The sequence below is a fragment of the Plecotus auritus genome (assembly GCF_963455305.1).
Source record: "Plecotus auritus genome assembly, chromosome: 3".
Taxonomy (NCBI): domain Eukaryota; kingdom Metazoa; phylum Chordata; class Mammalia; order Chiroptera; family Vespertilionidae; genus Plecotus; species Plecotus auritus.
The window spans coordinates 61,698,236-61,842,414 of NC_137772.1; the positions used below are offsets into that span (position 1 = coordinate 61,698,236).

At 39.2% G+C, this 144,179-nt stretch overlaps 1 protein-coding gene and 1 pseudogene across 2 annotated transcripts; both read right to left on the minus strand.

The window, feature by feature from the left end:
• Positions 1-8,442: 8,442 nt before the first annotated feature.
• On the minus strand, positions 8,443-100,726 carry SCEL (sciellin; the record flags this gene model as incomplete). The annotated part of the gene is made up of 31 exons (XM_080659592.1): positions 8,443-9,421; positions 11,146-11,248; positions 13,246-13,354; positions 17,253-17,327; positions 19,326-19,397; positions 20,124-20,216; positions 21,913-21,975; positions 30,194-30,250; positions 30,380-30,439; positions 30,581-30,640; positions 37,291-37,341; positions 40,625-40,684; positions 41,574-41,633; positions 42,241-42,300; positions 46,369-46,428; positions 48,604-48,663; positions 50,327-50,386; positions 51,017-51,076; positions 51,380-51,439; positions 53,237-53,281; positions 57,045-57,104; positions 59,237-59,302; positions 62,165-62,245; positions 81,971-82,036; positions 87,145-87,225; positions 88,207-88,245; positions 88,833-88,901; positions 93,692-93,760; positions 97,232-97,291; positions 99,927-100,044; positions 100,684-100,726. 31 exons carry the CDS (start codon positions 100,724-100,726, stop codon positions 9,405-9,407), a joined length of 2,037 nt encoding a protein of 678 aa, XP_080515718.1. The 3' UTR covers positions 8,443-9,404.
• LOC308243271 (large ribosomal subunit protein eL34-like) lies at positions 52,408-53,187 on the minus strand (annotated as a pseudogene). Its single transcript has 2 exons — positions 53,134-53,187; positions 52,408-52,781 (listed from the first exon to the last, which is right to left on the minus strand). The product of its transcript is annotated as a large ribosomal subunit protein eL34-like (transcript).
• Positions 100,727-144,179: the final 43,453 nt, after the last annotated feature.

Consider the following 144,179-nt stretch of genomic DNA (forward strand, 5'->3'; position numbering starts at 1 on the left):
GGAATGAAAAAGGGAAGGTGGAAAAGAAAGATTTGTTACTTACTTTTGCCAGTAGAATAAGTTACAAATCACATTTCAAATATGGTTTTAATTCATCCTGAAACATGTATATGAGCAAATGAATTGATGATACCATTAAAGCACATATATAATAGAAAAAGTTTTTCTCTAGTTCATTTTTCTCCACTAAAGAGAGTGTAATGAATCTAACAGTGGTTTGGGGTATCTCTTGAATTGCTATAGTATTTATTGAATAATTTTGCAAGCACTTAACTATTGAAAATTTTCCTAGGTTGTGACAATTTCTGAAAAGGTGAGACACAGAAACACATGTGTTTAAAGTGCCTGAAAAACAGTTGGTGAGTGGAAGTTATTACTGTGCAAAAAAAAAAAAAAAATGAGTAATATTGGTATATGGTTTGATTTACCTCATTTCCCCATTGGAGTAAATCACAATCTAACTTTTTTACAACAGTGGCAAATATAGTAAATTAGGGGAGGGGGCAGCATATGATGCATAGAATACATATTAACTTTAGCAAAAAATTTTATTTAGTATCAGGGTTTGACTTTATAAAGCATCTCATGTTAAATGGGATTCAAAGGGACTGTAAATTCAACAAATTCAATTGATACATACAGAGTACAAAAAGTAACTGGTGAAAGAAGAAATTTATAGGAATGCAAGCTAAAACAGAGCTTATTTTGCAAATGGTACATTTACACAATGGAATACTACTCAGCCATGAAAATGAAGGAAACCTTACCTTCTGTGACAGAAAGGATAGCTCTGGAGGTTATTATGTTAAGTGAAATAAGCCAGTCAGAGAAAGACAAATACTATATGATCTCAGTTACATGTGGACTCTAATGAACACAATAAACGGACAAACAAAGTAGAAACAGAGGCATGGATACATGGAACAGACTGCTAGAGGGGAAGGGCGTGGGGGGACTGGGTGAAAGGATTAAGAAAAAAAAAAAATATATATATATATATATATATATATATATATAATACAGAGACACAGACAACAATGTGGTGGCAGCCAGAGGGAAAAGGGGGTGGGGCTAGGTGGAGGTGAGCAAAGGGGGGAAATGGGGACAGAAGGAGACTTTGCTTTGGGCAATGGGCACACGATGCAGTGTGCAGACGATGTTTTGTTGAGATCTGTATGGTTTTGTGAACCAATGTCACCCAAAAACACTCAATAAAATTTTTTAAAAATTAATCCAGAATCATAAAAACCACAAGTTAAGTAGGAGTTAGCAGTGTGTCACAGAAATTTTAAAAGTTAATGAAATCCTGAATTATCTAAATAAGAGAATGGCATGTGAGGCTAAGTCTGTTGCTGTGTTCTGTTCTGGTAAGATCATTTTGCCATTTATTGTACTCATTTAAAAACCCCATAGTTAGTGAAAGAGACTCTAGTGTGCTGGTTTCCAGCCCTAGTGTTGACTCTGATAAACTGGCTATATTGCAGAACTGTTCAAGGACCCAGGTCCCCGATTCTCTTTATCCACAGATCCTGTAAGTTGAGGGCATCAGGCCGGCATCATTCTCAAATGGCCACACAGATTTCAAATCCTTTGTTCATCAGGAAAGACATATTAGCAATGAATGGAGGGTCTCATCACAATGTCTTTGTATAAACAAAGAGACGTTTTACAGGAGACCCTGAGCTACCATCCACTGATAAACTATCACCGGGGATGGGTCAGGAACCCTGAGACTTCAACCTGCTCCCACAATCCACTTCTTCATTTTCCTTTAGAAATAGAAACCTCCACATGTGTGAGCAGACACAGGATTAGGATCAACATTTCACAACCTCCCTTCCAGTTAGGTGTGGCCACTGGGATATGTGTATCAGGAGCGGGGGCAGCTTCGTCGCATCCTTTCTTTCTCCTTTCCCTCCGGCGGGGGCACAGCTATGGAGCTGGTGGGCCGGCTTTGATCATGAGATACTAGGAGGTGGCAGCACAACTTCATGAGCAGAGAGACTATTTCTGTTTTGCTATGACAAAGAGAAAAATAGTGTCTGTTTGAGCCACTGTATTTTAGTGGTTCTCTGTCCTAGCCACTTGGTTGTGCCCTAGCTTTTTTGGAAACTGGTGCTAGAACTAGTGTGCTATCATACAAAAGCTGAAAATACATGGTATTGGCTAATTGCTTGTGAATATGGAATCTATCTATATATATATAAAAAGCCAGTGTCCATGACGACCAGGATGACCAAACGACTAGTCACCATGAGGAGCATTGAGCACCTCTTGGTCCCTCCCCTGCAAGCCACAGGCTCCAATGGCAGCATGGCGGGCGGCAGGTGGGAGGGGCAGCGGGTGGGTGGGTGGGTGTGCAGGGCTACAAGCAGCAGTGGGCTACCATGCATGATTTTGCCCACTGGGCCTCTAGTAAGGAAATAAATTCTGAAGGCTGGAAATCTGATGACCCTTGTTATGCCATGGCAAAATATTTGGCAAAGTTCTCTTACCTTAGCTATGGAGCCCATCATTCAGAATATTAGTTATATGTTAGCTGCTTCTTACTTTATTTAACAAGATACCTTGAGAGAGATGAAAGGCCTAAATTAGCCAGTTAGCAAACATAAATGTTTAAACATTGTAGTTCTGCTCTGTCAGGACCTGTAATCTAAATGGACTGAGAGGCTAGTGATAGAGGGCTTAACCAAGCCAGAAAAACCAATTGTAACTTTATGGCAAAGAGCAAGAGATAGCATTCTCTCAGAAATTGTAACAGGGTCTTCCATTAAATGTTCTTCCTCAGAAAATAGGAATCAAGACAATTGCAAAGATCATTTAATTCAGGGGTGGGAAACCTTTTTTTCGGCCAAAGGCCATTTGGATATTTATAACATCACTCGAGGGCCATACAAAATTATCAACTTAAAAATTAGCCTGCTATATTTGTTCAAACATTTAATTAACTCACCCCTATTGCCTTGGCAGGGCCAGACCAAATGATTCTGCAGGCCTTATGTGGCCCGCAGGCCCGAAGTTCCTCATCCCTGATTTAATTGAAGGAGAGAGGAACAAGCCAAGCATAGAAGCCAGTAAATAAGAGAATCAGCAGACAGAAGTATGACCACCCAAGGCCTTTGCTAAGGTCACTTTCACAAAGAACAAACTAGAAGCAAATAGACCGGAAGCCTTTAGTAAGACTGTTTCAAGCATTTGTAATACAGTTGACTTTATCTGTTACATTCTGCATTCCATCCTTGGGTCCCCTGCCCCTGACCATCTAAATGAGATTCTTAAAATTTGCATATATCAAGGTTCCCTCTTTGTACTGTAAAGTTTGATGCGTTTTGACAAATGCAAAGTGTTATCTACTCACCATTATGGTACCATACAGAATAGTTCAATTGTGCTAAAAAAAAAATTCCCTATGCTTAACTCTCCATCTCTCTGAGCCCTCATCAATCACTTGTCCGCTTGAATGTGTAGGTTTTGCCTTTCCAGCATGTCATATAAGTGGAATAATACATATAGAGCCCCTTTTCAGATTGGCTTTGTTCATTTAACAATATACATTTAAGAAGTATCCATGTTTCTGCAGATTTGATAGGTCATTCTTTTTCATTGCTGGATATTACTCCATTACACGAATGTACTACTGTTTGTTGAGACATTTGTTTATTGAAGGATATCTTGGTTTCTTATAGTTTTCATGATTATAAATAAAACTGATATAAACATTCAGCTTTTCGTATGGACATGTTTTCAAATTCATTGGGTAAATACCTAGGAGCAAAATGGCTGAATCCTATGGTAAGACTATGTTTAGGTTTGTTAGAAACTGTCAAACTGTCTTCCAAAGTGGCTGTACCCTCTTGCATTCCCATTAGCAATGCAGGAGAGTTCCTTTCTCTGAATCCCGGCCAGCAATTGATAGTCTCAGTTTTTAGTTTTCAGTCATTTTAATAAACATAATGTAGTTATCTCATTGTTATTTACAAATGATGTTGAGCATCTTTCATATGCTTATTTGCCATGTATAGATCTTTGGTTATGTATCTTTAAGATATTTTGCCCATTTTTAATTATTTTTGTTTTCTTATTGTTTAGTGTTAAGTTATTCATATATGGGGGACAAGTTCTTTATCAGATATTTGTTTTGGAAATATTTTCTCACAGTATGTGGCTACCTTTTCATTATCTTAACATTGTCTTTCACAGAGCACATTTTTTAAAATTTTAATAAAGTTGAACTTTTCCTTTTTTTCTTTTATAGATTGTGCTTTTTGTGTTGTATCTAAAAATTATTTACCAAGCTCAAGGCCATATTGATTTTCTTTTATGTTTTCTTCTAGAAATTTATAGTTGTATATTATACATTTAAATCTACAATCCATCTTGAGGTAATTGTTAATTTTTTTAAAGATGGATATAAGGTCTGTGTCTACTTTCTTTTCCTTCTTTTCTTTTCTTTCTTCTTTTTTTGGGGGGAGGGGTTTGTGTTTTCTTTTGCATATGGGTGTCAAATTGTTCTAGCACAATTTTTGCATATGTTGAAGGCTATATTTTCTCCATTGAATTGCCTTTGTGCTTCTCATAATCAGTAGACTATATTTGTCTCAACATAATGTAAACTGTTCATGAAATTAAAAATATTCAATGACATTTTAATGACACAAATATAAAAGGTATAAATTCTACTAAATGCCAACATTCACTTGATGATGTAGATTTTTAATGATCCATTATGAAAGAAAATGCCATGACCTGTCTCTTGCCTGCTTTTTCAACCTCATCTCTGCATGTTCACCAATTCCAGCCCCCTGGCAGTCTTTCTGTTCCTAAACCACACCAAAGTCGCAGTTGCCTTAGGGCCTAAACACTTACCAGTGGGAGACTTTCAATCCAATTTGCCTTTGTGGGCCAGTAGGGCTCTTGAAACACATGAACTTTGCTTTTCTCTTGGGAAAAAACGTAAAATTAACAAATTGTAACTATCAAAAAAGTTATTCCAAGATCTGAATGTTCCTTTCCACCAGATACATTATTCATATTGCAACAAGAGAACAATGTAATGTTTATAAAATTACTGGGAGAAGTTTCTCCTCAATCTGAAATGATGTTGCCTAATCTTCTAATGTTTCTATTTGGAAAATAGAAAGGGACTTAATTCTTAATGCCTTAAAAGAGGTGAGGAAACCATACCCGCCCACTGATTCCACTCCAGATTGGGGTTGGTTCAGACCCAGCCTTGAGGCAGTCAGCAGAGCATGCCTGGGGGCTCCTATAGCCAAGTGGGTGACTTTAGTCTGAGGTCCAGGAGGAAGCAGCCATTTGGTGTAACTCACCCCAGGGCAGAGAGTTGAAAGCTATCTAAGTGATATCTGAATATTGTCTTCCATGAAGAATAGAGAAAATTCTTTCACTGGTCTCTGTCTCCTGGCATCTTTGAACTTCCATCTCATTTTTCTTTTAAAGAAGTAAGGACCAGGTTAGCCCAGAAAATGGTCTGGTTTTGACCATTATTGTTTACCACATTATTTTTAAACTCCCCCTTCACCTAACCACTGTATTTTATTTTTTTCATGGGTCTTCGTACTTTCAGAAATTGTTGTGTTGGTTTTCTTTCTTTCAAACTCCTCCTCCACTCTCTCTTTAGAATGTAAATTCCATGAGGGCAGGAGCCTTGGTATTGATCTGCACTAAGATCTGGAACATAGGTTCTAAATGAAGATTTTTAAGTTATTGAATAATAGAATGGATGAATGAATGAATGATGGTAGATTATAAACCAGGCTTTTTAAAGTACAGGGCCTAGCACAATTTGGCATTTCAATGTATTAATGAGAAGAATGTATCAAAGAGAATACAGAAGCAAAGAAGTAAAACATCTTTCCCAGATGGCATTTATAACACAACTAGAGGCCCGGTGCATGAAATTCATGCATGGGGTGGAGGTGGGGGATCCCTCAGCCCAGCCTGCACCCTCTCCAATCCAGGACCCCTCGGGAGATGTCCAACTGCTGGTACGGGATCGGGCCTAAACCAGCAGTTAGACATTTCTCTTGCAATCGAGCACCACTGGCTCCTAACCGCTCCCCTGCCTGCCTGTCTGCCTGATCACCCCTAATGACTCTGCCTGCCTGCCTGAAGCCCCTAACCGCTCCCCTGCCAGCCTGATCACCCCTAACTGCCCTCCCCTAAGAGCTTGATCACCCCTAACTGCCCTCCCCTACCAGCCTGATCACCCCTAACTGCCGTCCCCTGCCAGCCTGATCACCCCTAACTGCCTCTGCCTCAGCCCCCGCCACTGTGGCTTTGTCTGGAAGGACGTCCGGAAGACATCCAGAAGACGTCTGGTCTAATTAGCATATTACCCTTTTATTAGTATAGATCAGGGGTTTTCAAACTACAGCCTGCGGGCCACATGCGGCCCGCCGAGGACATTTATCCGGCCCGCTAGGGGCTGCTGCCTGTCCTGCTTAGCAGCCGACTCGTCCCGGGCCAGCAGTGCGCATAGGAATTTGTTCATAGTTTTTTTTTTAAACTATAGTCCGGCCCTCCAATGGTCTGAGGGACAGTGAACTGGCCCCCTGTTTAAAAAGTTTGAGGACCCCTGGTATATATAGATGATGATGTTGAGTTTCCTCTCATAGTACAAAACTAAAACCATTACCTAATTCATGCACTTGAACATTTCAGAATATCTTTCAGAAACCATACCTCTCAAATGGCAGGACAAAGACACAGTAAATAAAATTCAGAATGGTGTCCAATTTTGCGTTGTGATAAAGTTAACATGCAATTCTAAATGACATACAAAACACCAGACAGCTCTTAGGCACCTAGCAAGAGAGACCATCTAAGCATGGGGTACATTAGAAAGCCAATAATCTAAGCCTTGCATTGGAAATAGCAGGGAATTGGCCCATTAGGGAAATGGCCTGCCCAAATTAATGCAGATATTTATAGGTGCCTCTGGGAATTATTGAGTAATATGGAATAGGTGAAACTCTAAAAGCCATTTATTTACATTGTACCAAAATAACCAGTAAATTCAGTAGTACCAAAAACTTTTCATTGTCAGTTTGCCATGTTGTAGACCAAACAGTCCCTTGTTTTGGTAGAGCTCTGAATCAGGAAAATGTGCCAAACCTTCAGGATTTTCTGTTGTAGGAAACAACTCGGTGAGTGAACCACAGTGAGAGCTGGCCATTCCTCACTCAGACCTAGTTGTAAAAGTGATTGCAATCAAACAGCTAGGATGTACAGATTACTTCTTGGATACATTTTTATTTCTTGGCCTTATTAAAAGAAAGGATACTATTTTAACAAATTCTATTTCTGAGATTATTATATTTCTGCCATTTTGCTTCTTAGAAGGATATTGTCCTATGAAGCAATTCATTCTCTTTCAGATACATCTCTTAATTGGCTGCAATATAGAGACCTTCCAAATTGTTTTAAGAATCTGTCATTCCTACGGTGTGAATAAGCCCAGACATGATGAAGCTGACTAGGTGAATCAGAAGTCCTTCTCTCTCCACTCGATATTTATTCCATTTTTACAACAGCTTTTGGCTTAATTGAATACATTATAGTGGAAGAAAGGGTCCATTAAACAGCTTCAGAAAAGTGAGAAATATGTTCCTTTTAGGTGTTTTTTTTTTTTTTTAATGAAGCATTATAAAGTAGACTACTTTAAAAATGGCATTCAAATGATTTTTAATTACTACAAATGCATTGAGATGTTAATACACTTTACATAAAAGGCAGAGATACTATTCCATCCATCTTTTTCTGCCACAAATTCCAACTCTAAGAAAATGATTTCTTTTGATCCACTCTGATAGCATGTAATTAAGGAACAATAAAACATATGGCTCAATTACCACTGCTTCTCATCAAGCATGAATTAATGAATATTAAATTATTATTAATTGTTTTTTCTTGGCTCCTTTTTACAGGACAACAGTTATACATTGCTGAATTTTGATAAGCATTTTGTGTTTAAAAGCACGGACTAGTCTCTAAGAGGAGCAGATGCTTGAAATCAACATCCAGAAGACTAATTCTTCAAATTTATCAACATTTGAAAAATACATGATTATCTTTTTTAATCTCCCTAATTTATGACAGTTGATTACAACTGCTTTAAACTTTCCCCAAATGACACCCTCTCCTCATTGTTCCATATGCCTTCCTTCAAGAAGCAGTTGCTATGTACACATAAAAAAGTTTATAAGTTCAATTTCTCAATCTTAACAATAGTCTAAGTTCCTCACATATGATTACTGGATTTTCAATTCCTTAATTTTTTTGAAAATAAAAGCTATAGCTTTAGAAGCTAAATAATTAAGTTAACCAGTGTGGTATAGAATATAATAAATTGTGATCACTGTAATTGACAAAATCAATGCCAATGAATGATATTTATAGACAGGCCACAAAATGATTCGGTATCACTGATAGTTCATTTTATTTGCATAAGCCATCTGTAAACATAAAGTGTTATGTAATATGAATAGATGTAACATGCTAAAGAACATGTCTTTTGTAGTCCATAACCATTATTTTCTCATAGATTATTTATATAACCAGATTTTGAAACACATGCAAAAAATTAACAAATTATAATATGTAAAATAAATGTCTTATAATTTTACCCATTACCCATAAGCCAATGTCTTCCTGTTTTTTAAATTATATCTGCAATAAAATGAATAATGACACTGAAGTTAAGCTGTTCAGATGTCCTCTCTAGTTCACAATGATTAACAAATACATATTCAGATATATTTCTAAAGAGCAAACAAAAACTTGCTTTAGAATAATTTGAGGAGCAGAAAGGGACCTTTGGGACAGTTTTCAATGTCCCTCATATTATAGATAAAAAAGAGAGACCAGAAAGTTCAAATGACTTTCTGAGGTCCATATGACTTTATGTTATTATTGGCCAAACTTTATAAGAAAATTTCTATCAACATTTCTTTTGCACACGAAGGAAACATATCTTGCTTTCTTGACAGTTTGTCAATAATGTCTGCAAATCCAAATTCTTAGGGAAACAAAGGTGAGACAATGAGAAATTTGTTTATAATAGAAATCACGATGCACAGCTTGATGGAGCAGGGGTGGACCTGCTTGGGGTGACGATGCTCACAGCCATCAGGAGCATCATTCCTTTGACATTGGTAACTGAAACCACTTGAATTTTTGATGACTGAATCTAGCCAGATAACAGATGGTTCCCTTTATGTATATGACCTTTTTGAAGGCAATTAGGTTATTTATGCAATAGCAGAATTGTTCATTGTGTACAAAAGTCAATCTTCAGAGTAAAAGCTTTTCTAAATTACATATTTTTAAAATAAATTTTTTAATTCCTTAATGAATGCTTTCATCTTGATTTCCATGTGCCAGAATTATTGAATCCACTTTGCTGAAATTTTTAAAGAAAATAACAGTTAGATATGCAAATTCAGTACAAAAATAATTCTATAACTAACATTTTTTAAATAATCATTCATCAAGGGGGTCATGGTAGATTCAGCATTTTACATTTTCCTTCTGCTTCATTCATCACTATGGCTTTGGGTCACACCATAAATATGAAGGACTGTTGCCTGGTACTCATATTTAGGAGATGTCTGAGAGTTATGTTTTGACAACTTAAATTTACTATAAAAATGCAATGCTGCCCTGGCTGGTATGGCTCAGTTGGTTAGAGCCTTGTCCAAAAGGTTGCAGGTCCGATTCCTGGTCAGGGCATATACTAGGTTCTAGGTTAGGTCCCAGTTGGAAGTGGGGCCGGGGGGGGGGGGGGGGGGGGGAGGGGGTGGAGGGGGCGTGTATGGGAAGCAACCAATCAATGTTTCTCTCTCATATCGATGTTTCTCTTTCTCTCTCTCTCCCATGCTCTCGCTCTAAAATCAGTAAAAACATATCCTCAGGAGAGGACTTTTAAAAATGCAATGCCTATGGAGTACACATAGACAGGGTGGAAGGCACAATGACTTCTGAGTCTTTTGGTGGCCACACCTCCTAAGCCATGTCATGGATTTCTGGGAGGCTGGAAGTTTTAGAGCTATTACCATACCATCAAGGCTCTTGATATAGTACTGGATTATGAAAAGGCTGCTAAATTAGGAAGAAAGTGGAATATGAGAACTGGCTGGGGAGAGCAGAAAATAAAAGGCAAAGTATGAATATAATTAGTTTTGTTCTTGTTACTGATTCTGCAGCCTGATGAAAAGGGGGTTTCTTAATATTTTTCAGAGCATTTTCCACATTTGTCACCAAATTCCATATTTTGGATCCCAGGTAAGAATCACAAATGTTCCCCTTTCATTCACCACTGGAACATCAGGAACCCGGCTGGCCATGCAGTGCTTTGACCAGCTCCCCAATATTATCTTGGTTATTGTATCTATTTACTATGAATTAAAAATAAAATGTTGATACTGGCCTTTAAAAAAATGAATCAAGTTTTATAGGACTTTAGTTTCCTAACTTACTGGGCACTGTGCATGTCTTTTAAATAAACTTTTAAAGCTTTCATGATAAATTTACAGGAAATGTGAGCTAAAAATGCAGGTCATTAATGTTTGCTTCTCACATCATTTGTGCTAATGAAAAGCCCAAATTATATTAATGTTGATCTTAAACTGATAAAAATACTTACATGCTATATTTAATATAGAATTTAATATTTAATTACATATAATTAACTTTAAATTTCCCATGAAAAACATTACAAGGCATTTAGCATAATAACCAAATTAGGTAGAAAAGTGTATTTCAGTGCAAATGTAAAAGGTAATTCACAGATATGGACTTCAATTCCAATTATTTGAGCAGAGAAGATTTATTTTTGTTTAGAAAAAATGGAAAATGTTCTATAATAAATAATTTCTTTTTTAAGTTGTACCTATGCCAGGTCTGATATTAGAAGACAATATAAATGTTGACTGATTTTATACCATAAAACAAAATACTACCATACTATCTGCAACTGAATTCCTAACTAAATATAATTAATAAAATGTTTTTTGCTTTATTGAAATCCTTCATTTTCAACAATATTAAATTCTCATTAATATTAGCAAAAGTAACCATTTCTTACAGAGAATGTAATTAAATATTAAATTCTATATTAACACTTACCCACAACTTTGGAGTAGCAAGGTTCACAGTGTATTGTCCGCTGATAAATCCAAATACTGTCTCCCGCTTTCAGGTTTTCCAAAGGCTGTTTGCATATTTCACACTAAAGGAAAAAGCAATATATAAAGTTTACATTACAAATAAAGTCTAGATTCTTAGTGTAACAGGATAAAAAGCCCTTTCAATTCAGTCAGTACAGTTCTCCATATTAGCACTCAGGTGCAGCCTCATGAGAATCCACAGAGAAAGTGAGAGTGTACTTGTCTATAATCCACACGCAGAACTGTGCATTTCAGGGCATATCTATCATTAAAGTTTCTACTTAACTCACTATAGAGTAGATACAAATTTTAAAAAATTGGTTATGCTAAGGACAAGATCACCAGTTGATATGTCAAACAGAAACACAAAGCATATTTTTTGTTTGCTTATTAAGGAGACCTAAGCAATCAGAGTTTAGGAATACACACAGGACATTAAGCAAACATTAAGCAAAACAAATTTCTGTTTGTTCCCCTATACCTTTAAGAGGGTATAGGGAAAAGCTTGTTTTGAGTTGTGTTGGTTAGCTTGCTTTAGACCTATTTTCATGGAGCAAGACCACTGTCCACTGGCTGACTTTCAAGCATGAAGCTGTCATTGATTGGTTGGCTCTCCGAGGCCAGTTCATTGAAGCAAATTGTCATTGATTAATTCATCTTGTTTACACCAGTCTACATGGTTCTCTATTACCATGGCTATAGAAAAGTACATCTTTTTCTAGGAGTGTGGGGACATTTTTATTCTTAGTAGAATTTTATAATTAAGTTGAAAATGAAAATAAATAATCCAAAATACAATAAATGGAAATTATTTGTATTTACCCAAACCAACAACCAGGAGAATTTCCTTGTTTTAAATTTTTTTTCTGCATTCTAATTTTAAATAAAGAACTATAATCTTTTTTTTTACTGAGTAAATTTTAATAACTAAAAGAAAATTCCATTTTCTCATCATTAAACAATTATAAAATTTTCAGAATATATTTTATATAGTATTCTGTATAGTATGGCCTAAATTTAGATTTTTTTTGTTCATAACTAAGCATCTTATTTCTGATTGCTATGTATCACTGAAGCTACTTGGAGGAGAAACAATTATTTGTCAAAGTATTACAGCTACTTGACTGAATTAGATAATTTCCATCAACCCATAGAATGTCAACACAAAAAGAACCCATAGAGTCAGGCAAATAGTTCTCAAACTGGCTGCCCATTAGATCTCCCAATGCCCAGAAATCATCTGAGGGTCTTGATTTAATTAGTGCTGGTCCCAAGCATTCTATTTTTCTTCTAACCTCCCAGATGATTTTAATGTACAGTCATTAGTCTAGTCAGCTTCTTAATTTTTACAGATGAGAAAACTGAGGCCAAGTTAAGTGATTGTCCAGAAGTCACACAGCCATAGTTAGTGACAGAGTTAGAAAAACTTGAACTCAGATCTTTAGATTTCAGTTCAGTGTTCATCCAGTTACACCAAAAACTAAGCTGTTGACCTACTCAATGTTATTTTGAGAAATAAAAGCAATGAAATATGAAAATACAAACTAAAGCATTCTACCATGTAAGCTTCATCGCTATTATACTGAGCCACAATTAACTATCATTAATCGTGCTCTCAAAAGCAGACTGAGTTTCAATTGCTGTTACCCTTATCAGTCCTAACTGATAGGACTCATAAGGAGCTGCTAGCTTTCTTCTCAACAAATTTCTTTCCTTTCTGCACTTCATTACATATTTTATGCAATGCATGATTTATTAAAATGTTGCAAAAACTTTTATAAAAAAAACAAGTGTTTATCTTTTCATAGGTTTAAATCTCTAGAGTAAAAGGAATAAATGTTTCAGTAATCAACTCTACGCCTAACACCAAGACAGTAATTAAAAACCTTTGAGGTTAGGCTGAAGAACTCTGAGAAATACTTAAGCAGTGCATTATTAATGTGGATGAGAGTGTTTCTGAAAGCTTTAACTTCATCTCATGTATTTCACTAAGTAATTATTTTTATTCCAGTCATTATGCAATTTTATATTTAGTTAAATACAATAAACATATCCTTACCTTGAAGCAAGTGGAATGGCAGCAGATTTGTAGTTCATCTAAAATCATTTTGGTTTTTGTGCCCAAGGGCTTTCGGCAGTAGGTGCACATATCTCTTTCAATGACAGACCTAGAGAGATATTAGCAATTAAAAATAAATTTGTCATTCTACAAAAGACAGATGTATTCCCCATAAAGTCGTGTGGAAATGATGTTAATTTTGTTGATATTTTAGGAACTGTAAAAATTGAGGAAAGTTTTAGATTTTACTTATTTTAGTGATAGAATTGATTCTTCTAGTTCCCTCAAAATAGCATCAAAGAATTAACACAAGGGAAGGTCTCAAATTATTATTCATTAGCAATCAAAAGTGCATCTGGGCAGGGCAAAGATAATTACAGTTTTCTAACTGAACTAATTCATAAGTACCCGTTGAAGCTCAAAGAGGATTTTGAATTATTAATTTATATATATATATATATATATATATCATAGAAAAATTATACTATAGATTAATATAAAATTTTAACTCTCAAAACATTCAATAGGACAAAATAGAATTTCATTCAAGAATGTGTTGGTAATAAATTAATAAATGATGGATCCCTAGGACCCTAGGGTCTAGGGTCTAGTCATCAAAATGCTCTCCTATGACACTACTCTTGGTATCATTAAAAGACAGAATACTGGGCTACATTTTATGACAAAATTTATATTCTCTAATATGATACAACACCCCTGCACACACAAATTTGATGAAGAAAAAATAGTTTTATTATTTACTTTGGAAAAATAATGTTTAATAATAAATGAACTGTACATATTTAATCAGCAAGTTCAAAAAGACCTTGGGTCACAGCAGAGCCTTAAGAAAAGCCAATAACTGTGTGATGCTTTTCCTTTTGGAGGGTCTTAGGCCTGTCTTAAATAGCACCTTGAGGACTTTACTAGTTTCAGGGTTGTTGGCATGCAGGACTGAAATTTCCAGAGCTGGTAAATAATGGAGTGGTGAGATAAAAACAGCCAATATTTATATGGTGCTAAAATGCTTATGTACAGTATATTTTCCATGCACTTTGCTTATTTAAACTCAGTTATTCTTCACATCTCTGAGAAGCAGATGCTATTCTTTTTATCATCATTTTACAGAAGAGTAAACTGAGGCACAGAAGGGTGCCTGCCAGACAGTGAGTGAGTAGCAGAGGTAGGGTTTGAGCAAGGCCGCGTGGCCCCAGGGTCCCTGGGCTACCTTTAGGCCTGCCCATGAGGACTGCTGGGCTCACATTGTTGAAATGAATGAGTCATACCCAAGAGTCAGGATAATCCTGTCATCTAGCCCAGGACTAGAAGCAGAGAGGAGGGAAATGAAAGGGAGGAGGAGGTGGAGAGGAAAGGGATTGGAGTAGATAACCTTGTCTGGCTTTACGCGTTCAGCCAGTCAAGTAACCTCTTCCTAAACCTTATGTATAGAAATAAAAACTTCCTCTTCCATCTCACTCTATAGCTACTTGCTTATATAATCCTGGCAAATATTTTCCTATGGACTCTACACATATGTACACACACTTAATGTCCCATGCAAGCACTTCAATAGTAGAAGACAGGCATGCTCTATCATTCATCCATTCCAGAGGCACTGAGCTAGGAGCTGGGAATATAAAGAAGAGTGAGAAAGTCTCCTCCAACGAGAAGCTTCCTATCCACTGGGGTAGCCAGGTGTGTGACTAGATGATCGCAGCATATTACAGACATGTGGAAAGAGTTAGGAGAGAACAGACAAGGGCAACTAATCCCAGGTGAAGGCAGGAAAGGCTTGTGGAAAAGTGTCATGTGACTTACAGCTTGAGGAAGAAGGAGCCTGCTAGGTGAGCTCAGTGAGGTGGGGGGGTGCATGATAGGGGATTCCCAGCAGAGTAACCAGATTGTACCAAAGTGCTACTCAGTGAGGGTGTCTGGAGTGATTAAACAGTAGTCAATATGCAGGAGCAGGTTCTGAAGGCCATAAATAATGTGCAGAGGAGTTTGCCTTAATCCTGTGAAGTGGGAAGCCACTTTAAGTGGGATTAGTGTGCTTTGATAAGAACTGTGGGGACATGGCTCATGTCACACAATAATCAACATAAAAAGTTGCTGGACTGACTGGTCTTAATAGAAAATTGACTTCTGCTTTCATGACTAAGAAAAATTTCAAGGACCACTTGAAGACTAGGACTGAAATTCTTTATATTAAGAGCAATACTTCTATGAAGAATATTTTCCTTCCTTAAGTGAACACTAAAGCTATGAGCCCAGAGAAAGCTCCAATGTTGGTATTGTCCTTATTAAAATCACACTGTTAGTCAAAGGTGTTTTCTAAGTAAGTGAGGGATCCAGCTCTGGTATTCGGTCACCTAGACAGTATCTATATCTCACGCTTGGGTAGATTTCACCCCTCAAAGAGCAATGACTTAAAGTTAAGACACTGAGAGAGCATTACTAATGGGCAAAATGTTATAAAAGCGACAGAGGGGACATAATATTTGTTTTGTTGTTAATCCTCACCCAAGGATATTTTTCCATTGATTTTTAGAGAGAGTGGAAGGGAGGGGGAGAGACAGAGAGAGAAACATCAATGTGAGAGAGATACATCAATTGGTTGCCTCCCACATGCTTCCCAACCAGGGTTGAGGATTGAGCCTGCAACTGAGGTCCTGAGACTGCAACTGAGGTCCGTGCCCCTGACTGGAACCGAACTCAGGACCGTTAGGTCCACAGGCCAACAATGCTCTACCTACTAAACAAAACTGGCTAGGGCAGGAGATACAATTTTGATTCCTGGTCCATCCATATTTCCCTTAGCAAACAGAACATAGGTTCATGTTTTTCAGAAAACATTTATTGCCCTTGCCGGTTTGGCTCAGTGGATAGAACGCTGGCCTGCGGAACGAAAGGTCCCAGGTTCAATTGTGGTCAAGGGCATGTACCTTGGTTGCAGGCTCCTCCCCGGCCTCAGTCAGGGCTCATGCAAGAGGCAGCCAATAGATGTGTTTCTCTCACATTGATGTTTCTCTGTTTTCCTCTCTGTCTTCCACTCTCTCTAAACATCAATGGAAAAATATCCCCGAGTGAGGATTAACAAAACAAAACAGAAAACATTTATTGAGTAACTGGTCAGTGACAAGCACCTCATTATAAATCGAGGTTGTGCATAAAAATTAGATATGTCTTTACCCACAATGAGCCTTATTTCCAGGCTCTCCTATAGAGAAACACCATCAGTAGAGCATCAGACATTTGCATTACAGCTGGTTTCTAGTGGTTGGGATATAATGCTAATTATTTATTTTCATTTCTTCCACTGGCAATCTGCTGGCCACACTCTCATGAGGGTCATCTATGTGCTCCATTGAGCATTAAATGTTAAAAGATGATCACTAACAGCAAAAGTCTGGGGTCGGTTTACCAGCACAAAATTGATACTCATTGTAACCCCTCCTGGGAACTGAGTGTGGGCCCAGAGTGGGTCATGGCAGTATCCACACAGCTGTTTGTAAGGTGAGATGGCTATAGAAACCACGACGAGGGAGGGCTGAGGGCACAGTCTAGTGATGCAATGAGACCTAGACTCTCATATGTGGTGGTACTGGGGCTCCTGGGAATCAGCAAAGCAGAGGGGCTGGCCTCAGGGGCGGGGGACAGCTATAAGGCACAGAAGCTCTATTGGAATAAAATGCATTAGCAACAGCCCAGAAGCCAAGGAACCAATTCCTGGGTGCAGAGGTTGTAGTACTTCACACACAGGCTGGGGCAAAAGTAGATGTACAGATGTTCTTATGGGAAATAATACAAAAATTAGTAAGTAATAATATAAGAATAAATTCTGTTTCACATACTCAAAACTGTAACCTACTTTGGCCCCACCCTGTGTATAACAATCACCATCAGGAGCACCATCTCCAAGTACAACAGACAACAAGAATGTATGTGTATAGAATGTACACAGATGTGTGTGCATAGAATTTTATGTATGGAAATATAGACATACTCACCTATCTGAAGTTGAATAAACAGTTTGTATGTATTTTCCAGAAATGTTCTCCTGGTAGCCATCCTTTGGTGATTTACTACAAACACATATGGACATGTGAGAACTGGGCTATTTCCCTAGTGTTAATGTATATACCTGTAGACAGGTGAGAAAGCACACACACCTCCTCAGGCAGCCTTATTATTATATTTTTTGTGATGTACAAGCCAGGATAATATAACAATACCTTTTTTTCTATCTGGATTAATATTGATACACAGCCATCTCCAAGTTCACATAGAGAATGAGGCAAGAGTGCACAGCAAAATATGTCATTTTTCATAAAATTTATGCTTGCACCTTTCTCATTTATTTACCGTAAGAAAGGTACATGTAGTCTAACATAAAGGAAATGCATAAAGTGAGAGCCAGTGCAAGCACAGGTACATGTACATCGCTTACATGGAGAACTAGAGACGCTTCAACTTTTACACAAGCTATAGAAGATTTTATTTTTACTTGAATACATCCAAGAAAGATTAGTTTAGTGTGAAAGCAAAAAAAAAAAAAAAAAAAAAAGCATAATTTTTAAAAGTCCTCCATGTTTCATTTCTTAGGTGGCTCCAGTTTTTTAAACGTCACTCTTTCCTCAAGACAAATGAAATCTGTAATGCACTGACCAACTGGCTGCTCATAATTGCTTCCCAGGTATATACGTTACCTGTGCATATATTAGGAATGGAAGCAATATGCTCCTTGTGTGAGCAATACTCCACTGCCCTCACTTGGGATTTTTTAATGAGAAAACTCTCTTTCCCTCCCAATTGCCCATAGGCAGACTGCTGTCAGAAATAGAATCTATATTATGGAACACATAACCCACAATGCTAAATAAGAGTTTGCACATATTTTGCATGACACGTATATCATTACTCCCATTTTAATGATGGGGAAACTGAGACTTGAAGTGGTTAAGCAGCTTTGCCAAGGCACATGGTCTGTAAATGACAAAGATTCAATCCCAAGTCTAATTCCAGGGCCTCGGCACTGCACTGCACCATCATTGTAGACTTTAGGGAAAATTGGATTCAGCAGAAAAATCAAATTTGGGGGCTGCATTTTATAAGATAAATTATGTGTGGGGTTTAGAAACTTTTTTGGATGGTTGTTCACCTTCTGACACTGAATGGACTGAATTTCCTTGAGTCTCCTTCCCCCAAAAGCCCTCCCAGATGCTCTGCTCTTTGGTTTCTTTGAAATGGGCTCTGATTAACACATGTCACCTATATCTGCATTTGCATGCCCCGCCATTACATTACCCCACAATTAGACTAATTCTTGTTTTTATTCTCCTTGAAAATCTAATGCACACGTCCCTGGCCTTGGTCTTTTGTCCCCCAGCAGATTTTGTGGGACAACAATTCCATGGAATTTGGGCCAGAGTATATCTACCAAAAGGTATACCCCTTATTTCAGATAAATGGCAAACAACAGTGGATACTACCATTTAATTAAAGTTCAAGTCCAAATTAGCATAGAAATTCTTGTGTGATTTTATAAAGCTAATTATAAATAAATAGTCATATTCTCACATAAACATATATGAAAACTTTCAAATGGCTATCCTGTTATGTATACATGTGCTATATTAAATTATTAGTCTACAAATGACTTTTTATGATTATTTGATAACTACTTAATATTAGAAACATTATGAAGAATTATATACCTAGAATCCAATGTACTCTTAAATGGTCTATTTGAAAAAAGATATATAAGTACACTCTAAAACAGGGGTCCTCAAACTACGGCCTGCGGGCCACATGCGGCCCGCCGAGGAGATTTATCTGGCCCGCTGGGTGCCACTGCCTGTCCTGCTTAGCAGCCGACTCATCCCGGGCCCACAGTGTGCATAGGAATTTGTTCATAGTTTTTTTTTTAAACTATAGTCCGGCCCTCCAATGGTCTGAGGGACAGTGAACTGGCCCCCTGTTTAAAATGTTTGAGGACCCCTGCGAATACCATTTCTTCTTAAACATAGATCATTTCAAAATTGTAAGTATAGAAAAATACTTTAAAAATAAACTTCCAGCACCTGTTCTCCACATATGTTCTCGTGTATACAACGGTATCCTTTGGTCCTGCAGGCCCGGTGTCAGCATTGGGACTGGAGAAAAATATTAACTTTATATTTAAAGTTTATGTACAAGAATAATAAAAAATAACAAGGCTATTATTCAATCCAATGCAAAAAATACTATATTACTTCTAAACTATTACCTTTGAAATATAAACATTAAAGTAGTATTAATTTATTTCTACAAAATTTCCTGTCTCCTATTTCATTCCTGCCTTCCACTGGCTTGGCCTACTTTTAGAATACTAATATGAAAATTGGTCACTCACTAAATCTGTTGTAGAGCATGAAGATTATTTTGAGTATTTGTACACTATGTTTTAGTGTCTTTAATGGGACATTTCGTTTCCCTGATGTTCCATTCATCTTTCCAAACCATACTTGTCCCCCAAATCGCAAACAAAAATGGACCTTAACTAAACATAACATCTGACTTTAATGAAACTTTTAAATCTAGCTAAAGTATGTCAACACCAATGTCACAATCATGCTTTAAATAACAACAACAACAAAACATACCACACTGTAGACTTTTTAGGGAAAAACTACATTTTACACCTTCCTATCCAGATGTAACAATTTACCAAGGACCAAGTTGCTAACTCAACACCTTTGTGTAAGCCTGTTTAGCCACTAATAAAATGAGAAATTTCTGCATTTGAAAAGAAGGGTCCGGTTGCATATGTGATGTTTGTTCAAAACAGAAGAAGAACAGAACAGTCCTGTCATTTGTTTTATAATTGACCATGATACCACCTGAAATCCTTCCGAGCTCCGTAAGAATGGGTAGTCGTTCTGGTAGACCGGTTGTTGGAAGCATCAGTCAATCCATTGCCTTGGCCTTCTAGCCTGAGAAAGCAAACAAATATTTGCCACTTAAAAATCAAAGCCACTTACAATTTTTCTTATCTTAATTTTTTAAAATTTTATTAAAATTCTGTTCAAGTAACAGGAACCTGTTTATGTTTGCTGGGTTTCTGTACAGGTACAGAAGCAGAATACATGTCCTATTTTACTTATTCACAGAAACCCCCTTTAAGAATAATCTTTAGGCATATGACACATTATCCAGCACTAGTATGGAATACTTTTTATTAAGGGCAGGGACCACCTGAAGTTGGTACTGGTAACATTTTCACAGCAGCAGTGCCATTTTAGAAAGCTTTTAATGTATATTATATCTGAGAGTTTATCAATTTAATGAAAATTATCCAGAGGTTGCTTGGAGAAATTCCAGTTTTCATTTTATTTTTAATGGAAAGCAATACTTTGAAGATTGTAGAAGAACTTTGACTTAGATTTCTGCTAAACTCAAAATGCCACTATGCTTAACAAAGTATAGGCATATTTGCTTTTTCCTATGAAACAGAGAAAAATTCTAATGCAAAAATAGTGAAAGGTTTAGATGCTTATTCTCCTCCATGTTAGTAAACTTCAATATAGACATGACATGAAAACCAAAAGGAAAGTTTAGCTGCCTCCTGCACACCCCACACTGGGGGTTGAGCCTGCAACCTGGGCATGTGCCCTGAACAGGAATCCAACTGCGACCTCCTGGTTCATAGGTCGATGCTCAACCACAGAGCCACGCTGGCCAGGCGATGCAATTGAAAATTTACTCTTTCATTTTATCAAAGGTTTTCTTAATACCAATAAAGGAAGGAAGGAAGGAAGGAGGGAGGGAGGGAGGAAGGGAGAGAGGGAAGGAAGGTGATTTGGGGAGCTAAGAGAACAGAAAAACTACCTGTTAGATGCAAGAGCCTTCTATACAATTGAGTGGGGAGGGGGGGGGTGGAGGGGGGTGGGGGGGAGAAATAAGTAACCTGCCTCTTTTCCTGATTTTATATTCTCTTGCACAAAATACCAACAATATCACTTCTTTAGATTAAAAAACTTTTAAACAGAGAAGGCAGCTGCACCTTAGGAAGATATAAAATAGGACTCTATTGTTTTTAGGGTTCCCTCTATATATATGGGGAAAAGAATTGCTACCATGGAATAGTCTTTTATTCTTTCCTAATTTAAATAGTATGTAACAACAATAAAGTATAGTTTCTACCCAAACCTTCCTATAAAAGCAACCAAGGTACAATAGTTTTAAAGCCATTATACTGTGTGGTATAAAGAAATTTCAAAATTAGGTCCTGTTTTGTGGTTGTGATGAATTTGTGTATTCTTTTAGCACCAGGCATCCAAGGAAAATATTCTCAGTGTGTTTTCTGCACCACTGAAAAATCTACCAAGCAACAGTAAGTAAAAATAAGCCTTCACAGGCCAAGTGCAGAAATTTGAATTTTCATGATGCCTTTTATACTAAGCAATAGAACAGCAGGCTTTTAGTCAGAAATTTTAACAGAATTTGAATTTTAATAATTTTTCCCTATATCAGCTTATTTTCACCTTGTACATTGTCCTGTGTTGAGATAGTATTTATACTTAAATAGCATACTATAGTGCAATTCCTTAGAAAACATTTCAAGTTTACATAATTAATGCAGGCTCAGATAGAATTCATAAAATAAAAGTAAATTAAATTAAGCCTTACCTTCGATTCTTATTTTTGGGCACATTAGAATTTACTTCAATTAAATTTTCCAGGTCCCGATCTCTATAGAAAATAATAAATTATATATATATAGTTACAATATAATTTTAGGAAATAAAAAATCAGAATAAAAACTTTAAAAATCAGTACACAATCTTAGACATAGATATTGTGGTATAAAGCTATGGGACATTGAAAATCTGACATTGAGCTGTTAATCTATACAACTCAAGGATGAGAGCATGATATTATGAGACAAAGAACTAATCTTTGGAAGGTTTGAGAAATCTGGTCTGAAAAGAAACAACTGATTGATATTCACATTCAGTGAATATTCAATGAGTACCACTTTGTGTCACAAAGTACTAATTGCGTATTTCCATATGTATTATCTCATTCAGATCTCACGAAATCTTGCAGGACGGCATCTGGGGCTCAGAAAGGCTAAGTGAATTTTCCAAGGTCAATTAACTAATTTGTAAGAGAGTCAGGATTTGAGGCTGAGCCACCTGTCCTTCTGAAATCAATTCTTGGCTATTTAATTAGAGACTTCATTCCAACTTTTTGGATTACAGAAACATGAAAAATCAACATAAAATTTGAATCAATAATTCATAATGTGCAGGATAAATGGGACAATTAGACTCTTAAATCTTGGGCTACATTTATGATTTGACACACTTTCATAAGATACAATAAATATCCTGTGGTATGTTATTTACATATTAGTTATTTATAGTATATCTTTGCTTTAACACTGATAGTTCTTGAATTTTTCCCCCCTCATGAGTTTGGAAAAGCCTTTGCCATGAACTTTGTTGGTTAGGAACATAGTTTAAGAGTTTGAGTGTCCTGGCCAGCGTGGTTCTGAGCATCGACCTACGAAGCAAAAAGTCATGGTCAGATTCCCGGTCAGGTCATATGCCTGGGTTGTGGGCTTGATCCCAATGTGGGGTGTTCAGGAGTCAGCCAATCAATGATTCTCTCTTATCATTGATGTTTCTATCTCTCCCTCTCCCTTCCTCTCAGAACTTAGTAAGAAATATGTATATATTTTAAAAAAGAGTAAAAGTGAGGCCATCTATTCCCCTATTTTCTTGGGCAAGTTTGACAACCTATCTAAGCTTCCTTTTGTAAATGAGGATAATAAAATCTAATCTTATAGGGTTGCAGTGAGAACAAACGAGTTAATGTAAATAAAATTTGTGGGCACAATGACTACAATTGTAGGTGAATGGAATAAGCATAGATAAATGATAGTTAAGAGAACTGTAGTTATTTACAGTATATCTGTGCTATAATACTGATAGTAGGCATGATTGATTCCAAAATTTTGAGGGACTACTGCTTCATTTTTCTCTTTCTTTTAAATTTTCACATCTTTAGAATTTCAGTTTTTGTAAATCTCCCTTCTGATCCTGAATAGTAGACTTAAATAAGGTTATTTTACATGGAATCAGTATAAGGACTCTCACTCACAAAATTAATATTTATATGGGTGAAAAATAATATTCAAAATTATCTTATATATAAAATAAGATTTAATATTCTTTTTTATAACACCCAACCATTGATAATTGATAAATCTGCAAGTTAGTCAACATTCCTTAGCTACACTTACCCCTCACATTTAAAATACTAGCTGCACACTTTTAGTAGGAAATATGCCAATTAATATATGTAAAATGTATAGGATTTCAACAGAAATCTCTCAGAAGTATCAAAGTCATTTGACTCTGCAGCTTGAATATGTAAAATTCAAAAAATGACTTCCTCGACATAACTGCTAGAACTGTATAAGGAAACTTCCTAGGTTACATCCTTCAAATTCAGCAATGGAGACCGAAGGCTTTGCATTTGCCTAACCCTTGATGGCCCCTCACTACTTCCTAGTGCCACCTTATTGGCCTCTGGGGCCACTGTACTATCTTAATAGCCTAGGCATGAAGTGATTCTCCCCTTAACGTTTTTAAATAACACTTCACTAAATACTTAGGGATAATGTAATAAAAAAGTGGAGTATCATGGTATTCCATAATCCAGCTTCCTACAAATGCCAAACTAGGGAACACCATAGTAAGTAGTGAGAGATCACCAGGAAATGTGAATCTTGAGAAATTAGAATTTTGTCCCAGAAAGTGATTCTCTGCTAACCGTGGATGAACTGAGAACCTTTCTTATTGCAACTTGAGAGTAGAGACACATGGCCATGACCTTATTCCTTATTTTGGGATGTTGTTATAAATTGGATAATGTCCCCCCCACCCCCACCCATTCATATGTTGAAGTCCTAGTGACATTATGTTAGAATGTGACTTTATTTGGAGATAGGGTCTTTACAAAGATAATCAAGTTCAAATGAGGTAACAGGATGGGTCCTAATTCAGTATGACTGGTATCCTTATAAGAAGGGGAAATTTAGACTCAGACACACACAGATGGAAGACACTTTGAAGACACAGGGTGAAGACAGCCTTCTATAAGCCAAGGAGAGGGACCTAGAACAGATCCTTCCCTCATGGCCTTCAGAAGGAACCAACCCTACTGACACCTTGATCTTGGACTTCCAGCCTCCAAAACTGTGAGAAAATAAATTTCTGTTTTAAGCTATCTAGTCTGTGGTTCTGGTTACAGCAGCCCTAGCAAACTAATACAGGTCTGCTTCTGCCCTCACAACATGATTAGGTTTAGTTTCTCAGCCCGATGGTGGGTATCCTCACTTCCTCCAGCATTTTTTACTCCTGCCTGTTGCAGGTACTGTGTTTTCTTCTCCACCCCCACTTCCCACCGCCACTTCCTCCACCCCCTCCTACACTTTTCCCATTCCCTGCCCCCAAGTCTTTTTGGACCCTAGCTATTGTGACGGAGAATGGGAATGGATTTGAACCTGAGGAAAGAAAGGAAAAGAAAAGAAAAGAATCTTAGAAATGCAATAATTATAGATAGATAATTCAAAATTGTTACCTATGCATGCCTTCAAAGAAGAACATTCCCAAAGTGACCTCAGAGTGAATCATTGAATAAACCATATTATTAGTGGAGTTTTCAATAAACAGTGTCACATATCAATTTGGTAGGGTGGAGTATAAGATTTAATTCTGAATATCTATACTAATATTTAAAGCAAAATAAAAAGTTCTAGATTATGAAAGTATAAAATGTGTATCTGCTTTGGTTGTTCACCCTGATTGATGTCATTAGCTAGATTTGAAGATCCAGTAAAAGAAGTTCAGATTGCCCATAAACTTCTCAAGCTGAAGGATATAAAAATAAATTTCATTCTTTAATTAAGACCACATCTATTGCATCGTGTCTTTTACACTGTGGTAGAAGATGAAAAGCTGTGAATCAAAGTGTGAAAAAAAGATTTTTATAGAAGCCTAGCCAAGTGCTTCAGGGTTGAGCAAAGGCTTAATTCCAAACCCTTCCTGTGTCAGTTGCACCTTATAATTGTATAGTTTATGAGCAGCTGGAATTAACTCAAAGAAAAACTATCACTTCTCTGTGGATACAGTGAGAAATGCTAAAAAAGAAATTTTGTTAACCATAGCAACTAATAATGCTTTTCTTTATGTAGATTTCAAAATGTTTGGGAGAAAGTATTAGTTGTCTGTTATGTAGAGCCATAGCATGAATTTCATATATAAGCATTTATCTGTGTTGTCATTATGTAATTTATTTTCCACTGTACTTTACAGAGCAGATTAAGGGGAAAATAGAGATTTGGGGGATCACGGTATTATTGTCTCATTTTATAAATTAAATTTATTGGCATAATATTATTTAATAGCAATACAATTTTCAAGTATAAATTCTCTAATTCATCATCTGTATATTGCATTGTGTGCTCACCACCCAAAGTCTAGACTCCTTCCATCACCGTATATTTGATCCCCTTTAATTATGGTCTCTTGCTAGATAATTTTTTCTAGGATAAGCATTGTATGAGAGAAAGTTATCAGCTCACTCCCAACTGCTCTTCCTCTCCCATGAGATGGGAGAGGTAGTTATTAAAAGACTCAATATGTTTCTCTCTCTTCAGCTTACTTAAATTGCTTTCATAGAGTATCAAAGACATTTGCAAAATTAAGAGTCTCCATATAAAAGTTTTACTATGGTACTTCTTTCATGCCAAGAACTAAATCTTAGGCTTTAACTTTAGTGCAAAAGGAAAATTTGTCTCTCTGAAAGGAGTACAGAATACAGTGAGATAAACATATAATTATTCAACTCTGCTGACACCCCCCAAATGGGCCCAGCTTTATGTATTTTTATAACTCTTTTCAATGATGGAGTCATAAAGATTATATATTAAAGAAATTGACAGTTCCATAAAGAATCGGAAATTTTAGATATTTTAAATATAAGATGTGACCAAGAATGTTAATGGCTCTAATTCACCATGGTTCACTGGGATTATGCCATGACCAGGAGATGATCACTGGCTAAAGGAGATCACTTAAAAGACACCAGATTTCTTCATTCTGGTTTCACTCCTGGGGCTCAGAATGTTAGAGCTGGAAAGCAATAGACTTTATCTAGGAGGAGGATTATAGGGACTTGATTAGTTTGAGACTTAACCTCTAATCGACAGTTTATTACGCACCTAATATGAGCTATGCATTGTACAATGCACTATAGGTAAAGAAGTGAACAAGATACTCAATATTACCATTAAAAATCCTTTAGTTGAAGAGAGATGATTAAGTAACCATTCCCTCTAAGAGACAAATGCTATGGGACAGAAAGGATAGAGAGTTTGAGAACATCTAGAAGGACCTGATACCGATGTGATGGCAGGGGGTGGGGCCTTCTGGAGCCCGAGAGATTGACGCCTAAGCTGAGACCTGAAGGATAAACAGAAGTTAACCACACAACAGCCATGAAGGAGGACTGAGGAGTGTGGGTAAGTGAGGGTATGTGGGTGGAACATAATAGAGGATGTGGTGAGAAGGCCTGAGGAGGCAGGATGGGGTGGGCTTTGGAAAGCAGGTTAAGAAGTATGGACATTATCCAATGGCAATAGCAATGGGAAGCCATTTAATCAGAAGAATGAGGTGAACAGATTGGTGTTTTAGAAAAATCACTCCATAATGTGGCCAATGGACTGCAGGGTAGAAAGTACAATAGGCGGCTGAGGAATTAGTTAGGAGACTGTCTAGTAATCTAGACTATAGTAGTCAAGGGGATGCTGAAATATCTCAGTTCCTGAGATAATTAGAAGCATCCAAAGGGACCTGTTGATTACAGGGAATGAAGCAATGGAAAGAGTCAGTGTCACCCTCTCCCCCACCCTCTAGCTTTCTGACTTGAGCAGAAATATGGGAAATGTAAAATAGGAAGGAGCTCTTGTTAGAATACTGAAAACTTGGAGGTATGTCTCAGCAAAAGGGAAGCCCTTAAAACGATGGAAGGATAATACTTCCAATAGTTCAGAGTATTTTTTCTACTTCAGATGAAGGATGCTTTTTCTAACTGTAAAAGCCTAAATGTCACGAAATGCTTTTCAACCTTCATTTGGGAGCAGCAGTTTACAGGCTACAAATAATTGAATATCTACCTTTAGTATCTCTTATTTCATGAAGATATGAAACTGTCACTGCTAAGAGCCTGCAGTTTCTCCCTGAATCAATGAAAATTCTGTGCACATCTGCATTTGTTCCGGTTGCTGTGTTCCTAGAAGGAGCTCAGGGACACCTGCTTACATTCTGATCAACGGCTGAAGTTTATTCTGCCCCTAACTGCGAATTAAATATACAGCTGTTGGAAATGTCAGCAAAGTCCCATAAAGAGAACTCTGATTCACTGCAGTTACACTATTAAATAATCAGTGTTTACGTCACATTGCATTGGATGCCTTGTGGCTGTTATTCCCACTAGGGAACACTTTAAAATGACCCCTCTCCCTTTACCCACTAAAATCAAGCAGCCAGCATAAATACATTCTAGATACAGGTGGCTGAACCAACTGAATGAAGTCACTTTTTTCAAATAGGCAGCTTAGTCATCCTTGCTCAGCTGTTTTGAGAAAATTCTTGAACATCCAAGCTGATTATCGTCAAATCTGGTGTAAATACTAAAGAATCATCAGATATTAGTTAGGTTATATTTGTGGATCAAGCTGCCATTTGTAAACATGAAGGCCCATATTTTTTAAAAATTATAGAAATCCTACCTGTGTAAGAATAATGTATTCTATTTATAGATATTTTTATCAGGAGTTGCTGATAGAAACCATATTTTTATAAAATTAGCCTCTTCTAATAAAAGGCAAAACTCTTATGAGAAAGTTACCATGGTCTGCCAACATAGCACATTTGCTAGAGGGAGGGAGGGAAGGAGAAGAAAGTTAGGAGGAGGAGGTGAGGGAGGGATGGAGGTGCTAGAAGCTAATTCCAGCATGTCATTAGGGCTGAATCATCTAGGATGACTGAGGGCATTTCCCCAAACCTGAAAAGGATGCATAAATGATTGCTTGCGGCCAGACAGCTGAGGGCATTTCAATCTACATGCTATTGCCCCCTACTGGCCAAACACCTGGAACAGCTGGAGGCAGTTCCCCCAATCTGACAATGGATTCTGTATACTAAACCTTGCCTTTTGATATGTATATATACCTTGCTTTAGGACAATTTGTGTTAATAAAAAGCAAGGGGTCCAGAGAGACAGCAGGACTTGGTTCCTTTAGCTAAGTCTTCTCTGGGTCCCCAAAATGCCTTCCAAAATTACGTTTCATCTCTGGACTCTTTATTAATTTACGCACAGTGCCTTCTCCAGATTCCTGAACCCTTCTAGATGCTAGATTAAGACCCCCCGACATGGAGGGAGGGAGGAAAAAGGAGGGAGGGAGGGAAAGAGGGAAAGAGAGAAAGAGAGAAAGAGAACATTTTATGGAATGGCCCACTGAGGGAAGAGTTTGCTATAGTAGCCACATGTGGTTATTAAACCTAATCACTCCTAAAACTGTTACTAATAAAAAGAAAATATGCCCCAACCAGTACACTATGAAGAAATGGTTCTACTTAATAAAGATATTTTCATATGATTTTCAGTGGCAGAAGCAACACCAAAAGTCTGCTGGTATTTTAGCTGTTAGAAAAACTCTGTGAGACAGTACTTTCTCTCCTCCCTCTCATTTTGACAATAACTTTCTAGAATAAATGTTTCTGGTTGTAGTTTTTTAATTGCAGAGGTAGGAAGGGAACAGAAGGGAAAGGACTGTACAGAGTGTAAAGAATTAAAAGAGAAGGAGACTCTGAGCTGTTTTAGCCACAGAACTTTTGTTTTTCTTGCCGATAGTGATATCACAAGGACCTGAGTTTAGGTCAAGAATGTGTTTTCACATCTTTGAGCTATAGCTTCCTCTTTTATAATGTAGGGTGAATGAATATATTTCTCATGGGGTTGTTGTGAGGATTAAATGTGTATAAATTGCCAGTTACACGACAGGTGCCTAATAAATGCTACTCTCTAAGTAGCAACTGCCTGCTTCAGAAGCCCCCACAACAGATAAAAACATACAGACAGAAAAGGTGGAAAAAAGCATTACTGTCGAAAACAAACTAGGAGACATAAGATCTAAATCAATGAGAATATGGCCCTGTCTGTCCTCTTTCTCCCGTTGGATTAAAGCACTTTTCCGTGTCCTAATTGCTTTCTTCCCCACAGAAGATTGAGACTATGATTCCCACCTATATATTTATTCTGATAAAATTTCATGTCAGTAGAACAGTCTGGAATTCTAATGCACTCTGGTGCATTATCTATTAACTATTAATAAAGCCCTTTAGGTGAATGATATAAAGTGGATGAACAATAAGATGTTTGCAGAACTCAAATGGAAGTTCAAGGCTAAAATCTGCTGTCATATTGTGAGCTGTGGATCTGTAGTTTCAAAGACCCTGAATAGCCTTTCGGATCTCAGAAGGTATCTATGTGAACCATAAGTTTGGCTCAGCTTCCCCAAAACACTTTTTCTTACTTAATTTCGCTCATTTTTCATTTCAGTTCTGACAGTATATTTCCTAAATACAAACACCACATTGTCTTGGTGCAAATAAAAAGTACAAAACCGAGTCTAAAACACTACATTGATTCCAAAAGGGTACAACATGTTTCCTTGCTGAACAGGAGACACCTGGGTTATAGATGTGTTCCTGTTTGACACTAAAGAAAAATAAAAGCCTTCAAGAAAGAAAGTCAAGACAATAAAAGAAAAGAAAGAAAATACCTAACCCAGAACCTTAAGAACATGTCATGATAGTCAGGCAAAGTCACTAACCGCGCTGTGTTCCTGAGAGCAGACGGTTTCACTTTAATAAGATTGTCCAAGTCTTGGCTATTCAAAAGAGAAAAAATATAAGTTCAAGTTAGCGATAGGTCTTAGGTGGTACTAGTTCAACAAACCCACTGCACCCTGGGACAACAGACTCATGAAAACATGATGTGACGGATTTTATGTGATCACCTCTGCCTGCTTTGGACCGCTTCGGGGTTCACTCTGATGAGGGTATCGAGATCCTGGTTTCTTTAGAGAAAAATAAAAAGATTGCTGGTTGATGAGAAGGTTCTTTTGATAAGATCATGAAGGTTACAAATCTGCTTAGAGTACTGATAAAACAAAATAGTCTTCCCGAATAAAGCATAAAAATTAGTACAGTTCTATTACCTACGATTGTTGGTGAGAGTTTCAGGATTCACTTTTATGAGCTTGTCGAGATCTTGATTTCTTTAAGTGGAAAAAATGAAAACAGCTCGGTTAGTGGTAATAAGGGTTTAAGTTGGTTGGAAATAGGAAGAAAGGATTTGTTATCATTTAGTTTGAGACTGATTTGGCCCAGAACAGCCTTGAAATGAGTTTGTTTTAACCAGTCCAGGGGAGGATGAATGATGCTGGGTAAGAAGGCAAGTTACTCTGATTTCACATGCTTCCTTGCCAGAGCCTGGGCACACACTGACGAAGTGTTCACAGCGGACATCTGGTGATTCAGAACTTCTCACTCTGAAATGTTTGTGTGTTTTTTTAATTTAAATACTTTTTATTGATTTCAGATAGGGAGAGAGAAATAGAAACATCAATGATGAGAACCACTGATTGGCTGCCTCCTGCACGCACCCTACTGGGGGTCAAGCCTGCAACCCGGGCATGTGCCCTTGACTGGAATCGAACTCGGAACCCTTCAGTCCACAGGCCAACGCTCTATCTACTGAGCCAAAACAGCTAGAGCCACTCTGAAATGTTTTAACTTTATGAAGATACAAACTGATTCTAATGACCTTGCTATTTTAAAAATCATATTCACCAACTAAATACATATATATTTAGTTGGTGAATATGATTTTTAAAATAGCAAGGTCATTAGAATCAGTTTGTATCTTCATAAAGTTAAATACACACACACACATATATGTATATATGGTGAATATGATTTTTAAAATAGCAAGGTCATTAGAATCAGTTTGTATCTTCATAAAGTTATATACACACACACACACACACATATATGTATATATTTAAATATAAGCTCTAAAATCAGGATTACACTTAACATAAGATTTGGCAAAAGTGAGTTTCAGCAATCCATCAAAACTGAGTTTTCTTCCCTCTATGATGACTGAAAAACCAAATTAAACTCCGTTGTTCATGGTCAAATGAATAACATCCTCTGAAAATGTCTGATTCCTATTTGAAGTCCTACCAGTTTCGTTTCCCAGTCACAGAACAATATTTGCTTTCACATGGTTTGCTAGCATTCACTGCCTCATTGTGTATAATGCCTTGTTTTAAAAGCTGGAAAGTTGTGACTTTTCAAAGTGTTCCTCTAAACTCCTTTTTAATATCTATTCAAAGAAATACAATAGCCCGCCATGTCAAGAAGTCACAGGACTGACATCTGCTCCCAGCACCATCTTGGACAGCAACCTGCCTGTACCACCTTCCCTCCAACAACCCTTCTTAATCATATAAAAATAAAATATATTTTACTCATGAAAAACATTGATGCAAGAGAAGGGGAGCCTCTTAGAGGTTAATCATCAAAAGGTCTGAGAAAGGTCCCCAGCCTAGGCCTCTCCATAGGATGTGCTTTGCACCAGCCCATGGATTCACTCAGTTTGATCTCCTCATCACCTTTCTTAGATCTCTGTGGTAGGTGGAAAGCCACTCATTGAATTTTCACTCTTTTGAATTATCCTATATAATAAAAGCCTAATATGCTAAGTGTCCAGTCGGCTGGTCAGCCATTCAACCAATCAAAGCGTAATATGCTAATGATATGCTAAGGCTGCTCAACCTTTCACTATGATATGCACTGACCACCAGGGGCCAGACGCTCCAACCGGTAAGTTAGCTTGCTGCTGGAGTCCAGCCAATTGGGACTGAGCAAGACATACCGAACATGCCCTGGAGCCCTCCCGCGGTCCCTCCCTGGCTGGCCAACCTCCCATGTTCCTCCCTGGCCCTGATCATGCACCGGTGGGGTCCCTCAGCCTGGTGTGTGCCCTCTCGCAATCAGGGACCCCTGGGGGGGATGTCTGAGAGCTGGTTTTGGCCCAATCCCACAGGCCAGGCTGAGGGACCCCACTGGTGCATGAATTTGTGCACTGGGCCTTTAGTCTTCAATAATATTATTCTCAAAAATAATCAACTGGTATCTACAATTACTATTGAAAGAATGATTAACATATTAAAAATATCCATTGCAAAAAAAACCTATCAATCTGTCATAAGGCAAAACCATGCCTGAAAGATAACAATTTTTAAAATTATGTTAATGTGACATATTAGGAGAAAAAATACAAAGAATAAAACTTTGTAGAGGAGATAATATGCTCAAAAGCAAGCATCTTTCAATGTATAAATTAACCATAAACATGAGAACTTCCATTTTAACTGTTCTGCTGAACATAGAAAATTTGATTCATCCAACTACCTAGAACTGTGATAGTTAAGCTACTGTTTTGTAAAGCCCATTAGAAAATATATTTTACATCAAAGCCCAACACTCTTTATTCAGACAGACACACACACAATGAAACATAAATGTCACAAACTAATAACCTCACTACATAAAAACTCTCATTTTCTACTCTATTTAATTCATTTTACTTAATTGAGAAAAATTTCTGATTGCCATTCACTAAATTAATTACAAAACCCTTTAATGGGTTGCAACCCACAGTTTGAGAAATATTAACTTAGAAAACATAAATGTACACTATATTCTATTCCTAGTCCTAAAAGGACAATACTGTGTGTTAATAAAACAAGGATCTCAGTAACAGTCCTGAATTGCCTTGATGGACAGCACACGCAATTTATCTCAATGAATTGAAAACAACAAATTTATAGTTTTTTTTTCAGGCCCTGGGTACCTGCAACCACAGGAATCTTATATCTACATTTTATACAGGAAAAACATAACATTTTTTCTACTGAAGTTACTAATTTCATTTATTTTGCCTTAAGGATGTAGTAAAGGGACACATTGGAATATTAAAACCTATTATTACTTCCATGTACTCTAAAAGCTGTAAAGTACTTGGCAGTAATCATTCTATGAAGTAATCATTCAAATGACCCTTTAAAGCAGTAAAGACACCTCCTGGCTGTCCCATGGCAAAAGCAATAATCCCTCCTTTATCTCCCGAGGTTCTCAATTAACTTTCATTTATTTTAAGATCAAAGTCTGTGTGCTGTGGTTTAAAGAATGATAGTCAGGCTGGGAGTTAGGCTAGAAATTAGAAGAACTCACAGAAGACAGATTTTTGCCCCTGGCCTCAGTAATCTCATCTGTAAAATGGGGAGATTGATTGGGTCATCTCTAAGGCTCTGCCCATCTCTAACATCTTCTACTCCTAGGAATCTATGAATCTGAAATTTACCACTTTCATGTTTATTAAGTTAGCTACTCAATGCCTTTTTTTCTTTTTAAATGTAACACACTAAGAATGCATTCTATATCCAGCAAGCAGTACATGAGTATTCTAAAATGTAATATATTAAATTGACAACCTATTATTGTCTCGGAATAACATCTCTGGTATATAATTAACTTTAATCTATGATAATTGCCTGCTGTTAATAGGATTCAGTATGTCTACTGAATTCTCTTTTTGGCGTTCATGGCCTATAATTATAGGCCGTGTGCTACTCATGACACCTAGCTGTAAGTTTCAAACCAGTTGGTGCTCAATAATTACTTAGAGCACAGAACTACTATCAGTCTCCCACCAGTTTTCTCTATGACCCTGGTTAAATCACCTACCCTTTCTGAATCTTAAATTCCTCTTCTGTAAATTGATTAGGTTAAACTGAAACAGTGGTTTTCGAAATTGTTCAAACTAACTGGGCTATGAGTTCCTTGAAGTCCTTCATTTCACCTCTAAGATTTTGCAATTTTCATATGTACCAACTAAACTCAAGAAGAAAAATCATGAAAATATTGTCAAGATATATCCTATGCAATAAAGAGGTAATATGCAAATTAACCCTCACGCCCTTACAAGATGGTTGCCTACAACCAGGCTGGCAGGGGGGTTAGTGAGGGACGACCAAACTACTGAACAAACAGGCTGCGTAGGGCATCCAGGCTGGTGGGGGGGGGGGAAGGTTGGGGGTGACCAGGATGGCAGTGGGGGGCAGTTAGGGGTGACAGGCAGGCAGGCAGGTGAGTGATTAGGAGCCAACAGTCCAGGATTGTGAGAGGGATGGGATCAGGCCTAAACTGGCAGTCAGACATCCCCCCAAGGGGTCCCAAATTAGAGAGGGTGTAGGCTGGGCTGAGGGGACCCCGCCCCCCATGCACGAATTTTGTGCACCGGGCCTCTAGTATAATATATATAATAGTAATGTATAATGATATAAAGCTAATCATATAACCAGAGACAAAAAGTGGATTTTATCATCTTATGCATGTGTACTACTTAAAGAATTATCAAAATTTAGGGCCATGACTTTGCTGGGAGCAGCAAACCATCTAAGAAACAGTAAACACCATAAAATTTCCACAAACTATCAAAAAAATACTCTTCTAAAACAAGGGTGAATGTTATTTGCTGGTCATGAGTCTAAGGAAGTGTCTGAGTATTTTTTTTAATCAATTAAAGAGATAAAGGTATTAATATCAATTCTACAAAACAAATAGCACATAGACTAGTTATGTTCCTACCACAATCACGCTCTTCAATTGCTTTACTTGAAGCTGAAAAAAGTGAAGCCACCACATTTTTTTTTCCCAGCTGCTTTTCTTTCTTGCTATTAACAAATAGGTAATCTAAATTTCTAGGGACATTTAAAAACTGTGATGCTTTTGCCCCAGCCAGTGTTCTCAGTGGTTAGAGCACTAGCCTGTGAACTGAATGATCGTGGGTTTGATTCCAGGTCTTGGGGCAAGTACATGGGTTGCAGGTGTGATCCCAGCCACAGTTGGGGATGTGGGGGAGGCAACCAATCAATGTCTTTCTCACATCAGTGTTTCTCTGTCTCTCTCTCTCTCAGTTTCTTTCTCTCTCCCTCTCCCTCCCTTACACTCTCTCTAAAAATCAAGGGAAAACATATCCTTGGGTGAGGGTTAACTATTAATTAATTTTAAAATGTATGATGCTTTTAAAAGACATATTCAATTTGTAAATAGAATGATTATAAGTCATTTATATTCTTATTGTGTTTAGTTAAAGAGAAACAAAACATTACAAAACAACAAAAAGAAGAAACATCCTTCTCTTACCCAGCCATGTTTTTGACAGCTTTGGGGCTTAGATTACTAGATGTATTAAGAACTTGTTCACTGCTAAAATAAAATAAAATAAAAAACCAATCAGCAAATTTTATGACTGGCATTTTTTTCTTTTGACACTTGAATCATTCAATGGAATCTATATAAAAAGCAATAAATTTACTGTTTCTACTTTATATAACTGTACATTAATTATCTTCTTTAAATCCTCAAAACAACATAATAAGATGTTTACTACCCCCTCCTTTATAAATAAAGAAACTCAGAGAAGTTAAGACACTCCTGGGGCCAGGTACCTAAGAAGTGATTGAGGGTGAACCAGGATTGAAAAACTGTGATGTTGTTACCCCAGCATTGAAGATTGAAACCATGGCAACTGGATCCCACACCCCATGCTCCTTTCTGCTATCACCCTTCCTCCCTCTCTGTTCATGATTCTTTACATCTGCACAGGGCTTTTCACTGACATTATCTTCACAAGAATGAAAGGTAGCTTGGAGTTAGTTGCTCTACCATGCTTTTCTTAACTTCTGTTCCATTGTATAATGGGTCTTAACTTCTCAAGAAGACAAAAACAAATTCAATGTCACAAAAAATATCTTAAATATAAGAACGTTATGTTGCTGATTTTCTTAGAAGTCATTTAAAAAAATAATCCTTGGGTTTGTGAAGGAGTAGAAAGCCAATATTCTTTAATTTATTCAGTTTTATAAACTTAATATTTATTTACTGTAAATTTACAGTAATAAACTATTTTTGGTATTTTGTGTCAAAATGAATTTCTCAAGTAGTAATCTATATACGTAAAACCCTAAGCAACCAGATGACCAGCCGGTAGCTATGATGCACACTAACCCCAAGGGTCAGACACTCAATGCAGGAACTGCCCCCTGGTGGTCAGTGTGCTTCCACAGAGGGAGCCCAGCCCCACTGACCAACAGGCACCAGACGCCGGGCTCCGGGGCTGGCGAGCACCGCTGCCGTGGCACAAGCCTCTCCTGTGGGCATTCCCCCTGCACGCCCCTCCCCCACAAGCTGGCAGATAAGGCCGGGCTGCAGAGGGATGGAGGTCCACTGATCCCCGCAGACCAGGCCGAGGGACCCCACCGGTGCACGAATCTGTGCACCGGGCCTCTAGTTATACAGAATTAGCTTCAATATTATTATTATTTTAAACTATATTCTAATGAAGTAAATGAAAGCAATATTAAAAGAAAAATCTTTATAGCATTATTATACACCAACCAATCAATTTGCCCTAGACAGCTTGGATCAGTGGACAGAGCATCTACCTGTGCACCAAAGGGTCCCAGGTTCCATTCCGGTCAAGGGCATGTACGTTGGTTGCAGGCTCCTCCCAGCCCTGGCCCTGGTCAGGGTGCATGCAGGAGGCAACCAATCAATGTGTTTCTCTCATATTGATATTTCTCTCTGTCTTTCCTCTCTCTTCCACTCTCTCTAGAAGTCAATGGGAAAATATCCTCTGGTGAGGATTAAAAACAAAATAAAACAAACAAACAAAAAAAAACAAATCAATTTGTTTTCATTATTTCTCATGTCCCCTTGCAAAATATCCTTAGCCAAATAACTAACTTTATTTTTTGGCATAAATTGGAGTCTTGAATAATCTTAATAACCTTACCTCTTGTTTGCTGAGGGGGTCACTTTGATAAGATTGTTCAGGTCTTGGCTCCTAAAACAATGTTGTAAGTTTCAATAGCTGGTAAAATCAACTAAAATCAATAATATGCATATTTTTTCAACCTTAATATTTAATTAAATGATTGTTGCTAATTTAATTTTTTATTGATTGATTTTAGGGACAAAGAGAGAGGAAGGGAGAGAGAAGAATACAGATTTGTTATTCTACTTATTTATGCATTCATTGGTTGATTCTTTTATGTGCCCTGACTGGGGATCAAACCCACAACCTTGGCAGATCGGGACGACACTCTAAGCAACTGAGCTACCTAGCCAGGGCTGATTGATGCTAATTTAAAACTTCATCATTACTTAAATTCTCTTTTTAGCCCTAGGAAAAACCAGATTGCTACTATCCATTTCTTGCATAATTTTGTACTTATGAAAATTCATTTTCATTTTATTTCATTTCTTTAAAGGCAACCTCAAATTTAAATTACTTACAAATTCCTTATTATCCATATTATATTTTTATAGTAGAATTAGCATTTAGAATATTTTGGAGGATTTAATGGATAAGAGGAAAATATAAAATTGCTCATCATTTTCATGTTCTCTATATTTCTCTCCCTCTCCTCCAAAAAAACCCAACCAACTAAACAAACATAAAAACTGAGACTTTCAAAAAAAAAGTTATTTTCTGATTCTAAGGCATATAATAATATATATAACATGAATATGTAATATTGAGGTTACTTCAAAATATAAATCAAATCACTTCAGAATCACACTTTATGCAATGCTAAATCAGAACTAGTAAGACTTCAGATTATAAAACTTGTTTTTATTCTAAACATTCAAATAGGTAATCATAACTTTAAAGGGAGATTTCTGCTATTACACTGGGCTTTCATACAAACCCTAATACCAAAGAGCCTGAATAAGAAGCCTAATTTGATGTACTTTATTGTGGGGAAAATGTTATAGATCCTGAGGAGAAACAAAGATCGGAAAGGCTTATATCACTTAAGTAATTTTATGTGATAAACTCATTTTATGTACATATCTTTCCATGTGCACTGTGTTGAACTATATGAAATTATCATTTGGTGGGTCAAAAATGGTTGAATATCAATCATTTTGTAAGTTTCAACATAATAGGATAATTTCTTTGCTATCTTCTTTTTTTAATGATTTTTAAATTGATTTTAGAGAAAGGGAGAGGGAGAAGGAGGTAGAAACATTGATCGGTTGCCTCCTGCACATCCCTTACTGGGGATTGACCCTGCAACCTGGGCATGTGCCCTGAGTAGGAATTGAACTGGCAACCTCCTAATGCATGGGACTATGCTCAACCAACTGAGCCACATTGGCCGGGCTGCTATCTTCTTTGACTTAAGCATTGAGTAGTGCTACAAGGACCCAACAATGGAGAAAAAATAGTAACAGTAACAATGACACTAATAGATAATGGCTAATAAGTACTTGAGCGCTGAGTGCGTTACAAGTTCGATCTTACCTAATTTTTGTAGGAACTCACTTTACAGGTAAAGAAGCTCAGGCTTAAAGGAGATTAAGCCAATTGTCCAAGAGTGTACAGCTGTAGAAACTAAGTCTTTTTGGAAGAGGAACAAGGGAGACCTATCTTTCACTGAATCTTAATCTGCAAAGTAAAGTATTATATAGCCTTTAAACTCAGTGTCTGACTCCCAAAGACAAAAATGTTATATTCTTATTTGGTGAAAAAAAAAAAAAAACTAAGGACAATTTAGCACTAAATATTCAGATGAAAGAGTGATGAAATATATGCAAAGGGTGAGGATGGGTGGGCAGTAGGCTGTGTTTGGGAAGTTACTCCAACTATATTCAGAATTCATCTTTCACACCCACATAAAATACTATCTAGTCCAGCTTGCAGTCTGGTTTTGTAAATAAAGTTTTATTGGAACACAGCCACACCCATTTGTTTATAATGTATTATGTATGGCTGCCAGTTGACTAGTTAAAACAGAACTGTTTTGGACCCCCTAGACCTTAAATATTTACTGTCTAGAACCTTCAAGCAAAAGTTGCTGACTCTTGATCTATCCTAAGAATCTTTTTTTTTTTTAAATATTTTTTATTGATTTTTTACAGAGAGGAAGGGAGAGAGAGTTAGAAGGATCGATGACAGAGAAACACCGATCAGCTGCAGGAGTGCCCGCAACCAAGGTACATGCCCTTGACTGGAATCGAACCCGGGACCCTTCAGTCCGCAGGCCGAGGCTCTATCCACTGAGCCAAACTGGTCAGGGCCTAAGAATCTTTTTATGATAGCTACATAGTGTAAAGGAAGAGCATTCCTATGTGCAAAGATAGGAAATATACCAGAAAAAATATATATTCCTTAGTACCTTTTGTATTTAACTCATGTTCAAACTACCATAACAATATGTTTATAGCTTAATGGTTTTGTCATCTTTTTGCTTACTTAACATGATGTGTCTTAGAGAAAATTCCCTCTATATAAAAGACAAATGTCATTTTTTAAAAATATGACATTTATTGGTTTTAGAGAAGAAGGGAGAGGGAGAGAGAGAGAGTTAGAAACATCAATGAAGAGAAGGAATCATCTATAGGCTGCCTCCTGCATATCCCCTGTGGGGGATGGAGCCTGCAACCCAGGCAAGTGCCCTGGCTGGGAATCTAACCATGACCCCTGATTCATGAGTCGATGCTCAACCACTGAGCAACACCGGCTAGGCAGACAAATGTCATTTTTTATATTCCCTATTATTTCAATGAACAAAGAATAATTTTTTAAATGACCTTCCAATTTTAGGGGTTTTTTTTAGTGGCAGACAGCAAGAGTAGAAGGGAATAAACAAGGGAGGAAGAAGGAAGGAGAAATTTCCTTTGGGCTTGGCAGAGTAGGCTAGAAGGTGTCAACAGGAAAAAGGGGGACATGTGTAAAACTTTCAACAATAAAGATTTTTAAAAATAAAAAAAATAAATAAAATAAAAAACAACCTTATTTAGAGTACTTATCTCTAGGAAATTGTTTTAGGCTGATGTTTCATCTCCTGGGCAATTCTGATTCATTTTGAGGGGACCCCAAGCATGGAACACAAATCCTATACTGATAAGAGATACTTTAAAGAATTCTCTCTCCGCCAATAAAGCTCACAGCCAGGGAGCCCTGAGCAAAGGACGTAAATGCCAGATTGCTGACACAGAGTTATTGATTTTGAGTCCCATCACTGGCTGTCTCCATGATGGGACAATCAATTTTATCATGTTTTTAAGTTGAATAGAAAAAAGGGGCATAAGAGATAGGAGAGTTCCATGAAACTCACCTTTGGTTAGTTCTGTTTGTTTCAGGAGTCACTTTGATGAGGCTGTCAACACTTTGGCTCCTTTAAAACATTATAGAAATAATCAGATTAATGGTCAATTTATATCACGCAGTTGCAAATATTTATTATAACTTAGGGACATTTTATTATAAAAACATTTTATTATTAAGTATTTATTATAACAGAGGTATCTCATAGGGTTAGAGTTTTTCCATGCTGACTGTGAATATATTTATTGTGGCCCTAATTATAACTGCATAGAAATAATAAATAATAAGTAAAGCTTTTGGAAAATCTGTGATGGTCCAGGCACTGTTCTAAGTGATTTACATAATTAATGTGATTTAAACCTCACCTCAAATCTATGACAGAAGAACTATCATCCCAATTTCACGAAGGGAAAAACTGAGACACAGAAAGATTAAGATTTTCCTACATGGCTAAGGGTGGCAAGGGCTGAAATTTCAAGCTAAGTAATCTAACTCCAGAGTGCATGCATTTTCCATTACTCCAACCATCTTACTGAGACATAGTAATGGAATTAGCATTGGAAGTTACTAGAGAGCAGTTGGTCCAGCTTCCTCGCTTTGAGGATGGGAAAACTGAAGCCCAAACGGGGAGGAACCAATCGCGTTCACACAGTTAGTGAGGGCAGAGCCAGGCCTGGACCCACATATGCAGGTTCCAGTCCAGTTCTCTTTCCCCTTTCCCATGCCATCCCTCTGCTCAAAAAAAATAAACAAATCAATGAATAAAAGTGTCCTGTCCATCCTGGAAAAACAACTATTCACCTAATTGGTCAAAATTGTTAACATTTCAGATATAAGGTTGTGGAGGTTACATGGCTTTTCCTGAACTCTCAAGTGCCAGTCAGCTGGAATGATGATTTAATTCTATTTTAAGCATTGGGTTAGCATGAAATGGAAAAGAAGAGCTTATTAAATCTCACCCTTGCACACTTTTGTCTGTTCTTGGATTCACTTTGATGAGGTTATCAAGGTCTTTGGAACTTTAAATCAAAAAGCAAACACATGGTAAGTAAAAATGGAATTAAATTAACTAAGTATATTAATTTAAAGAATATATGTACTCAAGATGAATTATACTATTAAGTTTTAATATTTGAATTAATACCAGTTTATGCCTTTCATTTAAAAGAGAAAAAAAAAAAAAAAAAAACCTCTATACAAATCATTGGCACACTGGCCAGTTTGACATTTACCCTAAAAATAAAACCATAAAAGTAGGCAAGATTGAGCTTTAAAAAAAAATTCAGGAATTATTTAATTATTTGCCAAAAACTTTCACCTGGCCCCTCTGATGCTACAGCTATACTCTTTTTTTGTTAATGATTTACATTTGTAGTGCATTTTTGCTTTAAAGGGATTTTATACCCATTATTTTTATATCCATTCTTTTAATAATCAAGTGACAAAGGTGAGAGAAACATTTTATAACTATAGAAGCCTAAGCCAGCGTCTTCAAGGCATCCATGTGGCAAATAATGGAGCCCAGACTTCCTGATTCAAATTCAAAGACTTTTCAACATAGCTTCTCTGAAGGTGCCACAAATTGATGCGGCTGGGGAAGGAAGAAAGATCAGACATAATCCTCACCCCGAGTTACTTCTGCTCACTTCAGGGGTCACTCTGCTGAGATTGTCAAGACTCTGGCCCCTTTAAAACATAAAAAAATACATATATATGATGAGGTTAATAAGAGCTGAATAACAAGTGGTCAAATTATTTATTAAAATTCAGAAACAGTATCAACACTTGGTGAGATCATGTCAAAGAGTTGAAGTATGGTAAAGGTGACTATGCAGAAGAATGTAGGAAGTTATACCTCTCTAAAACTCATGGAGACTCAGCGAGAGATTTTAATCTTGGAGCCATTATGCCAGTAGCAAATGCCATACGAGGACTCTGTTTCTATCATGATTTATCTAATGCTATACCCTTGACCTTTGCCAGGTGCACTAGACGTTTTATAGTAGTCCCTATATATGTCTCATGGCACATTCCAGAAGCACCCTCTTAATATCATACTTTAATATGCTGAGGAACTTTCAAATTAACTTTGGAGAATATGTATTTTGTAAATGACACTCTTTAGCAAGTTTGCTATTCACAATAATGGATTAAGATTAATATACCAGTTTGTTAATGTTCATGATATACAGCCTGGTATCTGCCTCTAGTACTTATAACTGTGTGTTAAAACTACACCTTTTTATTAGTTCTGTGTTGGCAACAAACAATATAAAGATTAAAATCCATGGAGTTCTGAAATGTAAAATATATTTACTGTAATATAAAACTCCACATAGTCCCTGAAAACACGTCAGGACTTCATCGTTACCCTTTAGAGTACCTGCATCTGATCTTAATGGAATTTTGCTTTTCTTACCATTTCTCCATGCCCTGTGGCCCTACTAAGATCATATCATAAAGTCTCTGTGATTGCATCTATACATCAAAGATACAGATATTTGGAAGCAACCAGATGTTGACTCAAGTTTTTACTTGTATCCAAATGTCTGAGAATGTGTATACCCAGGCTAAAAGCAGCTAAAATATTTGAACCTTTTCCATACAAATAATGAAACAATTAACCCAACAGAAATAGCTATTCTACTCCAGAAAACTCCTTGTTGATTTTTCAAACACTTTGTTGGTTTTTGCTTAAACCAAGTATGTGAGATTTAAATGCCAGTGACTGAAAATAAAAATTCCTAGGATGCTATGCCCACATTTGAGAACTCAAAAAAAAAAAAAAAAAAAAGTAAATAAATAAATAAATAAATAAATAACACAACAGTAAGCATTGTAACTCCTCCCTTGTAATATTGGTGTTGGTTGTAAGGTTTGCTTTCATTATATTGCCAAGACTTTGGTCTCTTTAAACATATTAAATAAAGTACATATTAGTGTATTGGCTGGACTTATTGAACAAATAAAAGACCATCATTAAGAGTTAGGATTTTATTCTATCTGAAATGTGGTAATCCTGAGAGTTTTTAATAAGGAAGGCAACATAATCTTATTTTACTTTAAAAAAATCTACAGAATACTACACACATAACCATACACACATGAATCCCTACAAACTTTTGCATGTATGTGTACACATATCACACATTGGCATGCAGTACACACATACATAACAACATATGAAAAACAACAGGTGATGATTTGAAATAGTCTAACAAAAATTAGAAAGGAAAACAGATATTTCTTAGAGAGTCAAAGTAAATTAAATATTTGAACAGTAAATAAATCATTAAGAAAGCATAATTCACCTGATCTTTATTACTGCTCACAGATACTTGTATCTACTATGTGCTGGACATGGTAGTATCATGATTCCTATTTCGTTGATGAGTAAATTGAGGAGCAGAGACACAGCTAGCCAGTAACAGAGTCAGAATTTGAGTCCCAGTATTTTGGACTCCTTGTTCACATTTACTACCTCAAGATACCTCCCTGAACCACCAAGTAGCCAAGGAAATCAATGCTTTCTTTTCCATCTGTTGGTTGCCAAGTTGTACAAGTCTGTGGGCCTCTGACCAAGCCAGGGTGCAGAGAGCAGGACGGGCTGGCAGTGAGTGCCCCAGCTTTGCCGCTGCCCCAGCCCTGGCCCTGCTCCCTGGGCCTACAGGCATCAGTGACACATTTAGAATCTAATAATATCATGTCCTGAGTTAACTGATTAGAAACGAGTTCTACTAAAACCACGTGGAACTATTTGGTACACTGTTTTCAGCAACATGCCCACAAGCTGTTTCAAATCTATTCTCATCTGCTTTTTAAAAAAATAAAAAGCAAGAGGACATAAGCTTTCCAGATTTACTTGACAATTCATGGGTGGGAGACCTCTTAATGAAGTACACTTGGTTAAGCTTTTCATCTTAAACACACACCATACTTCACCCACATAACATATAGTACACACAAATACACTACACACGTGAAGACAGTTCACATATATACATATATACTACTTACACACCCACATACATACACATACACACTACGCACACACACTACTTATATATACATACACACATATACTTCTATTCACACACATTGTGATGGTTAATTTCATGTTTCAACTTGACTGGACCACAGGGTGACCAGGTATTTGGTCAAACATTATTCTGGGTGTGTCTTCGAGGTTTTGGATGAAATTAATATTTGAATGCTTAGACTGAGTAAAGCAGATAGCCTTCCCTAACATGAGTAGGCCCCATCCAATCAGTTGAAGCCCTGAACAGAACAAAGTGTCTAAGAAAAAGGGGACTTCTCCTGCCCGATTGCTTAATCTGCGGCATTGTTCTTCTCCTGCCCTTGGACAAGAGCTTACACCATGAGCTCTCCTGGTTCTCAGGCCTTTAGACTTGGACTAGGAGCTACATAAATACAGAGCTTGAGACTTCTCAGCATGAACCAATTCCTTCTAATAAAGCTCTCTCTTTCTCTCTCCCCACCTATCTGTCTATCTATATCTATCTATATGTCTATCTATCTCCTATTCAGCTTCATTGAAGAACCCTAATTAATACATACACTTATAGACACACACACACACACACATATATATATATGTGTGTGTGTGTGTGTGTGTACAGGGAAGGACAAAAGTAGGTTTATAGTTGTGAGTATGTGAAACAGAGTTTATTCTTATATTATTATTTATTAACTAGAGGCCCGGTGCACAAAATTTGTGCACTGGGGCGGGGGGGTGTCCCTCAGCCAGGCCTGCACCCTCTCCAATCCGTGATCCCTCGGGGGATGTCCAAATGCCTCTCATAATCCAGGACCACTGGCTCCTAACTGCTCGCCTGCCTGCCTGATCGCCCCTAACCACCTCTGCCTGTCTGATCGCCCCTAACCACCTCTGCCTGCCTGCCTGCCTGCCTGATCGCCCCTAATGGCTCCCCTACCAGCCTGACCACTCCTAACTGCTCCCCCTGCTGGCCTGACTGCCCCTAACCACCTCTGCCTCGCCCCACACCCAGGACCCAGGATTCCCTCCTCTGGTTCATTGCAAGCACCTGGGACCCAGGCTTCCCTCCCTCTGGCTGGTCGCAGGCACCCAGGACCCGGGCCAGCTTCACCTGGGCTGGCCACCGCCGCAGGGGTCTGTGGGTGGGTGGCTTTGCCTGGGCTGCAGCTGCAGGCACCCGGGACCACGGGGTGGGCAGCTTGTCCCTCTCCCGGGCCACAGCCTGGCTGGTCCCCATTCCTGTCTCGTGAGCTCATTTGTGCCTGACTGGTCCCCATTCCTCTCTCCCCAGTGTTGAGTGTCTGAGCTTTTACTGCATGACGGTGTGAGGGCCTGGGGACCACTTGCATATTAGCTCTTTATTATATAGGATTATTATATTATTTCCATATGAAAAACTGTAAATCTACTTTTGTCCCACCCTGTTATACATGTACTACTTATACACACACACACACATACATACATATATACATACATAGAAATCACTCAGAAGAGCTCAGTCAAAATTCTCATTTAATATCTCAAAATCTACCTGGCAGCAAACTTTAACCAAGAATAAAATGCAAGAGATCATTTCTGTGTATCCAAAGTACAATTGCTTAATATAATGCTTCAGGAAAAGAGAGTTCTGTTTTGGCTTGATTTTCAATTTATTCTCCTGAATACAAGCACTCAGGATGCTAATATGCTTACAAATGCCAGACAAAGGGAGGGAAAAGCTTTAAATGTCTTACCTCTTGATATTTTTATTTGTTTCAGGACTCACTTTAATGCGCCCACTGAGGTCTTGTTTTCTTTGAGAAAGAAAATAAATTTTACTGAATGTTGTTAAAATAAAACACTAATTAAGTGAACAATGATTGGACAAATTGAGTGGTAAATATACAAGTTCTCTGTCATTGTAATTGTTCAAGCTCTAAGTACAAATAAAAATTCTCTTACATCTTGAGCTGGAGACCATTTAAGTTTCCTTTTTTTGTTAACAAGAAACATGTTTTCTTTTCTATTCTCAAAATGCATAAGTAAATGTGAAACTTGTTATTTAACAAAATCATCTTTGCCCTCAGATACATCTTGTAAGAATACCCCAGATGGTCAGCATTGAAGTTAAAGTTCTATGCTGGATCCAATCAGAATATAAATTTCTACTCCATAAATCATATATAAATGCCTATTCTGTTTTTTAAATAAGAATAATAATGTTAATTATAACTTTAAAATATTAAAACTAATACATATTAATAATAAATATTTTGAAATAATAAAAATATGTCCTTTCATATAAACTCAACCATTCCCACAACTCAAACCTTCTAAAAATAATCGAGTTATGGTGAGTTACAAAGGCCAAAAAAAACACCTTAGAGATGGTAGAAAAATTAATGACTCACTTGTCAGAGGACATCTGTTCCCCCCATTAAAATGCACTGAGTAATACCAAAAGGACCAGAATCTGAACCCAAAGGGACAGTAGAGGATGGCAATAGTAGGTGACTGACTACTGCTGCCATGTCCACATAGCGGGAAGAGAAGTGGGAGGATGTCCTTCCTCCCACTGTGCTCACTTGCCCAGCCCTCCACTGGCTGCCTTCTGAGACCACCATCCTTAGAAACGTTAATTTTCAAGAGTTTTAGTCAAACGCCACTCTTGGCTATCTTTGTCACTTTGTAGATCCACTTTGAAAATATTATCTAGATTGTGCTTTCATTGGACAAAGAAATTCAATTCAGTAACTCATCCTTAAAAACAATCCAAGTCTAAAATCTGGGAGAAAGGGCAACATTGGGACATTTCTTAAAAAATAAGTGATTTTTTTAGAGCAAAGAGGGAAGGTCATGCGGCCATTGCTATTTTCCAATTTCATGCTAACAAAATATGTCTGTAAAGTCAAAATGCTAAATCATTTTTCTTATTAATTATCACTTACAGAAATCAGATTTAAGGCACTAATAAGTCTTAGCCAGTGGTATTTTTACTTCCTCTGGGATTAATTTTGTTAACATTGTCAAGCTCTTCACCATTTTTTTAAAAGTTTAAATCAGTTTCAAACATTATTGTGTGTTATACACAAACACACATGTATATATATTCCATATTATTAATGGTTAATTCAAGATTTTAAAGAAAATTATTATACTGATATTAAATTCATTTTTATTATAAAATTGCCTATAAACAATATAGTTAAATTAATCTTTGGGGTTTAGTTGGCCTATATGTAAATGTAAATTCATACAAAATGTACTATAGAGTCTCCAAAGTGAAGATCAGGGCAGTAGGGGTCAGACACAGAAGAGAGAAGACAAATTTAAAGATGCGACCCCTTCAAGATCACACAATTAATCTGGGTGAAAATAACCAAGATTCAGAAACATCAAAAGAGTTCTCATTCTCTGTTAGTTTTATCTGCCATGGTTTTTGCTTTGATAATTGTCTCTAGATCTTGACTTCTTTGGAAAACCATGAAAAATTCATGCCAGTTAAGTCACATCTGAGCTTTATCTGAGCTTTACCCATACAAATAAGAATGCCCCTGAAAGGGTGTCAGATGTTTCCAGGGCCAGATGACCAGAAAAACTTTTGATGTAATTATCCTTAGCTTATCTTTATTAATTCCTATAGTAATACTTGCTATAAATCAGTTTAGAAAAACTTGCTCACATACCTCTCACTTTGTAATTTTGTCCTTTATATTTCTTCATTTAAATATAACATTTGGCCCATTTTTAAATTGTTTAGGACGATACAGAATAAGAGATCATGTCGCAGGTTTTCCTGATTTGAATGTAACTCAAACATGTGGTCCTATGGAAACAACATTTGTCCTATTCCTTTGCCTGCTGTCTCTAATAGGCCTAAAACTGCAGCTTCATCTGCGACAGAGGAAAGCATAACACTCCTATTTCTAATGAGATGTGAAAAGCTGACCTAAAAAAAGGGAGCCCCATCAAGCAGGAGTTCTTCTTACCCTTTCTCATACTGGTCAATCCTTTGATTAACTTCGATAAAACTTCCAACGCCTTGGTTTCTTGATCACATTGGGGCAGAGGTGGGTGAGCAGAGCAACAGAGACAGAGAAAGAGAAAACAATTCAATCTCTTACGACAATAGCAGTTTCTCACTGGTGAAAGTTTGGTTTCTTTCATCAGTGAAAGTCTAGAACTATAACTTAATCCCTTAAATGCTATCAGTTCAGTTACAGGAGTTAAGATGTTATCAGTACCTAAAGCATCAAAGCATCGGAAGTCCTTAGAAATATTGAGTTTAAGTGGCTCTACTCCTGCAATATGCTGATGAGATATAGTAACTATTTAATAGCAAGGACCTAACCATCCTCAGTTATGATTAAATCTGCTTAAAAGTGTAAGTTCCGCCCTAGCTGGTTTGGCTCAGTGGATAGAGTTACGGCCTGCAGACTGAAAGGTCCCAGGTTCGATTCCAGTCAAGGACACATGCCTGGGTTTCGGGCTCAATCCCCAGTAGGGGGCATGCAGGAGGCAGCCGATCAATGATTCTCTGCCATCATTGATGTTTCTATCTCTGTCTCTCTCCCTCTCCCTTCCGCTCTGAAATCAATAAAAATATATATATATTTTAAAAGAATAAGTTCCTCCAGCTCTCAGCTTTTTCTTTCTTTGTCCTTTATGGATGGATTGGTAGGAAGTAACTTTAATATATCTGTTCACACACTGTCTTCTTTAAACATGAACATCATTCACAACAGGGGAGAAGTCAGATAATTAACATTTTAAATCTTCTTTAAGTTGAACAGTTGGAGACGTCATTTTTAAATAAAAAGTCCTAAGTTCTGAGTAATCTTGGAAAAGTGGAAATGACACTATGATGGTTCTAGCATGTTATATAAATTGACCATAACCAATAAAATTTTCACATGCCAATAGCATAAAACTATTAGGAAATATCAGAACTTATCCCTTTCAAGTACCCAATTATCCAAGCATTCCCCTTTTCTATTTTCATCCGTCTCTGATTTCACTGTGATAAGACTATTGATATTTTAATTTTTTTGAAATAAGAAAGAAGGAAGGGAGGGAGAGAAGGAAGAATAAACAGGAACTATGAACTCCCCCTACTACACAAACAAGATCAGTCATTCCTGCATCAAAGCCCAGTTGCTATTAAGTTATTCCAGATTACAAATCACTTTTGTCCTCCTTTCTAGCCCACGAAATGATTACTTGTGATGCTCACCCTACTCTTCCTATTTTCTATTACTTTTGTGGACCTTTCTAAACTTCATTTTTTAAATATCTGAAATCCCACCTTTTCCTGCAAGGTTTATATAATCTCTTACAGAGAATTGACCAGTTTCCCACTTCATCTGTTCTCCACTTTAAAAATTAACCTGTAATAATACTTGCATATTTACATTATAATAATATACTATATTACTAACAAGCACTCCATGTCTGTGGGATTATTATCGCTAACACTTTTGTCAAATACACTTTCACTGTTCTACATTAGAGAAAGTTGAGAATGCATCTGCCAAGAGTGGCATGGAAAGCTAGAATACCATTCTGTGCACAGACTGGCAGAGATAAAGAATTTTAAAAGATAACCGAGACAAAAGAAATAATTATCACATTAGGAAGGCAAACTCAGTGACTAACCAAATACAAAGTAAACAGCCAATCTGAAGTAAAAACAGAGCTCTCATAAATCCTTACCCTTTGTCATTCTTGACTGTTCTGGGGTTTTCTTTAATGAAACTGTCAAGAGTTTGGTTTCTTTCAACATGAAAAAATAATACCAGTAACACAAGTCAATTTTCTAATACATCAGTGAAAGTCTAGAACTATAACTTAATCCCTTAAATGCTATCAGTTCAGTTACTGATCATTCATCAACCCTTTTAAAGAGACAAAATAAACAAAAGCATAGCTCTTGACTTTGAGATATTTACAAATATATTTGAAATATACCTATGAAATGACTCAACTAAGATTTCAAATGAAAATGGCTTTAGTGTATAATAAGTACATCAGTGATAAAGGGCTGTGCTCCTAGCATTAAGTCTTATAATAAATATATTTAGTTCATAAACCAGCCTTTTGTCCACTACTTGGAGTAGCCAGATTTCTTCCATTTTTAGATTTAAAAGGAAACTTGGATATCATTTAGGTCATACCCTTCATTTCATGGGATAAGGAAACAGAGGTCCCCCGAGGTTAAGTGACACGCTCTGGGTCACCCAGATTGATGTTGGTGCCCTAAGATATCCACCCATCTCCTGACCCTGACTGGGCGGCCTGTTCCACCAGCCTTCCTGATCCCTGTTCTGAGCCGATGGTCTCCCTCAGCAAATATAGTCTAGGACTCAACCAAAGAGGCCTGTTAGAGTCTTAATCAGGCCTTACCCTTTGCCATCTTTGTTTGGCCGGCTATTCAGAAAGAGGAGACTGTCGAGGCTTTGGGCTCTGTAAAACAGAAAGAAATTCAAATAAAAAAAATTGCATATCGCAATAAAATTATGTGGTATCTTGAAAGGTCAGCTACAATAAACATTCTTCATGAATTGCTCATTTACTCTTAGTGAACAAAAGAGCAGAACTCCTTCTGAGCAATTATGTCTGAACTAAATGTACAATGCTGAGGGCACCACCCCATCTGCTGGTACATTTTCATGCCAGAGGATACAACTCCCTCCCAGTTAGTGTCTGACAAAATAAAACAAGCAATCTGGGAGATCACATCTTCAGGTCAGAGACAGATGCACTTACCTTTTCTCTATTTGCTCTGCCTTAGGAGTTGTTCTGAAGATGCCATCAAGACCTTGATTTCTTCAAATGTATTAAATAAAAAACCTTGTCAGTGGTAATAATAGAAACATAGACTCTATAGAAACACAGACCAGTTTACATCCAAGACATGAAATAGAAGCTTGTTGGGAAAGATGAGCCACATTCTTGAAATTGCTTTATTCCAAACAGATACTTTGATAGACTCAACATTTAAATTGCAGTGGAACTTAAAGAAAAGTTACAAACTGGGGATATATAACCCATAACAGTTACACAGGTGTATTTTTTGGGTTCATGGAGTGGTTTTTTTCTTATTTGTTTTTGTAGTTTTTAAATATGTTTTTATTGATTTCTTGATAGAGAGGGAAAGCGAGGTAGAAACATTGATGAGAGATCTGCTGCCTCCCACACAGCCCCTACTGGGAATGAAGCCTGCAACCTGGGCATGTGCCCTGACTGGGAACCAAACCAGCGACCTCTTGGTGCCTCAATCAACACTCAACCACTGAACAACACCAGCTGGGCCATGGAGTGCTTTTTATTTTAATGTGAGCCGATATTTACAAGACGGCATGACCTATAGAAACCCGAATTTTCAGGACCTCCTGTAAATGTCCTGCAACGCTGGGCTCAACTTCTCACATAGCAACACTCAGCTGGAGCTGGGAAGCAGCTGTGCTCTTTGGAAAGGACATTCCCCTAAATGTTATACAGTCATTTACACCGGCCTGGCCTCCACAGGCCATTGAGTCTGTGATTCATGACCTCATACCTCCTTCTCATGTGGATCATTATTGTCAGAACAGGGTATGAAAAATGCATTTCCTGATCAATGAACTCATTTGACATTTGCTTTTTCTCCTCTTCTTTGGTCACTGTCTCTTCAGTATGTTAGAATGCAAAGTGACAGAGAGATAGTTAAAACTCCCCACATCTCTAACACAAACCTCATTTTTTGTGGGGTTTTTTTGAGACTTCTGTTTTTATTACTCAAAAAAGCTTCATTTTTAAATATATTTAGCTTTCTGACTCTGTGCCTGTGTCTTCAACACTTTCATAACGATTTTCTGCTCCTCAATAAGGAAATTTTCTGACGCTTGATCCTGTCACAGACACATTTAGCACACATGGTTCCACCTTAGGCCCTGCTGATGTGTTTTTTTGTTTTAGACAACCTCATTAGAACTTTAGGCCTCACAGCACGAACTCCGCGAAGTTGGCCTGGGCATACACCACATGCAGATTTTGGTGCTTTCCCAACCTTCTTGGTGTAAAGGTAAACAATTCTATTACCAGGGTTACGGGACAGTCTAGTTTTGTTAGAGGCTGTATTGTAGGACAGCCTCCGACGGTATGTCAAACGCTGGACCTTGGTGAATACCTAAACTGAAGTCACCGTCCCCGGAAGAGCACAAACCTCGTTTTTTAATAATTTTTTTAAAGTATGCAGTTATAAATGATTCAAAATACAGAGATAATGTAACCTAAGATAATAAGTGGTTTATGTAATGGTTAAACTAACAGCAGTTAGTGATCAAACCAAACTCTGTCTATATATGAAGGTAATATTTCGGGAAGAGAAATGTGATTTATTTAACTGCTTTATTAAATGGAATGTGAAAATCAAAGTCATTTTAATACTAGAATCTTTGCATTGTAACAACCATTCATAATAATGATGCAATGATGATTTCCGCAAGCTTTTAATTCAAATTTTGTAGGATACTTTTGACTAGCCCAGAATGTGGGTCCTCATGCTCCAATATTGAAAAGACATAAGAAGTCATGCTATGTAATTCAGTAATAAAGCAAAAAGTAAATGTATTGAAATCTTACCTATTCAAGCTTTTGTTCATTTTGATGATATTATCCAATTCTTCACTTTTGGAAGAAAAAAAACATCTCACATCAGTCAAAGCCTGACCAGAATCAAAGAGCAGATTCACCTTAAAATAGCTATTTCTGAGTTCTCTGAAATACAACACGTATCCCATCTCTATCATCTATGAAGATGTTGTCTACCCTTCAAAGCTGTCCTCAAACACCTCTTTCTTGAAGAACTTCTTTCCTGTCTTCCAACTGAACAGAGTCCCTTCATTTTTGCAATCCCAGCAGCATTTTGTTTATTTGCTCCTCCTCTAGGGCACTTATATGACTGCACTTAACATGGCAACTGCAAGTTGTCCCATATGATTGTCCCTGCTCCTGCACATACAAGTGTGCACACAGACATATCCCACTTAGAATTTAGAACTGTGTTTTACCTCAGATCTTCCTCAGTCTTTAATATAGTAAAAAGACTTGAATTACACACCCACATACATACACTACTACAGGTCAATCTTTCATCCAGTAGATGCTTAATACCGATTTTTAACTGAATCAACAAATATAGGCACATTGGCTAATTATAGATCCTACTCTTGCACAATGTGTTTGCGTAAAGCAGCTATTCAATAATACTTGTTCATCGTTAAGTCTGACTGCTTTCTTGAATTTTTGTTAACCTCATCCCAGGCCAACTAAATGTGGTAGCCTAATTTTGTATTTGAGAACTGTAAACTCTTCACTGGCTGCTTCTTCAAGAGCAACCTGTCTAAGCGAATCCCCTGGGTTCCAGAATATCCCTTAGAAACACGAGCTCAGCTCTCCCCCGAGAAGGCCGCCTCAGTGGGTTTCATGGTCCTCTTCCTTCCTCAGGTGTGTCCTTTCCTCGTAGGTCCACCCTCTTCACCATCATTTCTCTGGTGTTTCTCATTCATTTTTTCAATTAAAAAATTGTGGTTCTCTCTGCTTCCTGATCTAGAACCACATGTTTTTCATACTTTCTCAATGTCTCTCTTTTTTCTTGATTCATTACTGGTGTTAACCAGGAGGCTGTGAGGCCCAGTAACTTGATAGTTACACATTCAGGCTCCCAAGTGAGGAATACGTGGATACCTGGAATCTAGTGCAGGATTCACCATGTAGGAGTTGGTGACTCTGGGTGAGCTACCTAATCTCTGCCTTGACTTCTCCATCTGTACAATAGGAATACGAATTGTTCCCACCTCACAGAATCAATAAACTCATGAGGATAAAGTGCTTATTATGATGTCTGGCAAGCCATAAATTAATCTTGGCCATTATATTAAACAGTTCCCAGTCAATAATAAAATTTTCATTTTTTACTTTTGAACTGCATTTAAAGATGCCAAGACATTGGCTTAGCCTTAGAAAGGTATAGTTGCTGAGTCATGTATGTGCTTTGAAGAGGCCTGACACAGCAACAACAGTCCTCTTAGAGACCCTTAAGAACACGTTAGATCAACAACCATCACAACGTGTTCAGGTAATATTATGTATTCTATGATAGGATTGAAGGCTGAGAATAAATACTGAAATGCAAAAGTCACTGACTGTGAAAAAAAAATGAATGTTCTCTCCTAATGTGGGACAAACATTACCCAGGCCCCTGACACAATGCCCCATTGTCTTTTCTTGCTTGAAATTCTACCTTCCAACTCTGAGGCTGTGAATCTGTCCATGTCCCCAAGGGAAAGAGCAAACCTAACAATCCTGTAAATTTTAGCCACAGACCTTTCTGACTGGTATAAGTCACAATAATGAGATGATCAGGATTAGGGTTTGCTCATGTTTATCACAAGAAAATTAGCATAAATCATGAGGAGACACTCTGTAGTAAATTAAATAAAATAAAGATTACATCCTGAATGAAGAAGTTCAGCTTTTAAAATGACCTTAAATTGATGAAAGCTTTGGATATTAAGTTTCACCATTGCATTTGCAATAAATTAAATGCTTTTAATCAGATAAGAATTTCACAAAGGAACTTCACAAAGAGCAGCTGGGATAAATAAAGCTATTCTAGTCCCTATGAACATCCCACAGGAACAATACTCAGCTACGGATGCAACAGACATTTTCCCTGACCCCCAGTCAAAGCAGCAACTTCTCTCTGAGAAGAATGTATTTGGCTTTGGAATCTGTGCATCGTGGCTGGGGAGAGTGGACAGGAAAGTTCAACTGACTGAAGCTCTCTTTGTCTTTGTTTGATTTATGAGAAACCATAATTTCTCTTCAGTATCACTCCCCTATCTCTCTCTCTCTTAAAGTTCCCTTTCACCTACCAAAAACTATTTTTAAACCCTATTAAAAACAAAATATTACCTCGAACCAAAATGAATAATTAAATTAGAGCTCTAATTTGATGAGAGGAGAAATGGAAATGAAACATTCCTGATACTCTCTCGAGTTCCCTTCCAGATTCAGAGCTCCTCTTCTGTTTGTTAATTTGCACAGAGCTAAGTGCCACTTCTGTTTCTTCTCTGCAGCTCTTTCAACCGAGGCTGCAATCCCTAATAACACTAAGCATTGCTAAATTCCATGAAGAAAAAAAAATTGTAGGCATGGGATTTAAAATATGAAATCTTTATATTCAAGGTTTCCTCACTGTGCATCATTATTTTGCCATACTCTATAAACACCTACTTTGTACAAAGCATCAGGTCAGACTCAATAAATGACATACGATGAATAAGAAAAACTATCTGCTCTGACAGACTTAGAGATGATAGAGATGATGAAACATTTGCATAAATAACACGAAATACAACCAAATATGATTAGTTGTTATAAAATATAAATTGTGGAGCTCTAATTGCTTAGAGAAGCAGAAGTCACATTTCACTAGATCACTCAGGGAAGACTTCCCAGAGGAGGTGATATTTGACCTGGATCTTGAAAAATAGGTAGGACTTGGATGGATGGAAATGGTGACCTTGAGGCTGGAAATGGATAGAATGGCATAAGCAAAGGCAGAGTATCTGGAACCTATAGAAAGGAAGTAATTTAACTTGCTATTGATATAGGGTAACTGCAAGGGTAAAATCAGAAATAACTCTAGAATGTTAGGTTGGGGCCAGCTCAGCAAGGGCCTTGTATGAGGTTTTATGTGATTGAGTGGGCAATGGGGGGCCAGTGGAGTATGGTTCAAGCAGAAAGATAGGAGAAGAACTTTGGTGGGGATGATGGGTAGTCATGGTTCAGTGGGAGCAGAGACTGGAGGAGTGTAAGTAAATCTGGACAAGCTACTCTAATAACCTGCGCTGGAGTCAATGAAAGTTTGAACAGGGGTGAGGCCATGAGGGCATGAGGCCTACTTTAGACATTTAATCCATATATGTCTGGTTACATAGAGAGAAAAAGACCTGGACAGATCAAGAATGATTCCAGAAAAATGAATATTAGAACAGAGGAGAAGTCGGGAAGTAGCCTCTTTAGGAAGGAAGTTGAATATGGCCTAGGATATGCTAAATGGGAGTTCTGGGAGAGAGATAAATAGAGATCGGACAAGCAACATAATTACAGGACTGGTGGTTTGGAATGAGGTCAAGACTATGGAAGCTGAGGTCACTAGGCTGAGTACTGTCACCAGAAAAAAAAGCAGAGGAAGAAAAGTATCCATAAATATCAGCAAATTTTTCAGGGACACATCCACAGACACTGATTCTTTCTTCTTTTAAATTCTGTATTATATTACAAACATCAGAATGTTGCTTATACTGGGAACTTTAAGGTACTGGTAAAGCATTTTAAAACATAAAGAGAAGAAAAAAACAAGCTTAAAGCTCTGAGATCTCACCCCTTGTCAGTTCTCTGAAGTGAAGTAGCCACTTTGACGATGTTCTCCAGATCCTGACGACTTCAAACAATGAAAAGTAAATACAAGTCAATGACAGTAGAGCTACCCTTGAAGCAGCTAACATTTCTCACTGTTCTCAGTGAGGAAAAAAAGCCATAGTTCATGTGATATTTAGAGATTATTGAGTCTAACTGAATAACAAAATAGTTCTATAATTTCAACTCATGGTAGACACACACACACACACACACACACACACACACACACACACACACACGCACACCCTACACTGTCATTCCACCTGGGCATTGGTTCTGCCATCTAGTGCTCATTGAAACAACTACAGTTTCTCCTAAGATGTAATTGGCTGAAGTTCTATACCTAAAAAGAAGGATGTGGAAAAGAAAATACAGTTAACTGCACAAGTAAACACAGAAGTGTGTTCAGAACTTTTTCTACCGGAACCAAGCAGTATTAAGCAGCCTATTCAGATGATGGATTCATCCCTCACATGAGGTGAAGAGGCACTGTCTTCTTAGGCTTCCAAAGGGAAAGGAAGTACATTGTAAACATGGGACATGATACCCAGACAGCTTAAATCGATGTGGGTCCCTCTACATCATGAAAAGGAATAATTGGGAAAATACTTATAGGTTTCCCTGTAATTAAGACCTGTGTTTCACAAACAATGTTTGATAAAGAAAAAATTTTGTTGTCTAGTAAATTTGAGAAGTATAACCAACTTTTGGAGATTCAGAAGATACACATGCATACTGAAGGCTTTGAGAAGTCTTATGTCAGAGAACTCTGTTTGTATTTCTTCAATGTGTTGGGCCAGTGAACCCTTCCTTTGCAGGATGTGCATTAGCCTCTGGTGGCACATGGGACACAGTCTGGGAAATGTTGAAGTAGAGCTGCACCTTAAGTTACTAGATACTAGAGAAATATGATGTTTCCCATAGGTAAGTTATCTGTGTGATGTATGTTTCAAAAAGAAGTTTTGACTGGAAAATTGGTTTACCACAATGATTAAAATGGTAAACTTATAATAATAAAAATTGGCTTATCATATTGATAGGTCTATAAAATAGCACTGGCTCAAAAGCTAATTTCAAACAGTGTTTTTTCTAAAAAATAAGTCATAAAAGATATATCCAAAACAAATACTAAACTAGAAGAGGTGTGCAAGACAACAGGCGTAAATCAGGACTGTGCTGGGGAAACCTTTCCCAAAGTTGTCAGTATAGTTTGTGGGCCTCTTCTTGATGATGCAGGTAGAGCTGGATGTGACCTTATTTATACAGCCATTGGCAAAACTTTTGTAGAGCAAGTTCAATCGAATGACTAGATTTCCACCTATTCATTTATACAACACCAACCTTGGGACATGAAGAGGTGGTTTCCTGTCTAAGAGGTTTAATCTTATTCTGTTGTCATGTTCAGACAATTTTGGTTGCTTTCTTTATGTAAATCTTAGAATAGAAATTAAATAAATAGAATTCTTAGGTACATATAAGAATACTTATTTCCAACTATATTGAAATCAGCTGGAAAACTACTTTATTATTAACTAGAGACCCAGTGCACGAGGGGGTCCCTCAGCCTGGCCTGCACCCTCTCGCAGTCCAGGAGCCCTCGGGGGATGTCCAACTGACGGCTCAGGCCCACAGCAGTTGGACATCCTTAGTGCTGTCAAAGGTAGGAGAGGCTCCCGCCACCACTGCTGCGCTCACCAGCCGTGAGCCCGGCTTCTGGCTGAGCAGCGCTCCCTCTGCGGGATCGGGCAGAAACTGGCTCTATAACATCACCCATTGGCCAGCCAGGGAGGGACCGCAGGAGGGCTCCAGGACATGTCCGGTCCATCTCGCTCAGTCCCCATCAGCCAGACCCCAGCAGCAAGCTAACCTACCAGTCGGAGCATCTGCCCCCTGGTGGTCAGTGCACATCAGAGTGACTGGTCCACCAGTCAACTGTCTGCCCTCTGGTGGTCAGTGCATGTCATAGCAAGTGGTTGAGGACATTAGCATATCATTAGCATATTACGCTTTGATTGGTTGAATGGCTGACTGTTCGACCAGACACTTAGTATATTAGGTTTTATTATATAGGATTACTTAGTATTTTTAAGTGTTCTAATAAAGCATATTTTATCATTTCTACAAATGCATAGACATAGAAATAGTTCATTTTACCTTATATTTCTTTCAGCAGATCTGTTGGTTTCTGTATATACACTTGCTTTAGGTGGACAAATCTGCCTGTATTTTAAAAGTTAAAATAATATTTGTTAGGTAAGAAAACACTTCTCTGTAAAATTTAAATTGTTAGTAAAACATTTATGTCCAAAAAATCAAAGTGTATTAGAACACTATTTGAGATAACAAACTACTCTAGAACTCAACCGCAGATTCCATTTGAAATTATAGAGTCTAATATAGTAACTTTGCAATTTAATCTATCTCACTTAATGTATTTTTAACCACTGAGTATATATAGCAATATCTATTCTAAATATGTTCATTTATGTTTGTTTTATTTTAGTTTTCAGTCATCAATAAAGCATTTTCATACTTATCTTTTTTAGATAATGATATAACATTTTAAAATATTAATAACTAGAGGCCCGTTGCACGAAGAGATTCGTGCAATAGGCCTTCCTTCCCTTGGCTTCCAGCACCAGTTTTCCTCCGGCACCCAGAACCCAGGCCTTCGCTCTGGCCAGAGTCTGCTATCTTTGTTTTCACTGCAGACTCTGGAGTCTGCAGTCTTCATCTTCGCTGTAGCCGGAGTGCCGCTCCAGTAGATCCCTTCGCCCCCGCCCCCCTCCCGCCCTCCCTCTCATAGCAGGCATCCTGCCCCCCCCCCCCCCACTCCATGCCTAGAGCAACTGGGCGGCTGCCATCTTTGTCCTAATTTGCATATTTCCTCCTGATTGGTGGGTGGGCGTAGTGGAGTAACGGTCAATTTGCATGTTTCTCTTTTATTAGTGTAGATAATTTTTTTATATTAGACATCAGAGGGATAATTTTTTCTTAAAGATATTCCACTTGAATACTATCAAGAAATATAACTGCTCAAATATGATGGGAAATATTTTTAAATATCCAGTATACCCACTATATCCAGAATATTCACATTGAATTGACAGAATTAAATTTTATGAGGATAGGTTCTGTCACAATTTATGATATAAGTTTTTCTCTGCTCTTTTTCCCAGTATCTTATTGACCTACTTACACATTCTTGCTTGTTCTCAAGAAATTGTATTCAACTTTTTTTTGTACTCCTGAGGACATGTGTTAATTACATAGGAAACACTTCCCTTTCATATTCTTTCATTAAAATCATCTTGCTGTGATTAAAGTAATCAGAACTTAAAGCATGTAAGTTGTCCTAATTTTATTTTTAAGATCATTGGTGGAAGAAATAAATTAGACTACTTAAAATGGATTAGACCAATTCCCATGAAATGTATCTTCTTTTGAATCTACATAAGTTCACTACTCTAGAGTTGCTGATTTTAGATTAGAATTTAGGAGTACTAAATCCAATTTATGTTAGCCCCCTAAAAATGCTATTTAAATAAAGATTTAATTGCTCAATGTTATAAAAGAAAATATAATGTAAGATAAAAAGCTTGAGAAGTTATTTTTAAGAGTATAATTATAACCATTGTACAAATAAAAAGTTATAAATATGGCTTATATTATTCATTAATTCAATGAAGATGTATTCTCTTGACACATTAAAAAAATGTATCCTTGCCCTAACTGCTTTGGCTCAGTGGATAGAACATCGGCCTGTGGACTGAAGGGTCCCAGGTTCGATTCCAGTCAAGGGCATGTACCTTGGTTGCGGGCACATCCCCAGTAGGAGGTGTGCAGGAGGCAGCTGATCAACGTTTCTCTCTCATCGATGTTTCTAACTCTCTATCCCTCTCCCTTCCTTTGTGGAAAAAAATCAATAAAATATATATATTTTTAAATGTATCCTCTTATTCTAAGAACATTTCAAAGGCCCTATGAAGTTTCACTGGATAGAAATTCAGACCTGGGTTTTTAACTCAATGGGCCGAACACTTAATGCTACATAGCTCCATCGCCTAATTAGCATTTTCTAGCTGCAGCTACCCTCTTACTAAAGAATAGTTCCAGAATTGTCTTACATATTGTAAAAAAAAATCACCATTAAAAAGCAAAAATACAAAAGAATCAAAGGCAGGCAATGAAGTGGATTTGATGTATTGTCTTAATTGAGACACCATTTTTAAGTTTCACAATAATAATGGAAATGTGCAATGTACATCTTGAAAAATGATTTGAGCTTATTAAACAGTTTAATAGAAACACATGGGAAGATGTTCAGGTCTCTGAATTTGTTTCTCAGTACTAATTATAGAGTGTCAGAGATTCAAAGTGGAAAAGCAGTCTATCTTTTATTCCTAATTTGGAGACAAGTTAATTAGAACATTTTTCAAAATTTGTGATAGTTTTGAAGTAAATTACAAATTCCTTAGCTGAAATAAGACTAAAAAACTGCCCAGCAGAATTTCTTACCGAGGGTGGGTTTGAGCAGTAACAAAAAATTTCAAAAACATCTTTGATCAGAAATTGTAGTTCTTAATGGGAAACCTAACTATAACTGAATATAAACCATATATATGTCAAATGTGTATATATATATGTGTGTGTGTGTGTGTGTGTGTATATATATATATATATATATATATATATATATATATATATCTTTTCATGTAATATAAACCATATATATGTGGGCATGTATATTTATGAAAGAGAGAGAGAGAGGTTCCTTGCATATCGGTTCCTACTACATAAATTAAAGGGCATCTGAGCATGAACATTTCATGGACATTGACATTGTTCAGTTTCTATCTAGAAATTGTATTTCCAAAGACAATTAATGGTCATAAGTATTCAGAGGCAAACATAAACATACACTTGTGTTGACAAACAGAAGTAGGAAAGTTTTACAAGTGTTTCTTCAATAAATGTATACATAAAACACACCCATACTTTACACAAAACAGGTCACAGTTCAACTGCTTTAATTTCCCTTGAACTTCTTTATTTCAGAAATTTTGGAGTGCTAGGTCTTACCGATTATCCCGTCTCAGCTGGTTAGGAGATAAAACAGGAGAACTGGGCTTTGGTGGTATTGGAGGGTGAACAGCTGGTTCCCTTTAAAACAGAACACAGCAGTTCATTAATCGAATGCACTTATTACCTACATGAAAATATCTTATGCATCTTACGACCCCCCCATACGTGAGATAAATAAAAGGTCAAATCTAAAAAGCACTAAACTTTAAAGAAATCAAATATTTAAACTATAGATACTTTAAATATGTAATCAAATTTTTGGAAGTCTTATCTTCTTTAACTATAGTTTGAAACGTGTGTGTGTGTGTGTTTTAAACAGCTTAATATTTTGCTAGGCTGTTTAGCTCAAGTCATGGCATTTTGGGTCAGCAGCACCTGAGCATAGTAAATGATTCTTGGGTATTAACACATAAGCTCCTTTAGGAATTATGTCAACTATCAGGCAGCTACAGAAACAGCAAGGAAGGTTTTCAATTCCACAGACCTCAAGGTAAAGTTGATTTGAAACTCTCTTCTAAATCCCCCTTAAATATTGTTAGTGCAGGCCAGTTTGATGCTAGAAAGCATATACATACTGCCAGCCTAAACTTTGCAACAGTGCCTGACTGGATGACCTAGGAACTGGAGTCAGGAAATGATGTGCTATTTTGAATCGAGTCAACATCCTACCCAGAGCATGTCACTCCCCTCACCACCACAAACACCCCAATTGTCCATATCATTCTCAAGATAAATTCCATACCTACTGAAAGTAGCCTTGTGATCTAGACTCCATGTACCTCTCTGGTCCCTGCAGCATACTAGGTGAGCATGTGGGCTCTAGACCCAGGCTGCCTGAACTGTCAGCTGTGTGACAATGAGTTCACCAGATCCAGTTTCTTCATCTGTAATAACCCTTCTACTAGGACTGCTGGGGTGTTGTCAGAACTGAATGGAATCATGCTTTTATTTAACAAACACTTATTGGTAGCTTTCTATGTATAAGGCACTCTACAGAGTGGACAATTTCCCTGTTCTCAAAAGGCTTTCAGTACACAAATAAATATATGATAGATGGAAAAAGTGCTTGAAGAAAAATAAAACAGAATAAGGGGTAGGAATAGTATTTTATATAGAATGGCCTGGGAAGGCCTCTCTGTGAAGTAAAATTAGAGCCAAGACCTGAAGGAAGTGATAAATGAGCCACGAGAACATCCATGGAAGAGCATATAAATATGGGCATGATCAAATTACAGGTAATGTTTAATACTTGAAACTGGATGAAATCACCAAGGTTGTCAGTGTAAGTAGAAATGAAAAGTGGGCAAGTGTTGAACCCTGGGCCCTGCAATATTTTTAGATGTCAAGAATATGAAAAGAAAACAGCAAAAGAGTGTGGGGAGAAATGTGAGGGTGTAGTATCAAGGAGTAAAAGTGTTTCAAGGAATAACTGGCCATGCCAAATGCCATTGATAAATCAAACAAAACAAGGACTGATGGTTAGCATGGTTTTGGCAATATAATGGTTATTGGTAACTCTGATAAGAGCAGTTTTGATGGAGCAGTGGTGAAAAAACATTATAGGAATGGATTTAAGAGAAAATGGGAAGTAGTGACATTGAGCTGTTTCGCAGTGAAGAGAGAAGAGATGCATAGCTACATGAAGGTCAAGGAAGGTTACTAGAGTAGGTAGATATGATGATGGGAATGATCCAATGAAGAGGCTACAGTTGATGGTGCAAAAAATGAGGACTCTGAACCAGGAAATCTGGCTCCATGAGCCCTCCCCAACCCATACTGCCTCTTAATGGCTCCTTGGGCAGCACCAATGGCTCAGTTGAGGTTAGTACTCATAGAATTAAAATAAGGCTAGTTAACATTGTTTTATCTTGCCATATTAAGTTACTTTCGTAGAATACACAGAGAGTTGGATTCAACTAAGTTTAGGATTCATCCAAGTAAGTACAACCAAAGAATAGTGGCAAGGGAGGAGAGAGGTTCACATAGAAGTGATTACAATGAGGGACCATGAGATGGACATGGAGGGAAATATAGATATGGAGGGAGGGGGAGCAACTGTGAAAGGATAATAAAATCAATGGATTGGTGGTTGTGGTAGGGGTGAGAAATTTCTGGAATCAGAAAACTGGAAGGGTGGGAGCTAGACAGACAAAAAGTGGAAGCCAGAGAGAGAAAGCTTTGAAATCGAAATTTTATATTGTGTGTGGTTACCTACAAGGGCAATACCTATGGGTGGCTCAGGTATGCTCAAGGACAAGATCATCGGAGGGGTCAAGAAAATGAAAGGCCAGGGTGGAAAAAGATCCTCTTCATAGATTTGGAAATCACCAAGCATTCTGACAGGAGGCATCATTATGAGAGACAATGAGCCTGATGCTAAAATCTTCAAGGAGTGAAAAGAGTGATCCAGAGATCTTCAGATAATTCCAGTGAGGAAGAGAAGTGCATAATGGCATGGCTCAAAGAAGATGAGGCATGCAAAGGAGGAGGGAGTTAAAATTTATAGGAAGTAGCAATGAGGAGCAAACAGCCCTGTGACATCTGGGGTTAGGAGAAAAACAGTCCTCCCTGAGAGGAAGGCTGTGGGAACAGGGTTCTCCCAGAGGAGTGAGAAATCATTCAGTCAGAGACTAGGTTAAAGAGCAGCAAGTTTTGATGATACTGGATGGCACATCCATGAGGCACTGTGGAAGGGCTTGGGAGACCAGGATGATGTTAATAAGGTTGGTTGGTAGACATAGTTGAATTAGTCCCAGAGATTTCTCCCAGAGTGTGGTCATGAGACTGGGTGATGGGCAGTGAAGCAACAGAGAGTGGAGCATGATGGGTTTCCTGACTCTCATGTTGATGGTGGCACTGAAGCCAGGAGAAGGCATGAACGCATTAGAGCACTGTCTGACTGGAAGTGCTCAAGAAATGCCTAGTGCTATGATCTTTGTTTTTACCCCACAGTAACCCAAAACTGAACCTGTGCCAATTACTTGCATTTCCTATCCCCCTTACCCCTACACACACACCACCATATTCTGGCTCCTCTCTGGAGTATTGCCTTCTCCCTTTCACCTGGATACCTCCTCCTTGCCCTTCAGACTTTGGCTTGTGTGTTACTGTCTCTAGAGGTACCCAACGCTGTGTTGGGAACATCCCTGTGTTTCTCACAGCACATCCTCTTTACAGAACATATCAGGATGTTTTGGATTACACATAATTTTCTGTCTCCACACTGGACTGTAAGCTCCTAAAAGGATAGTTATAGCTCAAGTACTAGAATTGAGTATGACATGGGTGTCCAATAAAAATGTGTGAAATGAGTGAAAGGAGTGATTAGATGAGTTTCTATTTGGTGAAGAAGGAAATGGGTACTTGAAGCGGGGTCTGAAACTTCCAAAATTTTCAAGTTCAGCTGCACCACAGAAGAAGTCCATTGTTGATTCCACTCCTGAGTACCTAGTAGGTGCCAGGTGTTCAGCTGAGTTTCTGTGTTACATGATATGCTGGGAAAAACTGTTTACATAAAAATGATCTCCTGTTGTAGCTCAGAGTTAGAGTTTACAATTAGATAGTAATTTACTAGGGTTGCCATCATCTTCTCAAAAAATATCCCTGTTTGGGGATAATTTGATATCACTCACATGATCATGTGTCTTTATTGTACCTGTGTGGATTAGCTAATTATATGCTTTTCTCCCAGGGGTAAAGGATAGGGGTAAGAAGGTGGTCAGTCCTGGGTAATCATGGATCTGCACAGAGCACTGGATATCTGAGAACAGGCAGGAGAGGGCGACAACATGAAAATGAGGGTTAAAAAAGGATGATGCCAAACGGTGCTTATGCCAGAACTCATTGATGAAAAGCCAAGTTTCTTCCAGTTTGGAATGGCTAAGGCCCCAAAGAGGCAGGTAAATACTGATTTGGTGTGTCTGGGAGGCAGACATGTGTGGAGATGGTTTGGAGCACACCCAGGAAAGGAAAGAAAAGGTGGGCGTAGAGTTGTCAAAGCCAAGAAAAGTTGGGGAGCATATTTATTTCCGGGGGTAATGCCATTTACACCCCTGCTGGGCAGGGGCCAGGGGTGGGCAAACTTTTTGACTCGAGGGCCACAATGGGTTCTTAAACTGGACCGGAGGGCCGGAACAAAAGCATGGATGGAGTGTTTGTGTGAACTAATATAAATTCAAAGTAAAGGAGCGGAGGGGAGAGCAAGAGAACCAGATAGAACAGCCGGATCTGGCCCGCGGGCCGTAGTTTGCCCAAGGCTGGCTAGGCAATGCCACATTGACTTCAATTCATCTCAAAGAAGGTTTCATTTGCATCTCTGCAATGACAGTCCCAGGTGATAGAATCCCAACCCTCTGGGAAAATGAGAGAAATCATTCAAGTCATGCCAGGAGCTCGAGATGATGCCAAGCAGGGGGATTAAAATACAAGAGCAAAGCAGGAAGCTAGGACCTGGAATGTTTTGAAGAGAAGGAAACAAGAGACATTCATGTAGAATGATCCTATTTGAATACCACTTTGAGACATATGTTTAAGCTTGGATTAATTGACCCTGGCTCTCCTCTCTGTCTTTCCCTCAGTCCCACAAGACCTTTGCAGGACCAATGCCAACACATTAGAGGCTACAACTGTAATGAATAACTTTCAGGGATGAAATGGCAGCATTCACAAGAAGCATGTAAAAACTTGCAGATAGTAGTGCAAGGATGAGAGCTAATAGAAATAACATTGTAAAGCTGTTCCTATTACTTCCTTTTCATGTGCTACTGCAAAGATCACGTCTTCTCATAGTGTTGTTTGTTTGTTTTTAATAATAAGCTTAGCTCTGTGACTTCTGCTCAAAACTGACTTTGTGAAGAATATTTCTATTATTGCAGCTCAGGTCTAGGTTGAAACTAGAACAATGGACCCTAATATTTAATTATGAGTTTCATTTTCACTTTCCATTATGCCCGGCTTTTGTATCCCACAAATTTTATTTCTTATTCCAACGATGACAAAGGAGATGGAACTCACATTTAATGAGTTCCAGCAACATGCCAATTTGCCAGGCTCTTGTATACTTTATTTTATTGAATCCACCCATCCATCCTGTGGAGTGTGTATTATTATTATTATCATTATTATTACTCACTGAGTCTCAAAAAGTTGAGTAATATGCCCTGGATCACATGGCTAGTCAGTGGTTTCATTCTATTCTTTCTGAGGTCACATCCCATGCTTTTTTTCTTTATGTCATACTGTAGCCAATGAAAATTCTTCAGGTATTTCCAATGAAAATCTAATAACAACAAATTGTCTTGCATAATTTCCTTGCCCAAGGAAGAAATCATTAGCTCAGCAAGTACTTATTCCACAGTTGCCCCAGTTATACTGTTAGGACACACAGCAGTGTATGAAGCAAAATTGATGATTCAAAGAAAAGTGTGGCCCATGCTGTCAATGAGCTTATAGATTGCAAGATACATGTTCAGAAGAATGATTGCTGCTGATGTCGCACTTGGTGGCAGCCAGTGGCCATTTCAATAAGTCATAACAGTACCACGGGGCATGCAGTGGGCTGGAATTCGGAGGTCTAGGTTCTAGACTCACTCTGCCACTAACTTCAATTTGGACCTGGAAAGAGCACTGATTCTCTCTAAACCTCTGCTTATCCTATCTAATAAAGAGGGAATATGCTAATTGACTGCCCACCCTCAAAGATGGCAGTACCCACAGCCAATAAGGAGGGAATATGCTAATTGACTGCCATGCCCTCAAAGATGGTGGTGCTCACAGCCAATAAGGAGGGAATATGCTAATTGACTGCCATGCCCTCAAAGATGGCGGTGCCCACAGCCACAAGATGGTGGCACCCAGTCCCTTCAGCCCCCCAGCCACCCAGGGCCTGCCTCCTGCACAGGCAAGCCTCTGCTGTGGGCTGCCCAGCAGCCCAGGGCTGCCTGAGGCTCAGGTAACCAGGGCTGGCCAAGGCTTGCACTGCTGGCAGTGGCAGCAGCAGAGGTGTGATGGGGGCGTCACCTTCCCCTGATCGCCAGGTCACCCCCCGCCTCTGAGGGCTCCCGGACTGTGAGAGGGCCGGGCTGAGGGACGCCCCCCTCCAGTGCATGAATTTTCATGCACCAGGCCTCTAGTTTATGCATAAAAGGAAAAGATTAGCCCAGACCTATGGCTTCAAACCATTAAACAACTATGGGTAGGCAGAGTTATTATAAGGAGTCCACAGTTCCACGGTGCCCCAAGTACTTGATGTAGACCAAGCACCTTGCACATTGTCTACTGCACTTTCTTAATGTATATGGATGCTGTTGTGGTTCATAAAATCTTAATTAGTATAATTTATGTTGGATCTATAAGAACATTAATAGCCCTTTTAGCTGGTCAGTAGATACAAAGAGACAAATTTTTAAGTGAAGTCATAGCATCTTTTGGTGAAGTCATAGCATCTTTTGGTCCTTAAACATTTTTCTCAAAGACATAGTAAGAACAGTTCAACGATTATCAGGTGAAATTATAAGCATTTTCAGCATTCAAAATGAGTCTATTAGAAATGAGTCATAGACTTACACATAAAACATACAACTATACCACTTTTAGAAGAAAAATATTTGTGACCATAGGGTAGGCAAAGAGTTCTTAGATACAGCACCAAAAGTACAATCCACTTAAAAAAAAAAAACTTGATAAATTGGACTTCATTAAACTAAAAAGTTTTCAAAAGACATTAAGAGGATGAAAATACATGCCACACACTGGGGAAAAAATTTTTTTAATCACATACCTGACAGAGAACTTGTAAACAGAATGCCTTTTCAAAAAAATCTCAAAAGTAAACTAACCACCAATCAAAAATTAGATAAATAATTTGAACAAATAGTTCACCAAAGAAGATGTATACATGACAAATAAGCACATGAAGATGCTCAACATCACTAGTCTCTAGGAAAATGCAAATTTAAACCACTGAGATACACTGCACACCTTTTTGAATGGCTATGTTTTTTAAGTTGACAATATTAAGTGACGTTTAGAAAGTGGAAAACATGAACTCTCATACATTGCTGTGGGAATGCAAAATGGTGCAGCCACTTTAAAAAGTGTTTGGCAGTTTCTCATAAAGTTAAATACATACTCACTATATGACCTAGCAATCCCACCTGTAGACATTTATTCAAGAGAAATGAATACATATGGTCATATGAAGACCTGTATGTAAATATTTAAAGCATCTTTTGGGGGGAAAATATATATGTCTTTCAACTGGTGAGTAAATAAATGAACTTTGTATCTCCGTACAGTGGAATACTATTTAGCAATGAAAAGGACTGAACTATTAATACATGCAACAGCATGGATGAATCTCACATGTATTATGCTATGTGAAAAAAGGCAGATTCAAAAGGTTCTATATACTGTGTGATTCCACTTACATGGCATTCTGCACATGCCCAAGAGGGAGAAGAGCCCTCCATTTGCCAAGTATGAGGATAGTCCTGAGTAAAACATTGGTCCTTGCATCTGCCCCCCCCCCAAACCTGGTATTACCACTGTCCTCCCCCAAGGCTCATGGAAGTACTGTCCCTATGTCACAGTATGCTCCTGCCACCCACCTCCAGGCTTCCCTACCTCCAGGGGCTACTTGCTCCAAAGCCATCTGCTCTCCACAAAATCAAAACCACCAGTCCCTCAATGTGCTCCAATTCTTCCCAGTTTTAGCAGGAAAAACCTCTGATTTATGTTATTGACACTAAGATTTGAATGACCATAGACAGCCCCTTAGCCTGTCAGGTATTCATGCTATTAACTGAGGTGAGACTTACAACCTATAGCTGATAACCTTTAGGCAGTTTTAAATGATGAAATAATTCTTCTTAATGGAAGAGTTTGGCTTTATGGCTGGGGCAGAGGGAGTTGTAGTTTGGAAGGTGATGTTTTGGGCTTGCCCCAAGGAATCGTGATTCTCACAGCTTCTTCTTTGCCCCTGCTTCTGAACCTGAAGGCTCCCTCCTTCGTCATACTTCAAGGGGCTCCCTGCCAAGGTAGAGACAGCCTGGGCTCTATGGGAGGGAGGGGCAGTGGGAACATGGGTTGAGGGGAAACAGGGATATTTTCTGTTTGTTGTTGTTTGAATGTATGAGTAAATTAAAAGTAGTGTCAGGAGGTCAGAGACTGTCTATGTTGATCCCATAGGACTGAGGAAAAAGCAGCTGATTGCTAAAGATTCAGACCTTCATTCCACATTGTAAATCTGCTTCCTCCTCATTTTATTTGAACAACACTTCCTATCTAATAAAAGGGTAATATGCAAATTGACCATCACTCCAAGACACAAGATGGCTGTCTCCATGTGGTCAAAGATGGCTGCCCCCATGTGGACACAAGATGGCCACCACAAGATGGCCTGCAGGGGACGGCATTTAGAGGTGACCAGGCCGGCAGAGGAGGGCAGTTGGGGGAGACCAGGCCAGCAAGGGAGGGCAGTTGGGGGGGGACCCAGGCCTGCAGGGGAGGGCAGTTGTGGGTGAACAGGCAAGCAGGGAGGGCAGTTAGGGGTGACCAGGCTGGCAGGGGAGGGCAGTTGGGGGGGACCAGGTCAGCAGGGGAGGGCAGTTGGGGGGGGGGCAGGCCTGCAGGGGAGAGCAGTTGTGGGGACCAGGCCTGCAGGGGAGGGCAGTTGTGGGGGACCAGGTCAGCAGGGGAGAGCAGTTGGGGGGGGGGCAGGCCTGCAGGGGAGAGCAGTTGCGGGGACCAGGCCTGCAGGGGAGGGCAGTTGGGGGGGGACCAGGCCAGCAGGGGAGGACAGTTAGGGGCGACTGGGTCTGCAGGGAAGGGCAGTTGGGGGGACCCAAGCCTGCAGGGGAGGGCAGTTGGGGGGGAACAGGCCTGCAGGGGAGGGTAGTTAGGGGTAACCAGGCCAGCAGGGGAGGGCAGTTAGGGGCAATCAGGCTGGCTGGGGAGCAGTTAGGCGTTGATCAGGCTGGCAGGGGAGTAGTTAGGAGTGATCAGGCTGGCAGGCAGAAGTGGTTAGGGGCAATCAGGCAGAGGCAGGTGAGTGGTTGGGAGCCAGTAGTCCTGGATTGTGAGAGGGATCCCAGATTGAAGAGGGTGCAGGCTGGGCTGAGGGACACCCCCCCATGCACGAATTTCGTGCACTGGGCCTCTAGTTTAACAATAATACCCCTTAACTCAGGATGAAGTTGTGTTTTCTTTTAATGTTTTGAATGGGCATTTTAGGCATTCAAATAAGATTTTAAAATCACTGCACTTAGACATTTTACTGAGTGCATTAGAATCTTAATTTTTACAAAGCAGATTCTAGTTAATATACACATTTTTTTGAGGTAAAAGTAAAATATATTGTTTCTATTTAGCATGACAGCAAACTTTGTAGAGGGTTTGGTACCCAAAGAGTTAAAAACATTGTAGCATAATTAGATAGGTTACATTTTACCATTTATAGTAACAGACAAAAAAATATAACTGTAGTGCAAGGTTGCCATGGCAACACACTTCTCAATCAGGATTTTTTTTTTCCAAAATCTACCAATCAGCCAACAGAAAGTGAAAACCACTGAAGGAAAAGAGGTTGAAACAAATATGGATGAAAAATTATGAAAGAACATAGCAAGCAAGCATTTAACTATATGGTCATTTTCCTAGGTGTTTCTCCATGATTTGTTTTATCAAATATTACATATTTTGTTCTCTGTCTTTGAAAATGATTTCAGGAAAAAAAAACACCACATTTTTGTTTTGTTGTTACTGGTGGTGACGGCTTTTGTGTTAATGCTGAATCATTAAACATTGGGTAACAATCATAAACATTCATGCTGCCTGGTGAGCAGCTACCTTAACTTAACTTCCAAGAGCTTCCTGTGGCATTTAACCACTGAGTCTCTAAGTCACCTAAGTGCATAGTAAGAAGCACTGGATTTGCTATAAACAGAATACTAATATTGAAAGGTAGGTTCTGAAATCAGAAGCAACTTCAACATCAACTTTCCAGAAATCATTGTGATACAACTAAGCATTTCTCACAAAAGGCACCTAGTATCCACTCTATCTGGATCAAGCCTGGCAAATGTTATCACTCCTGAAGGACTGGAAGGTGAGAAAAGGTTTAAGAACTTGAAAGTTAGGACATATACTAATGATTAGTGACAAACAGTTTTGGTGTCTGGCCTTTTAATAAATCTTCAAATGAAAGAAGTGGGAAAGGAAAAACTCTCACTGGCTCTGACCTTCTAATAATTTTGCACAATGATTATATTTGTGCTTTCTTTTATATATATTTCACAATCTCTAGTGCATAATCAGAGCTGAAATTACATAATAGCAAAGCATTAATTCTTAAAACATAAATGATATTCTGAAAAGGTACCAGACCTTATCACAAATTATAAATGAGTATGTCCCCATAATTTCTTATACTAAATAACATTGTTCCACATGACATCATGTTTGGTATTACTGGATTTCCTGCTGCTACTAAATACAACGGATAGAGGATGAATGCAGAGAAGGTGTCCTGGACAGAAATTCCATGGTTCTGCACACACAAATAGACACATGCATGCACGCACACACACACATCACAGCAGTCATTCTGACATTGGAATCTTTGCTCCTTCTCTCCTTGCTGCTTGGAATAGCTCTGTCCTCTCCTCACCTCTGCACCTGGCTTACTCCTATCCATTCTTTAAGGTTTACCTCAGACATCTCCTCTTTGGACCCTCCTGCACCTCAAACACACCCTCCGTTGCCTTCCTCCCTGTGCTGCCACATATTTTGTGGCTGTCTCAGCCTTTGTGCTTATCATACCCCCAAACAGCCACTCAGCTGGGGACAGGCTTCATGTTTAGCACTCCTGGCTCAAACTGACTTCCCCATGGACTTTGAATTTCTTGAAATAGGGACTGGGTTTACACATCTCTGCATTCCTGAATTCTAGCAAAGGTCTTTCCTAGCACACAGTCAGAGCTCAAAAAGTGTTTGGGGGAAGAAAGAGAGACAGACACACAGTGGGATAGAGAGAACAAGAGAGCTATGTTTATTTTATTATTATCTTTTTTAATCCTCACCTGAGGATATTTTTCCCATTGATTTTTAGACAGAGTGGAAGGTAGGGAGAAGGAGGAGGAGGAGGAGGAGGAGGAGGAGGAGGAGGAGGAGGAGGAGGAGGAGGAGGAGCGAGGAGAGAGAGAGAGAGAGAGAGAGAGAGAGAGAGAGAGAGAGAGAGAGAGAGATACATCAATGTGAGAGATACACATTGAGTGGTTGCCTCCCACTCACTCCCTGACTGAGTGGGATCGAACCTGCAACCGAGGTACATGCCCTTGACTGGGAATTGAACCCTTCCACCCTTTGGTCTGCAGGCCAACGCTCTAACCATGGAGCCAAACTGATCAGGGTGAGAGCTATGTTTAAACAGTCATCATAACTTAAGCACATAGAATCAAACCTAACTACAACGAGACAACTCTGATAATGGGTTGAGGGAAATTCCTTATCTTGTATATACTAAGAAATATTAGAAGTAGTTAATTACTATGTAATTATTAACAGATTACTATGGACAAATTTATTGATGAGTCAAAGGATTATAAGATGATGCTATCTAGTCGATGAGTATGCCCCGACAGTAAGTAATGTTTAAAGGTCATTCACAATGAATTGCCAAGTGAAGATTGCAGACCATAAGCTTTCTGAGTTCAGATTACAAAGACCACCCCTTGGACTGAGAAAGCTGTGTGGAGGAAGTAAAAATGTGAAGAATGGGCTGGTTTTGGCTGCCTCTCATTGCATTGCACCTTTATCAAATACTTGTACTAGTTAAGGTCTCATTTTCTGGTTCCTCCTCTACCACCCCATGTACGTTCAAATTTCATTCTCTTCCGCTTTAATATTTTATCCATAGGCAACTTCACTCTGAAGATACCATATTTAAAATGTGGGGCTCATTCCCAAATCAAATCTCTGGCCAACCTCTTGTCTGAGCATCTCTCCCATTTCTCACTGCTTGGAAATTACCTCCACAAATATATCCTTCCAGTATCCCAGGCTCTACCTGCTAAACTCAATGCACATGCAGCTTCATAAGACCAACTGTGTACTTCTCATTATGCTCCTATCTCTTCCTACACTGACTGGTGACACCACTATGTTTAAAACCACCCTGGGATTGAAAGCGTAGCATTGTGTAATTTCTCTCCTGCCTCTCCTCACCCCCACTTCTTTCAGGACCTTTTCCTGAATTCCTTGTTAGAAGCTCTCCTTACCACATCAGAGTTCCCAGAAAATGTTGATGCTTTTCTCATGATCCCACAGTTGATCTTGTGTTATGGTTACTTGTGCAACCATATATTATCCAAATTTTGGAGTTATAAAAGGCCCCAAGCCACTTACCCTATGGAACTCCCACTATGCTGCTGAATGGGGTTACCTAGACATGTAAGCCTCATCTCTGACCAACCCCCCCCCCCCCCCCCCCCCCCGCAAAGTCTCATGCTGTCAGTCACTTCCTCCCCATGACAACCTGTCAAAGCACCATCTGAATGAAGTCAGTAGTGTGCTACTGCCACCAAGTGGTCACATCTTTTTCCTTGATCAGCACATCCCTGGAACTACAATGACTGAATAAAGGTAGTAAGGGAGACAGAGAGGTCAATGACAGTTTTGACACTTTAAGTGTGTGTGACTGGATGTTCATATTATTGTGACATGAAAAATAATTTTATTTTTAAAGGCAGCATAGAGTGCCTCCCAAAGAGTGAGTATAACATTATGTTTAGTTATGAGGATAAGGTTCTGTGAGGATAGCCTGGCACAGCATACAGAGACCTAAACTACCTGGCAAAAGTAATTTGTAGGAATTAGGTGAGGGGGAGGGAGAAGAAGAGAGGAGGAGGAAAATGAGGAAAAGGGAGATGGAAGAAAGAAGAAGTGAGAGGCTGCTGAGGAGACTAGCAACAGGGTCATGCCTACAGAGAAATGCCAGCCAATGAGAAAGGACCAATAGCAGAGGTGGCCAAAGAACTTACAAATAGGAATTTGTAATGTAACATTTTACATAGTTTGGTCTGGGCTTCTACAATGCATTACTACCACTCCCACCATCCCACATCCTTATTAAAATCTTATGCAAGTGGTATTTGGACAAACCAAGGAAAAGAAGCTGCTATCACCTATGCCAGAGTTAGTGCGGAGCAGAGAGAACACTACAGAGATAAGTCCGAAGTGACATTCTGGAATCAGATTAAAACACAGCCACAAGAGCTCAACTTCCCCTCTTGCATTCCAGGCAGAGGAAACCTTATGTGTGAAGGGTCTATGGAAGATTGGAACAGAGAGTACAGAGGAGTTATGGGGGTCTGAGCTGGCAGTCAATGCTAAGGATTTGTATCCTTATTCTAAGAATGATAAAGGTCACAATTTTTATTTAGGAGCGTGATATGTTCCAATTTTAAAAAAAATAAATATCACTCTGGCAACTGTGTAACAAAGAGATTAGGAAAGTGTGTATCGTGTGAAGAAGGGAGAATACTTAGGTAGCTGCAACTGTGATCCAGGAGAGACATGATGAAAGAAATGGAAAGAGGTATATAGATTCAAGAGGCATTCAGAAGTCAATTGACAGGACTTACTGGTGGACTGAATATTGGTGGTTAAGAGTGGAAGGGTGTAAAAAATAACTTCAAATTTTCAGTGGCGTTGCTTGGCTGACATAGAGAACCAGGTTGGCATGGAGAATTGTGAATTTCATTCTGAACATGTTGAGTTTGCAGTGATTTTCAGATATTGAAGTGAAGGTGTCGAGTAGGCAGTTGGTCACCCAAGGTAACTCAGGTAGGTATGGAAAGGACATAAATGATGGAGTTGAGAGCAAACAAGTGGCCATTAGAGCGCTGGGCATGGAAGATGCTGTAGAAGGACAGGGCACAGACTCAGAAGAGAAGAACAACTTGGAGCCTTTAGGAACATGAACATGTCATGCTTGGCAGAGGATGATGGGGTAGTAAAGGAGCCTGAAAAAGAATGGCTAGAGAAATAAAACCCAGGAGAGTCCGTGGTGGTGGTGGGGAGGGGGGTATTTCTCAAAAAAACAAGGAGAGAGACTTCATAAAAGCAGGAATGGCCAGTGGCACCTTTTAAAGGTCAAGGAATCGTAGGGACTAGAGGTCAAAAAGAATTTATCAGCAAGATCACTAGTGACCTGGGTGAGCTATTTCCATGAACTAATCATGACAGGAACCAGAAAATGGAGATGGAAAGTATTATTCACAATTCTGAGAACTTTGTAGGTTTTTACTTTTTTTTTGGAAGATTGGGCTATTAAATTTTAGGAAACACTATTGTAAGATGAAAGGGATTTGAACATGGAAAGGGGAGAAAAACAGTGAAGCAGGGGTTTGATCAGAGAGGTAGGAAGAGAGACAGATGAATGTAATGAAGAACAGCTAAGATCTTGTTTCAGCCTTTATTAAAATGAAAAAAATTACAGGTTCTCATGGCCTTGGATAGATTTCAGAGAAAATAATAGTGTTGACATAGGTTGGTCATTTGAAACACTATGCTGATTGTTTCCCTTCTTAGCAAGAGAAGGAAAAGGGGGTCAGAGAACATTTATCTCCTGATTACCAAGGAGCTACCTTAGAAATCAGCTAATAGAGGTTTCATTTAAGTTCCAAACTTTACATGCTATGTCTCACCGACATGAATTACAACTTATCTCTTTAATCTTGTTTTATCAAAAAGGGGGCAAGAAGCTTTCACAGGTATTCAATTCTTAACTCCAGAATTTTATTTGATCACACAGCTCTTGACCCTTTCATTGAAAAACTAATGGATATCATACATAAAATGATACTTATTTTAGAAAATCGCTTTTTTCTTTGGCTAAAATTTATGGTTATCTTAGAAAATTAAATTTTATCATTTAAGCTCTAGTTGACTTCACTAGCCTTATATTAATTGAATATATAGAATTATATGTAGATATAGATGTAGATGTAAAAATAAATATAAATATAAACACAAACTTATGTAGTCATAGGTATAGGTAAACATATAAATATAAATATTATTTATATTTTCTTCTGTTGATTAAAAAAAAAAAAGGCTTGAGACCTTTTAGGTGCAGTTTACATCATGCCTGTGACAGATTTTTATCCAAACACAATGCCAACAGAAGTTTGAATCCAAACACAACTAAATTTGATTGTTCCACATTATATAAGTCAAGAAAGGAACAAAGGAGGGATGGAGTGGACCTTGGTTTCAAAGGCCACAGAAAGGTCAAGGGTTAAAAAGTTCAGTGCCCTGGCCAGTGTGCTCAGTGGTCAGAGCGTTGGCCTGTGTACGAAAGGCTTCAGGGTTCCATTCCTGGTCAAGGGCACATACTTGGGTTGGAGGCTCCATCCCCTACTCTGGTGAGCATGTGCAGGAAGCAACCAATCCATGTGTCTCTCTCACTTTGATGTTTCTCTTTCTCTCTCTGCCCCCTCCCTCCCTTCCACACTCTCTAAGAATCAATGAAAAATAAATATCCTTGGTTGAGAACAAAAAACAACGAAAAGTTCAGTAAAAATGCTAATTCCTATAATGATTGCAGAGTATGGTGGTCTTTTTTCACATGTGCTACACAAACAGGGACGTGTGGGAGAAATGAAATCTCTGATAAAGATCATGTGATGAAAAAAAAAAGAAGGTTCACAAAATGAAGAACAGAAAAGACAGTGAGTGTCAGTATTAAGGGAAAATTCCTTTGCAGAAGATGGGAGGGGAGAGAAAAGGGAGAAAGAAACCAGTATATAAGTGAAGGATGAAAGAAAATAAGGTTAACATTGAGCTATTAGCTAATATTAAAAATCACATTTTTTCTCTGGCCAGGTGGCTCAGTTGGTTGGAGCATTCTATACACTAAAAGGTTTTGGGTTTGAATCCCAGTCAGAGCACATACCTAGGTTGTGGGTTTGATCCTTAGTCATGGCATGTATGGGAGGCAACCAAACAATGTTTCTCTCTCTCTCTCTCTCCTCTCCTCTCCTCTCCTCTCCTCTCCTCTCCTCTCTTCTTCCCTCTCCCTCTCCCTCTCCCTCTCCTCTCCTCTTCCCTCTCCCTCTCCCTCTCCCTCTCCCTCTCCCTCTCCCTCTCCCTCTCCCTCTCCCTCTCCCTTTCTCTCCCTCTCTCTCTAAAATCAGTTAAAAAAAACCAAACACAAACTTATCCTCAGGTGAGAATTTAGAAAAAAACATATTTTTAATCTGTATTTGACCTATTTTAATTTTCTTTGGGCTCTTCTGAGGACAAAGGTCTCTTTTTGAAGCTTTTGCTTTCTTTCATCATTTAATAATTGCTTCTATTTTTCAGCTTTTACTAAAAAGACTATTTCTCAGCCCTGGGAATGCCCTGGCATTAAAGGTGAGAAACAGAAGCTTTACTTTGAGCTCTTCCAAAGAAAAGCACTTTAGAAATAAAAGACATTGCTATGTTGTTATTACTCTCTTCTTCCCCCCCGAAAGCTTGGCATGGCATTAGCTCTGATCCTCACAGAGCAGTCTTTCAGTTTAGCCATTATATTAATAATCTGTGCTCTATAAAAGGAATGAATATCTAAACTGATCAACCTAGTCCAATAATCTTCTCTTTTCCTTAGTTCTGGTGCTGTGGACCTGAGCCAGGAATCAGAAATAGGAGCACTTTATCTTCCATGTATATCACATTCAGCAAGCATTCTTTGTAAGGGCACATAGCCAAGATCTGTCAGTTCTGTGCATAGATCCACAGCTCAGTGCGCATTGAGAACATGAGATGTTAACTCATGAATAATCCTTCCACATTTTTGCACAGTTATATAACCAGTTGCTTATTATAATAATAATTTACATTAATATTGGAATACTAAATAGAAGACAAATGTACTAAGTTATTTTGGAAATAAGTAATATATATATTTCTAAGTGCCAGTTATTCTCTATCAAGACAAAAGTTGATGGATTTTATAATACTTGGGAAGTAACAGCAGCTAGTAAAACTCCTAGTTAAAACTTTTCCCACTTAGGTAGCCAAGTATCACTCATAGAGAAATATCTAAACACAGCTGGAGGGGAAAGAAGGTTTTAAACTAGAAATATAATCCATACTTGACAGTTCATATAATTGGAAGTCACCTACTAATGAGTAGGCTTTTTTAAAAAACATTTTAACAGAAGGTGGATATAATTCCAAGTTGTGATTATTCAGCATGTTTGCTAATGTTATATCCATATATATAAAAAGTCAGGGTCCGTGATGACCGAAACGACCAAACAACCGATCGCCATCAGGTGGCATTGACTGGCGAGTGGGCTGAACTGCTGACCTCTCAGTCCCTCCCCCTGGATCCCACGGGCAGTGGCTTACTCCTACCTCTCGCTCCCGCCTCCTGCGGGCACCAGCGGCTCCCACCCGCCTCCAGCAAACCACCACTGCCCACTGTAGCCAGCGAACCAGCTCGATCAGGGGGTGGGGCCCGGCCAACCTCTCGGCCCCTCCTCCCTCCCGCCTGCCCCTGATCAGACTTTCCCATCCCAATCAAGAGCAGGCACACAGAGCGTGGACCTTTCCTGGCAGCCCCAAGTCCCTGGGGTTGAGAATTCTGATGGCCCTGCCCATAGAGTAGAGGTGCCTGATGGGCAGGGACAGGGACCACAGGCCTCCAGGGAGCACCACAGAGTCGGCAAGGAGAGGAGAGGGCCTGCGAAGGGGGAGGAGGCAAAGCCAGCGAACATCAGCCCAGAATCCAGCCCTTCCCCCCGGAGGCAGCGGGCCCTCAACCCAGAACCCCAGCCTGAATTAGAATAGCCCGAGGGAGGCTTCAGGAAGCTCTATGAAGAGCTGTGCACTGAGAATGAGAGACTTCGTGTGGCCCTGACCAAGACCACACTGCTGGCTGGCGCAGCTCAAGGTGGAGCTGGAGCACATCATGCAGAGGCAGGAGGGCTTTGCAGAGAGGCCGGGCCTCCTGGAGCTGGAGAGATTTGAGCACAGGGTCCTGGAGCGCAAGGCCACTGAGCTGGAAGAGGAGCTGAAGGGCCTATCCCACCTCCGGGCTGACGACAAATGCCTCAAGGACGAGAACACAGCCCTGATCTGCGTCATCAGCAAACTGTCCAAGTGACCCCAGAGGACTTGCCCCTGCATCTGCATTTATACAGCTGCTTCTGCCACACGCACCCCTTCCCCTGAGTGAACACGAGTGACAGGGCTGCCGGGGAGTCTCTGAGAAGCTATAACCTCCCTTTGGGACCTTCAGGCTGGGAGGGGAGGACAGAGCCCCCAGGAGCCAAGGGGGCCATCTGAGGCCAGATGGAAAGGGGAGGCTGAGCCAGGTAGGGGGACCAGGGCTGCAGGCAGGACCAGGAAGGAACTGAGGACCAGGAAGTGCCAGGACCAGTAGCCAGGACCAGCGTGTCCACCCAGAGGTCCCCTCTCACGTGTGCTGCCACCAGTCACCCCTCCCACCCCTGAGCAGGGATCTGAGAATGTGCCAAGCATCCCGCTGGCCTGGGCTGGGTGGGCCTGTATATAAGGTCTGTGTGCAATAGGGAGGGATGTCTTCTATTTTTTGCTGCCCCCTCCCCGACGCAGGCCAGCAGGGGCGGGCAGTTGTAGGCGATCAGGCTGGCAGGGGAGGGCAGTTGGGGGGGTGATCAGGCTGGCAGGGGAGTGGTTAGGTGTCAATCAGGTCGCCAGGGGAGCGGTTAGGGGGTGATCAGGCTGGCAGGCAGAGCAGTTACCAGGCAGGCAGGTAAGAGGTTAGGAGCCAGCGGTCCCGGATTGTGAGAGGGATGTCCGACTGAGGGGCCCCGGATTGGAGAGGGTGCAGGCCGGGCTGAGGGACACGAATTTTGTGCACCAGGCCTCTGTATAATAGATATAAATAATAGGATATACACACATGAGAAGAGAGAGAGATGCAACGACAGGCGTGAGAAAAGCACCTTGAGCTCTTTGTGTCTACTCATGGACTAATGGTTATGTCCATACAGATCTAACCTGAATTACAACAAAAGACACTTCTTTTCAAATATTTCTATTATTTGGAAATAAAAGAGAGATTAAAAGCCTGCACAGCAGATGAAAATTTTAAGAAATAAAATAATCCAATATTAAACAAGTTCATGATTTAATAACTCTTTTTTCTAATTGTTGAAGGGGGAAAATACACTGAGTGGCCAGATTATTATGATCTCTGAATGCATAATAATCATTTGTATAACCATCACACACACACACACACACACACACACACACACACACACACTGAGTGGCCAGATTATTATGATCTCTGAATGCATAATAATCTGGCCACTCAGTGTGTGTGTGTGTGTGTGTGTGTGTGTGTGTGTGTGTGTGTGTGTGTGTGTGATGGTTATACAAATTAGCAAATGGCAAAGGTTGTCAGAAAACCACCAGAAGCTAGAGAAGGGCATGGAACACATCCTCTTCACAGCCCTTAGAAGGAACCAACCCTGCTGACACTTTGACCTCGGACTTCTATTCTCCAGAACTATGAAACAATACATTTTTGTTAAGCCACCCCATTTGTAGTACATTGTTACGGCAGCCCTTAGCAAACTAATACAGCTACTTATTGTACTCCTTACAGTTTCTCAGATTTCCTACCAGGGCTGCATTCCAAGGGGCATTGTCTTGTTCAGCACTCAGAGTTCACAAAATTGTCACATCCACAATTATACATTGTCAATATCTAACACTTTTTCCCATCAAATTACATAGCGACTACATTTGGCACCTCTCCCTTACCTTCTGCTTGCTCCTGTGCTTGGAGTGGCATTATATCCTGGAGGGGGCGGTGGAAACCAGGACTGTCTGTTAAGAAATGACATCGGTTATCAGCACTGTGCTTGAAAGGCCTGATACCCCCCACCCACACATACACACATACACACATGTCTACAGGAAAAGCTGAAAATAATTAGACTAAACGAAGGCAACAAGATGACTTTTTTACAAGGCCCCAGAAATAAAATAAAGGCTATTTCATTTCATAAATGCAGTAGAAAGTAACTGTCCTAGATCTCAGTGAGGGGGGGAGGGGGACAGGGGTGGGAGTGGGAGAGAGATTAACCAAGGAGCATACATACACATATGCATAGCCCATGGCACAGACACTAGCGCAGTGGAGGCCTGGGATGGGGTAGGGGTTCAGTGAAGGGGGCAAGGCAGGGGGGAATGGGGAAATGGGGGATATCTGTAATACTGTCAACAATTTAAAAAAATAAAGCAACGAAGAAACTAACCATCCTCTACACAAGGCTATCTGCTTCCCTACATAAATTCCTCTCCCTTGTCTTTTAACACTAAACAATGTGGAAATTTCTTTAAAAAGAGAGCTGAAGGAAATCTGAAAAATAATAACATTTAAAAAATCTTTTTATAGTAGATCCATAAGAATACCTCATTTTCTCTCTATTTTCTGCATTATGCTCTACTCAAAATATGGCTTTAAAAAAACCGTGATAGAAAATTCTGACAAGTAAGAATGCTGAAAACATAAATGAACACCACAATAATGCTAACCTCAATTATATATATGTATATACATACATATATATATATATATGTGTGTATATATATATATATATATATATATATATATATGCACATACATACATATAGAAGGTGTCCTCCCAAAAATGTATACACGCAATGTCTGTAAATTCTATTATATTTTGAAAATGAAATGTATTTTAATAAACACTGCCTTTATAATTATTCAAAGTGTGTATACATTTTGGGGATGCCCTGTACATGCTTATATACAAATACGTATGTACCCAATTAGAAAGATGTTTTCCCATCACTAGGGCATAATTTTAGTTGGTAGAGATAGCTAAGGGCTCTGTCAGAAAGATTAAGATGTAAACCAAAGATGAAGATATTCAGAGAAGAGTGACAGAGCCTAGAGCAGAGAGGGCTTCGGTAGGAGGACACAGAGTTGGCTTTAAATTCCTGAAACACGAGGCAGAGTCAGGGTGGCAGAGTGGGTAAACTCTGAGTTCGCCTCCTCCCACAAACACATCAAAATTGCAATTAAATTATAGAACAACCTTCACTGAGAACCACCTGAAGACTACCTAACAGGATCCTATAATAAAGGATATAAAGAAGAAGCCACATCAAGACAGATAAGAGGGGCAGAGACAAGGTCCCGGCGGTTCCCACACACACAATTAATAAACCAGAGGGACATCTCGGCTTTGAAGGAGCAATGAGTCTGAGCCCCACACCGGGCTTTTCAGCTGGGGGCACCTGTGCTGGGAAATGAAGTTTCCGTAACATCTGGCAAGGACTACATCTGAGAGAGGAAAAGGTCTGTGGGAGACTGAGATACTGGCCTTAAAGGGTATGCACACAAACTCACTAGCTCTAAGCTCTAGCACAGAGGCAGCAGTTCCAGAATTGCCTGGATCATACAGAGGAAGAGTTCAATTGAATAACTTTAGGGCAAGGGCAAGGATTGTTGTAAACTCTCTCTTGGGACAGAAGGGTTGGCAGGTTCCATTGTTTCTTTGCTGAGCTCTACTCCTACCTAGCTGTCCCTGCACAGGTGGGTGTAAAATCTGCACTCTCCATTGACCTGGCTAACACTAATTTCCCAACTCTAATAACTCCCTGGGATCCCGACCTGGCCAGCTGGCTCACCCAGCCAGAGCCTCTTCCCGAGGCTTCAGACCCTCTACACAAGCAGCAGCCCGCCTCTGCTCACACCGCAGTCTCCTCCATACACCCTCAAGCTCCACACAAGTGACAGCTGCCCTCAGCCTGCACCAAAGCTCCTACCAAGCAGCCCCAAAACCCACACAAAGGGTGGCTGGCCTCTGCCCGCACCAGGGCCCCTCCCAAGGTGCTCCCTTGTGCACTGTTGGTGGAAATGTAAAACGGTACAGACACCATTGAAAACAATATGGAGAGCCCTCAAAATATTAAAAATATCGCTATCCTATGACCCACCAAACTCACTTCTGAGTATTTATAGGAAGCAGCTGAAAACACTAGCTCAAAAATATATACGCACCCCTATATTCATTGCACCATTATTTGCAATAGCCAACATATGGAAGCAAGCTAGCTGTCCATTGTAGATGAATGGATAAAGATGTGGTACATATGTATAATGGAATCTTACTCAGCCATAAAAAGAATGAAATTTTTCCATTTGCAACAATATGGGTAGACCCAGAGGGTATTATGCTAAGTTGAGATAAGTCAGGCAGAGAAAGACAAGTACCATATGATTTCACTTATGTGTGGAGTCTTTTAAAAAGCAAAATAAACGATCAAACAAAACAACACAAAAACAAACTCATAGATACAGAGTGCAAACTGATGCTTGTCAGGTGGGAAGGGGGCGGGGAGTATGAGCGAAAAGTGAAGGAGATTCAGAAGTTCAAACTGCCAGTTGTAAAACTAATCATGTGGGCGTACAGCACAGGGAATACAGTCAACACTACTGTAATAACATGTAGGGTGGGTACTAGACTTACTGTGGTGATCACTTCGTAAGGTATATAAATATCAAAACACTATACTATACACCCAAAATTAATATAATATTGCATGTCAACTATAATAAATACACAAATTCTGCTGCAAAAACAAGATGAAGGTATAAAAAAATCACAGGGGAGGCTCCAGTATCACACATGGACATTGAAGGTTTTCAGTGCAGGGTCACTAAAGGGTCTGCAAGAAACAACCAATCAGATGTCTGTTTTTCCTCTCAATGCCCTCCTTCACCGCCCTCTCCAAAACACCCTTAAGTAGAGATCTATGACATGAGGTCAAAATTAAAACAAAACAAAACAAAAACCAAGAGAGAGAAAAGAAAGTAAAAGAAAGACTTATAACAATGAGAGCTTTCTTTTCTTATCCCAGTCAGGAGCATTTTAAATACCCATCATCTTTGTTAAGAGAAAAACGAAGCCAAAGTGTCTGATAAGATGTGCTGCAATGGAGAATAATGTTCCATATTGTTAAGACTTCTGATTTAGGCAGCAAAGGCGATTGGATAAAATAATTGATTTTCCACTATGGTCAAAAGGTAACTTCAAAGTTGTAGCACAAATACTTGTTTAGAGTGGAGAGGGTTGAGATTTTCTGGTATTTGCAGTGGAAAGAACAACAGCCGGCCTGTCTTTTAGAAATGGAATGCACGGTGAGATCAGCTTAGCTTGTCCTTAGCAACCTGAACTCGGGCCGCATTTTGTCCTCTCTAAGAAGCAAGTGGGAACTTGAAAAGCATGTAGCATGTGAAAAGGGAGCAGTGAATGACGCCCAGGGTTGCAGCCAGTGCTGAAAGCTGGGCCTTCAGAAATTTCAGGACTGCTGGATCCCCCTGCTCTTTCTTGGTAACCCCTTACATCCAGTGCCTTTACAAAGTACCTTGGTCTGGAAGCAGAGCAGTCCCGTGCCTAAGAGAAAGCCTGTTCTACTAGTATAAGCATTTCTTGTGTCATTAAAAAGGAAGTTCTAAAACAAAACAAAACAAAACACAATTCTTGAAGCATGTGTATTCTCTGAGGCACCCCGCAGGAGGGAACTAAGATGAGATAGGAGTAAATCAAGAAGGTTTCACCTCAATGTAAGTAGTAGATGCTACCCACCATAGCTAGTCAAAGGTGTATCATAGAAATGAGAGGCGTATCGCTGTCACCCAGGGTCCTGAGTTAGGCCTAGATTGTTAGAGGAAGCATTCTTGCGCTGGGTGCGAGGTTGAACTAACTGACCTTAAGAATCTTTTTCTAACAAACAAAGGATCAAGGCGATGTGAAATTCGGGTCCAAGAGAAGGATGATCACATTCTCTGAGATTCTGCAGATACAAACAGAATCCCAACTGCAGGAAAAATAGAATCAGCCATTTCCCTCCAGGAGGACCATGGCAGCACCAGGGCAGTCAATTACTCCATCAACAAACACGCTGCGCCTGCCCTATACCAGGCACAATCCTACGCAAAGGCAAAGAAAACAAAAAGAAGAAATTGCCAAAAGCATTGAGGTTCACAAATGCTAGTTTTCCATTAGCGGCATGACTCACTAGGACTGTGTTCTCTCCAACATGCAAAGTGCCTTCCACCATCGCATGGTGGAGACTATTCTGCTGCCACAGGCCTAGTTACTTCTTGGTGCCTGTTAAATAAACGGAACAAGCACAGAGTGTGGGAGGCCATGCTGGAGAAGTTGGAGGAGGAGGCGACAATCACACAGGCACAGATCAATGTCTGGAGACACGGTCTTTGACTCTCTGCTTGGAAGAAGGGTCAGCCCGATCCACAGAGCAGAGGAGGCACCACCAAGCAAGCTGGTCTCAGGAGCATGGCCCCCTATGGCCACACCGGTCATTATTTCAGGGTAAGACATTCCCTGTATAGGATTTTATTAAAATGTGTTACCTGAATATCTGGGCTCTATTGTCAAAAACAACACCTAGATATTCAAGGCACTAAGGGAACTGGAGAAAAGATCGCATGTTTGAAAAGGAGATTGGGGGGTCGGGGGTGGACTGAAGTTTGTGGACAACAGAATTCACCAGGCATCGGATCCCTGGGAAGGGGATGGGCGAGGAGGAAGGGCAGAGAAACTTCTGAATGCTGCCTGGGGCCTTGGTAGGTGATTCAGTTCAGTAACCTATATATATATAAAAGCCTAAGCAACCAGCTGATAGCTATGACACACACTGACCACCAGGGGACAGATGTTCAACACAGGAGCTGCCCCTAGCAGTCAGTGCACTCCCACAGCCACCCTTCCCCAGCCGGCTGGCCCCAATCGGCCCTATCGGGACTGGGCCAGATGGCCTTGATCGGCCGGGAGGGACCCCACCCTTGCACAAATTCGTGCACCGGGCCTCTAGTTATTAAAGAAGAATCCTTGAGAGAATATCAGCAAGAGGCTGACACAAGGAGCCCACCGTACCTCTTTTTCTTTACAGGGGTTGTAGCAGAGGTGGAAGGGAGGGTGCTGGTGGTGTTCAGACTGACAAAACCTCCAGGTCGCCTGTTGAATCACAAGAACAAATATGCAAGTTCCTGAAGTTTTTCATTCTATCCCACCATTAAAGGTCTTATAACCTATTCATACTCCCACCCACTTGCCATCTACCACAAAATGTTTAACTTGAAGACGGAGGGACAAAAACAAAAAGTTCTTCTTCAGTTTGTCTATTTTATAAATTGACAGGTTCTCATCTTAGTAACTAAAACCGAGGGAACTGAATGAGGAAATAATTCATTACATGACATTGTGTGTCTGAAATCCAGACCAATCAATTCGGGTGTGCTATGAATATATATATATATATATATATATATATATATATATATATATATTCTATATAAAAATATATATATGCATTTTATATATATATATGTTTTAATCTTATAATTATATTGTGACTAAAAATTATATCTTCCTTCCTCTCTCTAAAATCCATGAACATACTATCAGGTGAGGATTAAAGAAAAAAATTTTAAATCTACCTAGTTTGGGTAATTTACAAATGCCAATAGTACATTCAGGGAAAATATATTTCATCTGAATAGATTGTTAACAAACCCATGGTTGCATGACTCAGTTGAGTTGTAGATATGATGGGTGTTTGGAGAGGCACTTGAATGTAGAGAAAGAATGATTTAATTGCATGGGAGTAAGAAAAAATAAAATGGTTCTATGAGGACAAAATAAACAAAAAATCTAGATTTAAAAAAGGAAAGAAAAAAAATAGTTAAGCTTTGGTGTTTGGTTAAGAGCAGAGCTCAGCAAACCTTTTCGTTAAAGTCCACATAGTAAATATTTGAAGCTTTGCAGACCATCTCAGTCTTTCTACAGTTTCCCTCTGCCTAAGCAATTGTATTACAATTAAACTTTGGCCTGATGGCAGTATATCCTGTTTTGTTTTGTTTTGTTTGTTTGTTTTTAACACATATAAAGAAATACACTTTATTCTGAAAACGTAACTTCAATTAGAAAAGTACTTACAATTTTGTTGCTTCTGGTGATCTAAATGCAGACATATTTCTAGTAAGGAAAAAGAAGGCAAAAGTTTGAGCAGCAACGAAGAATTAATATATACTTGCATCTATTTGACATTGTCCATGAATTTTAAATTATGATTGTTAAGGGTTAGAGATTATCTGAGAGAAAGAAAAGGAAAGCATCAGAATTTGAGTAAATTTGGTAATGTGATTTTATAATCTTTCACTAAGATTTTATAATCTTTTACTAATCTAGTATAAGATTTCAGAGGAAATTTTTTCTTTCAGGAAAATAATTTTTCAGTAATTTTGTTTAGCAATAAGAATTTAAAAGTTGACATTTACATGTATTTCCTAATCTATCCATCAGGATAACTTAAACAGAAGCATAAATGTGATAAGAACGATGGCCTGAAGCAATGATCTCTCTTGAACTTTAAGCCAGGAAACAAGATTTTACATTTCTCTAAAGAAATAAAGGTTTTTACTCCAGACTTTCTGTGTTAAAAAACATAGAGGATATGAATTTACAGAAAGATATTAAGTAGGGTTGAAGAATTGTAAGTAAATAAGTCATGCTTAGAAATATATTGAACTTGAGCCTTTCCCAAAGTTAGTAGATACTGGTACCTATTGGTTAGTTGATTATCCAAGGTTTTGGCCTTATATGTTTTAGCAGCATCATGTCTGTCTGAGATCCTTTATGAAGAAACAAGACAAAAGATTGGATGAACATTACATTATTAAACTCCTTTTAGACTTATTTTATGCTAGAATAACTCATGACAAAAAAACTCTAGTAAAAAGAGAAAGGTGTTACATTTAGAAAATTTTTACAATTAAGAAGCTACTTGTGGCAAAAATCTATTTATGAGGCAATTTTAATAGAGTTTGGAATTTTTAAAGTTCATGCTTTGCAATTAGCCTTTCTGATTCATTGAACATTTAACTCATTAACTATTTTATATTAATTATTGTTTAATAATATACATAGACAATAACAGTACTTTCTATATTGGTAAAGTACACCAAAGGAAGACAAGTATTTTTTAAATGTTTTGTGGCACAGACAATCTCATTTTATTTTCTTCTGAGCACACAGGAAGACCACATTTCTCAGTCTTCATTAAGTTGGGACCACGTGATTGAGTTCTGGACTGGAGAATGTGGCAAAAATCTTGTTTGCCACTTCCAGACACATCCTAAAACCTCTTGCATGATACCCATGCTCCTTATTCTCCATCCATTATGGCTTTGGTGCCCATGGATTGAAGGTGGCAGCATTAAATCATGGAAAGAACATGGGTCCCTGAGTGACTTCATGGGCAGAGTCCCCTATTCTTCCAGCCAATCACATTGGACTTTGATGAAAGCAAGCAGTAATCTATTGTGCTAACCCACAGAGATTTGAGGGTGAGAAAAGGAACTTGTTAAAAGAGTTACATTACCCTCGTGAATTAATTTACTTTGACTTTTCATTAATAGGGCCTACTAGCCATCAGAGGGTTTAATCCCTCTACTCTCAGCTCTCCTCAAGGAGGATGGGTCTAGATAGGGTGTGTTTGTCTGTCCCTTGGGTCAAAAAAGACAAATTAGAAACCCTGGAGTCTCCATGCCCATGGTGGGATCTCATGATTGTAGCCCCTGTTTCATCCCTTCCTTCCCTCACACCAGGCTCTTCCTGAGATGTGGGCTGTCTTCTGGAACATTCTGCAGACTTGCACAAAACTAGGATGGAACAAAGTTAGGCTCAGGAAAACAGAAGGCCAGTGAAACTCTTCTGCTGACCCCACACTATAGGTCTACTATGACTGTCTCTAAACTTTCACTTTTACCAACAGTTTTTAGTACAGGGCTTTATATAAACCATTTCTGGGAAGATGGACATGATGCCTCACTCTTAAAAAAATTTATGTGAGAAAAAATATTACTCAATTGTCATTCATTTAAAATAATTTAAATTCCTAGATGTCATTTTGACATGTGTAACTAAAATATTGGATAAATACATCAAAATTTTGTGAGTCAGCCCCAAACACAGTTTCTGTTTATGGTAAATAACTAGAGGCCCAGTGCACGAATTCGTGCACCAGCGGGGTCCCTCTGCCTAGCCTGCAGGATCAGGCTAAAACAGCTCTCTGACATCCCCCGGGGGATCCTGGATTGCGATAGAGCACAGGCCAGGCCAAGGGACCCTACCAGTGCACGATTGGGGCCAAGGAGGGATGTGGGAAGTTGGCCAGCTGGGGAGGGACTGCAGCTCCAGGGTGTGTCTGGCACATCTCGCTCAGTCCCAATTGGCCAGACCCCAGCAGCAAGCTAATCTACAGGTTGGAGCATCTGCCCCCTGGTGGTCAGTGCACGTCATAGCAAGTGGTTGAGCGGCCTTAGCATATTATTAGTATATTAGTATATTATGCTTTGATTGGTTGAACAGACGACCGGACACTTAGCATATTAGGCTTTTATTACATAGGATGCCACAAACTGGTAACTCTTAAATGTAAATGGAAAGGAAGGTTGGAATCCTCTAGAGCTCCATATTCTCAACAGATTGTTCACAATACAGCCATTAACTTATACAGAATCCTAGAGTCCATGTATAAAAATCTCCTACCTAAGGGGACCATCAGGCAAAGACTATGATCACTAACTGCTGCTGAGCCTCCAAGATGTTTCTATGTAAAGGACTGCAGTAAACCACTGTGAATACCATATGTAAGATGTCAGATAATCCTAAATCCTAAATGCCCCTGGGAAATTCTACTCAGACTTTATAGCTGCTTATGATAGCTTCATAAAAAGTAAAAATCATCTTGGGAAATTGCTACTGTGGAACACTGAAAGCAACAATCAGTCTAAAGCAAACAGAACCTCAATACCAAACGTTCTTGAGGTTTAAGTAAAGGTAAGTTCTGACATTAAATGAATTTAATAAAAATTCTACAGTGTAAGTCTAAGAAGGCAATACAGCATGTAATAATACAAATGGTTACCTATTTATCTTTACTGCTCATTTATACATTTTCCTTTACTCTTCATAACATCCCTATAATATAGGTGTAATAATTTTCATTTTATAGATGAAGAAATGGAATCTCAGAGAAGGTGGGTGACATTCTCTTGGCCACACAACAATTCTCTATCTCCAAACTCTGTCCAGTAGGGCCCCAGGTCATCACACATCTGATTCTGTTGTGGATTGTTCCAAACCTCATATCTTCCTTCAGTTATTATTCTTCACCTCCACTATCTCTTCCAGTCTATGAATAATTACGGGGAGAACTCTAAACCACCATTCCAATATATATGCCAATGTTTTATTACTTACAGAGATTACTTTGTGCTTCTCTGGGAAATTAAGTTTTTGCAAACTTGTGATATGAAATAGGTTATTTAATAAGAATCGGTATTGGAGAAAGAAAATACCCAATGCTATTAACAATATTACTTGGGGGGTACATTTCCACAATAAAACACTAGAGGTCGCCCTAACCTAGATTTTCCAACTTCATCATTAAACCAGTCAGGATTTGTGTCAGATAACATGCTACATACACTATTATTTATTTATGTTTCTTTATAATATCTCATATTTTAAAACTAAATATGTATATTTTAAAGGGAACTTTTCAAATGTAAACTCAGTACTTTTATCATTTCATTTAAACTAAATTCATTTTTATTGAAATGCACATATACCCATACACCATATATATTTTATCATCTTCCTACTAAAATTATTCCATATCTTGCATTAGGAGTGGCCTACATTATGGGACCAAACTCCTTCTAACAGCACTTGCTTTTCTATACTGACCCCTGTGTCCTCTCCCAAACATTTATTTTCACACTCTGAGAGATATAGATTACTGTTGGGAGACATGACTGCCTGGGAAATGGGTTGCCCAGTATATTTCTCCCAAACATGCTACTAAAGTTCTGCATAAATAAAGCAGATGATCTCTGGCTTCATATTTTACTGTATAAAATTAAGGTTTGGGGCTATATTGGTGGTTCTGAATTTTGGCTGCACATTAGAATCACTTTGTAAACTTTTTAAAAAAATGCCTGGGTCCTACTTCAGACTAATTAAATCCAAAATTTTGGGATGAGAGGTGGTGGGAACAAGTTAACAGTGACAGTTAAAAGCTCTCTCAGTAATTCTAACATGCAGCTGAGCTGACGGTGGCTCAGTTAGTTTGCCTGTGTGGTCTGGTCTGGTCTGGTCTGGTCTGGCTAATGCTTCAGGCTCTATACTGACTGGCCTGATAAACTTTCAGACACAGAGCCTACAAAGGCTTAGTTTTCCTACATAGTTACCTTTCTTGAGGCATAATTATCTTACTTTCAAATTCATTCCTAGAAATTGCATTTTCTTCTTCTAATTTAACAATGCAATAGGACACCAGCAAGGCCAGGGTGAATGGACAGAGGCATTTTGACTCCTCTCTCCACTCAGTGCTGTGGAGATGAGATCTAGCACATATACTTCTATAAACTCATCTTTGTTAAGGCTGTTAATTACAAGAGAGGTGTCAGCTCGTTAGGGATACCAGTGCTGACAGTCCTCTTTTAGGTAACTGATTTTGAAAATCTGTGAGTAAAGTATATACATTTGCTGTGTCAATTAACACTGGCATAGCCTGAATGTTGAACAAATGTGATACTATAAGTTTCAGCATAACTGCTTTAAATGCAGCAGACAGCATTTTTGTCTACAATAATAGCACATCTTGAGCCAAAGGGAGTGACCTCAGTTATCAATGGCTGCAGGTGTCCATTGTGTCTAGACTCCAATTAAAGATGTTAACTATGTTCTTTACTTATGCTTACTATGCATCTCTACCCAATATAAAATTTAAATGTGATTCGTAGCATTTACAGTTTAATCTGAGTATACATTTCTGAACTTTCTCTATAGAGATGAGCCTTTTCCTAAGAACAGGCACAACAATAATGTACTCATTCTGTAAGTCATATGATGACGCCAGGGCTGAAAGAATTATTTCCCTTTCTAAAGTAAGGAGTTAATGTCGTTATCCTATAGTGGATCAAAACTATTGTGTTATTAAAATTTACACTCTCTCCATAAAGTAGTGATATAGAAACTATTGTTTCTCCACCATTGGGATGGAAAGACAAAAAAATTGGAATAAGAAATGACAACTCATATTCACAAAAATAACTATATCCTTCATTTTAAATTGAACCAATTCCACACAATGCCCATCCTACCTATACTCAAACCAGTTTCTTCAATTTTTTCTATCAATTTACTATTAGCAGGGTTTTAGGAAAATAGTGTTATTGAGTCAAGATTTTGAGTTTTGAAGAAGAAAATTCAATTCTTATTGCCCTTCTGTGCCTGCATATAAAATATAATGGTTCAAAGCTTATCTTGGTAAACATTTAAATACCCCATGCTTTATAGGAAATGGGATTTAATATATGCCATGCATTTGTTTACACAGTTCAGAATGCCTTACCTGTCCAAACTGTCATCAGATCTGTACCGGCTAATTGTGGCTTTTAGCTCATTTATCTCATTTATTTTCCTATAGCAAAAATAAAGAAAAATCAAATAAATAATAATAATAAAACAGTTTATAAAACCTACCATGCATTTGGTAAAATCTTGGCCTAGTCAGTAGGAGATGATATATGTTATCAAGAAAAGATAGACCGTAAGTATACAATATTTTTACTTGGAAAAAATAAATTATGGAAAACCCAAATCTCTTGCTAATAAAGGAATGCTTCTCTAAGTCCACTTATTTCTAACTAGAATGTAAGATTGAGGAAACAACACAACAACATGCAAAATGATTAGTATGTACTCTTGTCAATGTTGTTGATTTTTACATCACAGGAAGTCAGTCTACTACAATCAGCTATATTTTGTTTGCAGAGTTTTTCCAGCACATAAGGCAGCCCAACAGGCCTATTACAAACTGCTTTATTTAAAATTCAGCACCGCGGACAGGGTTGAAAGATGAGAACATATGGCAGAAGAAAGGGAAGGAGAGGAAAGAAGGAAAAGAGAAACAGGAAAAATTAGAAGGAAATGAAAAAAAAAAGAAAGTGAGAGAAGAGAGCACAGATGGAGGTTGGAAGGAGAGAAGAGAAGAGACATAGGGAGAGGGAGGGAGAGGAGAAACAGAAGACAGAGAGTTGGGAAAGACAAAAGAAAAGGAGAGGGAAGAAGACAAGGAAATCAGGGAAGAGAGGATAGAACTGTCTCAACAGTATGAATTATGATCATCAATCATGGAAATGCCTTTATCAGCATGATCAAAATCAGCAAAAAATATAAAGCTTTTTTAAAGTCTTGCATAACCCTGTGGGACAGGGAAAGCAAGTTCATTGGGGAATTATGCCATGATTTACTGTGTTTGCATATAAAAGCATCCTTTGAAGCTACCAGATCAAAGGTATGAAATTGGTAAAAAGTCTTGAAACAGTATATTTTTAAGATTTAATTTTCAACTTGATGTTGCATATTTTTATTAAGCAAATATTTGGAGGCACACAGTATACAAGGCACAGTGCTGCTGAGGAAATTAAGAAACAACTGTGGACCTGACACATGCAGAGCTAGAGGGACAAATTAGATACCTTCCGACACGCACAGGTAGAAAGTGGTCAGTGTCGTAAAGGAGGCTCAGGTAAAGCATAAGGAGGTTCCAAGCTGAGAAAGCTTATTTCCAGAGGTAGGAATCAGAGAAGGCTTTATGGGTGGGGTGCAGTTTGAGCGGGACCTTGGAGGATACATAAATGTGAACACACTGAAACAGAGTAGAGAGAAGAGTGTCAGTTAAGGCAAGAACAAAGTAAAGGAAAACGCCTCACACAATTCCCCAAGTTTTTAGAAACTCAGAGTCAAACCAGGGTATGGCTCCTCATTGCATGCAATGCTCGAATGCAGTAGGTGCTGCAGGGCCATCCAACCCTCCGTAACGCTGCCCCTTCTCAGACACTGTCACTGTGTGCCCATTAGCTGGCGTTAGTCTTCCTGGCCCTTACCACAACAGAACATACTATATTGTATTTATTTCTTTTTCGTCTCTCCCTCCTCCACCTTCAACTGGTCTGCAAGTTCTATGACAGCAGGGGTTTCGTTGTGTTCCCAGACCTTACAGTAGCACCTGGCTCACAGTAGGCATCTGTGCCAGTATCCTTTATGCTTATTTGACATGTTTGAATGGTCTGACAGAGAAACACACCATAAAATTCTCTAGTTTGTGATAAGATGAAGCTTTTTATCTAGGGTGATGAGAACTTATTATTTTCTTTTTCTTTATTTTCAGTCTCCGATCACGAGGAGCGCTTTGCACACATTGTCACTTGTGCGGGGAGGGCTTCTTTCCAGGCCCCATGTCCACAAGCTACCCTTTCCGACTTGGGAACTTTCCTCTTCATCCTTCAGGCAGCAGCACTCACCCGGATGACCACGACCTCTACTTAAGCAGAGTTAGTCTCTCTCCTCTCTCTCCCCAAAGCATTCCCACACACTTCCACAAGAGCACTGTCCACAGGAAATTTTATTTAGTATTTTAGTTTATGGATCCATCTATTTTTCATGAATGTGAGAGCTCCTTAAGGATGGTGTCTGATGCATCTTTGTATTCCCAGCACCCGGCACAATGTCAACACATAGTAGGTGCTCCAAAGTGGTGTTGAGTAAACACCAAAGGGGATATAGCCTCGGAAAAGGGGCAAACAAGTGTCAAGTGGACGTCAGTTTGAGCAAGTGCAAGGAAAAAATCATCTATACTAACCTTTCAGAAAATGTAGTTTGAGACACTAGATATAGATCGAAGGGGAAATGTCTTGGGCTTAAAGGTTTTTTGTTATTGAAGATAAAAGTGTGCTGCTTAAGCCAAAATGCTGCCCATGAACAAGAAGGTTTCAGGAAACCAAAATAATTTCGCATATAAAATAAGCACAGAAGGCCTTAAGATCCTGTTATCCTAAAACACACGGAGAATATGAAGCTTGGTTTTTCTGTTCACGTTATTTAATAGTCCCACAGAGGGGCCAATGAAGTGGAGGGAGCAATTCCACTGGAGGCTGGACTCAGTGATCAGGCTCCCTTTGTTTGGTGATACGGGGCCCACTCAGAACAAAGCTGTGATTTTCAAAATCATGAAGAACTAGGAGAAGGCACAGGGAGAGGCTGCTGAATCACAGAGCAGTCACTCAAGCAGATGAACTGAGGCTGGAAACCAGACACTTTGTGCAGAGGGCTGTAAGCTCAGTAGCTTACAACAGGTCAAAATTATGACCTGGTTTAAAAGAGTTTAGAAAAGTCCACAAATAAAAGTTTCTAAAATAGACAGACTTTTTAAAGATCACACCATGAAAGACAATTGCACTCCTTTCTTCTGTATGTCTTGGTGACATGCAGGCCACTGGACCAGATAAAACTTGTGTCTGATAAATAATTGGGTTCTTTTGATGGGTGTGGTTGTATGTGTGCGAGTGTAAATGTGTCTTAATAAGAATATTATCTATTTATTTGATCAATCTTAGATTATTTAAATCATTATGATTACTAGTTTTGTCTGAATTTCCCTACTAATTTGTTTTTGTCAGTCCATTTGCCACTGAGTATTATTTGCTGGTTTTCTACAAGCCTAGAAATTTCTAAAAAGGAGTGCACTATCCCAGAAAGCACATGAACTCTGGAGCTGTTAGGCCTTCATGTTAGAGTTCCTTTCTCTGAGGTTCAGAGACACCTTATCTGGTCAAGTCTCTGTGGGAGCCCTTTTTCTTTCCCTTTCCCATCAGAAGCAGAGGATTGGTTATTCTACTATTCAAGCTGCATGTAGGGAAGCATAGCGCTGGAGAAGCACAGAGGCTGCCCTGTACAAACCCCTGGTGATATCACAGAGCATCCTTCACGTGCCCAGGCATCAAGGAAAGCCCAAGGCAACCGCAAATATGCAGCCTGTCTTGAACAAGTCTTCTCAAAAACGACCGCCTTTGTGTTTCTGCTAATGATGTAGTTTGTCTGAAACGCTCACCTCTCCAAGTCATCATGGGAGTTATGTCGGTTCAGCACCACCCTACCATAATTTTCATCTCTGCAGAGAAAGAACAAAATGAAGTCACGTGAACAGTTACCACAGTATTTAGCAATTGCTAAATAAGGGAGACATCAAACAGCTCACAATTTTTGGCAAGGTTAATTCATTTTACTTCAGGCATAAAAACACAACTATGTGTTCATTTTAACCAGCCCCCACTTGAAAGAGCACGGTGGGAAGAAACAAGTTTGTCCGTACAAATGATCGTTATTCTAATTTATTCCATGAGATTCCCATGTGATTCAACAATGGAGTGGTGCTTGTTGTTTTGTTCTGATTTCCCATCAGAGTGTGGGACCACGAGGCCGCCTACTTTGTATGTATTAGGAGAGTCATTTTTTACAGGAAGGCAAAAGTTTCCATAAAAACGTTCTAAAATTAATTAAGCCCATTATGTCCGGACATCTTCATTTTATGGACTTGATAGTTTTCCTTGACAAATGTAGGAAAATAATTACTAATATTATTTGGTAATTATTCACAGGAAATATAGCCCATTTTTGATCCATGAGAATACACAGTCTGCTCTGGTCTTTAACCCTGTGAATTAGGTAGGGAGGACACCCTCCTATCCAATTCACAGATTAGGAAATTGATCAGGGATTTTGTGCCTTTCCTAAGGCCAAAAGGTTAGCAAGTGACAGAGATGGGTCTAGGACTCAGACCATTTTACTCCAAACTTTTGCTTTTCCTATTGGTCAACCCTGCAAAAGACCATCAGACAGAAAATCCCAAAACCATGTCCTTCTTAGTTTGCACAGCAGACCTGAAAGTACAGGCAATTTTAGGGAATGTCAAAACATGTAGTAGAGCCTTTGGTCTTGAGCCAAGGCAGAGAGTAAGTACATTTTCATGTCAACCCAATCAAACCTGAAATACCACATTGCTCCTGGTTCTGCTCCACTAATGTTACTCAACACTCTGAAACCATGTATAATAAAGCTATAAAAATATAATAGTAGACAATTAGAAGCAAAGAAGAACAGTGAAACGGCTCCAGCAAATATATACCCTCAAATATCCCAAGATAACTTTTTATATTCCTTGGTATCCTTCCCTAAACTTAGAAGAGAGTAGCAGACACCAGACATGTTTTCACCTGAAGAAAATTATAACACATAGCCCAGAACTGGGCCAGTGGGAGTAGGGGAAACAGCAGAGCCAATTTCCCCTCATTTAGCAGCTGTCATACCACCCAGGCTGGCTTCCCTGGGACTTTTTAAGGATGCATGCTTGGCATAAAAACCATCATCCTTGCCAAGTGTAATTTGTCTTAGACATCTCTGTCTTTACCCATCTGTGCAAATATTTGCAACCCAAAATTTATGCTCTACATTTGACATCACTCTACCACTATGAAAAAAACAGAAATGCCATATTAGGCTCTGACAGAAGTCATAATGTTGCTTCACAGAAGGAAGTAGTTGTTGTCCAAGAGTGTTAACTCTAAAAGTTAGTGTGAATCTCCAAATACCCTTATAGTCCCTTAAAATAATATTTAATCACAGAAATCACTAGACATTTTTTATTTAACAGTTACAAGTATACTCCTCAAGTAACCACCCACAGACAGTAAATTCAGAGTAAGTATTCTGTAATGCAGGGTTTCTGAACTTCAGCGCTATTGACATTATGGATTTGATCATTTTTTGTTCTGGGAAGTGTCCTGTGAAGCATCACTGTCCTTGACCCTCTTGATGTCAGGTGTACTCCTCCCCTTTTGACAACTAAAAATGTCTTGCCAAACATCCCCTGAGGGTAAAATTACCCTGATTGGATTGAAAACCATTGGTATACTGGAAAGATAATGGTCACATTAAAATCTTGAGTCCACCACTTAATAGTAGTGTGCCATTGGACAAGTTACCTAACCTTTCTGAGCATCAGATTTCCCATCTGTGTAATGAGGACATTATACCCACTTGGTGTGATTGTTGTAAGATTTACTAATGCTTCATACGTAAAGTACCTAGTATCAAGCCTGATGCATAAAAGGGAATTAAAAAAGTGTGCACATCTATATACATAATTTATAATAAAGATATATCTGGGCTGGACAAATGTCTATTGGAAATCTATGTTGGCAGGAAGACAATATGGTCATAGCTTAAAAATCATCGTTGAAACAATGCTCAAAGCAGACAAAGCTTTCTGAATGATAAGTCTTTTCCCTTTCAAAGTAATACCATATTTACCACCAGCTGGAGGGAGATAGTTAGTTGGGACTAAAATTAGTTACAAATTTATTGACTTCACTTGTGCATAAATAAATTTTATTTCAAATTGTTATTAAATTTGTAAATGTGCAATCATACTATTCTGTGTTTGTTTCAACTGACATGGTCCACATGCACCAGAAATCTCCCTGCCACAAGCACCTATTTGGTTATAACAATGAAACCCTGCTTTCTCTCGCTAGAGGCACAGCCTCTTCGGTATGTGGACAGTAGAAATGGTAGTGATGTTCCTGAAAATATTTTGCTACCAATTTATGCTTCATAAATCTTACCAAAAATTAAGCCATGTAGCAAAATGTTTTAAAATGAAAGTATTCCCTTTTCAGATGGCCATTCGCTTCCCAAACAGAGAATGGCTCTCTCTCTCCTCGTCCACCCACTCCACATCCTCTTACCTTGCTTCTTCAGGACGGTTCTTGATCCAGCTGTTATCCTGTAAGAAAGTCCTTCTTTTGTTCACCTCGAGAAAACCCTGTTGTCTCTGTGTTGTTCCCTGAGTAGAACTCTTCATAGCTATCAACAGAAAAATGAAAGAATGGACTTGAGTGCGGGTTTGTTAACCTAGATATTTTGAAAGTCCCATCTGATTGGCCAACATCAACCTTCTAGGCTGGCAAGTCCAGTACTGTTTCAAAGTAGGATGTACTAGCAAGAAAAAACAAATCCCACACCCCATCATCAAAGATAACATGTAACTGCTCAGGTGCCAACTGAAACTGCCCATGCAGCGCATGAGGCCCGGCCTGGCACCCGGGAACGTGGAACCACGGGCCTGGGATAAACAAGACTAGGGCTTCGTGGGTGGCCTTTTATCAAGAAAGAAATATGCTTCCAAAGTATGTATAGGGCTATTTTAAAAGCTTTTGATTATTAATAACTTAATTCTTTGTTCTAATGGGAGCCAGAAACATAGAAGGCCATACATAAAACAGGACATTTTTACTGATTTTATTTTTTAAAATCTTTGGATTGCAATTACATGAGTAAAAGCTGTTGCATTCCAACTTTTTTCTTCAGCCTAACTTTAGCAATGCTAATTAAGTCAGATGGTTGCTTCTGAGCATTCAATATATATATAAAATCATTAGGACCTGTGAGTTGTTTTCCCCAGATTTTTCAGTTTTCTGAGGAAGGGAAAAATCATCTACATACCATTTCCTGTGGGAGATGTTTTTCTTAAGGAAACATTGGACATGCTGCCTTCCAGTACAGATCTAAAAGAAAAATGGGGGTGGGGAAAACACAACAATGACTCTAAGAATCTACAAGGGACTCTCCATTGCTAACAAGACATTTTTCTTTTCTTTTTTTTAAATATTTTTTTTTATTGATTTCAGAGAGGAAGGGAGAGGGAGAGAGAGAGAGAAACTTCAACGATGAGAGAGAATAATAGATTGGCTGACTCCTGCACGCCCCCTACTGGGGACTGAAGCTGCAACCTGGGCATGTGCTTTGACTGGGAATCCAACCGTGACCTCCCAGTTCATAGGTCTATGCTCAACCACTGAGCCATGCCTGCCGGGGTCTAGACACATTTTTCATTCGCACTGACAAAGTCACAGGGTCTGATATAATGAATATATGACATAAAGTGCCCCCTAAGGGCCTGAGAGTTCATCTATTTCACTGTGTTCATTTTACAGATGAAGAAACTGAGACCCAGAGTGTTTAGTGTCCCCAATGTTATAGAACAAGCAAGTGGCTGAAGTAGGCCACCAGTTAGTCCATTTATTCAATCAGTAAATGTGTGTTGGATGGGAGAAGGATGAGGGACATTTGTAATACTGTCAATAATAATATATATGAATGATAAGGAAAAAATTAAAAATACATAAATGTGCACTCAATGCCTATGATATGTCAGGCACTGAGCCAGTAGTTGGGGACAAAAGATGAGTTAGGTAAGTGTCTAGCCAGACCAATAAAATGAGACGTGGAACTGACAGCACGTTATGCAGAGTACCCGAAGGAGGGCGAATGGCTCCTCTGAGGGAGCCAAGGTAAGCCCAGTCAACTGAAGTGTGATGAGGAAGGAGGCAGCCAGAGGCATGGCAATCACAGAGCTGGGGCACTCTGAACATTTTAGGTAACCACTGCCTGGGGAAGCCCCACGTTTCTTAGCTATGACCAACCTCCACTTCAAAGCTGTTAAGGGGTTAAGGCAAACCACAGTCCCAGTTTGCCTGGAATTGATTGGGTTTCCAGGCTTGTATTAGGCATTTTTTTGTGTGTGTGGGCCTCTTCCTTTTTTTTAAAAAAAAATTTATTTTTCTGTAACATACATTTTTAAATTTCAACATACAGGACATACCAGGTTTTTAGAAATTTCCTTTACACACATACACATACATACATACACACATACACTTAAATTTATATTTATGACTGTTTAGTATAAAGATGAATAATTCATGCTGGCTTCACTATTATATATTCATTATTATTATTATTATTATTATTATTATTATTATTATTATTACTAGAGGCCTGGTGCACGAATTCATGCATCAGTGGGGTCCCTTGGCCTGGCCTGTGGAATCGAGCCAAAACCGGCTCTCGAAAATCCCCCAGGGGTCCCGGATTGCGAGAGGGCGCAGGCCAGGCCGAGGGACCCCACTGGTGCACAATCAGGGCCAGGGAGGGAGACGGGAGGTTGGCCAGCTGGGAAGGGACTGCGGGAGGGCTCCAGGGCGTGTCTGGCCCGTCTCGCTCAGTCCTGATCAGCCAGACCCCAGCAGCAAGCTAACCTACGGGTCGAAGTGTCTGCCCCTGGTGGTCAGTGCATGTCATAGCAATTGGTCGACCAGTCAACTGTCTGCCTCCTGGTGGTCAGTGCATGTCATAGCAAGCAGTTGAATGGCCTTAGCATATCATTAACATATTACATTTTGATTGGTTGAACGGATGACTGGACACTTAGCATATTAGGCTTTTATTATTTAGGATTATATTTATTTACTTTTTCTTCTGTTGATAAAAGAAATAAAAATTAGAACCTTTTTGCAGGCCCCTAAAAAAATCATGGACCCGAGGCACTGCCTTTTCTGTATGAATAAGTCCGCTCTAGGTTTCTGCTAATGTGAGACTTTCTGTTTTAAAATTGGAAAATTCTTGGGCAGTCAGAGATGTCTGCTGTCCCCGGGTGCCGTGTTCTGCTTTTTGCAAAGTTCATCCAACTGGGAAGGGAATGCAATGCTGGAGGGGCATCAGCTCTCACGGCAGAAGTACACCCCAGGCCCATCTTTATCACATCCAAGTTCTGTAACTGAGCCACTTAATCTCGCTGGAAGATGGGCTAATGACACCTGCCATCAACTACATGAGGTGGTTTGATGAGCCAATGAGTAATGTACACAAAAAGCACTTTGTTAAACAATAAATGCTATTGTTACTATTATCAGACAGCCGTTTATAGGTATAACTTGGGGTGTCTGAAAGCGCCCATCTTTTTATATTCCCAGAGCAGGTGCTCTCTAGGTGCTGTTGTGGGCCAAGATGTGTCTCCCGAAGATCCATATGTTGAAGCCCTAACTCTCATACCTCAGGATGTGAATGTATTTGGACATAGTGTCTTTAAAGATGTGATTACATTAAATGGGGCCATGAGGATAGGCCCTAATCCAATCTGGTTGGTATCCTTATAAGAGGAGAAAATTTGGACACACAAAGAGATACCAGAGATGTGTGTGCACAAAGAAAGGGCCATACAAGGACATAGAGAAATGGTGACCATCTGTAAACAAAGGAAAAAGGCCTCACAAGAAACAAAACCTGACAACACCTTGATCTTGGACTTCTAGTCTCTAAAACTGTGAGACTACAAATTTCTGTGGTTTAAGTTCCCCGGTCTGTGGTATTTTGTTGTGGCAGCCCCAGCAAACTAATAAAGTTCTTCTGGGAAAAGTGATTAAAACATTTCTCAATACTAAGTCATTCCAAGAGCTTTGGACCACACTATCTCTGACCTGAGCCCTCGTGTCTTCAATGTCCTACTGCACAGGGCAATTGCTAATAATGTGAATACCTATTAGTTAAACACCTACTATGAACAGGTTACCTCATAGGCACTGTCTTTCAGCCTCAAATAAAGTCTGCAACATAGTTATTGTTGCCTTCATCTCCCAGATAAGACAACCGAAGCTCAGGGAGAGTATCCAACATGCCAAAGGTGATAAGAAGCAGAATCTAGTTTCTAAACCAAAGCCAAGTCCTTCTTCAGCAACCAGAAATAATGCTCATCAGGAATCTTTGCAAGTCCAGGCAGGTGCTCTGGCATTAGAGTGAGAGAAGGAAGGTAGACAGCAGGGGCCTGCCTGACTCTTGGCATCTCTCTCTGTGGAAGACCCAGGACTTCTGCCTCCAGTGCCCAGCAGCACGAGACCCAGGGCAGCCTCTCAAGGAATCACAGCAGCAGACAAACCCTCAAAGAACAGCCTTCTCGGTGTCCTCCCTGATATTCCCTTGGCATATGTCCACGCAAACACTTGTACACAAATGGGCATAGCAGCATCATTTAAAATAGCCCAAAACTGAAAACAGCCCAAATGCTCATCAAGGAATGAATGGATACATAACATGTGGTATATCCATGCAATGGACTATTACTCGGAAACAAAGAGGAAGGAAGTACTGATACATGTTACAATATGGAAGAAGCTTGAAACATGTTAAGTGATGACAGAAGCCAGGCATAAACCATGACAACTGTATGATTCTATATGGATGTTGTTTTTAGATTTTCCTTGATATCCCATCTCAATTCTCCCTTTAGGCTCTGCTAGGCAGGGAGGAGAGTTCAGACAATACTAATACTTTTGCTGACTTTATAGTTATTTACATTTTATCTCATTGAGTTTCCACAACAGTGTTTTAAGAGTGACATAATCCCTATTTTGCAGATACAGAAGCTTGAGTAGCTGATGACTGGCCAAGCTGGGACTCAACCTAAAGTTCTGTAGCTCGAGGCTCCTCATCTTTCCTCTATGCCAGGGACTCCAGATTGTCAGCACTTCCTGCAGAGAGTTGTCTAGAGAAAAGCAGATACCTCCTATTTACATTTAGGGCCTGCTCTAGTCAGATCCAACATCCTACAAGAGGGTCTGCTATTTCCCTGCCTTTGGTAGCTAGGCATTCTCCAGAAGTCCTAGCTTAAAGGAATCAAATGAGATAAGACTTTCAACAATATCATGGCTCTTAACCTCCTTCTCCCTGCCAATTACTAGCCTTGGGTATCCTATAAACACCTCACTAACTCCACCCAAGTCCATGATGTATTTTCTAGAAAGAGTTTCCAACAAACCCACTTGCTTTCCCAGTTTTATCTTGTTGCCTCTTCCATGAAAGTGCCTTGGCGTCTTGCCTTAACCCTTCCCTTCTCAGGATCTAGGATGCCCTGCAAAAGGTAGGAGTAACCTCCTTGGGACCATGGACTAACCACCAGGACTAAAGTCACACACTAACAATGGCAGAGCGGGAAATTAGAAGGAGTCTGGTTCCTTGATAGTATCTTAGAGCTGCCACAATAGCCCTGGATTATCTCCCTCTCTGAACTTCTTCTTGCAAGAGAAAAATAAAGCTGTTCAGGAGATTGTATTTCTATATTTCAGTTACTTAAGCCTAGTAATGTTCTTTCTGCCTGTTATGAGGCCATTGTGGAGCAAACAGAAGGTCTAAAAGCCCATGGTGATCTACAAAACATAAGATATTAGTGACCTTTTATTAGTAAAGTATTATCCCTAGCAATATGTTTATTTGTTTGATGTTCCCAGCAAGGTTTACTTGTTGAGTATCTACATGCTTTATGCACATTATATATTTAATTATTCCAGATGAGCATTATTATATTTCATTATAGGAGCCAAAACTCAGAAAAGTTAAATAACCTGCCAAGGTCATACAGTAAGTGGCAGAACCAGGAACTGTGACTGTAGCTCCATGGGCTCTTTACAGGACACATTATATGTCGCTCAAAGTATCATGTGATATGCTCAATACCAAACACTCAGGGAAATGTCTTGAAGCTCCAAAAGAGGAAAGATAATGGGAGATCTAGGAATACATCCCAAGAAACTAGAAACACCAATCAGAAAGGACATATGCACCCCTATGTTCATAGCAGCACAATTCACCATAGCTAAGATTTGGAAACACCCTAAGTGCCCATCAGCAGATGAGTGGATTAAAAAACTGTGGTATATCTACACAATGGAATACTACGCTGCTGTAAAAGGAAAGGAACTCCTACCATTTGCAACAGCATGGATGGATCTGGAGAGCATTACGCTAAGCAAAATAAGTCAGTTGGAGAAAGATAAATATCACATGATCTCACTCATTTGTGGAAGATAATGAACAACATAAACCAATGAACAAAAACAGATCCAGAGACAGAGAAGCATCAATCAGACCGTCAAACCTCAGAGGGAAGGTAGGGGAGGGTGGGGGTAAGGGGGAGAGATCAACCAAAGGACTTGCATGCATGCATATAAGCATAACCAATGGACACAGACACCAGGGGGGTGAGGGCATGAGCAGGGGGGTTTGAGGGGGGTAGGGGGGTAAGGACACATATGTAATACCTTAATCAATAAAGAAAATTTAAACAAAAGAAAGATAATGGGAGAGTAGCTGGAAGGAACAGCAGTAATGAATGACTGCTCCATCATCCCTGGACAGGCTCAGTCTCAAGCCTTACCCCTCCCATGGCCACACTGAGGCCATGAGTAGCCTGGCCCTAATCCTTCCCTGGATCTATCTCCCCGTTAGATGGCTGGATAACATTTTAAACTCTTTCCTAGGCCCATGCTATTCATTTACAGAAGGTAAATGAGAAAGGAAACTAATGTATTCTATTTTTAAGATTATAATAGTTTAATAAGTATGCAGTAATTTTAATGCAAATGACCAATATTGTGAGGAAATAAAATGTTTCTCATCAGGTCTATGTGTATTTCTCCTACATCTCCTGCATGACCTCCCTCAGCCCCACCTGCTCTGCTTCTTTTTCCCCCTTAAAACCCATTGGCCATTTCACCCTGACCATCTCATATCAACCCACTGGGTAGGTTTTAGAGACTCTAATCTAAAATGGCTAAAGTACAAGCCTCTATTTCATCACCTTCTAATTGCACAGAAATTTTACTGCGAGGGAACTCCTTTCATCTTGTCCAGAATACAAAGCAATATTTTTATACATGAACATTTCTTGTTATTAAAATATGTCTCTGTGAATAATGCCCTTGTTAAAATAACCTTTTATAGTGTGCATTAGAGATTACAACCCTCTCAAATTGATAGTATAAAAAATATATGCAACACAATGTTAATTGCATACTGTCTTTAAAGGAATTATTTATGTAGGGACTGAGGTTATCCTGAGTTTCAAATCTACTCAACCCTCTTTTAGCCTCAATTCAGCCAACTGTGCTCATATTTAAGTGCCATCATTCATTCTAATTAAGTTTTTAACTTCTCACTTTCTTAAGAAAGATGAAACTCCAATCTTGGCTCCTCTAAAAGCTGTTACCAGTACATATGACTAACAATGGCAGACACCAGCAACTGTATTTTAAATGTGGAATATTATGGGCAAAAATGTGTAAAAGCTGTGTGTCTATTATGCTGAGAACTACAAAAACCTTTTCCTGAGTTTAAAGCATTGAATACACAAGCTGGAAACTCTTATATGAAATCATGATGTCACAGTTAATTAGGATATTAGAACCATTAATCTGCTATTCCCATAGCCTGACCCCAGCCTCATCTCCTCCTGTCCCAACTCCAAGAATTCCACGGGCCATCTCCCAACTAAGTTACAATCTTATTCTTCATCTTTTGGGTCCTCTTGACATAAAGACTTTGTAGATTTCACTCTTCCCTTCTTACCCAAGAACAAAATGCCTCCTGACTTGCCTTATAATAATAACTTCACCATTCCCTGCTAACTTTCTCTTTTAAGAAAGATTATATGGGCAAAGAAACTGGAATTGGGTGGGGCAAAAAGAAAAGAGAATAGGAAAAGTAAGACAGAAAAGGAAAAACTGTGGAACAAAAATAAGTGAACAAAATAGAGATTAAGAGAAGACCAAAAAACAAGACAACAGAAAGCATAAGAAAAGAATTCCATTCTGATGGCTGATATTTTGGATCATGTGATAGTTTTAGCTTTTTCAGCTAAATTTTATATGTATTATTTCGCTTAAGACTCACACAGTGCTTTAAGGGTGCCACTATTATTACCCTCATTGTACACTTATGTGAAACTTTATGACCAATAATTTTAATGAAGTCAGAGTCTTTTTGAAGAAGGCTAGGGAAGGAATTGGAAGTGGGTGAAACTAGTTCTTTCTGGAAAGAGGTTTTAGGATGAGTAGTTTGCCTAAGGTTACATAGCTTGTGCACCATTAGGATTCCAACCCAAATCAGCCTAACACCAAAGTTCCTGTTCCAAAAGCCCAGGGAGCAAAAAGGGGCCAACAGGCACAAAGTTACCAGACTAAAAGGGTGAGAAGAACGACATTTCCTTTATTGCAGACATCCGTGGTGGACCCCCAGCAAGACTGAGACTTGGAGTAGACTTTTGATCATTTTACCAAAGTCTCATGAGTTCAGCACAGAGTGATAACTGAGTATGTTAACTGCTCCAAACATTTCAAATCAATTTATCAAGCTTCTAATATACTTATGTAAGTTGATATCTCTATGGAAAAGACCAAAGCTAACATAGAATAAGGAAAGAAATACAGCTAAAATGTCCAGAAAATGGCATATGTACCCACCCTGGTGGTATTTACCTTTGTGTATGAAAAAGTCTTGAGGGTTTTATAACCCAATAATGGTTTTATACCCACTAGTATTTAAATCTCAGAAATCACTGGTAATAGGGAAAACTCCCTGGGAACTTGAAAAGCACAAATTTTATTAAACCAGTTTCAATAAAAGAGTAAGTGGGGCCCAATAATTACAAACCAATAAACAAAAGCATTGTTTTCTAGAAGGCAAATAAAACCATCAAACAACTAATTATCACCTAAAAGAACATGAAATATTCTGTAAGGAGAAAACAGAGCTTCATGAAGCATAAATGTCAACAAGCCCATTTAAATTAATGGGCTGTTTATTCTAAATATGCAGTGTAGAAGGAAACCAATCTTACCAGGCCGGGGGACTGATTTAGCCTGCTGCAATGGTTGTAAATTGGCTATTTCTCAGACAGGGCCTCATAGTCTGATTTTAACATTGGGAAACTTGCTTACTGATGGCGAAACAGTTCAGAATGTAGCACAGATAAAATCTTTTAGCTAGTCAGAGATCTATATGCTACCAATTTTCAGAGTCTGATAACCACCAACCATAAAATTTTCTGACTGTTGGTTTTTATTTTTAATGTAAGACTCCCACCCACCCTTGTTTCCGCCACCTATCTTTTCTGCAGATGATAACATCAAGTATTAGCATAAAGTGTCCTACTCTCTGGGACAGCTGTTTCATTTTACAAAAACGCTGGGTTAATATTTATTAATAAGAATGCTAGCTAATAAAAATGACCTATCACCTCATAGGTTATTGTCAGTTCTAATTGAAAATATTTGTTGAATGAATGCAAATCCAAATTTTGACCACAAACTAAGGCCAAAACCCTGTTAGTTGCCTTAAATACTTTATCATATTTCATATTCACAACAGCTCTGTCATGTGGTCATTCTTTATCCCAACTTCAGATATAATCTTTCTCAGTATATTAGTAATATATGCTTATTACAGAGAATATGGAAAATGCAAGAAAACACAAAGAAAAAAACCAGGCACCTTTCATCAGTCATTGTTATTTTTTTGCCTATTAGATCCTACAGGTACACATTTTTCAGTGCCACTTAAAAAATAATTAAATAATTATTTCTTCTGTGACTACAGAATATTTCATCTTATGTGTCTATTTATCAGGATAATGTAATTCCTTTATTTTTTGCAACAAAATCATACAAAAGTCATTGAACACACCTCTAATTATTTTCTTTGAATGGATCCTTAAATGTGTAATTATTTGCCAAGGGGTATAACTTTTAAAATGTTCTTCATTCCTATTGTCAAATTTCTTTCCATAAACCTTAAAATAATTTATAATCCATTAGCAACATATGAGAGTCCATACAGTTGCCAGCATTTAGAATGATCATTTATTAATCTCTTTAATAATTTAAAAGATGAAAGTGTTATCATTTTGCTTCAGTTGCACATTTTCTAATTTTATGGGTTACTTCTTATTTTGTAAATTATCCATTGGTTATTATTATAGATTTCTTATTGCTTTCTTATTTTCTTTATTTATCAGAAATATCCATGTTTTCCCAGTTTTCACTAAGCTTCTAATTGTGATTTTTTATCAGCAGCTTTTGTTTTTTATTCTATATCTTTCCCCTATTAACTCTTCCACTCATTAAAAATCCCTATAGCCCATCCATGATCCTTCTCTCTGACCTCAAAATCCAAGCAATCACCAAGTCTACAACTCTACTTCTACATATCTCTTGATTGCATTTCTTTTTATTTCAAGATACCAATGGTGCTCTATTTCAGTCAGGGTAAAATCCAAGTTGTTAATAAGGCTCACCAGTCCTTACTCTCCAGCCTCATTTCTTCCCAGTCCCCTTCCCTCACTCAAATTCTGACTTCATTCAGCCACAGTGAGTCATTCCAGTTCCCTAAGGTCTTCATCCTTTTTATCACCTTTAAGCTATTGTGCTCACTCTATGCCTTGTGCTTAAAACATTCTTATTTCTGAATTTTCTTCACTACTTAATTTCTTTCCGGGAAAGACTTCTATTTGAAGTCATGCATTAAATATCCTCCCGGAAACATTCAGTGACACCATCCCAACCTGCCCCACTCCTACTTCCCCAGGCTGAGTACTCAAAGAGCAAAGGATACTTCTCTATAACATTACTATACAGACTGCCTGTTTGTGTGGTTGAATATTCTTCTCCAACCCCCACCCCCACACACTGTAACTCTTGACATCATAACCAAGATCATTTTCCCCACAGCTGTATTTCTAAAGCTTATTACAGCATCTGGTGCATAATCAGTTATCTATAATAATAAAAGTGTAATATGCAAATTGACTGAACTGTCGAACAGTGGAACAACTGTCCGGATGACCATGTTATGACATCCACTGGCGCCAGGCCAGCCAAGGTGGATGCAATGCGACTGATGAGGGGCCTGGCCATTGCCCCATGATCGCCCCGCAGAGGGAGGCCTAGGGGGTGGGTGGCGGTGGACACAGGCAGTACCAGGCCAAGGCCAGTGCGGGCGGGGGGCGGGGCCGCAGGGCTGCAAGGGCCCCGGCAGCCAGGGCTGCGAAGGCCTACGCTTGCACGAATTTCATGCATTGGGCCTCTAGTAGAAGAATATTTGTTGGACAAATCAGATTAATTAAATATTTACATAATTGTTCAAAAATATTTTATTATTACATGGAAATTCTAATGCATATGGGTTTACTTCAGTAATGGTGGAATGAATCCCTTGCTCATTGATATATGATTCTTTGTCACATATTAAATTCTAATATAGTTTAGAATGTTCTTTATAGTTGTCTGTTCTAATCAAGAAATCTGTTAATTATTCTTTTCTTAATACATTTCAATATCTAGTGATTAATTTCTTTTGTAGAAATTCTATCAGCTCTTTTTACTCATTCATTTCTTTCAGATAAACTTTAAAAGCATTTTGTCTGGTACCAAAATAAATATTCTATTGGAATTTTTTTATTAGGATTGCATGAGTCCTATGTAATGGTTTGGGAAGTGCTGACATTTGTGATATTTAATCTGTCCATCCAGGAACAGTACTCAAAGAAGCTTTTACTCAAGAAAGTCTAGATGTCTTATAGTAAATACTTTTATTTTCTTCCTCTGAGTACCATATTTTTTTTTAGAGATTTTTTTCTTGATGTTTTACACTTCTTTGTGCTATTATGAAAGACATAGTAATATATAATGTCATATTATATCATATAGTATATGTATTTTTATATCTACCTAGCTATATCTCTCTATCTAAAATTCACTAAGAACCCTACATATTCTTTTTTAAAAAATATTTTTTATTGATTTCAGAGAGGAAGGGAGAGGGAGAGAGAGAAACATCAATGATGAGAGAGAATCATTGATCGGTTGCTTCCTGCATGCCCCACACTGGGGATCAAACTTGCAACCCAGGCATGTGTCCTTGACTGGAATCGAACCTGGGACTCTTCAGTCCCCAGGCCTATGCTCTATCTATTGAGCCAAACAGGTTAGGGCCTAAATTTTCTTTTTATCTGTTGGTACTGTGAGATAAGCACAATCATACAAGTTACCCTTAACTAAAGTGGGGTCATAATTAAATCCACGTCTGTCAGGATTCCAGCCTCCCGCACTTCTTTTTATATAAATTTCTTTCAAGCTTTTAACTAATGATACAAGAGAGTACGCTGGGAAAGAGTAAGGAAGAAGGCAGGATTTTAGATGAGCAGTTTACTGCAAAAGCTTTTAACTAATCTTGTGGCTTCTGTGCATTTTCTAGAATACTGTCATAGTCTCTCAGGATGTGTGTATCCCAGTTTAAAAAATGTGGTTTATAGTTCACTACTTTGCCCCAAAAGGTTCTATATAAAGGAAACTTAATAACTTTTTAGGCCAGAGAAACTGGGTCTAGAAACACGGAATAAATTATTTAGATGCTTAGCGCTCTCAAGTATACAATTACAATGTGTACTTAGGACTATTAGTTCTCATGTCTAGAAGTAAGCCAGTTGTCTTTAATGGACAGCTATAAAGTGCACTCTTCCAATTAATGATCACAATAAAAGGATGATTTATATCGCTAAAAAATTTAGCAACATAAAATGCAAACCTAATGAATGTGGTTGTCATTTGACAAAGCACCCATTTGAGAAAAGTTCTTTCCTAAATTCCAAAATCACATAGATTTTTACAACAGTAAGCTAAAAACACTTAAATACATTTGATAAAGACTTTTGATAAATAAGTGAAGTTGAGCAATTGTAGACAGGTACACAGCAATTAATACATGCAGCCCTTATTTCAACATTCTCAGCAAGGGAAAAGAAATCAACAGATGATATATAAACAGAATAATGTCAACAGATAAGTCGTGTGAAACCAACAAAGATTTCCCTTGAACTTCCTCCTTAAAGAATACTTCAAGTTAATGGCAAAATCATATGCGACATTATCAGTTAAATCATGTTTGCTTAAGTTAAGTGCTTGGTGAATTATATGATTATATGCAGTTCATTCCACAGTATGAGTTCAGTCATTCAAAACATATCCTCTTTGTTTTGTTTACAAAGTTACCAGAAAAATAGATCTCTCAGGTATTTCCATCAAAATTCCTGTGGTTAATCAAAAACCTCCCAACAAACAAAAGTCCAGGACCACATGGCTTCACTGGAAAATTCTACCAAACATTCAAATAAGAATTAGTAACAACCCTTCTCAAACTCTTTCAAAAAACAAAAGAGGAAGGAACACTTTCAAACTCATTTTATAAGGCTAGCATTACCCAGATACCAAAACCAGACAAGGACACCACAAGAAAATAAAATTACAGAGAAATAACCCTGTCCCTGAAGACATAAATGCAAAATTCCTCAACAAAATATTAGCAAACCAAAATTAACAATACACTAAAAAGATCATATACCATGATGAAATGACATTTATTCTAGGTATGCAAGGATGGCTCAACATTTGCAAATCAGTCAATGTGATACACCATATTAACAAAATGAAGGATAAAAATCAGACAACTATCTCAATAGATGCAGAAAAAGCATTTGATAAAATTCAACACCCACACATGATAAAAACTCTCAACAAAGTGGGTACAGAAGGAGTGTACCTTAACATAATAAAGGATATATATGACAAGCTGATAGCTTACATCATACTTATTTCCTCTACAATCAGGAATTAGACACTCTCACCATTTTTATTCTCTATAGTATTAGAAGTCCTAAAAACAGCAATTAGTCAATAAAAAGAAAGTAAAGGCATCCAAATTGGAAAGAAAGAAGTAAAACTGTCACTATTTGTATAGGACATGATATTATATATAGAAAATCCAAAGACTCCATTAAAAAAAAAAAACACCTGTTAGAACTAATAAATTCAGTAAAGTTGCAGGATACAAAATCAATACACAAAAATTTGTTATGTGTCTATATACTAATAATGCACTATCAGAAAGAGAAATAAAGAAAATAATCTGGTTTATAATTACATCAAAAAGAATAAAATATCTAGGGATAAATGTAAGCAAGGAGGTGAAAACCCTGTATGAAAACTATAAGACATTAACAAAAGAGATTGAAAAAGATACAAATAAATGGAAAGATATTTGAGCTCATGAGTTGGAAGAATCAATATTGTTAAAATGTCCATACTACCCAAAGCAATCTATAGATTCAATGCAATCTCTATCTATATTCCAATGACATTTTTCAAAGAAATAGAACCCAAAATCCTAAAATTTATATGTTATTACAACAAACCTCAAATAGTCAAAATAATCTTGAGAAATAAGAAGAAAGCTGGAGGAATCACACGCCTTGATTTTAAACTATATTACAAAGCTATAGTTATTAAAACAGTATGATATTGGCATAGAAACAGACACACAGATCACTGGAACAGAACAGAGAGCCCAGAAATAAACTCATGCATAAATTATCCACTAATTTATGACAAAAGGGTCAAGATAAACAATAAGGAAGTATAGTCGCTTCAATAAATGGGGTTGGGAAAACTGAACAGTCACATGCAAAAGAATGAAACTGGACCACTTCCTTATACCATTCACAAAAATTAACTCAAATGTATTAAATTTTTGAATGTAAGACCTGAAATCATAAAACTCTAGAAGAAAACATAGGTGGTAAGCTCCTTGACTTAGGTCTTAGTGATGATTGTTTGAATCTGATATTAAAAGCAAAAAACAAACATAACAAAAACAACAACAAGCCACAAGTGGGACTACATTAAACTAAAATGTTACTTCATTTTTTGGGTTTTGTTTTGTTTTTATTTATTAAGGTATTATATATGTGACCTTATCCCCCCATTTTCCTTCCCTCACCTCCCTATTCCTGCCCTCACCCCCCTAGTGTCTGTGTTCATTGGTTATGCTTACTAGTATATGCATGCATACAAGTCCTTTGGTTGATCTCTCCACTTTACCCGCACCCTCCCCTGCATTCCCTCTGAGGTTTGATGATCTGATAGATGCTTCTCTGTCTCTGGATCTGGTTTTGTTCATCAGTTTATGTTGTTCATTATATTCCACAAGTGAGTGAGATAATGTGATATTTATCTTTCTCCAACTGACTTATTTTGCTTAGCATAATGCTCTCCAGGTCCATCCATGTTGCTGCAAATGCTAAGAATTCCTTCTTTTTTATAGCAGCATAGTATTCCATTGTGTAGATGTACCATAGTTTTCTAATCCACTCATCTGCTGATGGGCATTTAGGCTATTTCCAAATCTTAGCTATTGTAAATTGTGCTGCTATGAACATAGGGGTGCATATATCCTTTCTGATTGGTGTTTCTAGTTTCTTGGGATATATTTCTAGATGTGAGATCACTGGTCAAATTTTTTCATTGCAAAGGAAACCATCAACAAGATAAAAAGGCAACCTACTAAATGAGAGAAGATATTTGCAAATCATATACCTGATATGTGGATAACATCCAAAATGTGTAGAGTACTCATAAAAATTAATAGCAAAGTATTTGATTTAAAAATGAGCAGGAGATCTGAATAAACATGTTTTCCAAAGACATACAGATGGCCAACACATATGGAAAGAGGTATTTAATATGCCTAATCATCAAGGAAATGCAAATCAAATCCATAATGAGATATTACCTTATATCTGTTAGAATGGCTATCATCAAGAAGGTAAGAGACAATAGGTACTGGCAAGAATGTGATGAAAAGAAAACCCTTTTGCACTATTGGTGGGGATATAAACTGGTTCAATCGGTATGGAAAACAATATGGAGATTCCTCAAAAAATTAAAAATAGATCTACCGTAGAATCCAGCAATTCCACTTTTGGGTATGTACCAAAAAGAAATGAAAATAGGATTATTAAGAGATATATGCACTCCCATATTTATTATAACACTAATAATATCATAATAGCCAAGATATGGAAAAACCTAAATGCCCATGAATGAATTAATGGATTAAAAACAATGTGATATAGATAGATATAGATAGACATAGACATAGACATAGATATATATATATATATATATATATATATATATATATATATGATGTCCCCCAAAAATGTATACACTCTTTGAATAATTATTAATTCCAATGGGTTAAGTCTGAAAAGAAAAAAAAAAAACATCAATTGAGCTATCAGCTGTAAAGTGTGTATTATTAAGCCATAAGAAAGGGGGATATTATGTCATTTTTAACAACATGGATGGACCTTGAGCACATTAGCTCATAGATACAGAGAAAAGTGTTTGCCAGATGTGAAGGTGGTGGGTGAAAGAAATGGGTGAAGGGTCAAAAGATAAATTTAAAAACATTCCAATGTTAGAGAAGACAGCCAGGTAGGTAAGCTGCACCTATGGAATGATAGGTGAGTTGAGTATGTCCCTGATTGGCTATACTACAACCTATACACACTCATTACCTTCCTACAGAGGGGCTAACAGTTCCTGAGATTAAAAACACATTCATATAATAAAGAACAAGATTGACTTCATAAACCACAAATTAAAAATATACCCCATTATGTCATAATCATACCACACATACTGTCATAAATTTTCAAGTGTAACCGGGTAAGAAAATCTTCACTTCCATATCAGTGGTAGTCCATTTATAGATCCAGAAGAATGCCCAGTTATTGCTAGTACATATTTAATGTGAAAGAAACTTGAAAAATCATTGAAGAAATTTAGTATCACAAATGCTGATGATCTGACTTCTCATGCAGGTCCTATTACTCTGGTCTGGGCAAATTGCTTAACATTTATATATTTTGTTGTCCTCATCTAGAAAACCCACGAGTTATACTGGATGAGCCTATGCTTTTTCCAATTGAAAATTACGTCAATTAGATCTAAGATTTACACGAAGTTAAAATTGTAATAAAATTCCTGGCAGGTTTATCTACATTCTCTCTCTATTCTGACATTTAAAATCAACCAAATGTTTTACTAAAATTTTTACTGATGTCATATCTCAGTTTTCTCCAATACTTTAAACACTGGAGTAAGCAAATATCAAAAAAACTATATCTGCATTGTAAACTGTGGAAGTGAAAGCCAGTTTTAAATCTGATCATAGTTCATGAAAAATAAAAGTATAATCCACAAATGTTAAATTTTAGCTCTCTGGTTACTATAAGTTGGAAAGCCAAGTTATCAAATTCTTCCGTAAACCTTCAGGAATTGAGCTCTAAACGGCCCTGAGATACACATGACCTAGTCAGCAAGAGAAGCAATGAAAACTCTAGAACTCAATAGAGCCTGGGGACACTGTGGGAAATGCCCCTCTGAAGGACGTAGAGCTGCTAGTTGCAAATTTTGAGGAGCCCCTGAATTTGATTTCTGCAGCTTTGTATCACAAATAGAAATAGTGGAGAAAAAAACACAAGTCCCGCAAGTCAATTTATCAAGGAAAGCCTGACTAAAATAACCTTTCTATTCTTATCAAAGGGCTTTTAAAACTGGTTTTTCAGGACTAGGATATGAATAGAAATTGAAAATTGCCCCATACACATTAGTCAATTCTTAGGTTAGAACTCAGGGTACAGCATAGAGAAGTGAGCCAAATGTGCATGAATCCCTGTGAAACCACACCTCTCCCCCGCCTCCCCCATTTAATCCCACCCTGATTCATTCCTTGGTACATTAATGCAAAATATGTGATTTTCTTAATGGGGAAAATAGAATGGGTGGGGAATGGTTTTGTCACCTCTCTCACAGCTCAGTGACTTGTAATGTTTTTAGCAGTAAAAAAACAAACGCAAATATAACATTATCCGTAAAACAATAGGGTTTATCATTTCACTAAAAGCATCATCTATCTGTGAAAACAAGGAGAGCCTTTTTAAAAAAATGTTTTTTATCATCACTTGAGAAAATAGACCAGGGGGTGCTAGCCCCTGGACTTAAAGAATTTACTATCCTGTGTCTGAGAGGATTCACTAGCTGACAGCTCCCCACGCGGAAACACAAAAAGGTTCTCATCACTGTGATGCCTGCAGATGTGTAAACCTGCCAATGAGATCTACATCACAACAAGGAATAAGGAGCTGTGGACATGTGGGACAGCCCACTGGAAGTTGTCAAAATTTAACTGGAAAAAAGACAAAGTTAATACCAAGTCCTAATTTTAATCATTTACTTAGAAAACAAAGGAAGTTATGCAAGTAAAGCAGACATATTTGTTCGCAAATATGATTCAACTTACCTCTCTTGACTGAAAACAGGACTTTTTGTCTGAAAGCCTGCCTGGTTCCCAAGGCGCGTCCAGCTGAAACACCTGTGCACCTGGAGTGGGCTGAGTGGCGCTTGCACTTCACCTGCCCGCGTTAATGAGCAGTTCAGAGGCTTCTCCCTCCGGGGGTGAGTCATTGAGGGAGGAGGTGGGTGGTGTGAAAGAGGGTGTCACCTTGTACAAATACCAATTCAATGAAAACAGGCTCACTCATGGACCTACTGTCTTTGTTTGGTGAATTCTTCTTATAATTTATGGCCTTGTTTGGCCAAAACCAAAAGTGCTGCTGTTATCACTTTTTAAAATTGATATCAGCAACACACATGACTATATCATTGGCAAGGTGGCATAGAACTCAACCTATTTTGGATTCTCTTTTAAAAACCAAAACAAAGCACACAGCGTAGGAGGAATCTCTATCTGCCCACAGTGGCCAAAGGCTGTGGCACAGATACACCCAAAGGAAGTACACTGCCCATAGGAACCAAGATCTCTTAGGAGAGAAAAGTCCTTTGGCACCCTGAGATCAGAAAATATGGAAGGAATCTGTTACCCAAGTTGCACACATGGAATATTTTGTAAAACTATCAGAGGAAAATACATTCTGAGATATAAGGGTTCTGATCCTTTTATTATTTTTTTTCCATGAACACAAATGTGAAAAGGATGCTTAACATTGTTTTCACATCTGAGGGCAGCAGCAGACTCCACTGTCAACACCTGCTCTGGCGAGGAAGGAGCACTGGAGAGGGCTGTGCTGGGAGGGGCTCCGAATGTAGGGCTCTGAGCTGCACCTTCCACAATGGCCAGGGAGGCCTTAAAGAAGCTTAGCACGTCTGGAACAATGCTGAGGGAACCCGGGCCATGGGAGTTTCACCTTCATTCATCTGTCACACCAACAATTAACCAACCCTCCCAGTTTCCAGACAGCTCCTGGAAACCACAGGCCAGCTGGGCTATAGTCACAGTAGTGACTGTAACAAGAGGTAGAAAAATTCGGACTGGAGGTCACAAGCAGTTGCAATATGCAGTCACTATGAACTGGGACATGACTTCCTTAATGTGCCCTTTATTCTAGGCTAAGCAATTTGAAAATCTAAAATGGAAAATGATTTTTTAAATTATATCTGTCTATACATATATACATATACATGTATATGTGTGTGTGTGTTTATTCAACCCTTTTATGGAATTTTATATATGTAAAATATTTCAGAAATACATTTTAAATTTCTCTGATGCTCATAAATGTTGGTTAGATTGAGGTTGGATATTAATACTGCAGATGAGAAAGTTAAAAAACCCAAGTATGATGTGGCTGAACTAAAAATATAAATTAGAAAGCCCAAATGAAAGGCTAAAACAGTTTTCAGAGCTGGCTTCTAGGGACAAGTAGTAACTTTCATTATAGAATGTTTAAATGTATGTTTTTGTTCTTCATAAAATACAGAACCAGAAAAACTTTTTACCTTGTAATGAAGTAAAATACACTGCTCAAAGTACATTTAAAGCTTTTGAGCTTTTAAGCAATTATTTCTGCATGTAATTGAAGGTTTCTTTTATGGACCAGGAACCCATACCACTAAACCACACCAGTGTCTTTTCATTTAGAACCAAACCTTTGATTCAAAAAAAGAGCTAATTCTAAACACTTGGGAAAAATTCAGACCTCCTTATCACTGAGCAGACATTCAGAAACAAACAAACAAACAAACAAGAAAACTGCCAAAAATTAAGAATCTCAGTGTGAAGAGGTCAATCAAGAATGTGCCTGGGTGTGGAGGTGGCAAATAGGTTTGGCCTTGGTTTCACTCTGGCCTTGAATGGGGAAGTCTTGAGCATACTTAGAATAACTTGACTTCACCACGCCTATTTCACTGTGAATGTCAGAGTACCTGAGGTCTGTTTGCAGGGGTGGGAACATCCGGCCTGGGGGCTGTGTAAAGCCCATGAAATCATTCAGTCTAGCCCCGCCAAGGCATTAGGGGTGAGTTAATGAAATGTTCGACCAAATATAGCAGGCTAATTGATAATTTCATATGGCCCACAAATGATCCTATATAATAAAAGCCTAATATGCTAAGCATCCAGTCATCCCGTTGGCCGTTCAACCAATCAAAGCATAATATGCTAAGGCTGCTCAACTGCTCGCTATGACTTGCACTGATCACCAGGAGGCAGACGCTCTGATTGGTAGGTTAGCTTGCTGCTGGGGTCTGTCAGACTGGGACTGAGAGAGATGGGCTGGACAAGCCCTGGAGCCCTCCTGTGGTCCCTCCCCAGCTGGCCAACCTCCTGCATCCCTCCCTGGCCCCAGTTGTGTACCAGTGGGGTCCCTCGGCCTGGCCTGCACCCTCTCGCAATCTGGGACCCCTCAGGGGATGTTGAAGCCGGTTTTGGCCCGACGGCAGAATGACCGGTCACTATGATGTGCACTGACCACTAGGGGGCAGACGCTCAACGCAGGAGCTGCCACCTGGTGGTCAGTGCGCTCCCACAGGGGGAGCGAAGCTCAGCTAAAAGCTGGGCTCATGGCTGGTGAGCACAGCAACAGTGGCAGGAGCTCCCTGCGGGCCTAAGCCATCAGTCAGACATCCCCCAAGGGCTCCCAGACTGTGAGAGAGTTCAGGCCAGGCTGAGGGACCCGCCCCCCTCGAGTGCATGAATTTCGTGCACTGGGCCTCTAGTGTTATAAATACCCAAATGGCCCTTGGCAGAAAAAAAGTTCCTCACCCCTGGTTTAGAGCATAAGGTCATAGGCTGGGATGGCAAATGTTTTTCTCAGGTGCCAAAGCCAACTGCTTGGTGCTGGCTGCCTAGAGAGATATGAGGTTTGTAGACACCTTTGGACTTACCCAGGAGAGGGCCATGGTTTATTAGCAATGTCTGCCCCAGGCCTCAGATGGGGGAGTGTTTGCTGACCCTACCTCCCAACACAGGACAGTGCTTTTTCTATGTGTTATATCCAAAGAAACAATCAGCCAAGATGAGCACTACATAATAATGAAAATTATATTACTACATAATAATAAAAATAGCAAAATGTATGTAGCACTTTTAATGTGCCAGGCATTTTTCTAAACACTTTTTGTACATTAATTTAATAATTGTTATTAAATGATAGTTTCCTCCTGCTATAGTCTGAATGTTTGTGGTCCCTCACACCCTGACAAATTCATATGTTGAAGTCCTAACCCCCAAAGATGATGGTACTGGGAACTGAGACCTTTGGGAGGTGGTTAGGTCGAGAGGGTAGATCCCTCATGGCTGGGATTAATAAAAAGCCCTACAGAGCTCTCTGGCCCCCTCAACCATGTGAGGGCACAGCAAGAAGGCCCCAGCTATGAATGAGGAAAAGGGCCCTCACTCACACATGCTGGCATGCTGATATCAGACCTGCTGCCTCTAGAATGTGAGAATCAAATTTCTGTTGTTTTTAAGCTGCCCAGTCTATGGTATGCCATTATAGCTGCTTGAATGGACTAAGATACCTCCTCACCCCTGAAAGATTCCAAAAGTGGTGCTAAAAATGCAATATATATACTAGAGGGCTAATGCACAAAAGTTCATACAAGAATAAGCCTTCCTTCCCCCCAGCTGCTGGCACCGGCTTCCCTCCGGCACCTGGGACCTGGGCTGGTTTCCCTCAGGCCACTCGCAAGCACCTGGGACCCAGGCTGGCTTCGCTCTGGCCTGGCTTCATCAGGAAGGACATCCAGAATGATGTCTGGTCTAATTAGCATATTACCCTTTTATTATATATACTAAAGGCCCAGTGCACGAAATTCGTGCACCGGGGGGGGGGGGGTGTCCCTCAGCCCATCCTGCATCCTCTCCAATCTGGGACCCCTCGAGGGATGTCCGACTGCCCGTTTAGGTCCACCAGGATCGGGCCTAAATGGGCAGTCAGACATCCCTCTCACAATCCAAGACTGCTGGCTCCCAAATGCTCGCCTGTCTGCCTGCCTACCTGCCTGATTGCCCCTAACCACTTCTGCCTGCCAGCCTAATCACCTGCTAACCACTCCCCTGCCAGCCTGATCAATGCCAAACTGCTCCCCTGCTGGCCCAATTGCCCCCAACTGCCCTCCCCTGCAGGCCTGGTCACCCCTAACTGTCCTTCCCTGCAGGCCTGGTCACCCCCAACTGCCCTCTCCTGCAGGCCTGGTTCCCCCCAACTGCCCTCCCCTGTAGGCCTGGTTGCCCCCAACTGCCCTCCCCTGCAGGCCTGATAGCTCCCAACTGCCCTCCCTTTCAGGCCTGGTCCCTCCCAACTGCCCTCCCCTGATGGCCTGACCACCCACAACTGCCCTGCCCTGCCAGCCATCTTGTGGTGACCATCTTGTGTCCACATGGGGGAGGCCATCTTTGACTACATGGGGGCGGCCATCTTGTGTGTTGGAGTGATGGTCAATTTGCATATTACCTCTTTATTATATAGGATATCTCTAATCTATTATGCTGGGACTTTCAAGGGTTGAAAGATAGAGGGTTCCCAATCTTCCTCTCAGGTGGAGAAAGTAAATGTTATGTGCATGTATAAGGGATAAGAGACATATCATTATGGTGATAATTACAGAACCAGTTTCTCTTTGGCTGGGAGTGGAGAGAGGTCAGTGCCACAGGAGCTGGTGCATTGCTTGATCCACTTCAACGGCACCACCGTGACGCAGGTGCGGAGCACAGCAGAGAGCCCTCAGGAGCCTGACACCCATTTTCTGTGCAGATCCACTGTTCACTATGGCAAAGCTCTTAGCCCTTATGCCCATGTCTTCCTTGGTGCCATAAGACCGATGAGTCAATCTCTTTATCAACTGGACAGATCACAGTGATGATGTCAGGTGTTTTAAACCAGGACTCTGAGCCTGTGCTCCAATAGAGGACATAATGAGGAACCAAGAAGACAGGCCAGAGTTCCTAAGTGAGGCTTTCTGACTCTTCTTCATGCTTCAAACCAGCAACTACTCTTGCCCAAAGAAACCAGCAGAGATTAGGCATGGCAGATGATGATGATAACAATAACAACACAACAATAGTTTTAGTATGTGCCAATCACTACTAAGTGCTCTACATGTATTATTTCATTTGATCCTCACAAAAGCCCTACAATATAGGAACTGCTGTTATATCCATGGTAGAGATAAAAAACAAAACAACAACAAAACAAAAAACACAAAAGCCCAAGGTCACATAACTAGGAAGTAGATGTGTCTAAAATCCCACACTAGACAGGCTGACTTAGAGCCCACATTCTTGGATATGAGGCTCTACTGTCTCTCCAAAGAGCCAGAAAAGAGCACAGGCACTTGGGCCCTGAGACTGTGGCCAGACTGCAGGGTGAGCTAAATTTACAGCAGGCCTGAGCCCGACTACTGGGTGACAGAAAAGCGCAGTGGCTTCTGGCAGGAAATGTATGTATATATGCATGGATGTATGCACCTATATACTCACAGCACCAAAAATAGTGTACCACAGCCTACATACGTTAAATCACAACATCAGACCACAGGATGACCAGGTATCACTTCAGAATTTTGGGCCCTTGAATGATAGTGTAAATCTAACTACTAGTTTTTATTTTTTCCTTTTTAAATAGACTACATTTAGAACAGTTTTAAGTTCACAGCAAAATAGGGAGGAAGGTACAGAGAGTTTCCATATACTCCTGCCCTTATTCATGCATAGCCTCGTCTATTATCAACATCTCCCGCCAGAGTGGTACATTTGTTACAACTGATGAACCTACTTTGACACATCATAATCACCCAACATCCCTAATTTGCATTAGGGTATCACTCTTGGTGCTGTACATTTTATGGGTTTTGATGAATGTATAATGACATGTATCTGCCATTATACTATCACGCAGAATAGTTCCACAGTCCTAAAAATCCTCTGCGCTCTGCCTAGTCGTCCCTCTCTACCCCAGAGCCCCTGGCAACTATTGACCTTTTTACTGTCTACACCAGCTGTGGGCAAACTACGGCCCGCGGGCCGGATCCGGCCCGTTTGGCTGTTCTATCTGGCCCGCGGAGCCGAAAGAGCGGAGGGTTCTCTTGCTCTCCCCTCCGCTCCTTCACCAGCAGCAGTGTTAACATGGCAACGTCGGGAAACACGGCCGCAGATCCTTCTTCTGAGTGGGCGGATTTATATCCGCCCATTCAGTAGAAGGAACAACCTCTCAATCTTCCAGAGGCTCCTTGTAATGCCCACGGACGCGTCCCCTGACATCACCCTGGGAATGCATAGACACGTTATCATAATGATGTAGGGAGACACGCCCCTGGAGAGCACAGTATCAGAGCCTTTCTGAGGTAAGATTAAGAGCTCTACTCAAACACAATTTTTACCTGCTCCCACATTCTGTACATCACAATGACTTGTTAATAAAACAACAAAGACTTTCAGCTTTTAGGGCTTGTATCCACTGCAGTTTTTTTTTCCCACTGCGGACGCGCACAGCAGGGAAAAAGACACACAGAGGACATGTCACACTAGCCATGCTGCGGCTGCATTTTTTTGCTGATACGGATGCGGTATCAGTAACACTACCGTGGCCACTAACCGCATGTGTTAGTGGCAAAACAAATGCATTTTGTGCTGCGTTTGCTTCTCCCCCTTGCACCTGTAAAAATGCGTGCTACAAGGCATTTGTGTTAACATGCACCACAGCACATTAGCATCAACGCAAACATGATGGAAACCTGTGTACCCTGCATTAACCCTAGCTGCGCTGCATTGCAGTACTGCACCACACTGCAACGGCAGCACGGCTAGTGTGAACAAACCCTAATTCAGTGGGTTGAACAAAAAGATTGTATAGAAATGTGATGAACTAAAGATTTTATTACAAAATCGCTTAATTTTAGGGTTTCAGAAGTAATTGGACAAATGAAAAACTGAAAATCAAATGTTCATATCTAATACTTGGATGAAACCCTTTCCTGGTAATGACAGCCTGAAGTCTTGTACTTATGGACATCACCAGATGCTGGGTTTTCTCCTTTGTAATGCTCTGCCAGGCTGTCACAGTAGGGGTATATATATAAATATCCTGCCATTTCCAGCTTTTAATAAGAAAAACTGTTGCAATGGGCATTTAAAAGTGGCACTTGGTTGTTTTTTATAGAGTCTAGTGGATGCAATCTGACATTGATAATGGGCTCTTTCACACTATGTGCACTGCGGCTGTTTTTTGCCAGTAATGGAAGTGCTAGTGGTAACTAATGGTTACCCATGTTTTGCACTGCCCTAGCACCTCCCATACAAGTGTGTCTGGAAGACACAGCAATGTGCAGCTATGTGTGTTTCCATAAACAAAGGGCCTGTGTGAAAGATACACAGGTTTCCTATGGAAGAAAGGGGTTGTTCTCTATAGTCAGGGTGTGCCTCTGTCCCATGTCTGAACTTTTTCAGATGATTTTGTTATATATATATATATTTTTAGAAGACCAAAAATGTTATAATAGAGCAAATTTAATCACTTGTTTTTATACTTTACTGTCTTATTTTAGTAAAGAATTTAATAAGAGAACGGTACTGTTGGTTTTAGCCCAATATTAAAAATGAGTGGACCAAAGAAAAGGAAAGTGGACAGTGAATGCCGAGTGTTTAAGAGGAAGTGGACAACAAAATATTTTTTCACCGAAGTCCGATCAATGCCGGTATGTCTGATATGCCAGGAAACACTTGCAGTCTTCAAAGAGTACAATCTCAGCCGTCACTTTGCCACAAAGCATGGCAACTATGCTAGCAAGCAGTCACCTCAAGAACGGGAGGCTACTGCACAGAGGTTGATGGCTCAATTACAGGCTCAGCAAAATGTCTTTCACAGACAAACTGCAATTCAAGAGACAACTACCAAAGCAAGTTTTATGCTATCATTCAAATTAGCAAAAGCTAGCAAACCTCTCTCTGAAGGCGAGTTTTTGAAAGAATGTATGATAGAGACAGCAGGTCTCTTGTGTCCAGAGAGCAAAGGCAAGTTTGAAAAACTCAGCTTATCGCGCAGGACAGTGACTCGTCGAGTGGAACTGATTGATGAAGACTTGGCCAGCAAGTTAAATAGTAAGGCAGAGTTCTTAAGTTTTATTCACTAGCATTGGATGAAAGTAATGACGTAAAGGACATTGCTCAGCTCTTACTTTTTATCTGAGGGATTAGTGACAATTTTGAAATTACGGAGGAGTTTTTAGCCATGGAGCCACTGAAAGGAAAAACACGGGGAGAGGACTTGTATGACCGGGTGTCTACTGTCATCGAGAAAATGAAGCTACCATGGAGTAAACTTGCTAATGTCATGACAGATGGATCTCCAAATTTAACTGGAAAAAATGTTGGACTGCTAAAAAGAATTCAGGATAAAGTGAAAGAGGAGAACCCTAACCAAGATGTTATTTTTCTTCACTGTATTATTCACCAGGAATCATTGTGCAAGTCTATATTACAACTTAATCATGTTGTTAATGCAGTCGTAAAGCTTGTTAATTTCATTCGAGCACAGGGACTTCAGCACCGTCAGTTTATTAAGTTTCTGGAGGAAACTGATGCGGATCACCACGACTTACTTTACCACTCTCATGTCCGCTGGTTGAGTTTGGGCAAAGTTTTCCAACGAGTGTGGGAGCTCAAAGAAGAGATTGGTGCATTTTTGAAATTAAAGGGGAAGTCTGACAAATTTACTGAGCTGAGTGACAAGAATTGGCTATGTGACTTTGCATTTGCTGTAGATATATTTTCACATTTGAATGAGCTAAATGTGAAGCTACAGGGAAAAGATCAGTATGTACATGACATGTACACTAATGTGAAAGCCTTTAAATCGAAGCTGATTTTCTTTTCCAGACAAATTTCAAAGTCTTCACTCATTTTGCCACACTAGCCACACAGAAGGAGACCATCCAAAACGTGAAGAAATACAGCAAATCACTGGATAACCTGCATGCAGAATTCTGTCGTCGGTTTTCTGATGTTGAAAAAATTGACCAGTCACTTCAACTGGTGGCCTGTCCTTTGTCACAAAACCCTGAAACAGCACCAGAAGAGGTGCAACTGGAACTCATCGATCTTCAGTCTGGCTTTGTCCTAAAGGAGAAATTCAGCTCTCTTGAACTAAGAGACTTTTATGCTTCACTTAATGAAGCCACTTTTCCAAACATCCAGAGGATGGCACAGAAGATACTGGTGCTGTTTGGGTCAACCTATGTTTGTGAGCAGACATTTAGCATCATGAACATCAACAAAGCCCCTCACAGATCCAGCTTAACTGATGAACACCTCAGATCTATCCTGAGAATAGCCACAACAAAACTAACTCCAGACTTTGATGCATTAGCTAAAAAAGGAGACCAACAACACTGTTCCCACTGAAGTTGATGTTTTAAAGACCAAAAACCTTTCAACCCAATCTACATTGCCATCTACATCTACGTCCCAGGCATAATTTGGAAGTTGCACTAAAGAAAATGTTTAATTTACTGTTTACACATTTTGTTCTTTTCTATTTGTTTTAGTTTTAAATTATTTTATTATATTTAAGTTTAATTTGAAAGGCTTTTGTACCTTTCCTTTGTTAGGCAATTTTATTTTGCCTTTGCCATCCTCAATATAAGGTATGTTATTGTGCTATGATTCCTCCATTTTTTGAAGTTTCAAATTATAATAATTAGTGTTTACATTCTTCTTTTTAAAAAGTTTGAAATGAATAAAACTATTGAAATAAAAAAAAAAAGATCGTACCCTTTTATGTAATGATGTTTACTTTGAATTTATATTAGTTCACACAAACACTCCATCCATGCTTTTGTTCTGGCCCTCCGGTCCAGTTTAAGAACCCATTGTGGCCCTCGAGTCAAAAAGTTTGCCCACCCCTGGTCTACACAGTTTTGTCTTTTCCAAAATGTCATATAGTTGGAATCATCAGCATGCAGCCTTTTCAGATTGGTTTCTTTCACTTAATAATATGCATTTAAGTTTCCTACATGTCTTTCATGGCTTGTAACTTTTTTTTTTTTAGCACTGAATAATACTACATTGTCTTGATATATCACAGTTTATTTATTCATTCACTTAACGAAGCCAACTTGGCTGCTTCCAAGTCTTGGCAATATTTATAAAGTTTCTCTAATCATCCAAGTGCAGTTTTGCGTTGTTGTTTTTTTAATCCTCACACATGTGCCTGGTTTGGGGATGGAACCCACAACTTGGGTATATGTCAGGAATCAAACCTGCAACCCTTTGGTGTATGGGAAAACACTCTAACCACCGAACCATACTGGCCAGGGCATATGCAGATTTTAAAAATATTATTTATACAATATTTTTAATCAGTCATTTATTTATATTTTTCAGAAATTAAAAGTATAAAAAGGAATACAATGAAAATCTTTTCTCTCCCTCCAAATAAAAAGCAGTTATTAGTTTCATCTGGGTCCTTTCAGATATTATATATAGATATATACATATATCTATCTATGCAAATGTAAGATATAGATATTTCCTCCGTTTTTTAAACTATTGTTTACATATTACACTGTTTTGAATCTTGCTTTTTTCCTTTAACATTATATCCTGAAGACCTTTTTACATTGTAATTTTCACAGCTGCTTGGCATTCCACAGTATGAATTATTCCACAATCTATTTCATCAATATTAGTGGGCATTTCCATCATTTCCAAGCTTTTGCTAACAAACAATGCTAAAGTGAATAACACTGTACATAAATCTTTGGAACATGTTTGTATATGACTGTAGGATTAATTTTTAGGGATGTAGTTGCTGGATCTAAGGATTAGTACATTTTAACTTTGGTAGATAAGTGTTACCAAATTGTCCTCTCTAATGGATTTACCAACTTATCCCTCTTATTCTCTTTAGCTTCTTCCATTATTTGTTCATTTAAGATATTAGGCACCCAATATGCTTCTAGTACTGTTTCAGTTCCAAGGGGTAGAAAAATTAGTGAGACCCAGTGCTTGCTCTCCAAGAATTCACCATGTTTGGAGAGACAGACATTTAATTAAATAGCTATAATACCCCAGAATAAAGTCATGCAGAGCAATTTTCAATTGGTATATGTTATAGCAGAGAGACTGAAGAAGTCTACTTGGACCTGGGAGGTGATGTTGACTGACTTTTAAGGTTGAGTGGGCAGTAAATAGATGGTCAAGAGGAAAAAGAGTCACTCATCCACTCTGCCTTCCCAGATCTTCTTCTTAATGTCTTCTAAATTTCTGTTCTTCTTATGGATATAGTTCATAGTTTGGCAATCTGAGCACTCATTAATATCTCCAATTAGTGAGAGAAGTAGGAGCAGAGCTATAATTGGGTAAATAGGACTCACAGCCAAACTCTCCTTAATAGTGCCAACACTGAGAAACCCTGCTTGAAAGTTTTTCTACTCATTCCTACCCACCAAATCCAGCATTTTTGCAGCCCAGCAATACCCAGGGGGCTTACAATTTCCTAGTCTCATGGTCTTCAGTAGAGAAACATGAGATACACTACAAATATACTGCAATCCTCCTGGCCACAGGCTGAAATAAACAATTTCACAAAGATTGAAAGTATCATTCTTTCTTCTGTTGAAAAACTTAGAATCACAAATCTAATTTTATAATCAAAATCTTACTTTTATATCTAGATTGTTATTTTGTAATTTCATGATCATCATTTCTGATTTTTTCAATTTGCAGTCAATTCATCCACTTTGCACTAGTCTCTTCATTGCTAAATATTTCTTAGTATTATATCATAAGCCCCTTGAGATTAGAGACCAGGCCTTCAAATTTGTCTTTATTCTAAATACATAGAACAGTTTTTGACTTATAATAGCACTCAGTAATTGTTCATTGAATAAAGGAGTGAGGATTATAAACAGTAAGTATGAATACACAAAGGGTATCCACCATTTTCCAAAAATTGGATTATCTGTTTTACTGGTATAAATCTGATTTTAAAGACTATAAAATTAGCTCTTCAACTCACTTGTAACACTGTTCTCTTAAAACAATAGAAGATTTCTCTAGATTATATAGAGATTGCTCAAATAATAATTACCATAGCTGAATTTATTGCCCAAGGTTGGAACCTGCTCCCTCACTCTCTTCACATCCACATCCAATTAAATGGTCACTAGCCTATTACTGTTGATTCTATCTTCCAATTCAGTCTAACTCTCACCTTCTCATTGACTCTCACCACCCCTGCTTTGGTTCCAACCTAATCATCTCGAGGGAATACTATTTTAATCACCTGCTTATTGGGCTCTTCCCTGTTCAAATCTTTCTTCTACTTTGTCAGCCTCCTTCAGGCTATAAAGATCAGAGATAAGCTCCAGAAAACTCAGTTGATAGGAACCCACTAACAGTGGTCGTTCAACAGGGAAGACCCACAGCACCCAAAATGATACCTAGAAATCTGCAGTTAATTACAGGAAAGAGATGCAATGTAGCAATCACATTAATGATAAGCGTCGCAGCTAAGGCTGTCTCATAGTAATGGGTCAGAGGAGACACTTGCAAGCTCCAGTTATCTTCTCCCTGGAAGCATCTTTATAGGACCCACTTGTTCAGACCAAGAACCACTGAATTCATATAAAAAAAAAAAAAAGCACAATAAAAGGAAGGGAGGGGGGAGGGAGGGAGGGAGGGAGGGAGGGGAGGGAGAAGAAAGAAAGAAAGAAAGAAAGAAAGAAAGAAAGAAAGAAAGAAAGAAAGAAAGAAAGAAAGAAAGAAAGAAAGAAAGAAAGAAAGAAAGGGTGGGAGGAGAGAAAGAAAGAACCAAAAGGAAATTGTGGAGAAAGTCTATAATATTCTGTACCTTTCAATTGGTAGAAAAATGTCTGAATCATGCACTCATGCACCTAACCCCCAAATCAAGCAAATTAAAGTTTTTCACTTCATGGGAAAAAATAAAAATAAGAACACTGACTTGTGAAGAGAACACCCAAAGGGATCTCAGTTGGAATTCCTTACACCATGCTAGTCACATAGGCACATTCCTGCTATGTGACCAGGCCTTCTGAGGTCTGTCCCTAAACAATGCTGACAAACCATCCGGAAACTCTGGGGTGCATGGTTACTATTCCTCAGTGTTCTCTATAATTTTGTATATTTTTACAATTTAAACAGCTAAACATTTTGTTAAGTAACCAAAAGTTCAAAATGTATGCAATTATTTGATTTAGTGAATTAAAAAAAAAATCTATGCTCTTAAAAATAAGTGACTTTTTAGGATTTCTTCTAGAATTTGATATATTAAAAATCATAAAATGCTAGAAACACATGCAATATTTTAAACAGTTGTTTTCTACATTCCAATTATGAGTAAGATAAACAATATTAACTTAATAGGCATGTTTTCAAAATATCACTGGTTGCTTGAGTATTGGTTACCAGCTAAATCTTAGGGAAAACATACATAAGCTGTACATATAAGCAAACACATATACATAACTTCATATATATGCATACCTCCATATATTCATATTCACACATGTAATACATGTATTATATTTATGCATGTATCTCATATATATTAAATTTACACACATAGAGCACATGTATATTAGATTTATATATACCCATCAATAGCTCTACCTGTACTTATCTCCCCTATTAGAATGTAAATGTCTTTTCCCAGCCAGCATTGCTCAGTGGTTAGAGTGTCAGCCTGCACATGGAAGGGTCATGGGTTCAATTCTTGGTAAAGGGCACATACTTGGTTTGCAGGTTCAATCTTGGCCCCAGTCAGGGCTTGTGAGGGAGCAACCATTCAATGTGCCTTTCTCACATAGATGTTTCTCTCTCTCTCTCTCTCTCTCTCTCTCTCTCTCTCTCTCTCTCTCTCTGTCTCTCTCTCTCTCTCTCTCTCTCTCTCTCTCCCCGTCCCCCCCACCCAAGCCGCCCCGCTTTCCACTCTCTCTAAAAATCAATGGAATAATAATCCTCAGGTAAGGTTTAACAAAAAATAAAAATGTAAACGTCTTTAGGGCAGGAGCCCAAGTGTCTACACTGGGCCTGATCTAGCCAGTCCTCAGTGATAATTTCTTTTCTCTCTTTTTTTTAACAAAACAGAGCTTTTAATTTTCCATTTATTTATTTTTTATTGATTTTAGAGATAGAGGAAGGGAAAGGGAGAGAAACATTGATGTGAGAGAGAAAAATCAACTGGTTGCCTCTCTTACCCACCTCAACCAGGGATGAAACCCGCAACCTGGGCATGTGCCCTGACCAGGAATCAAACCCATGACCTTTCAGTGCACTGGAAACTCTCAACCATCTGAGCGACAATGGCCAGGGCTCAGTGATTGTTTCTTAATGGAACGTACTCACATTACCATGTGGCACATGGCAACGCGGACTGGAAGACACCTGACAAGAAAATGAAATCATCTTCTCTTGCATCTGCCTTCTCAATATCTCAGCCTTTGCTAGACTCCTTCATGCCTATGACTCTTGCTATTTACCTCTTACACATTCTGATTGACTGAATCTCTCCCAAATTGTGTCTCTCCACACATAATGTCTGAAGAGCCCCCACTGACCATAACTTCAGCCTCTCCCACTCACTTCCTGTACCCATTCCTCCCACCCACTTCCTCCCCCTCTCACATTCCTTCTCACAATTCATCTCAAAATGGTCTTCCATTTCTTTCACTTTGTATAAGCAAAGTAGAAATCCTGCAGAAGAGAGCAGAGATTCTAGAAAAAGTTTAATTTCCAAACATTATTTAAACTAATGGTTTAGCCTTTACTTCAACAAAATTCATAACATTAATGATGTCCCTAAAAAACAGTGATTTTAAAATTCTTTGGAGTTGATGTGCATTAGTATCACTTTGATTTCACAACAATTCCCCCTGCCAACACTCCAGTCCTCTCCTTAAAAAAATTATATATGTTTATACATTCAGATGTCTACCATAAAAACAAATCTTGACTTTACCAGTTCTACCACTAATGCCTAAAGAAGAATAAACAAAGTGAGGAAATTTTCAACTAACAAACCAGTCAACTACTTAAGGCATACTAAAAAGTAATCTAAAGACTCGACTAAATTCATTTTTATACATAAAAGGCACTACCAACCCATACTTCCAAAGTCAATGCTGTTTAAAATATTACAGTTACTTTTTAAAAATGCATCTTATAGAACATTTCTTCCCAATTAGAGAAACCATCAAGATCCTTGTTCACAAACCCTACATTAGCAAATAAAATATGACAGTCCTTGGCTCTGAGCACAAAAAGAGACAAAGATTGATATGGTAGCATCAAACGGAATAAAAATGTTATAAAAAATATAAAGCTTTTATTAACATTACTGATACAACTCAGAATCGACCCTCCTCTTTGTTCTTTTTCCTGATGGCCACAGGTTAGCAATCCTTCTCTTAAAAGGCCAGATAGTAAATATTTTATTTTAGGCTTTGTGAGCAATGTCCAAAAACTCAACTCTGCTGTTGTAGCATAAAGCAGCTATAGACAATATGGCAAAGAATGGGCATGGGAAGAATGGTCTGTAGTGGCTGGAGCTGGCAGTACTGGACCAGTCTCTGGTCTGTGCAACTAACCCTATGGGAAAAAAAAACACATGCCTCTTATTTTTCCTCCTCTCCCTGTGGAGAGGGAATGCTAAAAAGGTCATAAAGTTGAAACCTCACTTTCAAAACAAAAATACTGAGGTTCTGAATGGTCAGGTGACTTGCCAAAGACCCAACAAGTTCATCTGTGTGGCAATGAGAACAGAGCCCATTCAAAATTATGGAACACTTCTTGACCACGTACCATGCCTGGTAAGCTTAGAAGCACTTACACCTTACCTGATTTCATCTTAACAACTTTCTAAAGTAACACTGCCATCTTCATTTCACAGATGAAGAAACTGAGATTCAGAGAGGTTAAGCAACATGCTTAGAGTTTCACAGCAGGCACATGGCAGGGAAAGAGTCAGGGTTTTTAACCCTCTGCTACTGGCTGCTGCTCCTCCTGCTGCTGCTGTTGCAACATGCCTGCCATTCCACTCTCCACTGCTACCACCCCATGATCCCCTCGAGGAAAAGCCTTCTCATTTTAGTCTGTGTATTTTCTGTCCTTGGAAGCCAACATTAGACTCCCCACTGTTGCATCTGACCTAAGGTGTCATGGTTAGGAATTTTTCCCCCCAGAAGTACTCGCATAACCGGACTTGTCAATCCAGTCTAACTGTAATTCTGCAACAGAAACAGGGAGTGGACCTTGACTTCACACACCCATGGCCAACCCCACGTAGAAGGGCTGAGAATGGAAGTGTTTGATGTTTGCTAATGCAACACCAATCCCAGAAGACCCACCTAAGTCTTCCTCCTACTCTGTTAGTTGCTTGGAGCAACTCTGGGGCTCACTCCAGTGTCTAAGTCATCAGGCATCCAGGGAAGGCCCCAGACAAACTGGACCCTAATTCCCTTTTGTCTCACAGCTAAAATGTGTGATTCTTTTAGAAAGTCAGGCCTTTCCAGCACCCCTAACATTGTACTACATCAGCATCCACCCACTTTACCCACTTTGTTTCTTCATAAGCTCTGTGGGACAAGTAGGTACAGAAAATGTAGGAAGAAATAAAGAGACATTCAGTGCACACTTCTTATCTGAATAAATATATTTCCTCATGAAGGTCTGGAAAGTGTCATACCATTAAAAGAAAAAGCCCCCACAGATGGCAAGCTCTGAGCTGAAAAAGAAAAAGTTTTATAAATTGATGTGTTCATGTCACAGAATTCAGTATTAATCTTCATGGATCCTACACATGAATGTGCGCCACCATTACTTGTCCATTTACTTAAGAAGTTATGTGGTCTGCCCACTTTTATTTCCATCTTAGACTGTAGGAAAGGGCATATATAAAATGCATGATCCTCAGATTACTGAAACCTAGAAGCATATATTCCTTCTCTGCCTTTCCTTTCCCAATCAAGCCCATTTGCCTCTGCTAAAATAGATAGGTTCAAATGGGAGCAAACTTCTGTCTTGCTGCAAGGTCTAATAAAGCTACTCCATAGCGTCTGTTGACCTTTACTCTTTCATCCAAATCCATATTTCTCCAACAGTAACGGAGAAAAAGATGTGGAGTCAAATTAGGTGAGGCAGCCCATAGGACTCTCCAATAAAGTAGGACAAGACTGGCATAGTGAAGCAATGGGTCATATCGTCAGAACAGCTGTATTAAATGCCTTCCTTGTCCTTTCACTCACCCAGCAGAGTGGGTGGCAGAGAGAAACAGTGGGGATGGGTTTCTTTCAGGGACTTCCTGAGTTGACTACAAAGATTAGAAGGAAAGAAAGACAACATATTTCACATAACCATATAATTTGTCAAGATAGCAGAGGCAAATCAAGAAATGTTAAAAATTATGTCGTTGAAGTCATTTACTGAAGTTAAACAGAGTTATTTTAAAATAACTAAAAAAAAATTACCACCAAGAGGATCTCACTGAAGCACTTCAGATACCTCTGGGCAAAGGCCTAACCACTGTAAACAAACCCTAATGTCCTACCTGAAGTTTCCCGGCCATGTGAGTGGCTGGCAGCTTCCTGGGTCTCCCAGGGAAGGTATGCAGCCTGCCCTGTGGGCTGACCCACCCTGCACAGCCAAATCTGACAAGGCCTGAGCAAATACACTGGCAAAGGCAAAGACAGAGGAATTTGGCAGCTCTGCCTTCCTCACGAGGTGTGGCATAAAGAGCAAGTTCCTCAGCCAGGGGCGAAGGATTATCTACAGCCTCTCTACAGGAAAGTACTACTAAATTGTCTTTATCCAGAAATCCACATTCACATTAAAGCACCTGTAGTTTTGCTTTTCTTCCCTACTGAGGTCTTTAAAATATTGAAACAAAACTCAAAACCAAACAAAACTTACTCTGGCAAATGTACTGAACCAAGATCCTAATACAGGATCTTTTGCATAAATATCATATCTACTTCCCTTCATGGAACACCAGAGACAGCTCCTGACATTCGGGGTGCACTATGGAAATCCAGTAAGAATGATGCAAATACCTCTAACATCCCACAGGGAATGATAGGCTTCAGGCCCAGAACAGGCCCTCCTCCACAGGGACCATTTTCAGTCCTAAAGGGCACTATGTGTATAGGGAGATAATAATGTCTCTTTAACTATACCCTTATTTCCACAGGCCACGTCAATTATGGAAAATGCCAAAAGCTTGAGAGGAATCCAACCTTTTTATCTCAAGGATTCCTATTAGACCCAACGTGAAGTCAGTCACTATCCTTATAGTTTTGTTGTGGTTCTGCTTACTTTGGACACAATCCAATGTTGGGTCATGAAGGTACTCTGTTGGCCTGCATATGGGTAAAACTCCTTCTCTATTGGAGGGGAGGAATCTGCTGAGTGAGGAATCAGGGAGACTGAAGAAGTAAGCTGAGTTGTCACTCTAAGCAAAGGGCTGAGTCTCCTGTTGTTTTTCAATGGGAGTCAATTGTCATGGTCCCGTGAATCACTGGTGACCTAAGTATGAACCTCTTGAATACCAACATTGGGTGGTGGAGCACTGAAGTGTTTTTTGTTGTTGTTATTTTTTTCAGTAAGGAAGACTGACTTACCCATAGGTAGGGGGTAAATGAAACAATAAGCCAGTTCCTGGAGACCAAGAAAACAAACTAAAAGACAAGAAGGATGTCTGGATGTAACTGGACAACCAAGGAATTCAGGCTGCCTGTCACTACTTCAGCCAATTAAGCAGAGACAGAGGTGAATCATATATGAGTGTTTATTCCAATAACGCCGACAGTATGGGAGAGCAGCAGGTCAACACACAAAAATCTGCTCTGCCTCTCCCCATAAGCCAGCTGCTTATATTTGATAGAAGAACAAATATTATGTGGGAAAGTAGGAATTACAGGTATGAGAAAGTAGGCACTGGATAATCATTACAGGGGGTTTGCAGAGGGCGGGCGCCTCAAGGTGGCCCGGGACCGGCTTACAGCCAATAGGGGATGGGGGTTGTGAAGAGCAGGTGCCTCCAGAACTAGATTGTTTCAGCCACGAGGTTGTAAATCTTTCCATAATGATAGGCAGTTCTCAGGACAGGAGGATGGACTGCATTCCAATGTTAGCTCCCATGTCCCAGGATGTACAACTCCCAACCAGGTTAGAATGTGCTTTCTAATCATAACAGAACCATTATGGTTAACAGAGCATGATTGATATTTCTTTTTTCTTTTTTAAAATATATTTTATTGATTTTTTTACAGAGAGGAAGGGAGAGGGAGAGAGAGTTAGAAACATCGATGAGGGGGAAACATCGATCAGCCGCCTCCTGCACACCTCCTACTGGGGATGTGCCCGCAACCAAGGTACATGCCCTTGACCAAAATCAAACCTGGGACCTTTCAGTCTGCAGGCTGACGCTCTATCCACTGAGCCGTACCAGTTAGGGCGATTTATATTTCTTATAATTGTAGCTGGACCCCAATATTCTATGTCTGCCCCTAATATTTCCCACTGCTATTTCTATCATCTCATATCTATGAGATTAGTTTTAAATGAAAAGCCTCATCCTGCTGGACTTCCTTTGCTTTTGTCTTGAAAGCAGTTCATGGGGATGGAAAACAGGGAATGCAGAATCAAAAAGACATTAAATAAGCAGCAATCAGTCTAAAAAAATAAACGGGAAAAATCAAGCCTGATTCTCTAGAACTGCTTCCCTGACCTGGCTCAGCTCTTGATTTACCCCATGTACACACCTGGAAGTGGCATTCAGGGCTTTCACCATGCTACAAGCCAGCCGAGTCACTTCTGCATTAAGGGAACCTACAATTACCAGCATAACATAAATGGTTAAAGCAATGCAGTCAGTAGGGCTCCACAGGTGATTGTTTTGCAGTCAGAGTGAGAAGGTCTCTTTTGGTTCAGATCCGTGATGTTTCTGGGGAACGAGGCCCCCTGGTGAAGTTGGCAGGGATCCTATCTAATAAAAAAGTAATATGCAAATTAACCATCACTCTGCCACACCCACAAGCCACGCCCACAAGCCACACCCACAAGCCAATCAGGAGTGAATATGCAAATAAACCCAATCAAGATGGCTACGGCCACAGAGAGCAGGAGGGAGGCTTGGGTTTCCCCGGCGATGGAGGAAGCCAAGCTTTCCGCCTGCCCTTGCCGGCCTAGGCCTCCACTCAAGGCTACAAAGTTTCAATGACAGAAGATACATAAACCCAAACAGAAATGGCAGCAGCCACGGAGCTGGAAAGAGCAGGAGGCTAGGGTTGCCCCCGGCGATGGAGGAAGCCAAGCTTTCTGCACACCCTGGCTGGCTCAGGCCTCCACTTAAGGCTACAAAGTTTCAATTATAGAAGATACATAAATTCCCCCAAAAAATGACTGCCGCCACGGAGCAAGCAGAGAAGGCTTGGTTCTGCTCCAGGCAACAAAGTTTCAATTGTAGAAGATAAATAAACCCCAGGTACCAGGGCCTCCGCTTGGGTCGCCAGGGGGCGTGGCCAGCCTGCAAACCGCCACAGGCCCCTCGCCCAGGCCACCTCACGCCCCAAGGGAACCCCCACCCTGATCCGGGACACCCTTCAGGGCAAACCAGCTGGCCCCCACCCATGCACCAGGCCTCTATCCTATCTAATAAAAGAGTAATATGTAGATTGACCATCACTCCAATACACAAGATGGCTGCCCCCATGTGGTCAAAGATCCTGCCCCCATGTGGACGCAAGATGGCCACCACAAGATAGCCAGCAGGGGAGGGCAGTTGGGAGGATCAGGCCTGCAAGGGAGGGCAGTTGAGGGCGATCAAGCCTGCAAGGGAGGGCAGTTAGGGGTGACCAAGCTGGCAGAGGAGGGAAGTTGGGGGGGACCAGGCCTGCAGTGGAGGGCAGTTAGGGGTGACCAGGCCTGCAGGGGAGGGCAGTAGTGGAGGACCCAGGCCTGCAGGGGAGAGCAGTTGGGGGTGACCAGGCCTAAAAGGGAGGGCAGTTAGGGGTGACCAGGCCTGCAGGGGAGGGCAGTTAGGGGCAAACAGGCTGGCAGGGGAGCAGTTAGGCATCAATCAGGCTGGCAGGGGAGTGGTTAGGGGATGATCAGGCTGGCAGGCAGAAGCAGTTAGGGGCAATCAGGAAGGCAGGCAGGTGAGCAGTTGGGAGCCAGCAGTCCTGGATTGTGATAGGGATGTCCAACTGCCCGTTTAGGCCCGATCACACTGGGATCGGCCTTAAACAGGCAGTCGGACATCCCTCGAGGGATCCCAGATTGGAGAGGGTGCAGGCTGGGCTGAGGGACAGCCCCCCCCCCATGCATGGATTTCATGCACCGGGCCTCTAGTATATGAATAAACAGTTAATCCACATATCAGAAACCAATCAGCCAGCAGCTTAGTATGTCTATTACTATAAGGGATGGTGAAATTATCAGAAGAGTTTATATTGTAGTTATTAGATACTTAAAGACAATAACTAGAACACTCAGTAAAAGTCAGACAGTCACCACCAGAAGCTACTACAGCAACCTTTAGAGAAAACATCCCTGCATCCTTTTCCTGGACAGTGTGTCCCAACACATAAAGGTCTCCATATGTGACTTTCCTCCCAAAATGAATAGAATGAGTATAATTCTATATATTAGTAATAAGTGCCCCAACTCCTACTTGGCAAGACGTAAAAGTCTGTTCTACATAGGTCCCTCCCATTGCCAGCTTCAGAGCAGGTGGGGTGGTGAGAAGCACGTCTCAGAGTCCTGTCTATTTCTCCTCCAGTTGGCCTATCATCCTTGCTCTGCTCATGTCTGTCTAATTGCCTACCACAGCCCCTCAAGGATCTTGGCACTGAATTATTTCAGAGAAAAGGAGTGTAGGGTCACTTTCATAATTGTTTCATATTGAGGAGGGATGAAGTTTTCTTTTAGAGCCAAGAGATCCTTATAGTAATGGACATACTAAGGGCCAATGAGGCCTGGGCATGGAAGGAGTCTAGAGGTGGTATTCCCTGAGTACGAGTAGGGCTTGTAACCTGGTGGAGACAAACTGTGTTATAACTTTTAGTATTATTGGGGTAAAAGCTAGAGATAACTCCAGGATCCATTTCAATTCATAAATGAAAAATAAAGCTTTGAACCTAATTTCTGTACATTATAGAGTCTAATAAAATACATTTTTCCTCCCTAAAATGAGGGTGCTCATTTTTATTAAGAAGCCAAATTAAGACCAACTTATTTACTGTTTTAAGTCTAGTTTCAGTTTGGTCTGATAGTTTGCATGAACACAATAAGAATAGCAATTGATCATATAGGCTTTTATAAAAAAATCTACTTTGCTGGAATCTCATGATTGAGCTTTAATTAGCCCCTCAGGGCAAAGAAGCTGAGCCACTTAGTTGCCATCAGGTTTTCCTGCAATACCTGTGGACTTGGGTGAATTCCTCATATTTTTGAGGTTCCTTCCTTGCCATCTCTCAGGAAAGCAACTTTCAGTCCTTACTTGGAAAGACTGCCATGAACCACTGACCAAGCAAGGTACCAGGCTATTTCTCCAAGGTACTCTTACAGGCTTCAAAGTCAGTCTTCATTCTTTAAAACTTTCTGGCAACATTCAGAGTCCAGGCACATCTCTTTCAGACATGACATTTCACTCAAAGTCTTGGTTAATAAAATCACAATCGGAAACTGATCTTATTGAATTCATACAAAGAAATGTCTTGCCATGACACACTTATTAAGAATTGCCAAATTCTGGGGGGAATCGGGTAGGGAGAAAAATACATAATTTACTGAATTGCTTTAAGAAAAGATATGTTTCCTTATGTCTGAAAAACAAAAATTAAAAATCAGCCATACCTTCAACAAAAGTACAAAACTATATAATTATTCTCAGTTCATTCAGTTCATAATCAATTTTTGTTTCTCTGATTTGACTCGCCACTACTTTTATAAATCCAGATAAATTTATAGACTCTTGGAGGTTTTTGCATCTATTTTAATAATATGCATATATAAATATAATATAGTTATTATTTCTTTATTTGACAAAGCTTCCCATGTACCTTAAGTATAAAATCTTCCTTCATAAGGAGAGAAAACAAATCCTTAAGACATTCCAGAGCCTATTGAAATGACCAAAAGCCAATTCTAGGTCAAAAAAGTTTATATGTATTTTTACACAAACATAGGCTAGCAAAACTTCAGTTTCCACAATTAAGAAGACAGCTTTTTAAAGTAATCAAATACCTGATTAATATAACATAATATATAATCATTTTAATAATTTATAGAACTTTGCTTCCTGGGCAAAACCAGGAAAGACCTTTCCCCTTTTTAACAGACTAGAAAAGACTAAACAAATTCTGCATTAGCTTACTTTAGTTTTATTTATCTAATTAAATTTATTATTTGGATTTCTTGTAATTTCCTTTTAAGATTTATCTTCACGAGGAACCAAGATGGCGGCATAGGTAAACACCTAAACTGCTGCCTTGCACAACAATTTCAAAACTACAACTAAAAGACAAAACGTCTATCACCCAGAACCATGGGAAAGCTGGCTGAATGGAAGTTCTACAACTAGAAGGAAAGAGAAAAGAGCATTGAGACGTGCACAAGCGCTGAAAAGCTGAGGTACGGAGGTGCGCGAATCGGGCAGGCGGCGGGCGACTGGGTGCGCTGCTTTTTTCAACCTGAAGGGAGACAGCTCCCGATTACTCTGAACTCCAGTTTCTGGGGAGATGCTGGGGACCCAGACTCCTACGGGGAGAAGCTGGACTGTCTGCCATCAGGTCGGAAAGTGAGGGTGGCTTTCTTGCACAGGTGCGCGCAGCAATCATTGTTTACTGTGCTGGGGCACGGGACGTGGGGACTTGGAAACACGGAGATGCAGAGACGGCTGACTGGCAGCCTTCACTCTTTGCCACGCCCTAGCCTAGTGACTCCCTGAGACCCCGCCCCGCACAATCTACAAACCCACCCAAGCTCCATGCAGCGGCTTTTGCACATAAATGGCCTGCCCTATCGCAGCTTAACTTAACAAACTGCAGCTCTGGTCAGACAGCTCCAAAACCTCCAAACTCCAAGCAAAGAGGAGAAAACTGTAGTTCTTGCTGTAGCTCCTGCTGGGTGGCCTCAGACAGTAGCTGACCTGCACCCCACTGGAGATGCAGAAGCCAGTGTACCTAGTGGTCAGTGTGAGACACCAGATTTCAACTCCTCACATCCATAAGTGACACATTCAAGAGGCAGACTCAGTGAGCACCAAAGCCCCACTGAAACAAGTCCTACCCCATAAGTGTGTCTCCAGCACAGCAGTTCTTCCATTATAGACACAGCGGGTCCTCACAGCCAATTGGCCTGGAGGTCAATTCCTCCCAGTGTATCAACAGTAATCAAGGCTTAACTACACCAAGACTTTGCACTCAGCCCACAAAGGGGTGCACCAAGAGTGTCCACCTCAGGTGATAGGCTTAGGTCATCTACCACAGAAAACCACTCCATCAACACAGGGAAGCAGAAAAATGCAGAGACAAAGAAACATATCACAAATGAAAGAAATGGAGGAAAGCAAACTACTGGACATAGAGTTCAAAACCACATTTATAAGGTTACTCAAGAATCTTCTAAAAACCACCGAGAAACTTGATGAGACCTCCAAGGAGCTTAGTGAGACCTTCAAGGACCTTAATGAGAATGCCAAAAAAAAAGGAAAAGGACCAGTCAGAAATTAAGCATACACTGTCTGAAATAAAGAATATACAGAAATTCAACTGTAGATCAAAGGACCCCAAGAATCAAACCAAAGATCTGAAACATGAGGAAACAAAAAACACCCAACCAGAAAAACAAAAAGAAAAAAGAATCCAAAAATATGAAGATAGTGTAAGGAGCCTCTGGGACAACTTTAAGCGTACCAACATCCGAATTATTGGGGTGCCAGAAGAAGAGAGAGAGCAAAATATTGAAAACCTATTAGAAGAAATAATGACAGAAAACTTTCCCTACCTGGTGAAAGAAATAGACTTACAAGTCCAGGAAGTGCACAGAACCCCAAACAAGAGGACTCCGAAGAGGACCACACCAAGACATATCATAATTAAAATGCCAAGGGCAAAAGACAAAGAGAGAATCTTAAAAGCAGCAAAAGAAAAACAGTTAGTTATCTACAAGGAAGTACCCATACGACTGTCAGCTGATTTCTCAACAGAAACTATGCAGGCCAGAAGGGAGTGGCAAGAAATATTCAAAGTGATGAACAGCAAGAACATACAACCAAGATTACTCTACCCAGCAAAGCTATCATTCAGGTCAGATAAAGAGCTTCACAGACAAGAAAAAGATAAAGGAGTTCATCACCACCAAACCAGGATTATATGAAATGCTGAAGGGTATTCTTTCAGAAGAGGAAAAAGAAGAAAAAGGTAAAGATAAAAATTATGAACAACAAATACATACCTACCAACAAGTGAATCTAAAAATCAAGTGAATAAAAAATCTAATGAACAGAATGGACTAACGAATATAATAGAATCAGGGACATAGAAAGGGAGTGGACTGACAATTCTCAGGGGGAAGGGGGTGTGAGGGGTGCGGGAAGAGATTGGACAAAAATCTTATACCTATGGATGAAGACAGTGGCGGGGGGTAAGGGCATGGGGTGGGGTGGGGAATCAGGTGGAGGGGAGCTACGGGGGAAAAAAAGAGGAACACCTGTAATAATCTGAACAATAAAGATTTATTTTAAAAAATCAATAAAATATATTAAAAAATAAAAAATAAAAAGATTTATCTTCACAACCTTTCAACAACTTTTACAAACCTTCTTACCCATTCAGAAATAACCAGCTTTAGAATTCACTTTTTTTCCTTTAAAATGCTTCTCCATGCCTCACGCTTTCTATTACCAAAACTATACAATTTCTTTCACTTGATTAGAATTCTTAACTCTTAGAAATCTTAATTTTTAGGTGATCACTAAAAAGTAAGCAGTTAGCATTCTTTAGATTGGCAAATACATTTACACTTTTGAGAGACATATTTCTAATAAAAAACATTCACTAATAGTCTCAAGTCTTTTCTAAGTTTTCTATAATAAAATGTCAAAAGTAGATAAACTCAAATAA